We start from the raw sequence: 144179 nt of genomic DNA on the forward strand, positions 1-144179 counted from the left end.
TAAGATTACAGTTTTTTAAGAAATACAAAATGTAAATATAAAGTGTCAAAGGGAAGGTATTACATGACGCTGGGCAAATGTGATACTGAGTAGATGATTCTATAAAGCCCCCGTTGTTCATATGAGATTGCAAGTATTTTTGAGTTCATTAATTTGATTTTTCCGTAATACTGCACACAAATTCCAGGAATGACTCAGAACCTGCCCATGCCCCTCCCATGGCCACACTCCCTTTTCAGATCTGCACGTAAAAATGTACACACGCATCTTTACAGAATAGTGACTATGACGATGCACATGTAAATTCAAATGATTGCTAATTCTAGTGCCCAATTATCAGTGCCAATTGGCTCATCATGCATATTAAACTGCATGCATAATTTGGGCACACACAATTTTGAGCACCATATGTAGAATTAGGAGGTTGGTGCCCAAATTTAGGAGTGCTTTATAGATATAGGATTGCCCTTAAAGTGCTTGAAGTAGATTCAGAATCAAAGTCCAATCAATACATAAGTACTTGTAGCTCAGACTCCTGCTTACAGTACCAAACAGCCAAATTTTATGCAGTGGTTTCATTAAAAGGGATCCTAAAATAATTTCCAAACGCTTTTGTTAAAATCATCCTCATGATCAAGGCCTTACGCCAGGTACTGCTTAGGAAGCACCACCGGGTGAAAAGCAAGGAGAATGTGTCAAACACAAGCTGTTTTGTTTTCTACTTGAGTCGCAGTGGCTGATGATTTGATTAGCCACATTTCCAAGAGAATGCTCAAAGTGATCTACGAAACGGCATGCTGAAAATCAGATTAAAATCCTAAAAAGAAGAACAGATCAATAAAAATCACGTTCATCTTCACAGCCTGCAGGGACTTACAAGAAACTGACTTCACTGGCCCACAAAATGATAACCCCCTTCCCTGAACTCTTAGCCCCTCAAACCAGCAGCGCCTTATTTCCCTGCAGTGAGCTTAAAGTGTGGAGGGAGAGAGACGAGTCCGTCCTAGCTGTAGCAGTGGCGACGCCAAGGTTAATCACGTGACAGGACATCCAGCAGCAAAGAGAGTGAGACAAAGGAGGCAGAACTAGAATATCCCCATGGCAACAGCAGGAGGAAAAGCTCGAAAAGGCTTCCTTTGATTGGCTGGAGGTTTTTTCAGCACAGACCGCAAGGACTCCTGCTAAGCCATATGCTGCATATGGGATAGGATTTGCAGTGGAGGTTCAAACCAGACGTACTTCGGCATTATCAATTTACTGTCCAACTTGCAATCACCACTGGAGGATACTGTTGCCCTGGGCATCACACAGCAAACCCAATTTGCCAGGAAGAAATGCTAGTGCCTGGATTATCATATCAATGTCGACAAATCTTATCATGAAATATCCTAAAATGTGGTGCTGTGAATCCCTACCACAGACCATCGTTGCCACGAACAGAGGATGGCAAAGAACCAGAAGGAAGGGAAAAGCAGCCAGATTAACACGGGGGGGGGGGGGGGGGGTAGGTGCAGGTGGGAGGGGGGAGCCAAGTGACTCGAGGTCTCTGTGCCTTCAGGAGGAATTGAAGGCATTAATAGCTTCATGTTGCAAATTTGCCTTCATAACCTGCAGCAAACCTATTTAAAAAGAAAGTAGTTATAGAATCGAACTGCAAAAATAGAGCAAAGTTCAAACTACAATGTAATATAACCTCCACCCATCCATCCACGAACAAAAAACTCTGGAATTTTGCAGAATGAAGTCAAATTAATTCCGGGGTGGATTTTTATGTGGGAAAAAAATTCCCCAGAAGACAAACCACTGACGTAAAAAAAATAAATGCATTAGGAAAAATAGAAAAATGCTGCAAAGAAGACAGGGCATTTCCATTTTCATAGGCAACATCCTTGCCTTGCTGTTTCTGTTGAATAGATCATTTTATTGCTAGTTCAAAATAATGCCAGCATAACGGTGTAAGCGTTGCTTCAAAAGCAGCATACATTTAGAGCTAATTAGCAAAGTTAGTCAACACCAGGAGATTAAGAAAGATTAGAAAAGTAAACCATACATAAAAAGATCATTATTTCAGTGGCTCTCTAAGGCTATTACAGTATAGCGAACCGAATTTTACAGAGATTTATGAAACCCAAAACAGTCATGCTTGTAGTGTGATTATGATGGACCGATTCATCTTCTACAGGATTTTTTCCCCTTATTGTTTGGTTCAGTTGTTTTTATTTTTTTAAAGGAATGGGTATAGTAGACGGGCCTTCATTATACTCATGTTGCTGAAGGATGTCAAACATTTTACAGCTCTTTTACAACATTTATGCTACATAATTCAGTACCACATTTCCCCTAATTTGTAGATCGACTGTGAGCAATACCTTTCCCAATATCTTAATATATCATTAATTTTTTTTTTATTTTCTAGTTATCAACAAAGTAAAATACAATTTCACTTATGTCTATTTTGTTGAATACAGTATTTTATTTTTTTAGGGCCTCTTTTACTAAACTGTGCTAGCAATTATTGGGATTCGCTAGCGGAGCTTAGTAAAAGAGGCTCTAATTTATTTATTTCACAGTTTATATATCGCAAAGCAGCACAGAGAGGGCCCAAAGTACAGAACAAAGTCCATATATCAAAAAAGAAGCACCAGGAACCTTCAAAATCAGGAGACAATTTCTTTATTCATACACTTTGACAGGGGCGTAGCCAGACTTCGGTGGGAGGGAGTTCCAGAGCCCGAGGTGAGGGGGCACATTTAGCCCCCCCTGGTGCCGCCACCCCCCTCCCTCGCCAGCCAGCCAGCCATTGCCAACCTCGCCACCACCAACTTTGCCCCCCCTCCGCCGCCAACCCTCTCAACCCCCCCTCCTGCTGCTAACCCGCCGTCGCCTACCTTTGCTGGCGGGGGACCCCAACACCCCGCCAGCCGAGGTCCTCTTCTTCTCGCAAAAGGCTTCCTTCTGTTTCTGACGTCCTGCAAGTTGTACAGGAAGGAAACCTTTTGTGAGAAGAAGAGGACCTCGGCTGGTGGGGGGTTGGAGTCCCCTGCCAGCAAAGGTAGGTGACGGCGGGCTGGCGGCAGGAGGGGGGTCAAGGGTCGTTGGCAGGGGGTCCAGGGCCAAATCTACGGGGGCCCAGGCCCCCCCAGGCCCCACGTAACTACACCACTGCACTTTGAGCATCAATTCCTTCTTAAATGACCCAACATGGGCCACGTTTCGGCGCACAGCGCCTGCATCAGGAATCAATGGAGTAGTGATATTTAGGGGTATTTTTACAAAGGCACGCTGAAAATGGCCTGTGGTAGTGTAGACGCAGTTCTGGGGTACGCGCAGAATCATTTTTCAGCAGACCTACGAAAAAATGCCTTTTAAGAATTTTTGCCAAAAATGGACTTGCAGCAAAATGAAAATTGCCGTTTGTCCATTTTAGGTCTCAGGCCTTACCGCCAGCCATTGACCTAGCGGTAAAGTCTCATGCAGCAACCGGGCAGTAATGACCAATGCCCACCAAATGCCACTTGGCGCGCATCCGATACGCGCGGCAGAAAATAAAAATTATTTTCTAGACGTCCATATCAGATGCACGCCAAAAATGAAATTACCACAAGAGCCACACGGTAGCTGGGCAGTAACTCCATTTTGACGTGCATTGGGCGGGCGTAGACGCTTACGCAGCTTAGTAAAAGGGCCCCTTAGAGAGCAGCTAGGGCTTTCTTCTTTAGTGGTGACAAGTTGGATGGTCGTCCCGCTTCTTTCAGATAAGATACGCTGAAGCGTTCAGTGAAGCTAAAGCCCCTTCGTGTTCTGGCATGTAGGAAGGAATTGATGCTCAAGGTGTATGAATAAAGACGTACAAGCTCGGGAAGTCTATTCCAGGCGCGAGGTGCAGCGAGATAAAAGGAACGGAGTCTGGAATTAACAGTAGAAGAGAAGGGGACAGACAAGAGAGATTTATCCACAGAACGGAGTACCCGAGGGGGGGGGGCGTAGGGAGAGACAAGAGCGGAGAGATACTGGGGAGCGGTAGAGTGAATGCACTTGTAGGTCAGTAAGAGAAGTTTGAATTGAATGTGGAAACGGATAGGGAGCCAGTGAAGTGACTTGAGGAGAGGGCTAATGTGAGCATAGCGACTCTGGCGGAAAATGAATCGCACAGCAGAGTTTTGGACTGATTGAAGAGGAGAGAGATGGCTAAGTGGGAGGCCGGTGAGAAGCAGGTTGCAATAGTCTAGGCGAGAGGTGATAAGAGTGTGGATGAGGGTTCTGGTAGAGTTCTTAGAGAGGAAGGGACAGATTTTGCTGATGTTATTATTATTATTATCATCATTTGTATAGCGCTACCAGACGCAAGCAGCGCTGAACACCTGATACAAAGAGACAGTCCCTGCTCAAAAGAGCTTACAATCTAAATAATACAGACAAGACAGTTACAGGTTTTGGCAATCTGCTGAATGTGAGCAGAGAAGGAGAGAGAGGAGTCGAAGATGACCCCAAGGCTATGAGCTGTTGAGACGGGGAGAATGAGAGTGCCATCCACAGAAATAGAGAAAGGGGGAAGAGGAGAGGTGGGTTTAGGGGGAAAGACGAGAAGCTCGGGTTTGGCCATGTTAGGTGTCACATTCTCCACTTTTGGTACCTTTTCACTCATCGGGTCGTATATTTTTTTTCTGATTGTCATTTTGTAACACAGACATCAGTGTGGTGATTAAAAGACATTGCGCCATTTTCTGCCTTGAACAAGCTGCAGGGCTTTTTGCCAGTGATGTGGCAGAATGTAATGACTCAGCTACTGTTCCTTTGAAGAAAGGAAATGGGCATGGGACTGCCTTTCAGTGGTTACAATCAAAGCAGTTTTCATAAACAGGTGCTTGTTTTGTACTTGGGGCAATGGATGGTTAAGTGACTTGCTCAAGGTCACAAGGAGCAGCAGTGGGAATTCAACCCACTTCCCCAGGATCAAAGTCTGCTGCACTAACCACTAGGCTCCTCCACCAGCAGCAAAGGCTACTACGAGGACGTAAGAGGTTATTTTTTTAAAAGGGATTATTAAAATGGATTATAAATTTGTTTGCAAGATTCTTAGGGGCCCTTTTATTAAACCAAGCTAGGTGCTAACCCACGCTTGGTGCAGGAAAACAGGCTTACCACAAAATGTGTTAAAGCATTTTGCAGTAAATTGCCTGTCAGTGCATGCTAATTGCTTGTTAATTAAAATTGGGGGAGGGGCTGTTTCACGGGTGGGGAAGTATTATTCAGCTTGTATGTTTGCATTAGCACGTGCTAACTGGCTAATGTGAAGTTAATACGGGAGTACTTAAGGAAATAAGGGCTCCCATGTTAAGTTTTTGCCAGTATTGCATGCTAACGTGAAAAGCTTGAGACCAGGAAAAAAATATATATTCCAAAAGCCTGCAATCATGTTACACTGAAAATAGCCTAGTGCAGAGGAAAGTCCTGCGTTAAAATATGCTAAGGCCAGATTCTAGTGCAGTTTAATTAAAGGGACCCCTTAATATCTAAAACTAACGTTTGTTTGCACAGCATTTACCATATTAAAGGCACTTTTTGTCTCAGGAGAACTTGTAGCCTGTAGAATGAATGGTTCTCTTTTATAAGGGTGCTGCTGTTGTGACATACCGTCTTATCTCCTTTTAGACTCAGACTTTTTAAAATTCGATGCCAGGAGTACAGAAACTATCTCGAGCAGATATTGGCTCAGTTTTTTTAATGGGAGTTAGATCTCATGAGATGAGATTTTGATTTCCCACCTGACTACCAGATTGAAAAGAGAGAGAGAGAGAGAGAGAGAGAGAGACTGAGAGAAAAAAAAAGTCTGTGTATATGGATTTGAATGAACTCTTCAGTAAAGCTACTAATTTCATACTACAGAATATATCGCCTGTAAATGAGGCAGACTCCCGAAGAAAGTGAAATACATTATTAATACATTTGGCTTCAGGCTCATACACAAACTTTTGAAATGCTTTGGCTATGTTATGCCAATTCAGCATGCTAAAATTGTATGATACAGAGTAATAGGAAAGGATAAGCTAAATGTTCTTAGGATCTTTAGATGTGACTAACGTGATGGCTTTCAGCGGCTTATGAGGGCAAGTTTACATCTGGGTGCATGGTAGGATCCTATTCTATAATTCCAGGTGGGTGCCCTGGTTCTGTTATAAATACTATCATAACCCATTATAAGTGAGCTTAACAATAGAGCTGGCATAATAACATAGAGGGACATTTTCAATATTTATTTCTTTATTGGGATTTATTAGCTGACTTTATGAAGAGATTCACTTAGATATTTATTTATTTGTATCCCACATTTTCCCACCTATTTGCAGGCTCAATGTGGCTTACATTGTTCCGTATTGGTGATCACCAATTCCGGAAAAGAGAAATACATGGAGTTAAGATGGAGGTGACAGAGTGGATTAGATAATACAGGTGAGGAAAGTTCATTTTCGTAATAAGAAATAAAAAGTATGGGATTAAACTTCAATCGTGATAAATTGGCTTGAACAATCAGGAATATTACACTTCAATCATGGTAGATTAGTTTGAACAATCAGAAAATAAAGGGTTACGTTTTGTGTAGTTCTGGTGCAAATATTACTACTGGTATTTAGGATGGATCTTTGTGGTATGCCTTTTTGAATAGGTTGGTTTTCAGTAATTTTCGGAAATTATTTGTGTCGTGTGTTGTTTTTATGGATTTTGGTAATTCATTCCATATTTGCGTGCTTATATAGGAGAAGCTGGAAACATATGTTAATTTATATTTTAGGCCTTTGCAGCTGGGGTAGTGGAGATTCAAGAACGTACGTGATAATCTAGTAGAATTCCTGGTTGGTAGGTCTATAAGCCTTGACATATACCCCGGAGCTTCACCGTCTATGATCTTATCAACCAGAGTACAGACCTTGAACGCAATGCGTTCTCTTAGTGGAAGCCAATGTAGTTTTTCTCTTAGGGGTCTGGTGTTTTCATATTTTGTTTTACCAAATATGAGTCTGGCAGCTGTGTTTTGTGCAGTTTGAAGTTTCTTAATGATTTGTTCTTTACATCCGGCGTAAATTGCATTGCAGTAATCTAGTTGGCTTAGTACCATTGATTGTACCAGTCTGCAGAATGTTTCCCTTGGGAAGAAAGGTTTTATTCTTTTGAGTTTCCACATTGAGTGAAACATTTTCTTTGTTGTGATATGACATCTAAGTCCAAAAATCGAGTGGCGAACATAGAGATTTTCGAATCCACAAAAACATTTATTTTTTTGTTTTGAAAATCACCTTTTCCCTTGGCATTTTTGTGTTAGGTGCATCTATCTTTTGGTACTATTTTTGAAAAAGAAAAAAAAGTCCTAGGGAAAAATACAAAAAAATAAGTCATTGGGATTTTAGAGGATCCGGATTCTTAATAGACTGTCCACACAGACATCCCAGCAGAGCAGTGGGGCACCCTAGGGGGCAATGCTGTGAACTTCACGTAAAAAGTCCCAGGTACACTTCTCACCATTACCCCCGTATATGGTGAGTCCTCCATGAATAGCAAAAACTGCCTACTGTTCCCTCACTGTACACCACTACAATACTCCTTAAGCTTGCAGGTGTCACCTATATGTAGGTACAGTAGGTATTTTGTGGTTTTTGGAGGGCTAACACTTTCTACCACAAGTGTACCAGTTAGAGTGGAATATGGGCCCAGGTCCCCTTCTTTACAGTCCATTGTACTGACTACTAAGCTACTCCAGAGACCTTGTTGCTGCTTTAAGAGGAATGTCCATTATATCTGCTGCAACCATAGAACTTGGTATATAGTGTTACTTTCACCTCTTAAGATGGTGGGAGAGAGTCAGTGGTCACTGGGGGACTAAGGAAGATCGTGCCTTTATCCCTCCAATGGTCATCTGATTAGTTTGGACACTTTTTTTTTTAGCACTTAGTTGTTATTGAAACAAGTCTAGTAAATTTAAAACAAACTGGAGAAAATATTTCTTCACTCAGTATGTAGTTAAACTCTGGAATTCATTGCCAGAGAATATGGTAAAAGCAGTTAACTCAGCAGGGTTTAAAAATATAAAGTATTTTCTACCAGATGTTTTTGGTGCATGCCAAATTCGGAATTACCACCCAGGGGGCACGCGTAGCTGGATGGTAATGCTGATTTGGCACACGTTGGATGTGCGTAGGCCCATGTACGCCTTTGTAAAACGGCCCCAACCCATGTCTAGTTAAGTCTGAATATTAACTTAATCGATCATGTGCTAGCCAGCTTTAAAATAAATGGAAATTCAATGCTGAAGCCGAACAAGGCCCGACTGTCTGCTGAATATTGGCCAGTATCTGAAGATCTTGGTATTTTTTTTAAACCACCCCAGCCAGTATTTAAAATAATTGCTTTTACCATGGCTTCAGAATATTGACCCAATAGAACAGCCAAAACACATTGAATTGTGATCCAGGAGGAGCTCAGAAGCTGAGCAAAGATAGGCATGGTTAATACCTCCAAGAAACAAAATACTAATGACATCATAAAGAGGGTCTACTCTCCGAACCATTATAGAATTAATGTTCCAAGTGTAATATAAAGGTACATGCAGCCAAGACCTGCCATTTTGCTCTCGCTATTAGTTGTTCAAGCTCAGAGAGAGCAAGGCTGGGATCTGGCACCATGAGCCTTCATTAGCAGTACTTGAGGACGTCCCCCCTGTTTTTAGATCTCTCCTCTCTCCCCCATCACGTGCATACTTTAATTGGGCTGGAGGACATGTAGCGTGACTCCCTTTTAAGTCTGAGGATCAAAAGCTGTACTTGGCAATCTAGGCATTACTTCATGGTGGCAACGTCTTCATCCCCTGGGGATGTAAGCACTCCCAGACTTGGCCAACCTAGAAAGAAGAAGTCATGATATGGAATAGAACCAGGAATCTTCTTTAGCTTGGAACCTAAATTACTAAACCTATAACCAAGAAAGCTAGATGTGTCTTCATATTCAATGATAAAAGGGATGGAACGACTTCCCTATGAGGAAAGGCTAAGATGGTTAGGGCTCTTCAGCTTGGAGAAAAGGCGGCTGAGGGGTGATATGATAGAAGTCTACAAGATAATGAGCGGAGTAGAGTGGACAGATGTGAAGCGTTTGCTTACACTTTCACACAATAATAGAACCAGGCAGTGGCGTAGCCACTTAGGGCTCAGGCCCACCCAACAGTAGCACACATTTAGCGGTAGCTGGTGGGGATCCAAAGCTCCGTCAGCTGAAGACTTCCGCCTAATGGTAACAAAAACGCTACTCTCAACGATACCGGAACCTGCGAATGCTCAGTTTTCAGCACATGCCTTCTGCAGACTGCCAAGGTGGAAAGAAGCGTTTTCCTGCCAGTTTAGATATTTTTTTGGTGGTGGTGGTGTGGAGAACACTTGGTGCCCACCCACTTCTTGCCTAGGCCCACCCAAATCTGTTGTCGGGCTACGCCCCTGGAACCAAGGGGAACACAAGATGAAGCTAGAATATGGTAGATTTAAAACAAATAGGAGAAAGGTTTTCTTTACTCAGCGTGTAGTTGCACTCTGGAACTCGTTGCTGGAGAATGTAGTGACAGCAGCTGGCCTTACGGAGTTTAAAGGGGGGTTTGGACAGATTCCTGAAGGAAAAATCCATTGAATATTATTTTTTTTTTTTTGGGGGGGGGGGGGGGGTTGCCGGGTTCTTGAGGCCTGGATTGGCCGCTGTCGGAGACAGGATGCTGGGCTTGATGGACCCTTGGTCTTTTCCCAGTATGGCGGTGCTTATGTACTTATGTACATTTGATCTCACTGCATGATATTGGAATACACAAAGGACATAAACTATAAGAAAGGAAAGTGGTGATAAAAGTTGTAAACCAAAGAAAGTCCAGAAGAATTCTAGAAGAAATGTATCTTCAATCTTTCCTCAATTTTTAACGAAATTTTCTGCAATTACAAAGTAACCCAAACCAACAGCATTGTTAAAGGCCTTATGCACTCATGCAGCGATTACACAGTGTCAGAGACGTCCAACTTGTTGCCATAGAGACAGCAACATGAATGTTACATTTTTAACTCCCTTTTTATACTTTCCTTTAGCTGACCAGAAAGTCTCATTATCTCCCTATTCCGTTCTTTCCTTTCTTGGATGACAAGAAAAGCTCCCGGGGGTTCAAAGTCATCAGATCCGATAAACATCTCTCAGGGATTTGGAACAGGATCTTTCGCTGTTTGTATTCAAGGACTTTCTTTTGACCTTCAGCTAAACTTATACTCATTAATTTGCATGCAAGCATTTAACATCTGCTGAGGAATATGCAGCCAAAACTGGCTCTTTCTGTATCAAAATAGAAATTTTGGAGAGCTCTTTGGCAAGAATACCAAAACCATGCTGTTCATTTTTGCTCTTTCTGTATTTTCTCTCTTGGTGGTCTCTTTTTCTTCATACCTTTACCCTGATAGCAGAGCAGCCCTAGGAGCAGCAGTCATTTCATTCTTTCCTAGCCCTAAATGTAACACAAATAGAGAGGGTAATACAGCATACATAGAAAGTATACAAACAAAAAAGCAACACTGGGCCTTCAAGACTGGGACAATTGAAGTTCTTTATTAATAAGCGACCCGACACGGGCCGTGTTTCGGCGTTGAGCAACCCCTGCCTCAGGGGTCAAAGAATAGCTCTGTGACATACACACGGTGTAGGTTCAATGCCCCAATATTGAATGATTGTAATCACAGTTCGCCGCACTTGCGAAAGTAGAGCTCTATAGAGAGCCTGGCCTACTAGCGCTTTTGTGCAAACGAGAAGGCTTTCTATAGAGCTCTACTTTCGCAAGTGCGGCAAACTGTGATTACAATCATTCAATTTTGGGGCATTGAACCTACACCATGTGTATGTCACAGAGCTATTCTTTGACCCCTGAGGCAGGCCTAACCCTAAATGCATCAGGAATATATGGGCATTTCTAGCTTATTTTTAGTGCGTGCTAAAAATACTAGCGCGCCTTTGTAAAAAGACCCCTCAGACAGGTCCATCTATGCCACTGAAAACCTGGTGTAAAGACCCACGTCTACAGGTAGGTGCGTTCCTCTGAATTCCATAACAACGCATTTGAGTAATGGCCTGACACACCCATACTCCTCCCATGATGATACCCCCTTTTCAGCTATGAGCATTAGAGATTTACACACTCCTCTTTTTAGAATATGCCTAAAAAGAAGCACACGCAAATTCTAATTATTGCTAATTAGTAATACTTGGTTGTTATCAGCCAATTATTATCACTGATTGGCTCATTCTCAATTAAGATTTGCATGCAAATTGGGCCCATGACCAATTTAATACAGACTACTCGCTGCACCTTATATAGAACTAGTCGTTAAGCCCCTTAAAACGGGCAAGATTTTGGTTTTTGTTTCCCTCCCCTTCCATGTTCCAGGCCCTCCTCCCCCTTCCTATTTGCATAGTTCAAGTGCTTCTCCCCTCCGTGTTCCTTGGCATATCCCTCCCTCCTTCCCTCCTTGGAGCCTCCCTTGTAAATGTGACGCCGCAGGCTCCTCCCCTCCGTCCCTGAAGTCTGCTGCTCCGAGTTGCACTCCCCCTCCTTCCCTCCCCCCCCCCCGTGTTCCAGGTCCTCCTCCCCCTTCCTATTTGCTGGAGTCTGCGGTTGTGTGCGAGAGGTGCTTGTCTGCTGTTGCTCTCCCCTTGACAGCTGTTCCGTGAGTCCAACGCATGCGCAGAACGTTGATGACAGGCGGGACATTGATGACAGCTGCTCTCTACTGCGCATTTGCGGGTGAGTCGGTCACCTCTCATTTATATAGTTAGATGTGGAGGATAGTGATGATATTCAGCCACTATACAATAGATAGGTGATTTACTTTAAGCCTGCTAAAAGACCAGTCCTAAAGCAAACTACCTAGATATATATATAGGACGTTGCAGCTATATGTATAGACTCCAGCAGTGACCATGTACTTTGTATGATCTGTGCCACTGCCTTTTCACATATCAGTGCTGAATATACATAGGGCCCGATAATCAGCCTACAGCAATCAGCGTTTTGCTGACCACTGCTGGTGCTTTACCCGGAAATTCAATACTGGGCCACGTCTGGCTCCGGCAATGAATTTCTGGATATACGGAGCCAGCGAAAACATAGCCGGATAAGTGTGATATTCGGCATTTAACTAGCTATGAAGAATCATATAAAGATAGAATTGTGTTTTATGCAGTTATCTTAGCCGGTTTAAATGCTGAAAATTTAACCGGCTAAGAGGCCCTTTTACAAAGGTACACAGGTGCCTATGTGCATCCAACACGTATGAAATTGGCACTACCGTCCGGCTATCACGTGACCTGGGCAGTAATTCCATTTTTGCTGCGTGCCTAATACATGTGTCTTGACACCTGGTTAGTGCGTGAGACCTTACTGCTAAGTCAGTGGGTGGTTGTAAGGCAGCCCAAAAATGGACGTGTGCTGGTTTTAATTTTGCTGTACGTCCATTTTCCAGCCCCCAAAAAAACACAACTTTTTTTTCCAGGCGCGCTGAGCGAATGGAGCTGCGCACATCCGAAACACGTTCCTACACTAGCGCAGGTCACTTTTAGGTGCGCCTTAGGAAAAGGGCCTCTAAGTGCCAACTCCGCCCCCGGAAAGCCCCCAAAACAGTCGGTTTCGGTTTGGACGCTAACCAGGCGCTGTCTAATTTAAGTGCACCCGAAAGTACCTGGTTAACCCCAGACAGGTGATTTATATATTTCAACTTGTTTATTAATTTTAACTTTTAACAAGAATAGACTTGTTAATGAAATACAGCCATAATAATTCGCGGAAATTAACAATATTTCTAAAGGAAAATAATACATAGAAGTAATAAATACTTCACAATATAATTCTACTACATTGCAACATGATATTTGCTTCCTTAGACCTCATTAATTGGAGGAGGCGAAAAGAGTTGGCGAAGAATATTACAATAAATCATCAAAAATAACAAGAGGCGTAATATTCCCAAAATTTCGTTATCACAGTTGTTTAGAGTCCAGAAAAGATTTTAGGCTATCAGTTGAATAAAAGGTGTATTTAACCTGACCCAGTCTAATAAGGCATTTGCACAGGTAGGCAAGGAAAAAAGGTCCCCCCTATCTCAGCAGTTCTTGTTTTTAATGCCAGGAAGGCTTTCCTTCTCTGTTGGGTCGATTTCGTGACGTCAGGGAAGATCTGAACTTTAATACAACCAAAACAGGTCAGACAGGTGATTTAAATGGCCATCAGCATCTCCTGGCTGTTTAAATCATTTTGAATATTGGGCCCATATTTGTTGATATGCCATGGCTGAGATCTAAAAAATAATATTGAATATTCAGGGCTAATTTTGAACGCTGACTGCCGCAGGCTGAATATTGATTGGTGAGATGCTAGAGCTGTTCCATCGCACCAAAAATGTGATGCCAGTGTTTTTCAGGATAGTCAAAAAATGTTGTGCATCAAACCAACTTTTTCTAAACAACAACTTAAGCATTTTTTTTTACTTTGCTTCTGAATGTTTCATATTCAAAGCATCATGAGCCAGCATGTGGTAGAACATTCAGACTCATCCAGGACTCATGAAGGGTAATTTTATAATGTGCAAATATAAAATGAATAATTAGCTAAGCCGCTAGAGAATAATCCAAATTCACTTACAAACTGTTATTTTGTGAAATGGAGAAAAGGACCTACCTCCCCCACCCCCCAGCATATTGTTAGCATACTGGGTCACTTTTAATCATATGTAACCCAGCTTCTCGTTCAACCCGGTGTTTTTAAATTTAAAAAATATGAATTTTTTTAAGACACCATACATTTTTCTCTTATTGAGAACCTTAAAATACCTCAAAATTCACAAATTATCACATAAACCATTTAATAAAATGTCCCACTCACGGCCACAATTAACGGAAACCGAAAATGTGCATTTTTTTAGATTGCAGGATCTCTGCACCTGAAACACCCTTACTTAGCCACAAAATAACCGCATCCAACTAGAAACACATCTGAATCAACATGAACGTATCTAAATCTGCACTACCCAAGCTGCAAAGGACTCAAATACAAATCAACTTACGCGCCCAGTTTTTCCTACATAAGCACACAACTGTGGAACACATTACCAAAAGCCTTGAAAGCTACGAACGACCACCTAAACTTCCGGAAAACACTAAAAACTAACCTGCTTAAAAAGGCATACCCTACCGATCCAACATAAATGCCTGATCTCTGCAGCACAACAAAACTAAAGAACGTAATGGACGTAACACAACTCTTCGGTTGTACGATTCCCTAATGTGGCTGTACCACATGAACTTTATCTTACCACAACATCACTTTGTATTTGTTTACACCGGAGTCTGCAAACGCCGCTCCGGTACTATGTAAGCCACATTGAGCCTACAAATAGGTGGGAAAATGTGGGATATAAATGTAACAAATAAATAAAATAACCCATCTCAATGGTAGCCCACATTGATAGCTTCCTCCTTATCCCCCAAATTCTATAAATGGTGTTTAAAATTGCATGTGCAAATTTGGGCATGTGCCCAATTTGTGTATGCCTTTTAATTGAGTGATGAGCCAATTAGTACCAATATTTGGACACTAACAATCAATTATTGATACTAATTGGCAAAACAATTGAGGGGTCCTTTTTACCAAGCTGCGGGCCCTTTTTCCTGCAGCGAGTGAAAAGGCCTCCAGACACACATGGCCATGTGGTAAGAGAACTCCTACCACACGGCCATGCGGCGGGGAGCCCTTACTGCCACACACTGAGGTGGTGATAAGGGCTTCCGCGCTAACCCAGCAATACTGGGTTATTGCCGCTCAAGCCATTTCTAGGGGTTTTCTTTTTCCCCCAGAAATGGCACATCCGCTCAGGGTGGGACTACTGCCGGCAGCCGCACATAAGATACGCACATAAAAATTTCAGTGCTCAACTGGGAGGGGCATAGGCAAGTCAGGGACATACACTAAAGATGCACACACAGTATTATAGAATTTACTGGATCTGCGCCTAATTTAGACAGGAGAATTTACACCAGCTTTCAGTGTGCCCAGTGTGTGGTGGTGGTGGCCAAAAATGCAAACAGGATGCTAGGAATTATTAGGAGAGGGATGCAAAATAAAACCATTTTACTGGTCCCATATTGTACAAATATGTGTTGCTTAGAGACCAATGTTTCAGATCCATGTTAACTCCTACTGAATGCAAGCTTGTAAGTACCTTGTTTGCCTTAGCTTTGAAGATTGTTTTCATGCACTGGAAATCTTTGAACCAAGCCACACACTAAGAATGGTGGAATCTGATGTTTCAGACTTATAGATATGAAACTTCTCTTGCTAAAAAATCACCCCATTTTATCCTATACTAGTAAAAAAGGCCCGTTTCTGTTTTAAAGGAAACAGGCGCTAGCAAGGTTTTATGTGGATGTTTTTTTTTGTAACCAAACAGTTGTTAGAAAAGTGTTCTAATCAGAAGGAATGTCTGTGTAGTTTGTATAATGTAGAAGATGCTCCATGTTTTTTTTGTGTTTTTTTTTTATTTGTAACTCGTGTTGTTGTGTTGTACCAGCATGTACAGTAATCCTCTTCCCATGTATGTGTGTGTGAGAGTGTGTCTGTCACAGACACACTGAGTGTGTGTGTATGTGTGTATGAGAGAGTGTGTGTGACAGCGACTCACAGAGAGTGAAAGACTGTTTGTGTGTGTGTGTGTGTGAGAGAGAGAGAGAGAGAAAGAGAGAGAGAGTCTGTGTGTGACACAGTGTGCCAAAGTGTGTGTGTGTGTGTGTGTTTACCCAGATGAGTTTCGTTTCCATTTCTCAGCTGTCTGAATTTGGCCCACCCCCCCCCTCCTTCCGTTCTACGCTGCACATAGGACACTTACCCAGAACAGTTTTGTTTGCACTTTGCAGCTGCCTGTCAGGTGCCTCTGTCATGGCAGCAGGAGTTGCCTATTCTGTCAGTGGTGATTCTGCAGTGCGTTCGCTGAGCGCATCAGGGTCGGGACGCCGGCAGGGTCGCAAGCTGCAAGTTTTTGTGAGGGCGGGCGGCACTTTCAGCACGGTGCTTCGGGAGGCCGGCAGTGTTGTCTGCTGAGCTGGCTGTTTAGGGCGGGCGCACTTTCGGGAGAGCGTTTCGGGAGGTTGGCAGTTTCCTCAGCTGCTAAGTGTTCTGAGGGCGGTTTGCGAGTGCAACAGGTTCGGGCGGGCAGGCGGCAGTCTCGAGCCTTTTGTGCTTGCCAGCTGTTGATTTGGGAGGGCGGTAGGCAGTCTCGAGCCTCTTTTGTTTGTTTATTTGTTTCGCGCGTGCCACTTGTTCGTTCGAGCAGCTACTGACGTCATGTGATCTACACTGCATGGCAGACCACCTCTCAATGTGCCACGGTCCCAGGCACAGAACGTTGGAGGTGAGAATTATTATATAGGACAAAGAGAAGTGGTCTCCGCTCCTGGCTTAGTTCAAAGATGCATGTTGAGAAGCATTAGATTCTTCACCCCCCCCCCCATTTTTTTTTCTCTTTCCTTTTTTTCTTTTCATTCTTTCCATATGTATAATATTGTTGAAACTCTGATTTGTTCTGTTATTCTTCTGTAAACTAACTCAATAAAAATAGCGGACTTAAAAAAAAATGCAAATAGGATGCTAGGAATTATTAGGAGAGGGATGCAAAATAAAACCCAAAATATTATAATGCCTCTGTATTGCTCCATGGCGCGACCTCACCTTGAGTATTGTGTTCAATTCTGGTTGCCGTATCTCAAAAAAAGGAATTAGAAAAGGTTCAAAGAAGAGCGACCAAAATGATAAAGGATGTGGAACTTCTCCCATATGAGGAAAGGCTAAAGAGGTTAGGGCTCTTTAGCTTGAAAAAGAGACAGCTGGGGGGGGGGGGGGGGGGTATGATTGAGGTCTACAAAATCCTGAGTGGTGTGGAGCGGGTGGAGGTGAATCGATTTTTCACTCATTCAAAAAGTACAAAGACCAGGGGACACTCATTGAAATTGCATGGGAATACTTTTAAAACAAATAGGAGGAAATATTTTTTTTCACTCGGTTTTATGCTCTGGAACTCGTTACAGGAGGATATGGTAATGGTGGTTAGAGTATCTGGGTTTAAAAAAAGGTTAGGACAAGTTCCTGGAGGAAAAGTCTATCAGTCTCTTACTGAGATGGACATGGGGGAATGGGGGAAGTCACTGCTTGCCTTGGGATTGGTAGCATGGAATGTTGCTACTCTCTGGAGGAAGGAACATGGAATGTTGCTACTAGTTGAGATTCTGAATGGAATCTTGCTACTTTCTGGGGTTCTACATGGCATGTAACATAGTAACATAGTAACATAGTAGATGACGGCAGAAAAAGACCTGCATGGTCCATCCAGTCTGCCCAAGACAAACTCATATGTGTATACCTTACCTTGAATTTGTACCTGTCCTTTTCATGGCACAGACCATATAAGTCTGCCCAGCAGTATTTCCCGCCTCCCAACCACCAGTCCCGCCTCCCATCACCGGCTCTGGTACAGACCGTATAAGTCTGCCCTCCCCTATCCTCGCCTCCCAACCACCACCCCCTCTTCCCCCCACCTGCTCTGCCACCCAATTTCAGCTAAGCTTCTGAGGATCCATTCCTTCTGCACAGGATTCCTCTATGCATATCCCACGCATGTTTGAACTCCGTTACCATTTTCATCTCCACCACCTCCCGCGGGAGGGCATTCCAAGCGTCTACCACCCTCTCCGTGAAAAAATACTTCCTGACATCTTTCCTGAGTCTGCCCCCCTTCAATCTCATTTCATGTCCTCTCGTTCTACCGCCTTCCCATCTCCGGAAAAGATTCATTTGCAGATTAATACCTTTCAAATATTTGAACGTGCTCGTATCATATCACCCCTGTTCCTCCTTTCCTCCAGGGTGTACATGTTCAGGTCAGCAAGCCTCTCTTCATACGTCTTGGAACGTAAATCCCATACCATCCTCGTAGCTTTTCTTTGCACCGCTTCCATTTTTTTAACATCCTTCGCAAGATACGGCCTCCAAAACTGAACACAATACTCCAGGTGGGGCCTCACCAACGTCTTATTCAGGGGCATTAAAACCTCCTTTCTTCTGCTGGTCAGGCTTCTTCTTCTGAGAAGGCTGCAGGGTAGGTGGAACAGGTGGTGTCAGAATCCATGGAGGCTCAGGAGCAGGTACCGGTGCTGCCTAGAAGGACCGATGCATCGGTACCTCTCCTGTATTGAGGGGAGCGATCCACTCGGCGCCGACGCTTCGCTACTATTTGGGTTTTTACATGGAATGCTGGCTACTATTTGAGATTTTCCATGAACATTGCTGCTATTGAGATTCTGAATGGAATCTTTCTACTCTTTGGGGGTTCGGCATGAATGTTGCTACTATATGGGATTCTGCCAGGTACTTCTGACCTGGATTGGTCTGTGCTTGAAGGAGGATACTGGGCTAGATGGACCATTGGTCTGACCCAGTACTATTCTTATGTCTTAAGTGCTCTACTATAAACAGCACCCAAATCAGAGCGCTGTTTATAGAATAGCACTCAGTGCTAATTTTTTTCAGCATCACCAATTTGGCCTCATATTACTGAATCTAGTCTTACATGTTTACTAGCTCTGGCTAACCTTAACACGTTCCTTTGAATATCCAGCGCTATCCTTTTCTGACATTTTAACCCTAGATTCTAGGGGGTCTTTTACTAAAAATAGGTGCATGCTAAACACTTAAGATGCCAATGAGGGGGCATAATTGAACGAAATACGTCTATCTCCCGTGGGCGTTTATCTCCGAGAACGGGTCCGTGACGGGGCGGACCGAACCGTATGTTCGAAAAAAATAGACGTCCATGTTTTATTCGACAATTGTGAGCTGGGCGTTTTTGTTTTTCAGCGATAATGGAAAATGAAAGCGCCCAGCTCAAAAACGAATAAATCCAAGGCATTTGTTCGTGGGCGGGGCCAGGAGTCGTAGTGCACTGGTCCCCCTCACATGCCAGGACACCAACCGGGCACCCTAGGGGGCACTTTTACAAAAACAAAAAAAAAGGTAAAAGAGCTCCCAGGTGCATAGCACCCTTCCCTTGTGTGTTGAGCCCCCCAAATCCCCCTCAAAACCCACTGCCCACAAGTCTACACCATTACTATAGCTCTAAGGGATGAAGGGGGGCACCTACATGTGGGTACAGTGGGTTTGGGGGGGTTGGACGACTAATAAGCATTAAGCAGCACAATTGTAACAGGTGGGGGGGGGGATGGGCCTGGGTCCACCTGCCTGAAGTCCACTGCACCCCCTAACAACTGTTCCAAGGACCTGCATACTGCTGCCAGGGAGGTGGGTATGACATTTGAGGGTGAAAATAAAAAGTTGTGAAACATCATTTTTTGTGGTGGGAGGGGGTTAGTGACCACTGGGGGAGTCAGGGGAGGTCATCCCCGATTCCCTCTGGTGGTAATCTGGTCATTTAGGGCACTTTTTGGGGCCTTATTCGTGAAAAGACAGGGTCCAGGAAAAGTGCCCTAAATTCTAGCTACAAACGCATACTTTTTTTCCATTATCGGCGAAAGGCGCCCATCTCTCCTCGGCCGATAACCACGCCCCAGTTCCACCTTCGCCACGCCTCCGACACCCCCCCCCGTCAACTTTGTACGCTTCCGCGATGGAGTGCAGTTGAAAACGTCCAAAATCGGCTTTCCATTATACCGATTTATTCGTTTTTGTGAGATAAACGTCTATCTCCCGATTTGGGTCGAAATCTAGATGTTTTTCTCTTTCAATTATAAGGTGGAATGTATTCCTATAGGTCTCTTTAGCACGTGCCTATTTTTAACGTGCGCTAAAAACACCAGCGCGCCTAAGCAAAAGACCCCCTGGTTTCTTTTAATTGTGAAACAGTTTCCAGGCCTTTTAAACTAGTACAACATTTTTTTATTCTGTTCTGTCATTTAAAAAAACCAAAATTGTAATCTTTGGCTTTCATTTATATTCGTCATGCCCTGTATATATATTTTTTTTCCAAATAAAGAGGCATGCTGTAACTTTGAACTATTTCATATAAGCAGAAATAATTTTGTTGCAACATGTTATAAGCTGAGCTGACAGATATTTGCCACATTTACCTTTATTCCATTTGAAACGTTAGTACAAGGTAGAATTTGTGAACAGGCTGTTAACATTATAAGTTCTTATTTCAGGAAATGTTCTTTTCTATAATGCAGGGGGTGGCATATACTAGCCTATGTTAAGTACTGTTGTAAAGACACTCCTCCCTGCCGACAGAAACTTTATATATGCTCACAAGCTGTTTCTTGCATTCTGCACTTTGGGCTGGGTGATCTCACCAGGTAATTAGAAGGTGCTGTATTATAAAAGTATACCTGTTTGTTCCCTTTTTGTGAAAGCAGACCGAACAATATATACAGCTGATTGCATATTTAACAGATGTTAATCATACTTTGAAGTACTTTATTGAAATATATGCCTTGCTCTGAAGGCATATATAGTCAGCCCTGTTCTTTCTCTTATCGTTTTCCTTCAGGGAGCTGAAGATTAGCAGAAAAAGTCCACCACGGAGGGTGAAGGGGAGGAGGAGGATGGAGGTGGAGGGTGAAGGGGATCTGCTCGGGGGCCAGGAGACAAAACGCTTTCTGACAAGCTAATTTAGATTTCAGGGGTTCTCAAAACTGGTCCTCAAGGCCACAAGCAAGTATGGTTTTCAGGGTAATAAAAGTTACAGTATACATATTAGCTTTTTATATCAAATGCATCCGCTGAATGTTCACTGCAGGTAACCTGAAAATCAATTATAACTGAGAATCCCTAAGCTAATTATAGCTGTTTTTGCATTATACAAGGTCTCCAAACATTGGTAATGTTGCTAGAGGTAATGATCTGGGCTGAAAGCTGCCCGTAAGATGCAAGCTTTTAATAGCCAAATTATTAATCTAGTTCAGGGAGATGAGACCTGAGATCGGTAGTGCAATATATTCAATACTTGGTGCCTGTTTGGTAAGATTGATGAAGACAGTCACAATTGTAATGGGATGGGGGAGGGGGACAGATCCAAGCTCAAAAGGTATTAATTGCTGATAGTGGTCAAAGAGACTTGAATAAAGAACGTTAAATTAATTATTATTGTCATTTTTACAGAGATACAACAGAGACAGCCCCTGTTCTTTGGAACTTACTGTCTTGCCAACATGGATAGAGAAGACTACGGGGGACAAATTAAGAGGCCCTGAGTTAAACAGTGAGGTCATGATTGGAAAGAAAAAAATATAAAAGAACTAAGACTCTTTTATCAAGCCACGCTAGCGGCTCCTGGTGCGGTAATGCCGATAACGCCCATTCATTGCTGAGAGGGAACAGCTAGCACACCTTGATAAAATAGGCCCTAAATATGGTGGATTCTAGGTAGCATTCATAGAGGATGAAGCAAATTTAACTGAGAAAAACTATACCAGAAAGGAATGAGGTCGTTTAGGAGTCTACTTAAGAAAAATAAAAACAGCTTGTGTGGTACATGGGACTCCTAAGTCCTTCCCAAAAGATATTATGACTCTTCAAAAAGAAACTGAGATTATTCCGTCTGACTCCTCTCTCCTGCCTAAGTTCAGCAACTCTTCCTGTCTGACCCTCCCCCATACTCTGGGGTCAGTGTATGTCCCTCTGCCATTCCATCCAGCATCTTTCCCTTTCTCTTCTCCCCCAGTCCAGCCTCCTTTCCTGCCCCTTCCCCACCCTGGTCCATCAGAGCAGCACCTGCATATCTCTCTCTTTCCCCCCACCCTCCAGGTCAGTGTCCTTTCCATCCAGCGTCTTTCCCTGTCTCTTCTCTTACCCCCATACCCAGTCCAACCTCTATCTGTCTCTTCCCCCTGCAAGTCCATATCTATAACTTCTCCCCCTTCCTGGGTCCTGCATATTTTCCTCCTGCCTGCCTGTCCATCCCCTACCCCACCCCACCCCACCCTACACTGGACATCAGGGCAGCACCTTGGCTTCAGCAAACTCTCTTCCACCCCTCTGGCCCCAGTCCAAATCCATAACTTGTCTCTCCCTCCAGAATCCTGTATGTTTTCCTCCTCCTGCCTGCCCTGTCTTCCTTCCCCATCCAACCCCATCCAGGACCATCAGAGCAGCACCTTCACTCAGCTCTGGATGCTCTCCCAAAGGTTTAGCCAGCCAGCCAGCAAAAAAAGTCTCTTCTGCCTCCCCTATTCCAGTCTCTGCCTCTTAATCCAGAGGAAGGAAATCTGTTTTTTACCCAGGCCCTCGTAATCCTGCGCCTTCCCTTCCTCTCGGTTCCAATTTCTCCCTGCCTTAGTCCTGCTCCTTCCTAACCCCCCCCCCCCCAACCTGTTCCAGTCTCTCTCTTAGTCCCAGTCTTTCCTTCCCCCTCCCCCAAAGAAGCAGTTCCACATTTCCCTTGGATTTCTTCCTGCTGCGGCGTGCAGCGCTGCCAGTAGCGGTCTGCACTCTAGTGATCACGGCAGACCTGCCTTGGGGACTTACCCTTCTTTCTGTGACATGTCCCACCCTTGTGGAAACAGGATGTTACATCAGAGGAGGCGGGACACATCATAGGGGGAAGGCCAAGTCCCCGAGGCAGGCCTGCCACAATCGCTAGAGTTCAGACCTCTACCAGCAGCACTGCACATCGCCGCGGACTGCTACAGTGTGTGAGAGTTGGGGGGAGGGGGAACGGGATTCACAGGGCCGGCTATCAGTGTGGCAGTGCAGAAACCTGAAGAAGGTGACAGGTCCCACAGGCTGCAACGCTAATGGATTATTGCTTTTTCTTTCCTGTTGTGCTGTTGTGCTCTGCGTGGTACCATGGGGAGGCTTGTCAGGTCTTTTTGTGACTGGGGAGGCTTAGCAGTGGCGTGGCCGGGGGGGGGGGGGGGTGCCAGGGGAGCGGCCGCTCCCCCAAATGGAGTTCTGCCAGCTCCGGCGCCTATTTTTTTCTCAATGTGTTGCATTGAAAATGTGCATCAGCACCGGCGGAGGTCTGCTCTCGTTCCCCCTGCATCGTCAACCTGGCTCCGCTTCTGAGGCTTAGCCTCCTCAAGTTTCTTATACTGGGTGCCTATGGCTGACTGTACATTCCTCAAAATGATGCTTCTGTGCTCAATGATCCTGGTCTTAACCATTCTTTTTGTTTTACCCAGATGAAGGAGTCCACAGGGATATAAGATCACAGAAACAACATGCTCTGAATTGCAATTAGTGGAATGTCTCAATTTGAAAACCTGTCTAGCAGTTGGATATATAAATTCAAATAATATAACACAATGTATATAGACTGAACAAGATGCACATTCTGAATGACCTATATATAAAACTGGTAAAACTGATAGTACTAACCTTTCTCTGAGGTTGCATGCCGTGAGTAAGCTATCACCAGCTTCTTGTTCTGAAAACATTCATGAGACTCTAAAATATGCCAGTGTCTTTTATTATTCGCTGAATGTCTCCTGCATGATAAGAAAACCTCAGGGTACACAAAATGTTAGGTTAAAGTTTCTCGTCTACAGGATCTTGCTTTCCTCAGACTATCAGAAATACATTTATTGGGATATCCACTCTGCATCAAATGATTGATCATCAAAGCAGCCTGGTAATCCAACTGTTCCGTATTTGTACAGAGCCTGCATAGTCTAAGAAACTGAGGTAAGTTGTTTTTCAAGCTCCTATTGTGAAAGCTGGTAAAATGTAAGTATGTATTTTTGTCAGTTGGCTTTTATAGGCCTTAGTAATGAATTGGTATCTAGATTTCTTGATCAATATATCTAAATAAGGAATTTCTTGTTCATGATATTGCATTTTGAAGTGCAGATTAGAGTCTCTTGAATTTAACCATTGATGAAACTCTAACAATCTATGAACTTCTCCTTTCCGTAGTAGGAAAATATCATCAATATTGATATAGTTTGACCATCTCAAAATTTGCAACATATAAATTGGCAATATCTGGAGCCATAAATATGCCCATGGCGGTACCTTTCACCTGTTGGCAGTATTTATTCTGAAAGCAAAAATAGTTATTGGTTAATGCAATTGTTGTGATGGTGTGCATAAATTGGTTGGGTACCCTACAGAATATAGTCCTACTAGCCGTTAAGCCCGTAACAACGGGCTAGTTTTTTGTTTTCCTATGCCCCCCCCCCAGTCCACCAACCCTGCTCTCTCCCCTGCCCTCCCCCCAGAGTCTGTTTCCCTCAGTTCCGCCCCCTCCTTCCCTCCCTGCTCCCTCCTCCTCCGATTTCCACGCCCATGTCCAAGCCCTCCTCCCTATTGGGCTGTACTGCTGGTGGAGGCGGGGCTTGGACTTCTACACTCTCAGTGTTCCGACTCTACTGTGCTTTTGCAGGTGAGTCGGTCACTTGCCGTTTATATGTTTGATTCTGGAGTACTTCTCAATGACAGTCCAGGCTTCAACTTGTGGTATATTGGTGTATAAAGTGTCTATGTCAAGAGTGACCAAATATATATTCTCTAAAAGGTTAATCATATGAGAAGAATCCCTAATGTAGGACTCAATCGGAGGCACCAATGGTCTGAGGAAAAAAAAATAAAAAAATTTAGATAGGGGTTCAAGGACAGAATCATTCCAGATATGATAGGACATCCAGGATCAACTGGATTTATGGACCTTAGGTAATACATAAATGGTCAGAATGACCGGACTCTCAACAACCAATAAATCCGGCCCCAAAGGCAAATTCTACTAACTGTATAATCTCAACCTGAAGGCTGGCAGTAGGATCAGTGTTGATCTGAACATAATATTGAGTATCAAAAATCTGCCTCTCAATTTCATTAATGTGTACAAGTTTATCTAACACCACAGTACCTCCATCTTTATCTGCCAGTTTGATCACAATATCAGTATTAAGCGATAAGGCTGTCAAAGCTCTGTACTCAACTTGACTCGGATTATGAAACGCTTTATGCCAACTTTGGGCAACCTATATAGAATTTGGGGTATAAGGGCAATTCTATAAAAGGGCGCCTATTTTTAGGCACCCAGAAGACACCTATTTGGATCCTATCTTATAAAGGAAAGTAGGCACCAATTTTCCTCTACAGAATACTAGTGTAGCAGTGGCTAATACGGATGTATTATTTAGGTACGACCACTTACATATAGATTGTGCCTGGATTACTAGGATATGAGGTGGAATTGCAAATTTTGAAAATAAAAAGTGTAAGACATTTGTTGCTGTAGTTAGCATTTCTTAATTTATCAATTTGTTTCGGAAAAAAGTATTGAGATGCATTCTTTTCCAGATTTTATTTTGTGTATACAGTCTGGTATTGTTTTCTTTACCTAACTGTAGATCTTTAGTTGACATGACAACATAATGCACTTTCAGATTTAGAAACTAATTTATTTTCTGTCATTTTCCTGTTCCCTCTCATGGAGAGGAGCTGTATTCCCATTAAATATAAAGGAATTATAGAATAATACGGTGGAGAAGATGTCAAGAGTAATTTCTTGCTTCACTTGTGGGTAAATCTTTTCAAGGTGAATAGAGCAGCACTGCCCTAAAATAAAATCAGTATTCTAGAAATGTGCATTCTCCGTGAATGTCTTCATATTCCAGTGACAATGACATCAGCGTGACCAAGTGTGACTCTTGGAATGAAAGATGATGTACTTACGTGGTTCTTGTTTCTAAAGGCTACCAGTTCCTACCAAATTGGTATGATTCAATGGTACATGGTAATAGGAGACCATGCACTACATATTTCTAATATCCCCCCCCCCCCCCCCCCCACACACACATATTAATGGAAACATAGAGATTTTATTTGGAAAGGAGAACTGAGCATAGGTTCCATTAGAAGTCTTTGTGGAAAATACTCAGATGTACTGCTTGCAATCATGGTTGAAAAATGGCTTACCACGGAAAGAACTGCATTCATATTCTTCCTTTAGGGCTTTTTAACCGTTCTGAATTCTTCACTAAGGATAACACTTTCTAATCTTTCCTTAAAGGCAAAAATTGTAAAATATCCTAGTTTCTCACAGAACAGCTTTCCTTTCTGCCCCCTACTTTGGGTATGCTGCACCAGTGGGTAACTTTTCTGGAAGCTGATGAAAATGAGATCAAGGGCCTCATTTAGGGCTCCTTTTACTAAGGTGCACTAATGGATTTAGAGCACGCTAACGATTAGCATATGCTAAAGTTACAAAGTATTACATTTAAAATAGATCAGAGAAACGTTTCTTCACTCAACGTGTAATTAAACTCTGAAATTTGTTGCCAGAGAATGTAGTAAAAGCAGTTAGCTTAGTAGGGTTTTAAAAAGGTTTGGATGGCTTCCTGAAGGAAAAGTCCATAGATCATTATTAAAATGGACGAGGGAAATCTACTGCTTATTTCTAGGATAAGCAGCATAAAATGTATTGTACTTTTTTGGGATCTTGTCAGGTACTTGTGACCTGGATTGGCCACTGTTAGAAACAGGATGCTGGGCTTGATGGACCTTTGGTCTTTCCCAGTATGACAATACTTATGTACTTAAGTTACAAATGGTAGTGATAAGTTAGTTCACTTTGATGAAAGGGATAGTACTGATGGTCTGTCACAGAGGGCTCCTTTCAACATTTTTGGAAACTGTATACAGGAAAGGTTTCCCTTTTTATAGATGGTAAAATATACATCTGGCTAGACACTCTGGAAAGCATGGAAAACAAGAGAACGTATCTAGAGAACCTTGAAGAACGGCCTAGAGTGTGGCCTTTAAGATCTAAATCTATAAATGCAATGAAATGCATTTTGGCTGCAAACAAACTCAAGGAATCTGTACAGCATAGGGGGTGACATTTTTCTATGTATGAAAGAACGATATCTGGAAGCAATTGTATCTGATGATCTTAAGACAGACAAATAAGATGATGGTAAAAGCCAGAACAATGCTTGGAAGCATAGGGAGAGGAATGGCCAGCAAGGAAAAGGAGGGGGTAGTATCTCTGTATAAGTCTCTAGTGAGACCTTATTTGGTGTACTGTGCACAATTCTGGAGATCGTAACTTCTAAAGAATATATACTGGATGGAGTCTGCCCTGAGTGCACCTACTAAAATGGTCAACGATCTTAATCACAAAATATATTGGGATAGACTTAAAGATCTAAATATATACACTTTGGAAGAAAAGTAGAATGGGGAAGATATGATAGAGAAATTTAAATTCTTGCATGGTACAAATGCACAGGAGGCAGGCCTCTCTCAATTAAAAGGAATCTCTGGAACAAGGGAATATGAAATGAGGGCGATGGGGGTAGACTCAGGAGTAACCTAAGAAAAATAATTCTTCATGGAAAGGTTGGTGGATGTGTGGAACAGCCTCCCAATGGCGGTGGTAGAGATAAGGAAAATATTTGAATTCAAGGAAACATAGGACAAGAAATGGGAATTACCGAGGAAGAGAAATGCATAGAGAGCTTAATAGATGGCATAGATGGGCAGAACACTTTATCTGCCATTATCTTATGTGTTTCTCTGTTGATGTGGTCATGGTATCGAGGGTGAAATTAAAGGCATAGCACGTGAAGCCTCTTTTTAACGTGCACATTATGTTTTCAAGTTGCATGCTACAACGATTTTACCATGACTGGTTCTGCATTGTGTGTACATGGTGACAAGAGACTTCAACCCTTCAGTTTCTATTCAATTTTATTTTTGCATACCTTGACACATCCTTAATTACAATGTTCAAATACTTAGAAATTTTAGCAATAGAAAAAGGTAATGTCAACTGTATTGTAATCAGTAAGCTATTTAGAGTTATCCAATCTCAAAGTTACGCTCAATTGCATAATTGCTTATAAAGACAGTCTGTTATTTTGTGTTCTAATCTTTTAATCAATAAATCTGACAGATTTTCATTTAGTCTAGAGTTTATTGAAAAACTTGTATCTATCCATACAGAACTAAAAAAATGAGTCTTTCAAAATGTCTGACCTGCTCTGTGGTTAGGTATCGAGCACAACAGCTGCTTGTCATGGCATGTTATCACTGACACATAATTCTTTAGGGGTAATTATTAGATGATGTATAGCCCACAGTAATTTGTCAGTATTTCAGCCTGAGAGCTTTAAGGAGGCACATATTTCCCTGAAGGGTTCCGTAGAGTAGGCTGACAACTTTAGTGTGTACTGATAAGACCTCAGATCTACCATGGAGATTGTTTATGGAAGAGGTGATGAAATGTTCAATGATCTTATGAATTGATCAATCAGCTGTCAAAGGGCTCATATAATAAAGCATGGTCATTTTAATGCACTTCTACATCAATCTTACCATGCATTTTTTGAACTTAAATTACTTCCTTTTGTAAACATGCTTTTAATCACAAAAAAAAAAAAGCATGGGACAAGCACATAGGATCTCTAGGAGAGAGGAAGAGATAATGGAGATAAGTAGTTGGTATTAGTGAGCAGACTGGATAGGCCATATGTTATCCACCGCAATGAAGGATTCTGTGAATGGTGCTCTATCAAATACCGATTAAATAAAATGTGGCATTTATCTGCTTTCATTTTCTACATTTCTATATTTAGATGTGCACTAATTGAGAAGTTAAAAAGTAAGCTAATTTTAGTGCACTTGTCATGCTAAAGCATGGTAATGACCAGCATATGAAATTATTTCAAGTTCAGTAAAGTATGCTGAAAATGAACTTGTAAAAACAATGTGCCATGCTAGGTCAGACCAAAGGTCCATTGAGACTAGTAAGTACCTGACAGGATCCCACAGGAGAGATCTATTCCTTGTTGTTCACTTCACACACCAAATCTACCAGGTTCATTATAGTATATGGACTTTCCTCCAGGAAGTTTTCAAAATTAATACAAAAATTCAGTTATGCTAAGCTGTTTTGACCAAATCCTCCATCAACAAAGTCTACATCTTGATTCCAAATCGACACTACTGCCCGGTTAGCCTGCTCACCCGGCATTAATTTTGAATTGGCAAGCTAACCAGGCAGTGGTGTCTATTTTCTAATGTGAGGGGCGTATCCGGCAGTAATTGGCAGCGCGGCCACATTAGCGCATGCTGCATGAGTGCCGCACGTGTAGTGCATGAACCCTTACTGCTAGGTCAGTGGGTTGCGGTAAGGGCTGAAGCAGTAAATAACCGTGCACAACTTTTAATTCTAGCGCACAGCCATTTACTGCCCCCACTGAAAAGCCCTTGTTCCCAGCCATATAAAAAAAATGCCCAGCACGCACCCAAAACTCATGCCCACACAACTGCAGGGAACTTGTACATAAGTACATAAGTATTGCCAAACTGGGAAAGACCAAAGGTCCATCAAGCCCAGCATCCTGTTTCCAACAGTGGCCAATCCAGGTCACAACTACCTGGCAAGATCTCAAAAAAGTACAAAACATTCTATTCTGCTTATCCCAGAAATAGTGGATTTTCCCCAAGTCCATTTAATAATGGTCTATGGACTTTTTCTTTAGGAAGCCGTCCAAACCTTTTTAAAACTCTGCTAAGCTAACCGCCTTTACCACATTCTCTGACAACGAATTCCAGAGTTTAATTGCACGTTGAGTGAAGAACAATTTTCTCCGATTCGTTTTAAATTTACTACATTGTAGTTTCATCGCGTGCCCCCTAGTCCTAGTATTTTTGGAAAGCGTAAACAGATGCTTCACATCTACCCGCTCCACTCCACTCATTATTTTATAGACCTCTATCATATCTCCCCTCAGCTGCCTTTTCTCCAAGCTGAAGAGCCCTAGCCGCTTTAGCCTTTCCTCATAGGGAAGTCGTCCCATCCCCTTTATTATTTTCGTCGCCCTTTTCTGCACCTTTTCTAATTCCACTATATCTTTTTTTGAGATATGGCAACCAGATTTGAACACAATATTCGAGGTGCGGTCGCACCATGGTGCGATACAAAGGCATTATCGGTGCGATACAAAGGCATTATAACATCCTCATTTTTGTTTTCCATTCCTTTCCTAATAATACCTAACATTCTATTTGCTTTCTTAGTAAAAGGACCCCTGAGTTAAGAAATACTTTCTCTGATTTGTTTTAAATCTGGTACCTTATACTATAACTTTCCTGGTGTATTCTCTAATACTAGTAAAAAAGGCCCGTTTCTGACACAAATGAAATGGGCGCTAGTAAGGTTTTCCTTGGAGTGTGTATGTTTGAGAGAGAGAGTGTGTGAGAGTGACTGTGAGAGAGAGAGAGAGAGAGAGTGAATGTGCGAGTGTGTGTGTGTGTGACAGAGAGAGAATGAGACTAGGTGCGAGTGTGTCTGTGAGAGAGAGTGTGTGTGTGTGTGAGCATGAGAATGTGTGCCAGGGCCACCCCCTCTCTCCCAGTTCCAGGGTCCCCCCTCCCTCCTGCCCTCTGAGTTCCAGGGTCGTCCCCCCTCCCTCCTCCCTCCGAGGTCCAGGGTTGTCGTCCCCTCCCTCCCTGCCTCCAAGTTCCAGGGTCGTCCCCTCCCTCCCTCCTTGCCTCCGAGTTCCAGGGTCATCCCCTCCCTGCCTCCCTCCGAGTTTCAGGGTCCCCTCCCTCCCCTGCATTATGCTCTCTCCTCTGCATTCATCCATATGCAGGCAACGTCCTCTGTGCCCTGCCTCCTCCATACATCCATGTGCAGCATCTCTCCCCTGCCCCCTCCACTCCCTCCGAGTTCCAAGCCCCCCTCCCTCCCCCCTCCGAGTTCCAGTGTCCCCCTCCCTCCCTCCCATTTCCAGGGTCCCATGGAACTGGGAGGGAGGGGGGACGGAGAACGTTGGAGGAGTGACGTCAGCAGGTGGTTACAATCCCAGTGACACATATTGGAACGTTGGAGGAGAACGTTGGAGGAGTGATGTCAGCAGGTGGTTACGATCCCAGTGAGACACATTGGAATGTTGGAGGAGCAAATTATTATATTAGGGGCATTAAAGCTATAACATGTGCTTAGTGCATGTAAAAATGCTTAACACAAAGCTCATTTTTGTGTGCATTAAGCACACATTCTCCCGGATTCTGTACAGCATGCCTAGAGATCAGCACTAAAATTGGATTCTATAACAATGCACATAACTTATCCAGCTTAACAAGCTAATGAGCGCTGATAACAGCACTTAACAAGCAATAATGAGCACTAATTGGCATTGATTAGAATTTAGGCACACAACTTGCTTAAGCGTATTCTGTAACGATCTGCGCCAAACGTCTAACGTGCGCAGGCAAAGGGTGTGTGGTTATGGGCAGGGAATGGACATTTCACGGATGTTCCAAAATGTACATGGCCAGTTATAAAATATGGCCCGGTGTGCCTAAATATACGCGCCGGGATTTATGCCACACTTTCGTTGGTGTAGATGGATGCACATAGATTTTGGTTGCTGAAGTGTCAGTTAAGCATAATCTATAACGCTGATTTTTTTTTTTAGGCACCATGTATAGACTCTTCCCCCATTATTTATATCTTTCCCGTGCTTATTTAAATCTGCATTATCCAGACTGTAATGGACTTTGATACAAATCTACTTATGCATCCAGCTTTTCATACATAAGTACACAACTGTGGAATGCTCTGCCCAAAGCTGTAAGATCTATCCGTAACCACCTTAACTTCAGGAAAATACTGAAAACCATCCTGTTTAAGAAGGCCTATCCCCCTGATCCAGATTAACTTTTACTTCCTGCGACACAGCTAAATATGGACAAAACTAGACTTTTATTATCACCCCCTCTTCATTGCTTGTAGCTTACACTTATGTTTCTTACCATGCTTTCTACTTTATTATGTATCTGTAATATTGAACCGGAGCTTTATGGTATTGTGTAAGCCACATAGAGCCTGCAACTAAGTGGGAAAATGTGGGATATAAATGTGTTAAATAAATAAATATTTTTTGACTGGCTGTGTCAGGGTGGAGAATGGGTATAGTAACATAGTAACTTAGTAGATGACGGCAGAAAAAGACCTGCACGGTCCATCCAGTCTGCCCAACAAGACAACTCATACGTGCTACATTTTGTGTATACCCTACTTTGATTTGTACCTGTGCTCTTCAGGGCACAGACCGTATAAGTCTGCCCAGCACTATCCCCGCCTCCCAACCACCAGCCCTGCCTCCCAACCACCGGCTCTGGCACAGACCGTACAAGTCTGTCCAGCACTATCCCTGCCTCCCAACCACCAGTCCCGCTTCCCACCACCAGCTCTGGCACAGACCGTATAAGTCTGCCCAGCACTATCCCCGCCTCCCAACCACCAGCCCCGCCTCCCAACCACCGGCTCTGGCACAGACCGTATAAGTGCCCAGCACTATCCTCACCTCCCAACCATCAGCCCTGCCGCCCAACCACAGGCTCTGGCACAGACTGTATAAGTCTGCCCAGCACTATCCCCGCCTCCCAACCACCAGCCCCTCCTACCAACCACCGGCTCTGGCACAGACCGTATAAGTCTGCCCAGCACTATCCCCGCCTCCCAACCACCAGCCCCGCCTCCCACCACCGGCTCTGGCACGATTGTACTGCTGCGGTATAAATGGCCTTAGCAAGCGGGAGAAACCCTCATAAAGACTCTCTAAGCAGCTTAGTAAAAGACCCCTTTGTTACTTTGTAACCATTTATGCCACATTTATTTTTGCACTGGTTTTTTTTTTTTTTTTTTAGCTATTGGGGGCACTGCCTATTATTCTCTTATTACATTGGAAGTCAACATTTTTTTTTTTTTTGCACAGCAGTTAAAAGTGCTGAGTTTAACCGCACTTGTTATTACGTTGGCTGCATTGGCTGAAATGGCTTTTATTGCTAGATCTGTTTTTTTTTTTTTTTTTTTTTTAATTTCCTTAATTAAAATAGGAACAGGGATGGCAGAGATGAGAAATTCTGATTGCAGGGAGTACATTAAGAAAGCTAATTTGCAGCACTAATTTATGTAGGCACTTCATAACATGACAGCATTTCTGCAGTGCTAGGTTTTAATGTAATGCCCACTCGGTTTCCTTATCAGCTGTTCGCCAGCAGCTATAAGCATAATTTTCTTCTTCGCTGCTTACCGGACACCGGCTTAACCAATTTAGCATAGTTTGGCTCACACTGACACTTCTCACTTTCTTAAAAACACTAAAGCTTCCCAAATTTGAAAATGTTTATAGTACGAGAATAATTTAAACCAGGTGCTTAAACTTCTTTCTTGTACTGCGCAACAGAAGGCTTATTTATTTTTCATTATACGCTGAGACAAAAACCCAGTATTTAACGGCGTGCCCATCTGTTTCAGATTTCAGGTTGTACTTCAGGTAGAGGGTGAAATGAATATTTTCACCTAAGAACCTCCTTGAACATGACAGCATAGGCTCCCCTATCGTTTATCATTCCTTCATTTTGACTGGAGTGGCTCATCTACAGCGATTTTAATGAAATTACATCCTTGTTATGTTCTCACAATTTAAATTAAAGGGCTCTCCTGAATGATCGTTTCGCAAGAGCAGAAATAATTATTGAGTTTTGTTGATGTTTATGAGTGCTCTGGCACAGGATATCACCATTTCAGATTACTAGGTTTTAGGCATAGGAACTAACTAGGTATGTGTGAAGCTATCAATCTGGGTAGCCTTGGAATGTAAAATAACAGTATTCCAGGGCCCTATTGGGGAGCAATGCTGTTTAAATTCTTTCCTTATATTTCCCAGCCTCCAACTGAATTATGTGCACTGTGAACAGGCCACAAGACACATACAGGATATAAAGAGCCATAGGACAGCAGCCTATTTCAATAATGTTGACGTCTTTTAATAGATAACAGAAATAGATGGATCTGTAGAGCTACATCTGTCAGTTACCGCGCAGTTTGTTTGCGTTGATGGATAGTTATTAGAGTACATGAATGACTCTACACCGAGCTTAGCCTTGATGATCCTGTTCCATTATTGTTACCCTGTCATCTCTTTATGCTCCTTTTGATTATTTACTTATGACTCAGCTCACCTCATAGCATATTCTAAGCCATGGCCATGACTTTTATGGAAGAGTTCTTTCTGAATCACAGTTATGATCAACAGTTTTTATTATATGGTAAAACAATGATCTAGCACGTAAACCTTTTCTCTGTGAAGACGTTAGAATTGTAGAATAAAATTGTTATGATATGCTTATAATTGTGCTGTTATTCCCAAGGGGGTTAGACTTATAAGCTATGTCTTGCTAAAATGTGAGAGGTACAGTGTTTGGACTGGTCCAGTCCTATGCACTGCTATATGGAGACCCTGGATCACCTGGGGCTGGGGATGTAGGGCAGCAGCATTTGCAGCCCTTAATTTGGGGGAGGGCAGAAGAATGACAGTCATTTAACAATAGCAACACATACTAGTTGGATGTTTGCATGTTACCGAGCTGAGGACTATTAGTTAAGCTAGAAGTGGATTGGGAAAGAATTCCTTCTGAAGTTGTGTATGAAGGCTCTTGGCACTGGATCCCAGCCCTTGCTCTGAAATAGAACCAGTGATGCTAAGAATGCAGGACCTTATTGTGTTTTTGTTTGCATTGATAAGGATTTTAAAACCAAAACACTCCCACACAATAAACAAAAGATATATGAAACAATTAAATGGAGTGACTTCAAAAGCAGCGAATTCAGATTTGTATGTATTCTAGAAGGAGCAAGAAGATGCAGAAATGGCTACCCACCAGAATTCTTGCCTCAAGTGAATATTGATGTACAGAGTAGAAGACACAAAGTGCCCTGATGTTTGTCTCAGTATTTGAAATTGCCATTGGCTTCTTGTGACACTCACTGCTGAGGAATTTTCTGTGCTCAGGACTGGAGTTCTAAAGTGGAACTGGATTGGCCACTGTTGGAAAGAGGATGCTGGGCTCGATGAACCTTTGGTCTTTCCCAGTATGGCAATACTTATGTGCTTATGTACTTATGGAACAGAGGCAAACACATGTTGGTACTGAAATCATGACCAAAGTGTTTGGTCATGATCTAAGATAAAAATTGTGTGCTAGCATGTGACGGGTAAATCTATAATCTAGGCACCCACATTTACAACTCCCTTGCATATGGAGGGGGAGGGGCAGAGGAGGAAAAGAAACGAGGGGGGGGGATAAGGTACTCCTGAAACCTGGAAGGTTCAAAAGACACCCATGAAGAGTAACTAAAAGCTAACGTGAAGAGCCAAGTTTTTAGAGTTGCTTTAAATTTGTCAAAGGATAGCTCACACCGAATCTCCTTCAGGAGCGAATTCCAGCAAGAAGGGGCTGCAAAAAATAAGGCACAATAATGTGTGGATTCCATACTGGCCTTTTTTGGACGGGGTAGAACCAGCTGATGATCATTTATTGAATGTAAGGTATGTGCAGGAGAGTAAGGAATGGTATGTGTCGAGAGATAGCCAGGAAGACCCAACCGAAATGTGAGGAATTTGAATTGAATTCTTTGTTGGACTGGAAGCAAATGAGAACTTTTCAGTATAGGCAAGGAATAATCGGAATGATGGGCATGGCAGAGGAGATGTCTAAGCTGAATTCTGCAGTGAATGTAGCTTTTTTAACCGGATGCGAGGGCAACCAAGGTAGATAATGTTGCAATAGTTGAGTCTTTTTAAATAGCTACATGCTAACGGCAAAACTAGTGTGTGACACAACAATGAACTGAAAAACAACCTAATGTTCGTATCTCTACCCATCAATATCAAAAACAATATTATTCACTTCTAATTAAATGGAGGAAAATACCTCAAATGTCCTGGCTGGGCGGCAAGTATAAAATCTTAATGCCAGCTCATACTGGACTCCGATCATATCATCGGTCAAAAAACCTCCAGATTTCCTACAGTTTAATTCTTCTGACTATTAATTATTTTAATTCTCAATCCTTTTTTAAAATTTTTGTTTAATTATATAAAAATTCACTGTGGCTGTAGAGCTCCTCACTTAATGCAAGTCCAACAGGGCTCCTCATTTAATCTAAATCAAATGCAAGACTTTTGACTTAATAAATGGCACTTAGCTTAATTCTTGACTCATACACCCAACAAGCTTCTTCAGGGGAATAAGTGCTTTCATGACTATTATCACATAGATGGCAGTAGAACTAGAGGACATAAATTGAGGTTGAAGGGGGGCAGACTCAGGACAGGAAGTATTTTTTCACTGAGAGGTTGGTGGATATGTGGAATGCCCTCCCACGGGAGGTGGTGGAGATGAAAATGGTAATGGAATTCAAACATGCGTGGGATAAACACAAATGAATCCTGTTTAGAAGGAATGGATCCATGGAATCTTAGCGGAGATTGGGCGACGCCGGTAACTGGGAAACAAAATGGGAGCTGGGCAGACTTCTACGGTCTACGCCCTGATCATGACTGAATAGATAGGGATGGACTGGAGTGTAAATTTTAAGGGGCTTCGATGTTAGCTTCAGAACTTAGTACAAGAACAGTACTGGGCAGACTTCTACGGTCTGTGCCCTGAGAAAGGCAGGGACAAATCAAACTCGGGTATACGTATAAAGTATCACATACCATGTAAAATGAGTTTATCTTGTTGGGCAGACTGGATGGACCATACAGGTCTTTATCTGCCGTCATTTACTATGTTACTATGTTATACTAGTCTTCTATGGCGTTTCTCTGGCTGCGTGACGCCAACTTTTCAAAATCAGAAGAATTAAACTATAGGAAATCTGGATGTTTTTTGGCCAATGATATGATCGGAGTTCAGTATGAGCTGTCATTAAGATTTTATACTTATCACCCAAGGGCAGAGATACGAACATTAGGTTGTTTTTTTAGCTCATTATTGTGTCAACGACATTGAAGTTTGCTGAAATAAAAGTCTATATATTGATTTTGAACAAGAAAATTAGTGTGTGGTCATTAATTCAGAAAATGGAAAAATCAACCATTTTCCAGCTGTGCTAAAAATAGCCTTAGCACACAGGAAAGGCCTGTATAAGGACTCGCTAAGGCCACTTTTTAGCACAGCTTAGTAAAAGGACCCCATAGTGCATATTTACAAGGGGGCATACACATGGGTGATGCATTGGCCAGACCCCCAGGCACAGAATACTTACTCTAAGTTACATGTGTCCCTGTGACATGTAGGCACTGCACTTATGCAAAGTGTCTGGTTGTTGCAACTGTGGGCAGGTAGAACCTAATGTAATGTAGGGTTAGATTCAGTAAATGGTGCTCAAAAATTGGCACAGAAAAAAAAATCAGTGCTCAACACTATTCTGTAATATTGAATGCCAATTCTGGCACCCAGATTTGGGGGACCAGGACTTGCACCTGCTGAAACCAGGTGTAATTTCTGGTGCCAAATTTGGGTGCGTATCCCCAGTATTCTGTAATGCTGCGTGCAAATTTTAGGGACGTCCATGACCCGCCCATGCTGTCACCCCCTATTGGGCTGTGTGCTATGGGATATGGGCGTACATTGTTAAAGAATAACAGATAGCAAAATGTGTGCGCCAAATCAAATTGGTGCCAACTAGTACTCAATTATTGACGCTGATTGGTTTGTTTGGCTCAGATCTTAAATTGGCGCCAAATATCGGCGCCCAATTTTGGATGCCATTTATAGAATCTGGGGTTCTGTTACAGAATAGACTTCTACTGTGCATCCTTGGCGCATCCAAATGGAAATGCGCACTTATATACGTTTTCTAAAGTATTTATCTGCTTAAATAAAACAATGAGTTCAACTTGTGAAGGTGTTATTGTATTTTTATTAAATCTGGAAACATGATATACGAGTTATTGTATACGGAGATGATTATGATATATCCTACACTGAAGAAGATTATGAGCATGAATCACTTCAAGTTATTGAAAGGTATAGCAATACATTTTCTACCTCTCTTCCGCCTTTTGTTGATAAAGGAAATATATTGTTACCATGTCCATGTCAGTTTTGCATTTTATGTTTCACTATTCAGATGGATTTCAGTAAATGGAATGGAACAATATTGTGATACAAATGAGACATTAAATACTAGCCATCTAAGCCTTTGATACCTTTGTAAATTTTGCCTTTTTTTAAATGATCATAAAATAGATTGGACCAGAAATATTCATTATGTCTGTAAATATGAGAGATACAAGTCACTCATAGAAATGAAATAAGGTGTCAGAAATAATTACCTGCTCATCCTACTAACGAGCTATAGGACAGCATGTGATGCTTGCTGTAATAGAATTGGGTTTTTACGGTGCTAGGGATGTACACAAGAAAACACTGTTGGGTTTTTCTCGGTTCATTTGGCATTTGGCCTACGTTTTCAAAGCTTTTTCAGTTTGTTTCATGTTAATACCCAATTTGCACACACAATTTAATTACATAACCCAATTAGTGACAATAATTGACTTTTTAACAAGCAATTATTGGCACTAATTAGATTTAACTAGACCTTATGGGCCAGATTCTATATAGCGCGCCTAGAGATCCACGCTGAAATCCAAGCATATCCTATAACAACGCATATAACTTCATTGGCTTAACAAGCAATTTTAACAGCACTTAACAAGCAATAATAAGCACTAATTGGTAATAATTAGAATGTGAATGTATAACTCGCTAAGCATATTCTATAACACAGTGTACCTAAGTTCTAACATGCGTAGACAAAAAAGGGTTATGGGCAGAGAAATGGGCGTTCCAAAATTTAAGCACTTAGTTATAGAATATGTCCCAGTGTGTGTAAATCTACGCATAGGAACTAAGCGTATTCTATTTACAGTGTGCAAATCTAAGCAGCACTTATAGAATACTCTTATTTGGAAATGTTTACTGTGCGGATTTTTTTAGGCGCCATATATAGAATCTGGCTCTTTGTGTGGAAATTGAGGCGTGGCTGGCACACCTAAATTTTACACATGGCCCAAAAAAGAGGCATAGAAATGGGAGGGTCATGGAAGTTTTGGGGCAGTTTGGGGGGGTGTGGTTTTGAGTTACATGCATAATTGTAGAATACGGGGGATCCGCACATAAATTTAGTCATGGGCATTTGCACCATGTTTTTGTTGGTGTATATGGTGGCACATAAATTTATGTGTGATCCCTGGGGATAAAGCGCTATTATTATTTATGCTTTTGTACCCCACATTTTCCAGTCAGGTTGTTGGTTCAATGTGGCTTATAGTTTAGTACAGCTGCGCTTCTGTAAACTGTGCCTAACTTAAGCACGGTTTATAAAATAGTGCTTTTTTTGCCACATGCCAATCCGGAAGTAGTGCCAGGCTACCTCAGGAGCCTGGCGGTAGTTCCCACCTCCAGCATGTGCCTTTTCTGGCTCTACAAAAATATTTTCTATTTTTGTAGCACCAGTGCTTACCCAGCAGTAATTGGGCAGTGGTTACTGCCAGGTTAGTGAGGGAGCCCTTACTGCCATCTCAGTGGGTGGCGGTAAGTGCTCCCCCGAAATGGTCATGTGGTCAGTGGTTCACTTACTGCACAGCCATTTCTTTCTTTTTTCTTTTTAAATAGACAGCCTTTTACCTGATGCCATAAAAGGGAGCCTCAGCGCGCATCAAAAATATGCGCTGATGCTAGCGCAGGCCCCCTTTTATCGCAGCTTAGTAAAAGGACCCCTGGCTGCACTTGAATGAATGCACATTCCTTTTTGACACATTTCCTACCCTACCGGAAATAAGAATCAACAAACAAGCTGTAGGCAGTATTTCTTATTACTGCTGACTTATTGCATTTATGATTAGTTTCAACTGCGCTGTTTCTTCATCGAGCTACAAATGGAATCCTTAGATCTTTAAAGTGAGTTACAGATTTATTAAGGGGAACTTTTACTAAATCGAGCTAAAATTTGCAGTTACCGCGGCTTTAATGCAAGATTTTACTGTGTGATAGCTGAAAATTTAACGTGAGAGCTACGGGGGGCATTCTCACTAGGTTTTATTTCAGGTCATATGTTTACATTCAAATTATTGTGCAGTACCTGCGCTCAGGGGATCTTCTACTAAGCTGCAGTATTTTTTTTAGCATGTGCTACATGTACAATCTGATTGACCTTCCAGCCAGGAATCTCTCTAGATCTTCTCGAACGTATCTAAACTTACATCTTCCCAACTGTAAAGGAATCAAGTACAAAACATATTATGCATCCAATTTCTCCGTTATAGGTAGCAAGCTCTGGAACACCTTACCAAGATTGATTCGAACAGTCAATAACCATTTACCCTTCCGGAAGCTGCTAAAAACTTACCTCTTCAAGCAAGCCTACACAAAGGACTTGACTTCAATTTAGATCCTTCTGCGCCTCCCGGATCCGGCCTTATGATACGCTTCCTCTTTTACCCCTTTTTGATTTCATCCCTCTTCCAGCCATCATTATACATTCTTCCTTAATTATACGGGTGTCAGCAAATATTCAACCGGGACCCACATAACTGTCTTATGCAGGCCAAGTTGAATATTGTTTGGGATCCATATACACTCAAGTAGCCAGTGCGATTACATAGTAACATTGTAGATGACGGCAGATAAAGACCTATACAGTACATCCAGTCTGCCCAACAAGATGAACTCATTATATTTGATACTGTATACCAGACCTTGATTTGTCCTTGCCATTTTATCATCCTCACTTTAATATTCCCTTAGCCCTTATTTGTCCTGTTTGTCTGGCCTAATTAGATTGTAAGCTCTGTTGAGCAGGGACTGTCTCTTCATGTTCAAGTGTACAGCGCTGCGTACGTCTAGTAGCACTATAGAAATGATAAGTAGTAGTAGTAGTCTTGGGATTCCGGAATCCTGCTACTCTTTCGGATTCTGCACGGAATCTTGCTACTCTTTGTCCTTATCCCTTATTTGTTCTGTCTTTTCATGTTCAAGTGTACAGAGCTGCATACGTCTAGTAGCGCTTTAGAAATGATAAGTAGTAGTAGTAGTAGTAGCATTTGAAAAAGGCTCGCCTCCTGTATATTGACGTCACACAGACATACATAAAGGCGTTCTAAACATTTGTGCACACAATGGTGGTAAAGTTTAGTGCATATGTTAAAGAATTCTCCCATTGTATCAAATAAATGTAATGAATTAGGGGTCCTTTACTAAGCAATGGTAAGTACTAATGCATGCTTACTGCAGCAAAAAATGCCTTACTGCAGGGAGCACTCTGAGGGTGTTTTTGCAGTCAAAGAGCGGGTGAGTTCTGTGTTACTGAGTAAGGGGCCCTTTTTCTAAGCTGCATAAGTGTCCTCGCTTGCCTAACGCACGCCAAAATGGAGTTACTACATGGCTACCGCATGGCCCTTGCAGTAATTTCATTTTTGGAATGCGTCCGCTACTCACGCCTGAAACATATTTTTTATTTTCTGGTTTGTGTCAGCTACGCATGTCAAGTGGCATTTGGCTTGCATTTACCACCACAAGTGGAACAGGTAGGGAGGGGATGGGCCTGGGTCCACCTGTCTGAAGTGCACTGCACCCACTAAAAACTGCTCCAGGGACCTGCATACTGCTGTCATGGAGCTGGGTATGACATTTGAGGCTGGCATAGAGGCTGGCAAAAAATGATTTTTTTTGGGTGGGAGGGGGTTGGTGACCACTGGGGAGTAAGGGGAGGTGATCCCTGATTCCCTCCAGTGGTCATCTGGTCAGTTGGGGCACTTTTGGAGGCTTGATCCTAAAAATAAATGTGTTACAAGAAATATTTAACTTGGGGAAGTTGCTCGGAGCATTCGCTAATATTTATAAGTTTTAAGATATATTTTGGTTAATTCTCCACCAATTACCTATTAAGGTAATAAGATTCACAATTATAATGACTTAAATATTATATTTTGTGTTTACATTAACCTGCACTGCATAAGATTTAGGAGCTTGTGCTCAAAGCATGGCACTAAGTTTTTAAAAGCGACCATACTACCAGAACATAAAAAGAAAGAGCATATAATTAGCTTTGAAAGATTTATTACATTACAGGTTTCAGTAATTGCAGCAAAAGGTAGTCTTAAGGATCTTGGAACAGAGAATTTGTTCTTTAAAACAACAAGGTAACAGGTTTAAATCAGGTTAACTTACAAAAAGTCCTTGTTGTCCAGCTGATTGATGAGCAGCATGAGGTAAGAGGAGCCCATGGATTCTGCAGTCAGTGATGAAGAGAAGTGCAGCAGAAGAGCAGAGAAGTCTGTCTGGAGATGCCTGCCTGTTTAGCTGAGCGATGAGCACATGGTGGCAGGAGGAGACAGAGTCTGTGGCAGTAGCAGGGCTTCAGCAGAGGAGAAGGATCTGGGCTGCAGCCGAAGAGAAGTATCTGCCTCTGAGGGAAACAGCTTCTGCTTTTTATACTGTTAGTTTGCAGGGAAATATGGTCGCATGTCCCTGGGCATTTGCTTCCTGGTTGCCCTGACTCTTGGGTAATTGCAAAGCATTATGGTCCCGGGTGTGCTGGGAAATGTAGTTGTAACATGATCACATTATAAGTCCTTTTCTTTCTACACATGGGCTGGTGTCTTCCTGTCTGATAGCTGATGGGAGGGGGCAGATATACATCTGATAAGATTTATCTGAGGTAACCAGCAAATGGTCTTGTTTATGGTTTCCTCTGAGTCCTTTGTCTTCAGTAGCTGGATTTACACCTTCCCAGTCCCTCTGTCTGCAGTTGTGTTTGATCTTTGGAGATGTCTTGGTGACCCACCCAGTCAGCTTTTGTTACCAGTCCTTTTAGGTGGGAGGGAAAGGAAGTTATATCTCAAGCAGTGCCTTTTGTCTTTGTTAAGTGTTCCCAAAGGGAGGGGGAAAGAGGGACTTGGATGAAAGGCAGACCAGTTTATAATGATTCTGTCCCAATAAGCCTTTAAAAGCTGTATTTATATTGGTACCTGATCCAGCAAAATCAATAATTCTGCTACATATTTAATTCTGACGTTTTAAACTCATATCATCACAAAGGACCAAGTGAAGCCGGTCAAGTGCTCATCAGAACCGGCCTTCTTTTTCCATTATCAGCCGAAGCTGGCCATCTCGTAACCATGCTCCTGTCCTGCCTCCTGTACCCTGCCGAAACGCCCCCTTTAACTTTGGCCAGCCCTGCGACGGAAAGCAGTTGGAGCGGCCAAAATTGGCTTTTCGATTATACCGATTTGGCCGGGTTTTAGGAGATGGCCGGCCATCTCCCAATTTGTGTCGGAAGATGGCCGGCCATCTCCTTCGAAAATAAGCAGGTTAGTAAACAGGGCCCTAAGTATGTTAAAATAAAAATTTTAAAAAGACTTTGTTTGAGGGAGGAGGGTTTTTGACCCATGATTACAACAGTTGCTAAAAGCTTATTACTTGGACCTGTCATTGACAATGCTGGTTGAAATTCTTTGTGATGTATGAGGTCTTTTTCCTCCTGTTCGAAGTGAGTAAACAGGCAAAATTAACGTGAGGCCATTAATAAGGAAAATATAAAAATTGTACATTTTACCCTGGCAGTAAAAATGGCCTTAGTGCACAGGAAGGACTCATGCAAGGTGCACTAATACCACTTTTTACTAAAGTTTGGTAAAAGGGCCCCTTTAACCCATTTGTGCCCAATGTTCCCATATGGGAACAAATCAATGTTCCCATATGACTTATTATGGGAACATTGGGCACTAACGGGTTAATTTCAAATGAAATACAGTAGATGTAATTTTTTTGTGACGAAAAAAAGTACAAAATAAGCAAAATCAAAGGTTTACATTCTACATAATAAAAACCCCTAACACACTGAATAAACATTAAGCCTTGATGAAGGACCACAACATTCACAGAACATCCAGGAATATGCATGCCAATCCTTTGAGACATTGATTTGAAAGCAAGAAGGTTACATATATTTGTTTGTTTTTAACATATTGAGAAGGAGTATAATCTGTTTGCATATTATCTTTTCTGGGCTGTCTTTTAATTAACATTTTTCAAGTTTAGGGCATTCCACATGAGACCAACTGTTTATGCACATTGAATAATAAAACATTTAGAATCAAGATTATAATATTTGGCTAAATGCTAGTGAAATGAATTATAGATAGGAACCTTGAATTAGCAGAAGGCAGGTTTTTTGCTTTCAAGAGAAGGTCTTAATCATGATCAAAATGGTTATTGTAATCAACTGGTCTAAATAAATGTGGGATATCAGTGAAAACATTTTTCTGTTTTGGAAACCTCCTTTCTTTTTTTTTCTTGGGCAACAACAACCATATCTGAAACAACTAATTATTACCTGAATTGGTTATTACTCTGTTTTACCATTAACTTTCTCTTTGCTTCATGTACAATTCTCATTCATAATAGATTTTTTTTTAAATGTTAAACTTTCATAGCTATCCCAGTATGTTTTTGATACTGTATTGTACAATTGGATTCTTACAACAAATTACCCAGCCGCTAACTGTGGGTATTCACTGGAGGATAGCCAGTTACCTTCCACTGAATATCGTTGGATAGCCAGTTAAGCACTTCTTAAAACGGTCAGCATTTGTTCTGACCGGTTAAATAGCACTAAATGTCGGGTGGAGTAGGTTTTCGGTGGGTTTTGGGGGGGGCTGACACTTTACACCACAAGTTTAACAGTTAGAATGAATTATGGACCTGGGTCCCCTTACCCACAGTGCACTGCACAGACCACTAAGCTACTCCAGGGACCTGCTTCCTGCTCTAATAGGACAGGCCATAACATCTTAAGCTGTCATAGAGGCTGGTAATATGGCCTTACGGAGTTTAAGGGGGGGTTTGGACAGATTCCTGAGGAAAGTCCATTGAACATTATTACAAAAAAATGGGGAAATTATTATTTTTTTTTTGGGGGGGGGGGGGGGGGGGGGGGTTGCCAGGTTCTTCAAGCCTGGATTGGCTGCTGTCAGAGACAGGATGCTGGGATGGATGGACCCTTGGTCTTTTCCCAGTATGGCGGTGCTTATGTGCTGTGCTTTCACATCTTTAGGGGGGGTGGGAGGGGTCAGTGGACTACTGGGGGAGTAAGGGGGGGGGGGGTCATTCCTTTATTCCTCCAGTGGTCATCTGGTTACTTAGGGCACTTTGTTGGTAGTTGTTATTAAAACAGGTCTAGCTCAAAACATTGTAGTTTTAGTCTGGATGTTTTGGTTTTGTTCCTTTATGGCAGAAAAAACGTCCAAGTGTTAGGAATGCTGTAATCTAACCCCCAACATGCCCCTTCTGATTTTGAGCATTGCAGACAAAATGCATAAGCTAAACGTCTGCAACATAGGTTTTGAAAATAGTGATTTGAACATTTTGGCAAGCAAAACGTCCAAATGCTTGCTTCATGCCACTTTTTAAATATTTTTTTTTCTTTCGAAAATGAGCCCCATAGCCACATTTTGCCAAACGTTTTGCTTCAGTTTTAGGTGTTGTATGATCATATCTCCTTGCAAAGCTCCAGTGATCTGGAATCACCTATTTCAGCTGAAGTTTTGACTGTTTTTTTTTTCGCCTTGAATGCCCCGCCCACCCTCACTTGTAATGGCTTTTGGCAATAACTTGAATTTGAGAAGGGAAATAAAATTGTGTGCCTAGCTAATATTTTACTCCTGCAGTAAAAATGGCCTTAGCACATGGGAATGTCCCATGTAAGCATGTGCTAAGGCCACTTTTTACTGCAGTTGGTAAAAATGCACCTTAGTAATGCAACGTTAATTTAAAAAAATTGTAATGTGCTGGTTAGCGTGTGCAAACTGGCAAAATACTGCAAAATGCTAGATTGTGTTTCTGTGGTAACCATGTGCTAACCATGTGTTAAGGGCTTACCCCCTAATTCTATAAAAGTTGTAAAAAATTGCATACACAACTTCGGGTACGCTCTCAAATTGCATGTGCAATTTAATTGGATAATGAGCTAATTAGCGCCAATAATTTTTCTTTTTAACAAGCAATTATTTACACTAATAGATTTAAGTGGCATTTATGGATGTAAATTTAGGTATGGGATCCGTGCCAAAAATTTACGTGTGATCTGAAAAGGGGGCACAGAAATGGGAGGGTCATGGGTGGAATGGGGGCATCCTAAAGCTAATGTGCATTATCCTATATAATAAACGCACCTCCAACATTCTGAAGCTGACTGCATGGCTGAGGCATTCCTGCTCTCTGTATCCATCTCCTGAATTGACATCACGTACTTCCGGGTCATCACAAGCAGAAATGACCAACCACACGAGGTTTCTCAGCTTCAGAATGTTGGAGGTGCATTCTATTAAATAGGATTGGTCAGTTCCTTGAAGCACAGCCAGAGCTCAGCTTCTTGCACAGTAATGCTCAGACACAGAAACAGGGGGGGGGGGGGGGGGGGGGGGGAGGGGGGCTGACATCAGAGAGAGGGAGGGAGGGGGGCCTGACACCAGAGAGGGGGGGGGGGGAGGTATCTCTGTCACACACACACTCACTCTCTCTCTGTCACACACTCACTCTCTCTCTCACACAGTCAATGTCTTTCTTTCTCTCACTCTCACACACTATCTCTCACACACTCCACATCTCACACTGTATCACATTCACTCTCTATGTGTCACACAGTCACTCACACACTCTCTTGGTCTCATACACTCAGTCTCACAGAGAGTCTGTGTCTCACACACACTCTTTCTCTCGCACACACTGTGTGTGAAACACACTCTCTCTCTCTCACACTGTGTCTCACATACGCACTTGCACACACTCTCATTCTCACACACACACTCTCTCTCTCTCACATACATACTCGCACCCAGGCTCACTCTCTCTCTCACACACACACTCGCACATTCACTCTCTCTCTCACACACAGTCACTCTCACATACACTCTCTCAAATATACACACTCCGAGGAAATTCTTGCTAGCGCCCTTTTCATTTGTGTCAGAAACGGGCCTTTTTTACTAGTTATAGAATAATAAGGATACATTTGCTCCATGTTCCACGCCGAAGTTTAGCCATGATTCCCGGGTATAAGCGCTATTCTATAAACTGCACCTAACTTTAAGCATGAGTTATAGAAGAGCGTCTATTTCAGCACTGATATTTTTGGCATCATATATAGAATCTAACCTTTATCACCCTAGTAAAAGGGTTGTTATTTGGTACTGACAGGGGTCATCCATAGACTTTCAGCAGCAGTATCTGGATAGTGCTGTTGAAAATCATTACAGTCCACACTGGATAGCACTGGGGTGGTATAGAGAGTGGTAAATTATCTAGGTAACTAGCCAGCTCATTTTCCAAAGTGATCGCCGGCCATCTTCCGACACAAATCGGGAGATGGCCGGCGATCTCCTGAACCCGGCAAATCGGTATAATCGAAAGCCGATTTTGGCCGGGTTCAACTGCTTTTCGTCGCGGAGCCGGGGAAACATCAAGGGGGCGTGTCGGTAGGTAGTGAAGGCAGGACGGGGGCGGGACGGGTGCGTGCTCACAAGATGGCCGCTTCGCCCGATAATGGAAAAAAAAGCCAGGCTTGACGAGCATTTCGCCGGCTTTGCTTGGTCCCTTTTTTTTCACGACCAAGCTTCAAAAAGGAGCCCCACTGACCAAATGACCACCGGAGGGAATCGGGGATGACTTCCCCTTACTCCCCCAGTGGTCACCAACCCCCCCTCCCACCCAAAAAAACAACAAAAAAATTTTTTTGCCAGCCTCTATGCCAGCCTCAAATGTCATACCCGCTCCCTGATAGCAGTATGCAAGTCCCTGGAGTAGTTTTTAGTGGGTGCAGTGCACTTCAGACAGGTGGACCTAGGCCATCCACCACTACCTGTTACACTTGTGGTGGTAAATGGGAGCCTCCAAAACCCACTGTACCACATGTAGGTGCCCCCCTTCACCCTTTAGGGCTATGGTAATGGTTGTAGAATTGTGGGGAGTGGGTTTTGGGGAGGATTTGGAGGCTAAACAACCAAGGGAAGGGAGCTATGCACCTGGGAGCTATTTTTATTTTTTTTTTAAATTATTTTTAGAAGTGCCCCCTAGGGTGCCCGGTTGGTGTCCTGGCATGTGAGGGGGGGCCAGTGCACTACAAATGCTGGCTCCTCTCATGACCATATGCCTTGGATTTGGCCGGGTTTGAGATCGCTGGCATTATTTTCCATTATGGCCGAAAACCGATGCTGGCCATCTCAAACCCGGCGAACTCTGACATTTGTCCGGGCCCAACCGTATTAGCGAAGAAGAAAAGATGGCTGGCCATCTTTTTGAAAATACGGTTGACTCCGCCCACTTGCCCGCGCCGGCCCCGAAGATGGCTGGCCAGCTATTGGGCCGATGCCGTTCGATTATGCCCCCCCGATGTTATTCAGGGCGTTATCCAAACAACTTAGAGGACCTTTTACTAAGGTGCGCTGAAAAATGGGCCGCGCTAGTATAGGCGCATGTTTTGGGCGTGCGCAGATCCATCTTTCAGTGCGCCTATAAAAAAGGCCTTTTTAAAATTTTTGCCAAAAATGGACGTGTGACAAATTAAAAATTGGCGCGCCTCCGTTTTGGGTCTCAGACCTTACCGCTACCCATTGACTTAGAGGTAAGGTCTCACGCATTAACTGTGCAGTAATCATCTACGCCTGGTTTCTACTGCGCACTGGAAAAATAAAAATTATTTTCTGGCGCGAGTAGCGTACGTGTGTCAAAAATGAAATTACCACACGGGCCACGCGGTAACTTCGAATTGACACATGTTAGGTGCATGGGTGTCTACACAGCTTAGTAAAAGGGCCCCTGTCTGTAGAACTTAGGACAAAAAGATAGCTATCCTAAATTGTCTGCATAGTTATAGGATAGTGGCCCAAATTATCTGGATATTCAGTGCAGCTATTTGGATGGGGGATTGTGCTGAATATCTGAGAATATTTCAAACATTGCAGCTAGTGTTTAATAGAAACATTGACCATGGAGTACAAATATTGACCCACACATTTTTTAGATTGACATTCAAACCAACATGTACAGTATATGCAATTAAAAAAACATAAAAATAGAATAAAATGTAATATAAGATAAAAATAACAGTGATAATCGACAACAAATTCCCGTAAAACTGAACCTCTCAGCCTCATCAGTTTAGCCCTTCTCAGACGTGATGTGAGCTATTAATTCTATATCTGCTTTATGGTGAAAAACATTGATTAGGCTTTCACCTCCTTCATTTTGGGTTACCATTCTTTGCCTGCTTTTATTCTGGCTTCTATTTCTCTGTACAGCTGCCAACATTTCATCTTGCTTGTCCTTTCCCACACTATTACAGTTTCATAAATTGAGTAGCAGGGGTTGCATTTATGAGCAGTCGTTTATAGTTGTCATCACAGGAGACCAAGTGTAATCTCTGCAGTCCATTTTGTTGCGGGGGCCTGGGCTAAGGGTCCTCAGCTTGCTGTGTAGCCTTCACTTGGGTTTCTTACAAGGAAGAGAATAATGTGACTGTTGTACTGACAGAAACAGCCAACTGCTCGGTTTTGAGACTGAGAATCGTGTTGACTCAAAAGCATTCAGGGAAAACATGAACTGATATAACTAGAAAGTTTGGTGGCAGGGAAATATTCTCTTCATGGAGAATTAGTGTTAAGACTTGCATATTCTGCTGATATTATAATACTGGCAAGTAAATCCTATTTTCTCAAGTATAGAATCTTCTGTACTGAATAATTTGTCAAAAATGCACAAATAAGAATCACGCGAAAAACACAACTAAGAAGATGTTCCACTCTATGTGGAAATTAAAAAGAGTAGGACCTTTCTTCCTAAGGTCAGTTTTTCGCAACCTGATACAATCTATGGTGCTCAGTCACCTAGACTACTGCAACGCACTTTACGCCGGCTGCAAAGAACAAATAATCAAGAAACTTCAGACAGCCCAGAACACTGCAGCTAGACTCATATTCAGTAAAACAAAATACGAAAGTGAAAAACCCTTACGAGAGAAACTACACTGGCTCCCACTTAAAGAGCGAATCACGTTCAAAATATGCTCCTTAGTCCACAAAATCATTCACGGAGATGCACCAGCCTACATATCAGACCTGATAGACCTACCACCTAGGAATGCCAAAAGATCATCCCGCACATTCCTTAACCTGCACTTTCCTAACTGCAAAGGTCTGAAATACAAACTAATGCACGCGTCAAACTTTACTTACTTGAGCGCACAGTTATGGAACGCATTGCCACGCAACTTAAAAACGATCTACGAACTAATGGACTTCCACAATCTCTTTAACATGGCATACCACAAAAATCAACCAATGTGAATGTACACAACTCCCCCACATATAGTCAGAACTGTTTTACAATATATGCTTGTTATATTACTACCACTATCATGTTACAAAAATTCCTGCTGTAATACTAATTATCTATTTTCTAATATACTTCCATTATTCACAATGTATTGTAAGCAACATTGAGCCTGCAAAGAGGTGGGAAAATGTGGGATACAAATGTAATAAATAAATAAATAAATAAATAAATAAATAAATAAGAGAGATGAACAAATTTACCTTAGATGGTCACTGAGACAATGTGACTACAGATTTTTCCCATTGGCAGTAAATGAAAGGTTAGGCATAATAATAGGCATCTCGGAGAGGGAAGATAATCAAAGAGGCTTCTTGATACCTGTATACAAATATCGACATTGGCCAACTTGGTGAAGGGGTGTTGCTATATGTTAAGAATGACAGAGTCAAAGAAGCTAAACATTCTACTGGAAACAAAATGCAATGTGGAATTATTATGGATAGAAATTCCATGTGTGATGTGGAGGAGCAAATCAATTGGGGTATTCTACCATCAATTTGAACAGGATGACGAGACTGACAGTGAAATGGTAACAGATTTTAGATAGGCTAACAAATTTGGTAATACAACAATAATAGGTGATTTTATTGATCTTAAAATAAAAAAAATTAACTACTCAAACCAACCTCTTAAGCACTCTCCCTTAACCGATCATAATATTACCAAAAACAAAACCCCAAAACTAAAAAAAAAAAGCCCCTTTCTAACAAAACCTCAATCAAGTGGAGAAAGAGCTCTGTAAAAAAATGTTTTTCTAACCACAATGCAGTTGCGTTAAGATTGGAATCATATAACCATTGGTCAGAAAAAAAAACTGCAGTTGTCAAAAAATAGGGGAACATTTATTTTATCAAAACAGAAGACAATTTCATTATTCCAAACTGCACTGTAATTTTCTATCCAACATGGAAGACTTAAAACATCAAAGTTACATTTATTTTTCAATGAGTACTCATGTACCCCCTGAAGCAGCTACAGCAAAACAGGGAGCCCTTATCAGAATGTTTTTGACCAGACGTCATAGGATATGCTTATTCCACACTTGATGTACTGCCTTTCTGTAGATAGAAAGAGGTTTACATATACTATTTTTGCAGGCACTTTTATATCCCTAATGGGCTCACAATCTGAGGTTATTTGTACTTGGGGCAATGGAGGGTTAAGTGACTTGCCCAGGGTCACAAGGAGCTGCAGTGGGAACTGAATCCAGTTCTCATTGAAAGATAAGTGTAACTTTGATTTTTTTTTTTTAAGTCTTCCATGTTGGCTAGAAGATTACAGTGAAATATGGAATAACAAAATTGTCTTCCTTTTTTTTTTATAAATAAGAGTTCCACAACTTTGTTGTACTATAACTATTGAGGATTGTGAAGAGTGTTTATAGATTTTGATTAAAACACTAATGTAACCCGGGTCTCACCCAGTTCTAGCTCTGGACCCAGGCCACAAAAGAATGTTTACATACATAGAGGGGCATAATGGAACAGAAACGCCTATCTCCATGGGGTTTATCTCCGAGAACGGGTCCGTGAAGGGGCGGGGCGGATCGTATTTTTTAAAAGAAAAAGACGCCCATGTTTTATTCGTCAAGGTGTGAGCTGGGCGTTTTTGCTTTTCAGCGATAATGGAATATGAAATCGCCCAGCTCAAAAACGAATAAATCCAAGGCATTTGTTCGTGGGAGGGGCCAGGATTCATAGTGCACTGGTCCCCCTCACATGCCAGGGACACCAACCGGGCACCCTAGGGGCACTTTTACAAAAACCAAATAAAAGGTAAAAGAGCTCCCAGGTGCATAGCACCCTTCCCTTGGGTGTTGAGCCCCCCCAAATCCCCCTCAAAACCCACTGCCCACAAGTCTACATCATTACTATAGCCCTAAGAGGTGAAGGGGGGCACCTACATGTGGGTACAGTGGGTTTGGGGGGGTTGGACGACTAGTAGCATTAAGCAGCACAATTGTAACAGGTAGGGGGGGATGGGCCTGGGTCCACCTGCCTGACGTCCACTGCACCCCCTAACAACTGCTCCAGGGACCTGCATACTGCTGCTTGGGAGGAGGGTATGACATTTGAGGGTGAAAGTAAAAAGTTGTGAAACATCATTTGTTGTGGTGGGAGGGGGTTAGTGACCACTGGGGAGTCAGGGGAGGTCATCCCCGACTCCCTCTGGGGGTCATCTGGTCATTTAGGGCACTTTTGGGGGCCTTATTCGTCAAAAAACAGGGTCCAGGAAAAGTGTCCTAAATTCTAGCTCAAAACTGTTCCATTATCGGCGAAGGGCGCCCATCTCTGTTCGCCCGATAACCACGCCCCAGTTCCGCCTTCGACACGCCTTCGATACGCCCCCGTCAACTTTGTCCGCATCCGCGACGGAGTGCAGTTGAAAGCGTCCAAAGTTCGGCTTTCGATTATACCGCTTTATTTGTTTTTGTGAGAAGAACGCCCATCTCCCGATTTAGGTCGGAACTTGGGCGTTATTCTCGTTCGATTATAAGCTGGATAGTAACATAGTAGATGACGGCAGAAAAAGACCTAAATGGTCCATCCAGTCTGCCCAACAAGATAAACTCATATATGCTACTTTTTGTGTATACCTTACCTTGATTTGTATCTGCCATTTTCAGGGCACAGACCATAGAAGTCTTGCCCAGCACTAGCCCCGCCTCCCAACCACCAGCCCCGCCTCCCCCCACCGACTCTGCCACCCAATCTCGGTTAAGCTTCTGAGGATCCATTCCTTCTGAACAGGATCCCTTTATGTTTATCCCACACATGTTTGAATTCTGTTACTGTTTTCATCTCCACCACCTCCCACGGGAGGGCATTTCAAGTATCCACCACTCTCTACGTAAAAAAATACTTCCTCACATTTTTCTTGAGTCTTCCCCCCTTCAATCTCATTTCATGTCCTCTAGTTCTACCGCCTTCCCATCTACGGAAAAGGTTTGTTTGCAGATTAATACCTTTCAAATATTTGAATGTCTGTATCATATCACCCGTTTCTCCTTTCCTCCAGGGTATACATGTTCAGGTCAGCAAGTCTCTCCTCATACGTCTTGTAATGTAAATCCCATACCGTTCTCGTAGCTTTTCTTGCACTGCTTCAATTCTTTTTACATCTTTAGCAAGATATGGCCTCCAAAACTGAACACAATACTCCAGGTGGGGCCTCACCAACTTTAGATCTCAGAGTCTTTGCTTTCACCTGGGCCACTCTTACCCTGCACCTCCTTTCAGTTTGCTTACAGTCAAGCGGGGGTGATTCACTGGTCCAGAATAGCGATCCGGGGGTTTGGGAGACATTTTACCATTCAGGGTTCCACTTAGCTCTTCAGTCCAGGAATCACGCTGCACTCCAGAGCTCAACAACAATTCAGCTTTTATTGAACTTCTGCAACAAGCAGCTGGTAACTTAATATACTGGCAACACAATTGATTGAAATACTTCGAATAACTTAAAGTCAGCTTCTGTTGTTCTGTGGGGAACACCTGTGCCACTACCTTCATGGGTATATTTACAGGGATATATCAGGGCTAGTTACATAGAGACAAGTATGCCTGTCCATGCCTATTACAGAAAATATTTTACAGGTCCAGACCCTCCTGGCCTGACCTCCCTCCAAGGTTACCTTTGTGTTGGCTCACCCTGATCCTAGGATGGGCACTCCCTGACTCTAATCCCACGCTCTCAGGCTGGGTCTCTCCACTGCCCACCCATTGATATCCTCTGTCACAGCTGTGGTTTTCCTGAGCCATAACTCCTCTTTACAGCCAAAGGTTTGCTTCTCTTAAATTGGGACTCCCCTTTACTCCTACAGATCAGTGGCAGGGGACCATTAGGCAACCAAGGACATCTGCAGGCAACCAAAGACCCTGTAGGCAACCAAAGCCCCCTCTAAAGGGCAAACACATAACTTTATCTTCTCCTAACTCCTCCCCCATTGTCACTCAGCGCAAGGACCCTTTTCTCCATTCACTTTCTTTCTGCATTTTATTCCATAAACCCTCCCATGGGCTGGGCTTCCTCCCACCCATGGACCTCTCAGTCACTCTCCTCAGTGACTCTTCACAGGGACTTACTTTCTTCAGTAATCCCAATCTAACAGGGGATTACACTAACATAACATTTACATGCTTGTATTACACCAGCCATGGATCTGGTGTAACAGTGGGTATGTAAATTCCGCAGGGATACATATAAGTTACAGTGTTCTATAAGCTGCATGTGTAAGAGTGGGAGCCCTGTCCATGTCCCACCCACGTTCAACCTTATATTACATGCTATGCCACGTAGCATATGCCACACATGAGTGCTAGTATTCTATACATTTACTCGTGAGACAGGCATGTGAATGCAGGTGCCCAGTTATAGAATTAAGAACCAGATTCTGTAAATTGGCATGTCAAATCTAGCGGTGCCCGATTAATGCACCTAGCGCTATTCTATATAATGTGCCTAAAGTTAGCGCATAGAACTGGGGAGAGCACCTAAATTTGGGCATGCCCATTTATGCCACTAAATGTTGGTGAGTTCCCCCGAATTCTATAACACGCCCCCACACTCCTCCCTTGGCCATGCCCCCTTTTCAGCTTTGTGCATTGGAATTTACACACACCTCTTTTTAGAATACGTCTAAAAGGAAGCATGCGTAAAGTCCAATTATTGCCAATTAGTGATGGTAATTGGTGGTTATCAGCCAATTATCATCGCTGGTTGGCTCGTTACTCAATTGAGTAGCATGCATAAATTGACCGTGTACACAATTTAACGCCTGCTGCTCGCCATATCTTATATAAAATCCAGCCCTAAATGTCTCATCAGGACAAGCAATGGAGGTAAAGTTTCAAGATATTTAAATGACTGCTTTATGGAGCGGCTGGTCATGGGACCAACCAGAGGGGAAACTACTTTAGCTTTACTGGTACACAAAATATGGTGCATGTGTACTAGGGGTTTGCAGCCCAAATGTTTTTTGTTTCCCATGTTGTTTGTGGGAATTTTTGTTTTGCTTAGTTTTTAATTTTTTTTTCATTTCAGGGCAATGTTAAAAATAGTATGCACTCCTTGGAAATAATGCACATGGGGAGGGAACTTGAAGCATTTTATTGTAGGTAAACAGATATTAACTCATAGAAGAAGCCCCTACAAATATCAGCCCACCTTATAGCAGGTAAATGTGCCTGTATCTATGAAAATTTGGAACTGAGAGAGAGAGAGAGAGAGAGAGAGAGAGAGAGAGTCTGGGGAAAGAAAACAGCATGCAGACTTTCCATGGGTACCTTCTTCAAATCTGGTGCCAATGATCACAACCAGAATGCACCTGCTGTCCCCTTCCCTCTGTCTTACTGTCCAGTTTTTCAATGGGGAATGTACTTACAGCCCATTTGTGCATGCTCATTGGACACCAGGCACCGCAGGCCGTGTAAAAGTGAGTCCAACAATGCATACAGAAAGAAAGAGCTACATGTTATGACTGGAGATGTGTGAGCCCTTGTGCCCCAACTGAGCACGGCGAAGATGGAGTGACACCGCACTCGGTCAGGCAGCCAGACAACCCCTAGCTTCACCTGCACTTAGCCACTGCCCCCCAGGAGTTGAGCCCCTGGGTTCGAGTGGCCGGCAGGACTTCCGGAACCAGCGGGGTTGCACGACCACTGACCAGACAGGAGGGCAAACAAACACAGTCCAGAGCCCATAAATGGCAGAGCAAAGAATAGTCAGTAAACAGTCCAAGGTCAAGGCAGGCAGCAACACAACGCGTGGTCAGTAAGCAATCCAAGGTCAGGAACACAGGAAAACACTGGAACAGGTGAAGACCACAACCTCTACGTGAATAGAAGCCGAAGCATGGAAGGACTGGAAACAGGGCTTTAAATAGTGCAGGAATTAGGCTCAACCATGTGCAGCTGTTCCAAGATGGCTGCCCCCATCAGCAGAGTAGCACAACACCCAAATATGGGCTTCTCTCCTGTTCTTGTATACAAGATGGCTGCCCCCCTCCTGAGCTAACCAAGATGGCTGCTGTCCTTGTTCCAAGCCAGATGATGGCTGCAGGGTTAGGAAACAGAAACCGACCCATCTGGAGAAGTGTAGCAGAGCGTAACACTACATTACACAGCGAACACATTTCAGTGCTAGTACAGGAGTATTTTTGCTACAAACCCAAGTATACAAAATGGCAATGAAAAGGAGTCTGCCTGTACAAATCATTTAAAAAAAGTATGTTATTCACCAAGATGAACTTTTAATGATCTACAATGTCTATGGACTTGACTCTAGTAATATGGTCTGACAAACCACAGTTAAAATGTTTAAAGTCTCATGTGGTCGGGGACTTAAAAAAATACATGTGGATGACACTAAAGGAAATGTTGAATGAGGATACTGATACATAATCATTGGATCTGAACCAATTTACGGACTTTCCATCTACAGTATATAGCTCCAAGGACCTTCTTAGACCTAATTCATTTTAGAGGCTCCATTTCTATCTACATCATTCCCTCCAAGCTGTGTAATATTTTGCCATTTGATCTTGCCATAAAACCCTGCAAAAATAGCAGCCAATGATCTAATGCTTGAAGGCAGGTTGAGAAGCCATCTATATCGTTGGGTAGCTTATTGCACAAATCTTACAGTATACCCATAAACAAAACTTTTCAATCCAACTGGAGGCCATTTGGAAGAGTGTATTTTAGCACAGCTCATACAATAGCTCTAAAATTAGCTCCCTTATAACCTTTCCTGTCTATCAAAACTGAGCAGACTGGGCATTGCATTTTCCTAATCAAGCTTGGGAAAGGGATTATGACACATTTTAGAGCACCTTTTTTTTTTTTACAATTGTATTTGTTTATAATCTTCATTTGTAGATGTTTTTTTTCAATCCATCTGTTCTAGGGGTCCTTTTACTAAGGTGCGCTGAAAAATGGTTTGCAGTAGCGTAGGCATGGGCGCGCGTCAATCCATTTTTTAGCGTGCATGTAAAGGCCTTTTCTTGCCGAAAATGGACATGCGGGAAAAATAAAAATTGCTGCACATCCATTTTGGGTCTGAGATCTTACCGCCAGCCATTGACCTAGCGGTAAAGAATCTGGGCGGTAATGACCTATGTGCGTCAAATGCCACTTGGCGTGCGTCCGTTATGCACGCCTCAGAATATAAAGATATATTTTTTGTCAATCCATTTTTTAGCGTGCATGTAAAGGCCTTTTCTTGCCGAAAATGGACATGCGGGAAAAATCAAAATTGCCGCACGTCCATTTTGGGTCTGAGACCTTACCGCCAGCCATTGACCTAGCGGTAAAGAATCTGGGCGGTAATGACCTATGTGCATCAAATGCCACTTGGCGTGCGTCCGTTATGCACGCCTCAGAATATAAAGATATATTTTTTTAGACGCGCATATCGGATGTGAGCCAAAAATGAAATTACCGCAAAACCCATGCGGTAGTCGGGCGGTAACTCCATTTTGGCGCGTGTTGGACGCGCGTAGACGCTCACGTGGCTTAGTAAAAGGGCCCCCTAGTTTGTGGAGCATCACAGTTACCATACTGAATACAAATATACAGGAAAACAGGCAGGGGTGTGCTGGTAAATTTTTAACAACAGGCTCTTTCTCCGGACGTAGCCAGCTCTGCAGTTGGGCCAAGGGTGGCCGGGTGGAGGGGGGGGGGGGGGAGCAACACTTGCCTCTCTCTCTCTCCTCCCTCCCTTCGTGTGGGCACACTAGGCATACCTTTGCTGGCAACCAATAAATGGACTGCCACCACTCCCAACGCCTTGCTCTGAGCAGCATGCTGAAACTTCTCACACATGCTGGAGAAGTCTCAGCCTGCTGCCCAGAGCTGGAAACAAGGAGCGGGGAGCAGCAGCAGTCTATTTACTTGGCTGGCAGGGCTCAGCATCCCCACCAATAAAGTAAAAGAGAATTCAGCAGGGGGCCCAAGCCCACATTTTGGGAGCCAGTTGTTAAAGTAGCCATGGAGGGCCCTACTTTAACAACCGGCTCCCAAAATTCTTAAAAACTTAACAACTGGCTCTTGCGAGCCTGTGAGAGCCTGCTCCAGCACACCACTGAAAACAGGCAAGAAGACCTCATCTATGTGCATTTCCAGAGCATGTTGTGTTTGAAGCCAGTGTGGGGAATGTAGAATTCTACTGAAAATGGGGGGGGGGGGTTTGGAAATAATAGCAATTAGCATATAATAGCATATAGAAAAAAAGGCTCAGTCATGCAACTGATTTCTCATTAGTATTGCACTTAAATATAGTATTTTAAAGAAAGCTGTTTATATTACAACGAGAAAACTGTATCTGTTGTTTTCTCTGGCTTTTAACTAGATGCCTTGGGACATTGCGTTCAGTAAAATCAAGTAGCTGACAAAAAACGCAATGCATAGCTAACCTCCAAAGGATGTGCAAAAAAAAAAAAAAAGTTGCTTCTTGAAATATTTATACAAAACACCTCACTGTAATGATAATGGCCCTCACTAGATTTCACAACTGAACCATGTAGTATATTAAGGTCTGAAGTGTTTGATTTCTTCTGATCAGACTGCACCAGCCACTTAACTTTTTTGTTTGTTTATTTTTTTTTAATGAACTTCATATTAGCATATGAAAGACTTATGAAGGAGTGTGAGGGCTGTGCGGTGTGCCCTGCTCCGTGTTTACACTGGCACTCATCAGGATGGGATTGCGTTGTAGCTGCATGCCTGTAGGTGGCATTCTTGTCCTTTGGTACCGTTTCCAAAAGGGACTGTGTGGCATATTTGCCACGCATCAGAAATAAAATCCATGTTTGTGACATATACAAGATGATGATTTTTTTAAGTTCAACATACACACACACACACACACACACACACACACACACATAAGCAGACACATTTGCATATTCAAACTCATTAACACCTACACATGGAACCATGATGTGCTCTCATTTAAGAAACGGTCGTTTAGAGGATTATTATTACTGAGATACTCGGGGATTTTACTTATCTGTTCATCACTCACCTAAGGCAGCCTGAATAGCTTTAGTGGTTAGGCACAGGGAGGCAGATTCCTTCATCTATGGGTTCAAAGATAACTCTTGTAAGACAGGAAAAATTCTTGATTGTCCTAGAGCTGTTTGGTGGCTTGAGTGAAGTGAGTTCAGATTGAATTGCAGGTTTATAACTCAAAGAAGTATCTCCACCTCTTAGCAATGGCGAAAAGTCCTCAGCAGGTCAGGTTCCTATGGCCAAAAGGATTTGTGTCAAAGTGACCTTCTGAAATGCATATTGGGGGCGATTCTATAATCTGGGCCAATGAACACAGCCACGATGCACCTGCTGCTCCCTCCCTCCCTCCATCTTACTCTCCAGTTTTTAAAAGGGGAATGTACTTACAGCCCATTTGTGCATGCTCATTGGACAGCAGGCACTGCAGTCCATATAAAAGTTAGTCCAGCAATGCATACAGAAAGAGTTACGTCATGCAGTGAACATATTTACATCGTTGTTTCATTGATAGTGCAGGTCTGGGCCCCCTAAGTTTGCTTTGGGCCCCTGGTTTGGCTGGCAGGGGTCCCCAACCCAGTTACTGCCAGGTTACCGCAGGAGCCCTTACCATCACTTCAGTGGGTGGTGGTAAGTGCTCCCTGCTACATGGCCATGCGGTAAGAGTAATCTTACCGCATGGCCATTTTTTTAAAGGGGGGGGGGGTCTTTTTACACGCTGCGGTAAAAAGGGCTCTGGCGCATGGGAAAAACGGCCCTTGCCACTATTGTAGGGCCCTTTTTTACAGCAGCTTGGTAAAAGGACCCCCTAAGTTAATCAGTGCTGATAATTGGCTGCTAACAAGCAATTATCAGCACTAATTAGAATTTATGCACGTAACTTTCTAAGCATATTCTGTAAAGTAACATAGAGGGGCATAATCGAACGGAAACGCCTATCTCCATGGGCGTTTATCTCCGAGAACGGGTCCATGAAGGGGCGGGCCGAACTGTATTTTCAAATGGACGTTTTTGAGCTGGGCGTTTGTTTTTTTTAGCGATAATGGAAACTAAAAACGCCCAGCTCAAAAACGTCCTAATCTGAACCATTTGGTCATGGGAGGGGCCAGGATTGGTAGTACACTGGCCCCCCTGATATGCCACGACACCAACTGGGCACCCTAGGTCAGTGCGGTGGACTTCAGAAAAAGCTCCCACATGCATAGCTCCCTTACCACGGGTGCTGAGCTCCCAACCCCCCTCCCCCAAAACCCACTACCCACAAATGTACAACACTACCATAGCTCTTAGGGGTGAAGGGGGCACCTACATGTGGGTACAGTGTGTTTTGGAGGCCTCCCATTTACCAGCACAAGTGTTACAGGTGGGGGGGGGGGGGGGGGGATGGGCCTGGGGCCACCTGGCTGAAGTGCACTGCGGTACCCACTAAAAGTGCTCCAGGGATCTGCATACACGCAGGCCTCTAGGACTGGTTGCTGCTATATAACATTGGCACACCAGTTGACAACTGAAGACTAATCTCTCCGAAAACGTCCTTTATTGGAATAACCGTGTTTACTCACAGTTAACTGCAGATCAGAGGTTGTGCCCCACTGGCAACGAGTCTCCTTGGTACTGAGATGAGCAGTAGGTCAGAGCTGGCAGAATGCTGTACAATGCCCTCTTTCAGCCACATTCAAGGGAAGAACTAAGTTCTGCAGCGTGGCTAACACAGGAAAGGGAACTAAAACTGGCTTACAAAAATGGGCACTACCGCATGGACTACAAGAGGAAACACAACAGGGCACACTCTGACCCAGTAGGCAGGGGGAAAAGCACCATGGGAGAAGAGCCTACCAACTACCAACATCGTGAGACTGTAACACAAGCTAATGAAATCACGGAGCCCAATACCCTACACCCACCACAATGCAATGCTGATGTGACCCTGTACTGCACCCGAGAGCCACATCTGACCCAGGGAAAGGCTGTGAGAGCATCGAACACATTCTGCTGTCATGGAGGTGGGTACGGCATTTGAGGCTGGCATACAGGCTGGAAAAAAAGTTTTTTTGGTGGGGTTTTTTTGGTGGGAGGGGGTTAGTGACCACTGGGGGAGTCCGGGGAGGTCATCCCCGATTCCCTCCAGTGGTCATCTAGGCAGTTGGAGCACTTTTTTGGGACTTGTTCGTGAAAAAAAAGAGTCCCAAAAAAAGTGACCCAAAATCACGGTAAAAACGCCTTTTTTTCGATTATTAGCTAAAGACGCCCATCTCTCCTTGGCTGATAACCACGCCCCAGTTCTGCCTCCACCACGCCTCCGACATGCCCCCATCAACTTTATTCATTTCTGCGATGGAGTGCAGTTGGAAACGCCCAAAATCGGCTTTCGATTACACCGATTTGGGCACCTTTGCGAGACAAACGTCTATCTCCCGATTTAGGTCGCACTATAGGCGTTTTTCTCTTTCAAAAATAAGCTGGATAGTAACATAGTAGATGATGGCAGAAAAAGACCTGCACGGTCCATCCAGTCTGCCCAACAAGATAACTCATATGTGCTACTTTTTGTGTATACCCTACTTTGATTTGTACCTGTGTTTTTCAGGGCACAGACCGTATAAGTTTGCCCAGCACTATCCCCACCTCCCAACCACCAGCCCCGCCTCCCAACCACCGGCTCTGGCACAGACCGTATAAGTCTGCCCAGCACTATCCCCGCCTCCCAACCACCAGCCCCGCCTCTCACCACCGGTAAAGTGTTGATTGTAAATTCTAATGTGTGGATCACAAAAGGGGGTGGGGCAATTGAACGGACTTGGGCGGGTTGTGGGTGTTTCTGAAAATTATGCACACTGTTGTTGTGCCTGAATTATTTATTTATTTATTTGTTACATTTGTTTCCCACATTTTCCCACCTTTTTTGCAGGCTCAATGTGGCTTACATAATACCATTAGGCGATCGCCAATTCTGGTATGAACAAAATACAGAGTGCAGTTGTAGTAGGGTAAAGTTCATGTGTGACAAAACATTTGGGGATTGTAAAGAGAAAGAAGGGTTTAGTTATTTCCAGTATGGTTTTGCTTTTGTTGTGTTGCAGGGTTCAGGCATTTAGGTTGGATCATTAGGGTATGCCTTTATGAACAGGTTAGTTTTTAGTGCTTTCCGGAAGTTTAAGTGGTCATAATTTGTTTTCACGGCGCATGGTAATGCGTTCCATAGTTGCGTGCTTATATAGGAGAAGCTGGATACATAGGTTGTTTTATATTTTAGACCTTTGCAACTTGGGTAGTGGAGATTTAGGTATAGTCTTGGGATGGTCACTACGCGTATTCTATAAACTGTGCCTAACTTTAGGTGAGGTTTATAGAATAGCACTAAATGCGGTTTTTTTTCCAGTGCTGAATTTTTTGGTTCTATATATAGAATCTGACCCCCTAGTGAGTAATTCTATAAGGAGCTGCCTAGTTTTAAGCCATTTATGTGCATGTCTGAATACACGTATGTTTAAATAAGCAGTATCCAGCTATGCGCTGTTCTATAAGTATACCCCTAGATGTGATGGAATGTACTTTGTGAGTGGTCATTCACATAGGTGGAGCATGCGGGATATATATGTACAGCGCTGCGCAACCCTAGTAGCGCTTTAGAAATGTTAAGTAGTAGTAGTAGTATACTTACTCATGTAGATTATAGCTTCTTATAATCTACATGTGGTATTGTGCAGTCTAGGTGCAAGCATTTATACCAGTTCTATAAATGTTTGTGCCTGACATATACATAGTAACATAGTAGATGACGGCAGAAAAAGACCTGCACGGTCCATCCAGTCTGCCCAACAAGATAACTCATATTTATTGCTTTTTGTGTATACCCTACTTTGATTTGTACCTGTGCTCTTCAGGGCACAGACCGTATAAGTCTGCCCCGCACTATCCCCGCCTCCCAACCACCAGCCCCACCTCCCAACCACCGGCTCTGGCACAGGCACAGACCGTATAAGTACTATCCTCACCTCCCCAGCCCTGCCTCCCAACCCCGGCTCTGGCACAGACCGTACAAGTCTGCCCAGCCCTATCCCCGCCTCCCAACAGACATCTGTTGGCCAATTATGTTAGTATTCTATAACGAAAAGTCAGTGCCTACTTTTCTTTATAGAATAGGTTTCAAATGAGCACTTTCCTAGTGCTTAAATCTAGATGTCCCCTTATACAATTATCTTCTTTCTACAGGCTTTCGCTTGAGGCGTCAAGAGTTGGAAAACCAGCCATGGTGAAATCCGCTGGTGCTTGAATGAGTAAATGCCAATATAACAGCTGATATGTGTAAGCAAATGTGGATTTGGATTTTAGATGTAACTACTTTTTCTAAATTTGAGCTCTAGGCAAGTTACATTCAGGTACACAAGTTATTCCCCTGCACTAGAGGCCTTACGGGAAACCTACAGACAGATGCAGCTACCTCCACAACTCCAGCTTCCACCCTTCGCATACAAAAAATCCATTATAAACAGCCAAGCTACAAGATATCATTGTATCTGCTCTGACCCAAGAAACAGAGATAAACACTTTAAAATCCTGACTGACTCCTTCAAACAAAAAGGCTAGAATCCGTCTTGTAGTGACATACAACTCAGAGCTAAAACAAAAATTGAGAAGAATCATAGAAGTTATACAGCCACTATTCCAGGAGGATGGCCTACTGAAAGAGATATTTCCATCCCCGGCAGTGCTGGCCTTCCGACAGCTACCCAACTTAAAACACGAACTAATGAAATGCAAGCTCCCAACAGAGACTCAAAAAGAAGAGAGTGATACACATCCTTGCAATATATCTAGCTAAAAACTGTTCCAACACATTTCACAGGATCCAACAGTCATTCACAAAGGAAAATCATTCAACATAAAGAAATCCTTCACATGCTTATCTTCAAATGTGTTGTATATCATTCAATGTAAAAAGCGTGAAGAAGGGTGCTATATTGGAGAAACAAAGCCAGATACTAAAGGAAAGATTTAATCTATATAGACTTCATATGAAAAAATGTCAATGCCAACCAGGATGTCACCTCTGTGGGACAGCACTTTACAAAACCAGAACACTGCATCAATGATTTTATGGTGAAAATACTCAAAGGAAACTTTAACACAATCCGAGAACGTAAGACCTTTGGAGTCAAAATGATTAAATATGTTGACACCCACTAGACAGGACTCGACAAAAATCTGGGTTTTCTAGTCCATTATAAACCATAAAATTCTACTGCTTTGTCACCTTCTTAGCTACTATCCAACTCTCCCTGTGGCTCATCCACCCAGCTCCCCCTGTTTCTCACCTAACCCACCCTACCCTATTCCCGTGAGACTGTCATTGAAATACCTGTTTCACTTATATATACTGATGTTGGCCAACATTTCTTATTTCTGATCTGAAGGAAGGGTTCCTTCGAAAGCTAATCAAAAAATGTATTAAGTTAGTCCAATAAAAAAAGGTACCATTTTATTTTCTATGTTTTGTTTTATTTCTATTTATTACCATTCCAGGTTGTGAAATCTGCCAGGTTTACAAAACTGGACATTCAGGCAGAGCCAGTTAAGCAACTGAGCTATAAAACTCATTTTTTTTAATGTGGTTTTAAACAGGAGAGAGGTAAGCAAATAACCCCTTCAGTCACTCCAGGTCCAAACAAGCAGTTAGATGACATTCTTGCCTTGTAGCAGGTGCAAATACTGATGCTAATTTCCTTTTAAAATATGCGTAAATCGACATTGCAAAACTGAAAATACATACTTTTCAGTTTCCCTCAACCGTGCCCGCAACATATCCCCTAATGCTGTTTGTCAGTAAAGAGATTTGAACATAAAACTGGGCAGGGCTGATCAGGGCCGGTCTTAGGCAGGGGCAACAGGGGCGGTCGCACAGGGCTCCGCGCTCCTAGGGGCCCTGCAACTCTGGCACGTCTGTCCTCCTGTCTCGGAACACCTCCCTGCTCTGGACCTTAATATGCATCCACATTTCAGTAGAGAGCATCAGGCAAGTGGCAGCAATTTTCATATCCCATCAGCTATCTCAGAATCACTAAATATCACTCCTTTTATACAATCTATAGGTGAGCGCAAGACCTTGATCTGTAATAAGAAAATTTATATAAATAAAATAGCCTCAACAGCCCAGGGAACCTAACATTAGGAGTCCACTGAATTGGCCAACATCATGGGCTCCTACCACCTTCCGAAAAAATTCACAGATATCAAAAAACTCCCACACTTGGGGAGAAAAAGATTCTGTGAACAAAAAACAGAAAACGGAGTATCTTCAAATATCAAAGAATGATCAAAATCTATACACCCCCCTGTAGAGAGTACTTAATGGATGTAAGAAACTTATGATTTCCCTTCATAGACCTCTCTTCATGCAAACTGGAAGAATTAACAAATAAAACACGGTTACAGTGTTTACTGTTCAGCATGTATCAGCAACAACAGATATTATTGCACTCCGGGCAATTTAAGATTTTTTGAATATCCCATCAGCTGCCTAGCCCAGAGCATCTTCGCTGCTGTGTCCTGCCCCCTTTTGATGGTCCCATAAAACAACAAGGCAAACGATCTGCAAAATCCAATATGGGAAAGAAAGCCAGCAGATCAATGTCGCAACAAAAAGATTTTATTGAAGATACCGTGTATGAACAAATCGCCCGACACAGGCCGTGTTTCGCCCACCTAGGGCTGCGTCAGGGGCTAATTTGAAACCTTCGTAAAAGGGGCAAATATGGTGCATAAGAGTCAAGAAAAAACCAGCTAAAACGGGAATCCTGTGGTCTCTAGCATACACAAATGGACACACCATTATTGAAGCTTTAATAATGGTGTGTCCATTTGTGTCGGGCGATTTGTTCATACACGGTATCTTCAATCAAATCTTTTTGTTGTGACATTGATCTGCTGGCTTTCTTTCCTTTTTCTGCCCCCTTTTGATGTCACTTTCTGCTTCCGCAAGGGCGGGATGCAGCAGCAAGGAGGCTCTGGGCTCGTCAGCTGACGGGATATGAAAATCGCTGCCGCTCTCTACCGAAAAATAGTGGATGCACATCAAGTTACAGGATGAGGTGGGGTTCTGAGAGCTCTAAATCTCCTTTTAAACTCTGATAAATTATGGCTTATGGTGTCGGGGGGGGGGGGGGAGGGGGTCCCAATGAACTGGTCTGCACAGGGCCTCGCAATTGTTAAGACCGGCCCTGGGTCTGATCTTACAATTGAACAATTGTGTTTTTGCACATGGTCCCACTATTCTACCCTGCTGTTTATCCCCTACTGAATTATTTTAGCCTCTACTCAATTTGGTTTTTGGGAGTGACTTTTGATTCTAAGCTTACTTTCTCTAAACATATTTCACTCACGATTATTAGGAAAATTCACTCTCTAAGACCATGCCTAGATGATCCTATATAATAATTTGCCCCTAAGTCTGGCTGCCTGGGTTCGTAACACAGTTCCTATTGGTCTGCCCTGGGGATGATGTCACAGGGCGGACCAATGGGAAGTGAGAGGGAAGGGAACCCAGCAGCAACCACCGGAGGTGAGTAAACAAACGCCCCCCCCCCCCCCGAGTTCCATGATCCCCTACCTCCCTCCCTCCTTCCACTCCCGTCCGTCCTAGTTCCATGGGCCGCGATGGCCCCACTCCTGTTCGAGTTCCAGAGACGAAGGAGGGGGGTCCAGAGACAAGAGGGGGGAAGGGGGGTCCTGAGACGAGAGGGGGAGGGGGAGGGGAGGAGGGGGGTCCTGAGATGAGAGGGGGATCCTGAGACAAGGGGGAGGAGGGGGATCCTGAGACGACAGGGGGAGGGAGTCCTGAGACGAGAAGGGGGAGGGGGAAGAGGAGGGGGGTGATGAGGGGGGAGGGGGCTCTGGAACCTTGCTAGTGCCTGTTTCCTTTCTGTTGGAAATGAGCCTCTTTCACTAGTAGGGCAATAAACACCCTCATTCACACATTGATTCTCAATAAATTACACTATTGTAACTTCTTGTTAGTTGGTCTCTCTTACAAAATTCATCTTGTTCAAAATATTGCTGTGAGGCTCCTCTACCAGGCTAAAAACTATGATTAATGTTTCTTCTTTTCTGTTTGAACAGCACTGGCTTCCTGTTAGTTACAGGATTTGTTATGATTCTTCTACTGACACACAATGCTTATTACTCCACAATGCCACCCTATCCGACTTCTCTTTTAACACCATACAGGCCTTCTCGCTCATTCAGATCCGCAGGGAGTAACTGCCTAGTAGAACCTGCTATAGTCTCCAATGCATGTCCAAAATGGGGGGTGCACGGAGCTTTTCTTCATTGACCCTGGTGTAAAGATGTATGGTGAGTACTATTGTGAAGTTTTATTATCACAGCTACTGCTACTGGCCATTCAGCATATCACTGGCAAAGTCAGGGCCGTGCCAAGGGTCTGTGGTGCCCCCCTGCAGAAGATCAGTTGGCGCCCCCAGCGCCCCCCCCCCCACAGATGAACAGTTGGCGCACGCGCCCCCTCCCCCCCATGAAAATGATCGCTGCCCTCCCATCCACGCTCCTCTCTCCCCTGCCCGCCCGCTCCCATGTCCCAACTGCCCGCCCTCTTCTTCCCCCCCAAGATCCCTTTTAAATTTACCTCCGTCCAGCAGCGACGGCGCAGCGTCAGTGAAGGAGGCGGCGCTCCCAACGTCTCTACTAGTCTTTCCTTCGCTCAATGTCCCGCTTTCTTCTGACGTCATTTCCTTAACGTCAGAAGAAGGCAGAACACTGAGTGAAGGGAAGACTAGTAGAGACATCGGGAGCGCCGCCTCCTTCACTGACGCTGCGCCGTCGCTGCCAGATGGAGGTAAATTTAAAAGGGATCTTGGTGGGGGGGAGAAGAGGGCGGGCAGTTGGGACAGGGGAGCGGGAGGGCGAGGTAAGCATGGTGCGGCGGGGCGCCCCCCAGAGGACGGCGCCCTCCTGCCGTGCTTACCTCGTTTACTGTGTTGGCACGGCCCTGGGCAAAGTTTATGTGTTTCAGCAAGTCAACATCTATTCATCATGCTAGTGAAACCATCCAGCTGCTGCAGAGAATGACTCTAGATTTAATTTCGCTGGACATGTAGCCCCCTAACAGTCCAGACCTGAACCCTGCTGATTACAGGATTTGGGGGTCTTATGCAGCAGCGTGTTTATGAAAGGTTGATTTGTGATACTGATGATCTCAAGCAGGATCTGGCTGAGGAATGTGCCAGCTTGAATCAGATGTGTTATTGATGTTGCGGTAGATCGGTGGAGAAATTGACTCCAAGCATGTGTGTATAGAAACAGGGGCCATTTTGAACATTGGCTGCAGGGTGATTGCAAATTTGTTCAGAATGATATATCTCAAATTGTATTGAAACTGGTCAATATATGACAGTTATGCAGAAAACAAGCTTTGTATAGTTTTTTTTTTTTTTAACACAGTGTATTATACATACATACGGATAACTAGATGGATACACATCCTATATAATAAAACTCACCCTCATCGTTCTGAGGACACTGACGTCAGTGTCACTTCCTTCGGGCTTGAAGGGTTCATGGTGGTGAAGCCACCGAAATCACTGTCTCTGGGCCCCGCCCTCGCGTCAAACGTGATGACGTCGAGGGTGGAGCAATGGCGTCACAGAGCGAGGGCGGAGCAATGGCGTCAGTGGCTTCACGACTCAGGAGATGAAGGTGGCGTGCATTCACGAGGTGCGGAGCAATGGCGGTCATTGGCTTCACAACGCCGAAGGGGTGGGTAAGGAGGGGTTCAGGAGGAAAAACCTTGCTAGCGCCCGTTTCATTTGCTCCAGAAACGGGCATGTTTTAATAGTATACCTATAAATCTATCTAGCTAAATGGACGAAGCTAAAGACAGCTGTCTCAACGTATGATTGTTTAACAGGAATTTGTCATGATCAGTTTACAACCTGTGAAAATTTTAATGCGTCTTAGTAAATAGGCCCTTAGAGTGCCACACGAGGCTTAGCACAATATTTTATATATTTTTATATAAAGCTGAAATTGTTCAGCACTTGCTCCTATAGAAGGGATTTGCGAAGGCTTAACTATTGACTTGGCTTTATGATGAATGCCATTTGGGTGCTATGATTATGTTTCTGTACTTAGAAGACACAACATTGAACCACATAAGCACAGTATCTTGAGAATGCTGGGCCAAGACAGACTTGGTTTCCAGTGATGGATGTGGTAATTTACCATTGCAGCACAATAGATTTACCTACATGGTATATGCTTAGGTGAATCTGTCTTGTTCAGTTCCTCTCTTTCATTTTGTTGTGTTTGATACTACATTAATCATAAGTGTTTTGTAAAAAATATATTTTTTTCTTTATAGCAAAACAAAACAAGATTCTTTACACTTACTTTACAGTACATAAGTTGGTAAGAAAGAGCATACAGGAAAATATTACTGGGAGCAATTCTATAAAGTATGCAGGGCCACCGAGAGGGGGGGGGGCAAAATTCCCCGGGCCTCCAAGGGGGGCCCGGCGCCGGGGATAGGCCGCCGGCGCTGCAGTCCCCGGTCTCACCTGCCTGCCTCCACAGCTCCGGGCCCCCTTCATTCAAAGCGGCAGTCGCAGATCGCGTCTCTTCTGGCCTTCCCTCCCTGTGTCCCGCCCTTGCGGAAACCGGAAGTTACATCAGACGAGGGCGTGACACAGGGAGGGAAGGCCAGAAGAGACGCGATCTGTGACTGCCGCTTTGAATGAAGGGGGCCTGGAGCCGTGGAGGCAGGCAGGTGAGACCATGGACTGCAGCGGCAGGGGGAGCGATGGGGGGGGGGGGGTGACAGCAGCGGGGGGGGGGGGGGGGGGGGGGGGCAGAGGTGGGGCAGCCTTGCCCCGGGCCCGGCCTAGTCTCTCGGCGGCCCTGAGAGTATGCCAATATTTAGACCCAAAATGTAGTGAGCTGAGTGCAAATTATCTACTGTTTCGGAAAAGGGTTAAAACTTTCCTCTTTAGCTATCTACGAAAATAATTTATTGCTGCTGTTATTTAATGAAGATAATTTTTAATGAGTATAATTTCTATTTATTTGTGACATATATATTCCACATGATCCCAAACAAGTTTGCGTTCAATGTGGCTTACAATAAACAGTATAGGATACATAACAAAGAATAATGCATAAGAAAGTAATTTGTTATAAGAATCCAATTTTACAATACAGTATCATAAACATACTGGGATAACTATGGATGTTTAACATTTAGAAAATCTATTATGAATGAGAAATTGTACATGAAGCAAAGAGAAAGTTAATGGTAAATAGAATAATAACCAATTCAGGTAATAATTAATTGTTTGAGATATGGCAGTTCTTTGTGAGGGTTTGAATGGGAATGATTTGAGGATTTTGCGGAATCTAGTATATTCTTGTATATTTCTAATTTTGGGTGGTAAGGAGTTCCACCGATTGGTTCCTAGGTAAGTTAAGTCTGCAGAGTGGACAGTTTTGTAGATCACTTTTTTGCAATTTGGGAGGTGTAGTCTGAGATAGTTTTTTGCCTCATATTTAGTGTTTCTTTGAGGTAAGTTTATTAATGGTAACATATAGTCTGGAGCTGTGCCATTTAGCATTTGAAAGATAAAGGTACATAATTTGAAAGTGATTCTCACTTTGATGGGAAGCCACTGTAATTTGATTACTAAAGGAGAGGCACATTCAAAATGAGAGATTTTATATATGAACCTGGCTGCAGTGTTTTGAGCTGTTTGGAGTTTTTTCAAGAGGTACTCTTTACAGCCAGCATATATGGCATTACATTAATCAAGTCGGGATAATGTTAATGATTGTAGCATTATGGAGGGGCATAATCGAACAGGGGCACCCATCTATAAGGGCGCCCATCTCTAATGACGGCCCCGTAAAGCGGCGTACCCGACCGTATTATCGAAACAAGATGGGCGGCCATCTTTTGTTTCGATAATACAGTCGGGGCCGGCCATAGGCGGTCGGTGGCCCAACTGTTTGGGGAGGCTAAAGGGGGCGGGGTTAGGGGTGGGGCCAGGGGTGGAGCTTAAATCCATAATTGTCTGATACAGAAAAAAAATAAAAATAAGTCACAATTAATTCCTTTTGTTAAATTTAGATATTACCTATGTATCATATGTCACAGAATAAAGTGGTTGCTCAAAGCATATACTAACCACAATCCCTCAACTGCAAAACACTATGCACAATTCAAACCTTCATTATACTCACTTCAGAAACAATCTAAGTAAAAATCTGTCACGGAAACAGGACAATCTAGAACCCCGAGTTCACAAATTGAAGGCACGTAAAATAAAATATGTGAATCAACCTAAGCATTTTTTCAACAGAGAAAACTTAAACTAAATGGCTAATGTAGTATCCCTTGAGCTACTACTGAAAAAGATGTGAGCAAAAATCCAAATAAATAAACACAGATTCATGCCAGTGCAATATCCCAAGCAGGCTAGATTTCTGCTTAGTGACTATGCTGGGAGCTCCTCACAAGTTAAAAAACCTCCGATTGAGTAATGAACTTTGAATTCAACTAAGCTGTATTTTTGCACAGACTTTTTGATTTAAATAGGGCACTTATCTGGGCTGTAGCTGAGTTGATAGGGTATGCACGACAGAGAGCTCCATGATCGATCCATCCATCCATCCCAGTTGTGTGCTGCCACTTCCACAATCAACACCGGCCACCGCGGACTTGGCACTAAGCACCCATCATAGGCGCCCCTTAAAGAAGCTACTAGTTATCATTTCTATAGACGTACGTAGCGCTGTACACTTGAACATGAAGAGATAGTCCCTGCTCGACAGAGCTTACAATCTAATTAGGACAGACAAACAGGACAAACAAGAGATAAGGGAATATTAAAGTGAGGATGATAAAATAAAATAAGAAAAGGATTGATGTAAAGCCCTCTGAATTACCTGAGCCATTAGAAACCTCTTCAGTGCATTCCCTGGTTTTAAATTCATCCCTCTCACCACAGTACACACAATATAGGGCCGCACTTTTATGTCTGGAGTCACTTTAACAGTCAAGGGTGCAGGATTTTCAGAAACATGCAAAATTCTTAGCAACATTTTACTGACCTCTTCTACTCCGTCCTCTTCTCCATCTCCACTGTCCTTCTTCTGTTTTCTCTCTCTCTTTTTCCTTAATGTGCTCTTTTTCTGAATTTTCCAGTTTACCCTTTCCTTTGCCACCTCCTCGGCCACCAACCCTCAGGTATTCCAGTACTGATTTGGTCTAGCAGGCATTCACCATTTTTTCTAGACTTGTCTTTCAGTTTGTTGCCTTTAAAGTTGAATTTTTTTAATTTGGGGCAGTCAGCCAGTTCTGTAGGAATCTCACTCTGTTATTAGACATATCCAAGCTCTTGAGAGCTGGTAGGAGGCCGACGTCGGGTTGAGCTGGAACTCCTCGATGGAGCTCGGGCCCGAAAAAGCCGCGGGGGAAAGCTCGTTACTGGAGACAGCAGCAAAGCCTGTAGCCTGTTTCTGCTGAGGTTCAGCGTGGCCAGCTCCTTCAGCTCCCCCAGTTCGGCCGGCAATTCCCGCAGCTGGTTGCCCGAGAGATCGAGAAGGCGCAGGGAACATAGGCTGCCGAGCCCCGGGTGAAGCTGCTGCAGGCCATTCCGGCGCAACACTAGATTGTGCAGCTGTTCCAGAAGCGCCAACTCGGTCGACAACACACTCAGGCTCGGGCAGCGTGACACCCCGTCAGCCTGTTCCAACCGCTGCTCCATTGCAGGCCCTTGCAGCACCAGTTCCCACCGTTTCTCGCGGCTTGCTTGTTCAGTCTCGGAGTGGACCACTCGGCCTCCATCTTGCTTACGCCTTTTCCGCCGCTGCCCTCTCAGCTCCCCGACTTTCCTGCAGTGGCCGCCCGGCGTTTAAACCTTTTTAAGTTGCAGCGACGGCGGAAAAGGCGAGGAAAGGTCAAAGCTTGGCTGGGGAGGCTTAGCCTCCCCAAGCCTCTTATACGGAGCGCCTATGGGGTCAGCCAAATCTCAACATATGGGCCGCCCTTAGAGATGGCTGACATTGGGGCTGGTGGTTGGGAGGCGGGGATAGTGCTGGACAGACTTGTACGATCTGTGCCAGGGCCGGTGGTGGGCAGCGGGACTGGTGGTTGGGAGGCGGGGATTGTGCTGGACAGACTTGTACAGTCTGTGCCGGAGCCGGGGTTGGGAGGCGGGGCTGGTGGTTGGAAGGTGGGGATGGTGCTGGGCAGACTTGTGCGGTCTGTGCCGGAGCCAGTGGTTGGGAGGAGGGGCGGGTGGTTGGGAGGCGGGGATAGTGCTGGGCAGACTTATACGGTCTGTGCCAGGGCCGGTGGTGGGCAGCGGGACTGGTGGTTGGGAGGTGGGGATAGTGCTGAACAGACTTGTACAGTCTGTGCCGGAGCCGGGGTTGGGAGGCGGGGCTGGTGGTTGGGAGGTGGGGATGGTGTTGGGCAGACTTGTGCGGTCTGTGCCGGAGCCGGTGGTTGGGAGGAGGGGCGGGTGGTTGGGAGGCGGGGATAGTGCTGGGCAGACTTATACGGTCTGTGCCAGGGCCGGTGGTGGGCAGCGGGACTGGTGGTTGGGAGGCGGGGATAGTGCTGGACAGACTTGTACAGTCTGTGCCGGAGCCGGGGTTGGGAGGCGGGGCTGGTGGTTGGGAGGTGGGGATGGTGCTGGGCAGACTTGTGCGGTCTGTGCCGGAGCCGGTGGTTGGGAGGAGGGTGGTTGGGAGGCGGGGATAGTGCTGGGCAGACTTATACGGTCTGTGCCCTGAAGAGCACAGGTACAAATCAAAGTAGGGTATACATAAAAAGCAGCAAATATGAGTTATCTTGTTGGGCAGACTGGATGGACCGTGCAGGTCTTTTTCTGCCGTCATCTACTATGTTACTATGTTATTGGTTTTTGCCGATAATGGAAACCAATGGCGGCCATCTCAAGCCCGGCCAAATCCAAGCCATTTGGTCATGGGAGGAGCCAGCATTTGTAGTGCACTGGTCCCCCTGACATGCCAGGACACCAACCTGGCACCCTAGGGGGCACTGCAGTGGACTTCACAAATTGCTCCCAGGTGCATAGCTCCCTTACCTTGTGTGCTGAGCCCCCAACCTCCCCCCCACGACCCACTCCCCACCACTACCATAGCCCTTAAAGGGTAACAGGGGACACCTACATGTGAGTACAGTGGGTTTTGGTTGGGTTTTGGAGGGCTCCCATTTACCACCACAAGTGTAACAGGTAGGGGGGATGGGGATGGGCCTTGGTCCGCCTGCCTGAAGTGCACTCCAGTACCCACTAAAAACTGCTCCAGGGACCTGCATAGTGCTGTGATGGAGCTGGGTATGACATTTGAGGCTGGCATAGAGGCTGGCAAAAAAATGTTTTTTATTTTTATTTTTTGGGTGGGAGGGGGTTGGTAACCACTGGGGGAGTAAGGGGAGGTGATTCCTGATTCCCTCCGGTGGTCATCTGGTCAGTTCGGGCACCTTTTCAAGGTTTGGTCGTGAACAAAAAGGGACCATGTAAATTCGGCCAATTGCTTGTCAGGGCCACCCTTCTTTTTTCCATTATCGGCCGAGGGCGGCCATCTGTTAACCATGCCCCCGTCCCGTACACTGCCAACACGCCCCCTTGAACTTTGGCCGTCCCTGTGATGGAAAGCAGTAGAAGCCGGCCAAAATCGGCTTTCAATTATACTGATTTGGCCGGCCTTATGAGAAGGCCGGCCATCTCCCGATTTGTGTCGGAAGATGGCCGCCCTTCTCCTTCGAAAATAAGCAGGATGGTTAGTATTTAGTGAGGAAACATAAAACAAAAAACAGGAGTGGGAGATGGATCCAGGCACTTCAGAAACAGACCAAGGAACATCAAAGATGAAAGATAAATCTTTTACTGATAATTCTTAATGATGGTTCGACACGGCACCATGTTTCAACACATCTGTGCCTGCCTCAGGAGTCTCGGTGATCCATTATTGCTGCCTGGCCGGGTCCTGCCCTTGCTGATGTCATTTCCTGCTTCCTGTCTGACAGGATCCAGCCAATGGAAGCCTGCGGGGCCGGCAAAAGCAACAATAATGGATCACTGCAGGCTCCGGGGATGCCTGTAAGGTACACCAGGGAGGAACAAGGTTCAGCTGCAGGCTGGCAGATGCTGTGGGGCCAGCACAGGCAGCAATAATGAATTACTGCAGGCAACAGGGATGCCTGTAAGGTACACTGGGGAAGGATAGGGTTTAGTCAGCTATGGACAGGCAGATGCCAAGATGCTGTGGAGGAGGAGAGATGTTGATGAAGTAGGTAAAAAAAAACAAACCTACATTTTTTTAGATGTCCAGGGGTGGGGTGGAGGGTGGCATGGTGTGGAAGGGCCCATCTAAGTTAACTCTGGGCCCATCCAAAATACTAGGTCTGGCTACGCCACTGCTAACCCATAGTATCAACAAGCTTTCCCCCACCATGCGTCTGGGGCAATTTTCAGAGGAGCTTTCCCTCAGGTATGTATTTGTCTAACTGCAGAAATCACTTTGATAATTCAGACAAGTATGTATTACACCTTTGTATGTTCTTAGTTCCTAGTTCAGAAATATGTGAAAAATTTAAATAAATTTTACTTGATATTACTAGAAACAGCTATCAAGCCATTGTGGTGATTATATTCCATATGAAAAAGAAGCCAGCTCTGTGAGTGCTTGATCACCCCCAATATTGAGCAAACTCTTTGGCTTTGTCTAGGGAGAGCTAATTTTCATTGGGTTTAGCACCCCCACTCATTTTGAAAAGTTGGCTCATATGTACATGAGGTCAATAAATTTGCAAACACCTCAAATTGTTCACCTGGAACGTGAAAGCCTTGGCACACTATGAGAGCTCCCTAATATGATGGAAGCCAGCACTGCCAGATATTAATCTAGTCTCCTTCACTTTTATAATGCATTATGATTATAAATGACTCTATAACGTGACATATTTGGCACTAGATGGTTATATATGTAGTTCATACCTGTACTGTGAAAAGAGGTAGAGTTTTAGCTAAGATTTGAACGTCTGTTCCACGTGCCATCCTTCAAATAAATGGTAGCAAACTAAAAAGCAAATTTATCCAAGTTTTGGTTCAATTTTGCTTCAGTGCAGACAATAATCTATATTCATGACTAATGATATTCTAGGATTTTTCAAAGGTAAACCCCTGGATTCTATGTAGTGTGACTTAAGTTACGCACGCAAATCCGGTCGTATTCTGGATTTACAAGCACAACTTAATTAGTTAACAAGCCAATCAGCACCAATAATTGCCAATTAACAAGCAATTATTGACACTAATTGGCATTAATTAGAATGTACGCACATTTTTCTGTATGACAGGCATGCCCCCAACCATTAGTTCACAGCCTTTACACTAATCACTGTTTAATTTTTGCAGTTAAAGGGCAGTAAGTGCAAAACCTTTACCATACTTTTGTAAACGGGTGCCCTAGTCTTGCTTTTAACCCACTGCATGATTGGACTTGTAGTTGTGATGAATTCCCATCCATGCAGTACGGTATTACTAGGCCTGGCTCTGCTTTCCCTGCAATGAGAATTCCAAATAAATAAACAAATTGAAAAATTTCTATAAAAAATGTCTTTCTTCATATGTAAATGGAGCAAGATACGTACATTTTATTTAGGGGTCCTTTTACTAAGTTGCCCCCAAAATTGGCCTGTGCTGTTGTAGACGCGTGCATTGGACGCACGCAGGTCCATTTTTCAGCGAAAATGGACGTGTGGCAAAATGAAAATTGGCGTGTGTCCATTTTGAGACCTTACTGCCACCCAGGGCCACCGAGAGGGGGGGGCAGGGGGGACAAAATTCCCCAGGCCCGGGCCTCCAAGGGGGGCCCGGTGCCGGGGTCAGGCAGCCAGCGCTGCAGTCCCCGGTCTCACCTGCCTGCCTCCTTGGCTCCGGGCCCCCTGCATTCGAAGTGGCAGTCACAGATCGTTTCCCTTCAGGCTTTCCTTCCCTGTGTCCCGCCCTCGCGGAAACCGGACGTTACATCAGATGACGGCGGGACACAGGAAGGGAAGGGAAGGTCAGAATAGAGGCGATCTGCGACTGCCGCTTAGAATGCAGGGGGCCCGGAGCCGTGGAAGCAGGCAGGTGAGACCGGGGATGACAACGATGGGGGGAGCGACAGGGGACGGCAGCGGCAGGGGGAGCGATGGGGGCGGGGCGGTTTTGCCCTGGGCCCGGCCTAGTCTCTCGGCGGCCCTGCTGCCACCCATTGACTTAGCGGTAAGGTCTCACGCATTAACCAGGTGGTAACTGTCAACACATGTATAATGCCGATTACTGCACGGTTAGCACCACATGGTAGCCGAGCAGTAGTTCTGAATTGGCACACGTTGAGCACGCGCAGGCACCTACATGGCTTAGTAAAAGGGGCCCCTTAGTATCCTATTTATTTTTCAGATTTTACAGCCCATCCAGAATTTGGCTCAGTAGAAAAAAGCCAAAGTAATAATACAAGCCAGTGGTTCCCAAACCTGGCCCTGGAGGGACCCAGCTAGTCAGGTTTTCAGGATATCGATAATGAACATTCATGAGAGAGATTTGCATGCACTGCCTCCGCTTCATACAGATCTGTCTTATGAATATTCGTTGTGGATATCCTGAAAACCTGACTGGCTGGGGTGTCTCCACGACCAGGTTTGGGAACCACTGATACAAGCATAGAATAAATTAATTTGGAATACAAATAAAGATCCATTGGATATAATGAACCATAGTAATTAATATTTTGTTAATTATCCAGAGATCTAAAAATACTACTGGGAAAAGAGAATAATCTTGTCAAATATCACAAAGTAAAAACAAATACCAACATATGACCATTATCCAGAGCTCATGTTTACAAAAGATGTACTTTACTGCGTGGGCGCTCAACCCACCTTCCAGAGCTGCAAATTTAAACTAGTTAGAACATAAGAATTGCCATACTGGGACAGACCGAAGGTCCATCAAGCCCACTATCCTGTTTCTAACAGTGGCCAATCCAGGCCACAAGTACCTGGCAAACATGCGTGTGTGTGTGTGTGTGTATTGTAACTCTGCTTCCCTGGATGGCTGGCTGGCTGGGATCGTAACAGCATGCTGATGTCAGCTCGCCTCCAGCGTTCCCTTCCCTCTCAGTGTCCCGCCCTTGCATAAAGCTGAAATGGCATCAGAGTAGGGCGGGACACTGAAAGGGAAGGCTGGAGGCGACGCGAGCCCAGCCTGCCGCCACTGCGACCTCAGGTAAAATGAATGGCTTAAAGACAGGGCGGCAGGAAGGACAGAGTCACTGGCCATGGAGGGGAGATGAGGGCAGAATCGTTGGACATGGATGGGATGGGAGGGCAGGGCAGAGGCGAATCGCTGGACATGGATGAGATGGGAGGGCAGGGCAGAGGCGAATCGCTGGACATGGATGAGATGGGAGGGCAGGGCAGAGGCAAATTTCTGGATATGGATGGGATGCGAGGGGAGAATCACGGGACACATGGGAGGGGAGGGCAGGACAGAGGAGAATCTCTGGACATGGAGGGGAGGCCAGAATCATGGGGGCATGGAGGGGAGGGGAGGGCAAGGCACAGGAGAATCACTGGACATGGATGGGAGGGGAGGGAAGAATAGCCTTGCTAGCCCCATATCATTTTTTAGCGAAACAGGCTAAAACACTATACAAAATTATCTCTCTAACATAGATAGCAAAGTACTTTAATAAGACTATAATCCTGTGAAGTGCAATAAGAACCTTGATGACAAAAAGGGGAAAAAAGCCTCTGAATCCAACCTCCACCCAAATCAATATTTTCAAAACCAAAGGCTGAGGAAAGCATATGGGTTACCTCTCGTCACTGGCAAAAAAACCCCCCTTAAATCTTTTTTGTTCAAAATTGCTAACCTTCACAGAAATGAATCCAGAAAAAGAAGTAGAGAGGTGTGGTAGCCGTGTTAGTCCACTTTTAAAGGTAATCAATAGATATAAAACAAAATAAAACATGGAAAAGAAAATAAGATGATACCTTTTTTTATTGGACATAACTTAATACATTTCTTGATTAGCTTTCGAAGGTTGCCCTTCTTCGTCAGATCGGAAATAAGCAAATGTTGGTAGATGACAGTATATATAAGTGAAACATCAAAGCATTCCAGTGACAGTCTAACAGGATGGGGGTGGATAGGTGACAGACTGGGAGAGTCGGGTGGATGAGGGACAGGGAGATATGCATGGAGACAGGAGGGTGACAAAGCAGTACAATTTTATGGTTTATAATGGGCTAGAAAACCCAGATCTTTGTTAAGTCCTGTCTGGTGAGTGTCAAAATATTTAATCATCCTGACTTCAAAGGTCTTTCATTCCTGTATTGTTTTAAAGTTCCCTTTCTGGATTCTTACCATGAAATCACTGGTACAGTGTTCTGGTTTTGTAAAGTGCTGCCCCACAGGCGTGACATCTTCATTGGTACTAGCATTTTTCATATGGTGTCTATGTAAATTAAATCTCTTCTTTAGCATCTGACTTGTTTCTCCACTGTAGCAGCCTTCGTTGCATTTTTTTACACTGAATGATATATACCACATTGGAAGATGAGCACGTGAAAGATTCCTTAATGATCTGGGTTTTCTAGCCCATTATAAACCACAAAATTGTAATGCATGGTTGAGTTCCATTACCATTTTCATCTCCACCACCTCATGTGGGAGGGCATTCCACATATCCACCACCCTCTCCATGAAAAAAATACTTCCTGACATTAGTCCTGAGTCTGCCCCCCTTCAACCTCAATTTATGTCCTCTAGTTCTACTGCCTTCCCGTCTCTGAAAAAGGTTCGTTTGCGGATTAATACCTTTCAAATATTTGAAAGTCTGCATCATGTCACCCCTGATTCTCCTTTCCTCCAAGGTATACATGTTCGGGTCAGCAAGTCTCTACTCGTACGGCAGCTTTCCTTAATGCCTGACTTTTTAAAGCCAATAAAAAGAAAGGACTGTTTAGAACACTTTTTAATGCAAAAGCTAATTGTACTTTCTTTGTAATGCAGTAATAAACTTTACTTCCTTCTTATCACAGGCATTTTTACTTCAGTGTGCTATGCACCTCATTAATTTATTACAACCAAACTTATGCTAAAAATTAATGGGGAAATAAAAAGAATCTGGGCTAAAATTTAATGCAAAATCTCAGCACATTTGATTCCACTATGACCTGAAGATGACCTCATTCCTTTGCTGTGGACTCAGTAATTCTTACTCTGTACCCTAGTTTAGTAGAGCAGTGGCTCTCAAAACCTATACTAAGGAATATCCAGCCAATCACGTTTTCAGGAATATCCTTGAGATAGATTTGCACATGCTGTTCTCAATTATATGCAAATTTGTTACATGTATATATTATAAAGCCCCAGCACCTTAGCACTTCAGGGTCAGTTTAAAGCCCTTTTTCTTTTGGAGATTATAAACTAGGTCTAGTTACTAATTCTTCAGAGATAAAACTCAGGACCTTATATCTAACAGAAAGAATCAGAAACCATCTGCATTCATAGCATCAGTAGTCCATATTCCCAGTAGCTTGTACACTCAGGGTGAACACCCACCCTTGGTTATATTGCTGCTTCCACAAGCTTAGCACTATATGTGTTCTGTGAGGCAAGATAACACTTTATTATTCAGTACCTTTCAAGCCTCCTTCCGGCAGAGGGGGGAGAGGAAAACAACATGCTGGAATTACTTAACCGAGATTGGGTGTCAGAGCCAGTGGTGGGAGGCGGGGCTAGTGCTGGGCAGACTTCTACGGTCTGTGCCCTGAAAATGGCAGATACAAATCAAGGTAAGGTATACACAAAAAGTAGCACATATGCATTTATCTTGTTGGGCAGACTGGACGGACCGTGCAGGTCTTTTGCTGCCGTCATCTGCTATGTTACTGAGTTATGTTACTTCCTTATGAAAATTAGCTACTAGTCTCTCTCAGACTGCAGACTTGTTATGTAAATTAGCTTTCCTCTAAAACAGTCTGGGGGTTTTCTCTTTCCATCTTTCCTTAAACAGTCTTCAAAATGTATTTATTTATTTATTTATTTTATTTATTGCATTTGTATCCCACATTTTCCCACCTATTTGCGGGTTCAGTGTGGCTTACAATACATTGTGAATGGTGGAAATACATTTTGTTACAACTTGGTTATGGAATACATTGTGAGGAGTTATTCGAAAACAAAGTCAGAGTATCGTTAAGGCAATAGAACAGTGGAGAAGAACAATGGAAAGAAATAACGGGAAACTGATAGCGCAGCTAAACAATAGTAGGAGAACATTCCGTATAACATTTTTCTGTGATTAGAGGTATAAATGTGGTGAAATGACGGGGGATGGGAAATCCAAAAGGGAGTGTATTGTAGCATTGAACAAGACTGGCTACTTCTAAGGAAGCAGTAGTAGGGAGATGCTCAAAACTTGAACTGTACTGAACAGCGCCAGAGAAATACTGCCAGATCAGTGCAGAAGAACAACTCCCTAATGGTCAACACTCAAAGCGTTGTGCACAGGGAGTTCAGCGAGAGGATGGTGTCTAGCATATGTGCTGAAGAGATTTTCTCTGAATCTCAAGCCTCCCTGTCTCCACCTTTCTGAGACAACTCTCTCCCTTCAGGGTTTGTCCTGGTCTGAAGCTTTTCTACAAGGCCCTCCCTCTTTGGGCTGTTGCATCGCCTTCTCAAGCAGATAAATTCTAAGCTCTGCGGTTTCTCATATTTTTTTCTTTTACTGCTTTCAATTTTACAAGTTATCAGGGTCCCATAAGTCTCCCTCCTATAAGTCTATGGCACTCTCAGGACAGGGCACAACCTGCGAGGTAATTAAATTTGCTGATGACACAAAGTTATTCAAAGTCGTTAACTCACGACAGGATTGTGAAAAATTACAAGAGGACCTTACGAGACTGGGAGACTGGCCGGCTAAATGGCAGATGACGTTTAATGTGAGCAAGTGCAAGGTGATGCATGTGGGAAAAAAGAACCCGAATTATAGCTACGTCATGCAAGGTTCCACGTTAGGAGTTACGGACCAAGAAAGGGATCTGGGTGTCGTCGTCGATAACACACTGAAACCTTCTGCTCAGTGTGCTGCTGCGGCTAGGAAAGCGAATAGAATGTTGGGTATTATTAGGAAAGGTATGGAAAACAGGTGTGAGGATGTTATAATGCCGTTGTATCGCTCCATGGTGCGACCGCACCTTGAGTATTGTGTTCAATTCTGGTCGCCACATCTCAAGAAAGATATAGTAGAATTGGAAAAGGTGCAGCGAAGGGCGACTAAAATGATAGCGGGGATGGGACAACTTCCCTATGAAGAAAGACTAAGGAGGCTAGGGCTTTTCAGCTTGGAGAAAAGACGGCTGAGGGGAGACATGATAGAGGTATATAAAATAATGAGTGGAGTGGAACAGGTGGATGTGAAGCGTCTGTTCACGCTTTCCAAAAATACTAGGACTAGGGGGCATGCGATTAAACTACAGTGTAGTAAATTTAAAACAAATCGGAGAAAATATTTCTTCATCCAACGTGTAATTAAACTCTGGAATTCATTGCCGGAAAATGTGGTGAAGGCGGTTAGCTTAGCAGAGTTTAAAAAGGGGTTGGACGGTTTCCTAAAGGACAAGTTCATAAACCGCTACTAAACGGACTTGGAAAAATCCAAAATCCCAGGAATAACATGTATAGAATGTTTGTACGTTTGGGAAGCTTGCCAGGTGCCCTTGGCCTGGATTGGCCGCTGTCATGGACAACATGCTGGGCTCGATGGACCCTTGGTCTTTCCCAGTATGGCATTACTTATGTACTTATGTACTTATGTACCTGTGACATATATTGTCAAAAGTCCTGGGGAGCCAAGATGGTGGCAGCCAGGACAAGCTGATCAGAGCACCTTACCTTTCCTGCAGTTGGCTTCAAGGTTTCGTTTGATTGTCTGCTTATAGTCAGACCATCAAAGTGAATTACACAGATTAAAAACATCTGTGCCTTGTGTTCAAAAATATAATCTGGATTAAACCACTGTGCACTTTCAAATGATTAAACAAAATAACAGGGTTTTCATTCCGTGTGGCAACAATGTGTGTATGGAGGAAAAAGCCTCGAGAAAACTCCTCTTGTACACAAGCTGATACTTTAGTCGGAGTTGGACCAGTGGTGTAGCCAAGGGTGGGCTTGGGTGGGCCCAGGCCCACCCACTTTGGGTTCATGCGCACCCAGTAGCAGCATACCTATGATGTGGCTGGCAGGGATCCCCAAGCCCCACCAGCCGAAAACTCCCAACAAGTGTCCCTCCTGCATACCTTGTAAGTAGCAGATCTTTGCCTGCAGCGAGCAGCAACTGATACATACTGCTCGCACCGGCCCCACAGCCTTCCCTCTGATGTATTTCTGCCTATGCGGAAACGGGAAGTTGCATCAGAGGGAAGGGTGTGGGACCAACATGAGCAGTGTGTATTAGTTGCTGCTCACTGCTGGTGAAAATCTGCTATTTAAAAGGTATACGGGAGAGGGGGGATGTTTCAGAGACCATATGGCATGCAGGCAAGAGAAGGAGAGACCAAATCACCTGTGGGATGGGGCGAGGTTCTTCTGCCCACCCATCTTGGGCCCAGGCCTTCCCAAAATTGGGTGTCTGGCTACGACCCTGAGTTGGACTTCCTCATCATCGGCTGAAAAAACCCTCCAGGTGTTTAATATTGAACAATAAACTTTCAAACTTAGCTTTACTGCCCTTCAGTGTTCTTGGTCTTCACGTTTTACTATGAACGTTGGCTGTGACCTACGACACCTGGATGTTTTTTAAGCCGATGATGAGGAAGTCCAACTCCGACTAAAGTATCCGCTTGTGTACAAGAGGAGTTTTCTCGAGGCTTTTTCCTCCATACACACATTGGTGCCACATTGAATAAAAATCCTGTTATTTTGTTTATTCAATCCTTGTGTTATCATCTAGGTGTCGATTATAAAATACACTTAGCACTGATTTCAGCGCCGATTTTTTTGGGGGCGCCATATATAGAATCTCCTCCATCACCGGCTAATATTCAGCCGGCAGCAGACAGCATTTTTTGTCCACTGCCGGATCTGAAACTGAAAATTCAGTGCTGGGCCCTGTCCAGGCTTCGGCATTGAATTTCTGTTTTTTAAAAAGCTGTCTAGCACATGCCCAGTTAAGTCAATATTCAGACTTAAGCAGTCATGGTCTAGCGTATAAAGACAGGAGAGCTATTTTTTGTTGTTACATTTGTACCCTGTGCTTTACCACTCATGGCAGGCTCAATGCAGCAGGCAATGGAGGGTTAAGTGACTTACCCAGAGTCACAAGGTGCTGCCTGTGCTGGGAATTGAACTTAGTTCCTCAGGACCAAAGTCCACCATCCTAACCACTAGGCCACTCCTCCACTCCACTTGTTTATGTAGTAAACATGGCCATTTAACTCTGAATATTGGGAGCTAACTGAACTCTGCCCCTGGAATACCCCAGTCGTAACTGGCTTCCACTTTGGTGCCTGGCCAGTTAAGTGCGACTGAAAAAGGCCGGCTAGCTGCACACAAGCAGGTTAACTGGTCAGTGGTCGTTCCCGGGTATCCTTGAATATCAGCCGGATATGTTCTTTGATTCTAAACAATTGTTAGAATTTATGTTAGCTAAGAAGGAATTGAATATTTTGGGTATTATGTTTATTTATTTATTTATTGCATTTGTACCCCACATTTCCCCACCTATTTGCAGGCTCAATGTGGCTTACACAGTACCGTCAAAGGCGTTTGCCCAGTCGGTGGATAACAAATACAAAGTTGTATAGTGATCGTATGAGGTATAAGTGGAGGGTTGGAATGGATGAAGATTGCGTGATGTCCTGTTCAATCATAGTCATGCTGTGTTGGTAGGTGAAGAGGGTTACGTGGGGTCGTTGGGGTAGGCCTTTTTGAAGAGGTAGGTTTTTAGTGATTTCCTGAAGTTCAAGTGGTCATGGATGTTCCTTTTCACTGTGGGCTGGAGGTAATAGATTGGACTGAGTGCTCTTCATTTTAATTATAATTATTTCCTTTACTATAATTTTCTGGCTTGGCTTTCTCAAATTACTAATAAGCTTTTGTGGACAAATGTATCTTCTTTTTTTTCCTTTATCTTTCATGTTTGTTCATTTGCTTTCTTTTGTCACAACTGCTGTGATTATATAATTGAAAATGCAAATAAATACAACATTAAAAAAAAAAGGGTCCCAAGCCTGCCAGAAAATCTTAAGAGAGGGCCCTGCTAAGTATAGCATCGGATCAGGCTGCAGGTAGAGTATGTGCAATGCTGTTGCTGGCAGGGACCAACAGAAGACCACCTTTAAGGCAGACCAGTATGGGGGGGGGGGGGGGGGAGATGCTAGATCACCCCGAGGGGGGGATGGGATTGGAAGAAATCAAAAGAGATGTTTTGAGGACACAGGAGTAGGGTTACCATACATCCGGATTTACCTGGACACGTTCTCTTTTTGAGGACATGTCTGGGCGTCCGGACGGATTTGGCCAGCCTACCAGTTTGTCCGGATTTCTGGACAAACGGGCTGGCTGGCGGGGGTGGGAGCGGAGGCGGGCGCAGGACTCCCTTCCCCTCCCCTTACGTTACTGTCCCTGGTGGTCTAGAGGTACCTCTTCGCTCTTCGGGGCAGGAAAGAAAGAGCCCCCTCTTTCCTGCCCAGAGCGCTGCAGCTAGCTGCCCTGCTGCATCCTGTGTGAGTCCGGCTCTCGGCGTTTGAAAAATGGCCGCTGAGAGTTGAAGTCTCGCGAGGCTGCTTCAACTCTCAGCGGCCATTTTGAAACGCCGAGAGCCGGACTCACACAGGATGCAGCAGGGCAGCTAGCTGCAGCGCTCCGGGCAGGAAAGAGGGGGCTCTTTCTTTCCTGCCCCGAGCGAAGAGGTACCTCTAGACCACCAGGGATAGTAGCGTAAGGGGAGGGGAGGTGACGGGGGAGGGAAGGTGATGGAGGGAAGAGGGGGCAACCGGGGGCGGGGTGATAGCGTGAAAGGGGCGGGGCAATGGCGTGAAAGGGGCGGGGTGAGGGCATGAAAGGGGCAGGGTAAGTGTCCTCTTTTTATGAGGACAAAAAATGGTAACCCTACACAGGAGATACTGCAATATGATTTATCTTTGTAAATCACGATTAATAATTAAAGCATTAATTGCAGAGTTAACTGCGATTAACTTGCAGCCCTAAAAAGGACCATAAATTAAGCTAAAGAGAAAAGATGATGTGTCTGTGTGCTATCTACTAAATGACCTCATCCTTAATTATGTGGAAAGTAATGAGGAAGAATCATGCTATTTACTTTTGTTTGCTCTTTTTCTATGAAAACTTCATTCTCACCATCAATTACATTTAATCCCAGCAATTGTACCTTGGCTGTAACATGCCCTTCATCTTCTAAGTGATGGAAAACCTGTAAAACAACCTCTGAGCCATTTTTTAAGTCTTTATCTTAGCTCATATATATGTGATCCAAGTAAATTTTGCTCAGGCATGGCTACAAACAGCTTGAGAAAATGTAGCCATAGTACCTTTCTTATCCCCGGTCTAATTGCATGTTGTAATCTGTGATTGAAAGGAATCCTTTAATGTTTAGCAGACAAATGTACAGATGAAGTGACACATTTTCAGTCTCTCCAGACACAGAAGAATAGACAGTTGATTTGCATGCAAATCTATGCACACCGTTCTGTTTATAGCTTTCTACACCCATGGGGAATGAACGTCATTACCATGTACAGATTAGAAACATTTCTATTATAGTCCATCTAAAAAAAAAAAAGTAACTTTACAGTATGTAAAAAAGGTATAATGTTTTTTTTTATTTGACAGTCTCTGTCTGCACATTTTGAGCTTTCAGTTTAATCATAACTGAGCTGCTTCATTCACAATTACCCCGGGTGTTTTCACATTTAAATACCCCCCTCCTGCTGAGCCAAACCATTAGAGAGACAGCTTTTAGCCAGGTTCTGCATACTTTGGCTGTGTCCAGAATGTTTTGTATGCAACCTGAATCTGGCCTGTAGGTGTCACCATTGAGCATGCAACAGCTAAAATCACCAGCTACGAGCTCTAATGCCTTTTTATAGGCATCCCCAGCCTCTACCAGAAAAGCAGAAACTGGGCTAGGAGAGTAATTCAGGTTTCCGAATCCAGAAGGTAGCAACTAATGCTGCTATTGATCCATAATAATGGTGTCATTATGCAGCTGACATGGTCAACAGTTAAGTAAACACCTCTGTGGCCCTCTAACTTAATTTGTGTATTCACTTCTGCTAATACAGATCGAGGCACAGAATAGATGTACAGACCAGTGACTGGCACTAGCTTTTAAGTTCAGGCCTGAGTCTGAAATTGAGGGCACATCAGGGATGTTAGTTGATTATCCCTTCGGATAGGTGATTCGCTTGGAAAGATGGAGAATTAGAGCATTTTTAACTGTGGTTCCCTTATTATGGTTTTCTCTATCCTTGGAGCTAAGACTTGAAATGAAAGTTGTGGCCTTTAGAAAACAGCTGAAGGCCTGTTTTATTCTGGTTCTTAGCTAAACAGCTGTGTTTGCTGGTTTCAGTGAGTACAGTGGGGTTTCTACTGTTGATTTCGATCCCTATTTGGGAGGTGGAGTGAGAGCAGATCGTTTGTGGGTGATTTTTAATATTTGTTTTATTGATTGTACTTTGTATATTTTTACTGTACACTACTTTGATCAACCAATGTGAACACAACGGCAATATAGAAATTGTTTTTAATCAATCAATCAATAAATAAATTGAACAAGTAATTATTGCAGTTAGTTGGCTCCAATTAGGATTTCCACACACATCTTGCTAAGTGCTAATCTATAAAAATCCAAACGTTTTCGCCATGCGCTGGGGCCCTCTTTACCGCAGTGGGTAAAAAGGCTGCGAAAATACATGGCCATGCGGAAAGATTGCTCTTGCCACACGGCCATGCAGGGAGCAGCACTTACCGTCACCCACTGAGGTGGCGGTAAGGGCTCTTGTGCTAATGGTAACTAGGTAGTGTGTGGCGCTGCCCAATTACCGCTAGGTAACCTGCGCAAAAACAAAATCGAGCTCTATTTTTCCCAGTATGGGAAATGGCACACACTGGGGCTGGAATTACCCTCAACGGTAACCGTGTAGCACGTGGTAACCACTGCGCAAAAAAAATTCAAGCTCTATTTTTCCCGATATGGGAAATAGCACACGCTGGGGCTGGGACTACTACTGGAACCCACATTGGGCAGGCAGTAGCTCCAAATTGACACATGGTAAGCCCGCATGGGGCTTACCACCGCTTTATAAAGGGGCCCCTTTTACCAAGCTGCGGCAAAAGGGGGCTGGCGCTGGTGTGGCACATGTTTTATACGCATGCCGAGGCCCCCTTTCACCGCAGCTGGTAAAAGGAAAGTCTCACTTTCTTATAGGAAATGGCCAGGTGGCAAGTAGAGCACTTGCCGCGTGGCCATTTTAGGGGGAGGAGCCCTTAACGTCAGCCATTGAGGTGGCAGTAAGGACTCCCGCGTCAACCCGGTGGTAACTGGGCAGATTTTTGTAGCACTGGAAATAATGGCGCGCTAAGGATGTGAAGTACCGCCGGGCTACCGCAGCAGCCCGGCGGTACTTCCTGTATAGCCGACACTTAGTAAAAGGAGCCTTAAGTGACTCGTCTGTGGTTCTAAGCAATGTTAGGGGAAGCAGGATTTGAACCTTGGCTTCCCTGGTTCTGAAACTTTGGCTCTATGGCTAGATTACTTTTTCCATGGATGGGACACTCCCAACAGGGCCGCCGAGAGACTAAGCCGGGCCCGGGGCAAGGCCGCCCCCCCCCCCGCCACCGCTGCAGTCCACGTTCTCACCTGCCTGCCCTCAGCTCCATCCACCACCGGGCCCCCTTAAAATCGGCAGCGCCTCAGCTGCGTTTGGAAAGGCAGATCGCCTCCCTTTGGGCCTTCCCTCACTGTGTCCTGCCCTCGTCTGATGTAACTTCTGGTTTCTGCGAGGGCGGAACACAGGGAGGGCCCAAAGGGAGGTGATCTGCCTTTTGAAACGGAGCTGAAGCGCTGCCGATTATAATGCAGGGGGCCCGGTGGCGGACAGAGCTGAGGGCAGGCAGGTGAGACCGGGGACTGCAGCGCCGGCGGCCTGACCCCGGCACCGGGCCCCCCTTGGAGACCCGGGCCCAGGGAACTTTGAACTCCCTGCCCCCCCCTCTTGGCAGCCCTGACTCCCTACATCTGAAACCATAGGAGCCAACTCTTTAAAATTATTGGGGGTGCTAAGTCCAATGGAAATGACCTCTCCCTGTACACATAAATGGCATTTTCTCAATATTGGGGGTGCTTAAGCACCCATAGCATCCACAGAGCCAGCTCCTATGTCTGAAACAATTATTAACATGTATAAACTTCAAAATGAACAGTTATCAAAGTATAGAAATATCCCAGTCTGTTACAGCTTCAGAGACATACACTTGCTGGAATCGCCTGCTTTGGGAGGGACATTCAGAAACCAGTAAAATTAAGTGTCAAGGAAGATTTTTAGCTGCTAGGATATAGGGCAATAAAGAACTTCAGATTTCTTGCATTTCAATGTGATTTATTCTCTCCATAGTGGTGTATTTTCTTTGCCATAATGGTGGTGAAACTAGGTTTTTCTCAATCCATTGAACCCAAACAAGACATAAATATGTTTTGTTTTAGAAGCATAAACTATATTCCTTATTTTTGTTTTGTAATTTATTTCATACACAGTCGTGTTTTTTAGTGAAGGATAATTTTTTATAGTGTTCAAACTGCAAAATTACTTTTAAAATTTATGTTCTATTTTTATTCATTTTCAATGCATAAAACTCTACATCAGAGATCAGGCCATATTGTCAGCTACCATAAGTGTAGCCACTGTGTCAAATCTCCAAGTTATTCCACCTGTTTACTAATCCGTGCAGCAATGCCGACACAGCCCATTCAAAGTGCTGCTAGCACGGCTTAGTAAACGGGGGGGGGGGGGGGGGGGGGGGTATATTTTTAATTATTTAAACAGGATTGGGTTAAAGATAATTTGAGGTTACTTGTAAACTTGTGGCCTGTGAATCAGACTATATTCCATTAAAGAGTATGCAGTGTTGTATCTTAACTTTATTTCCAATAGAAAGAGAATTCAACAGTTTCTAAGATGTCACTTTACAAAACCAGAACACTGTACCAGTGATTTCATGGTAAGAATCCTTAAAGGGAACTTTTAAACAATACAGGAACGTAAGACCTTTGAAGTCAGAATGATTAAATATTTTGACACCCACCCGACAGGACTTAACAAAGATCTGGGTTTTCTAGCCCATTATGAACCATAGAATTGTACTGCTTTGACACCCTCCTGTCTCCATGCATGTCTCCCTGTCTCTCACCTACCCACCCTCATCCTGTTAGATTGTCACTGAAATGCTTTGATGTTTCACCTATATATACTGTCATCTACCAACATTTACTTATTTCCGATCTGACGAAGAAAGGCAACCTTCGAAAGCTAATCAAGAAATGTAGTAAGTTATGTCCAATAAAAAAGTTATCATCTTATTTTCTTTTCCATGTTTTATTTTGTTTTATTTCTATTGATTACCTTTAAAATGTCAAAGAAATACTGAATTATTGAACAGCAAGGGGTAGATTCAGTAAATGGTGCCTACAATTAGGCACTGAATGGCTGATATTCAGCGCTATTCAACTGGCCAGGAACGGCTCCTGGCCAGTTAAATAGCATTTAGCCAGCTAACCAATAATATTCAGCAAGAGATAGCCGGTTATTTCCACTGAACATTCACGGTGTGAAGGGTTTGAGAGGAGCCTGCTTCAGGGAGGACTAAGGCAGAGGCCGGAGAAAAATGTGCTCTTGAGGAAGAGCAAATTTCACTCACAGGTTCCTTATAGACAGAAAATTCGCCCCCTAGTGGCCAAAAGGCTGGCCAGACTGCTAACTAAAGGTAGGAACTACCATCCCCAGAACCCACCAGTTCCAATACAGGACTCTTAGGAAATAGAGGGGGAGGGGATGATTGGGAAATGGTTTCTGATCAAGGAGATGGGGAGCAGCTGAGGGAACCCTGTGGGGAGGAGGCTATGGAATGGGATAAAATGGAGGCAGATGAGGAGGTAAGGGGGGAGTGCATGGAAGTTTGGGCGTTAGCACAGACTCCAGCTGGTAAGGTAAAAGGTTTCATCGCCACAGTGTTGCCTCAACTGTTTAAGATTGGGGAAGTGAAGTTGGTGCAATTTGGGAGGAACTTGTGGAGGAAGCTAGCCAGCAAACTACCTGAAGAAAGAAGGTAGTGCCGAGAAAGGTTGAGCTGTGGTTTAATCTCCCTGGGAAGGGGACTTGAACTACGTTGATGAAACGAAATGACTGTGGAAAGCTGAAGTAGTGTCACGTTCTCAACGCAGCAACTAGGTTTGTGAGCCCTTGGACCACTGTCGAGGAGCAGCAGCGGCAGGCAAATCACCCAAGCAAAAAGCAAGGTTGAACATACCAGGCAGGAACCACAGGATAACTAGAACAGACTTTAATAGTAGGCAGCAAACAATCACATCCAGGCAAAGTCTCTAGGCAGGTGGCTACCAAAAGCAGTAATCAGGTCCAGGCAAAGTCTCTAGACAAGTGGCTAACAAAAGCAGTAATCAGGTCCAGGCAAAGTCTCTAGACAGGCGGCAAACAAGGGTAATCCATAAACTAACCAGAGTCTTTAGGCAGGCAGAAATCAAGAGATGTCCAGGAACAGGCAGGGTCAAACACACAGGAAACTTTCAGAGCAGGAACTTGAATAAACCAACAGGAACTCATGGAAGACCTTTGATACCAAGGCAAAGCAAGCAAGGCTCACAGAAGCTAATAAGCCCATCAGCAGCTGACACTCAGCTGCAGCAATCACCAGCCAAGTAAGTTTGCTGTTCAAGGACAAACCAGCAGAGCAAGTCTGGTAACCTGGAAAATCCGGACCGGACTCACTGAAGTCTAGAACATGGAAGACAGCAGAAAACAGTCCATAACAGCCACCAGTTCTGGCCACCAGCGGCCGAGGAGAGCACCCACATGGAAAGCAAACTACCTGAAGACAGAAGGTAGTGCCGAGAAAGGTTGAACTGTGGTTAAATCTCCAGGGGAAAGGAACTTGAACTGTGTCGATGAAGTGAAATGAAGGTAGAAAGCTGAAGTTGTGAACTGTCGTGGGGTGATGCAGCTGGAACAAGAATAGGACTGTGTGACTGAGCCTGTGAATAAAAGCCTTTTACCTATAAAAGTATTGGAACTGCTGCACTTTTCTTTGACCATTATCATTGAGACAGCTTGAGTGGCTGCTATCAGGAAGGAGCTGGAGAACGTGGGCAAGTTGAATAAGGACCGGACTGTTAGTCTGAATACCTTGGCCCCCATCTAATCTGACAAGCTCAACAGGGTCAACCCTGGCCTGCTGAAGGAAGGGGGACCAGATGACAACATTTAGTGCATACCCTAAATTTTTATATATTGCAACTTAAGTTGTGTACGCAACTTAATTAGTTAACAAGCCAATCAGCGCCAATAATCATGAGGCAGGAATAGAATAGATGCTAAAAATAAATTACAAAAAGTGCCAGTTTGCAGAGTCTGGGTATTTTTATGCAGGCTAAAGAGAGACATTCCTGTGGGTGTGTTTAGCTAAGGGGAGCGCAACAGCATATGCACAAAGGATTTTCAAATCTAGACATATTATATTGACATATTATATGGCAAATAGGAGATGCAGTTTTGAATATCATGCGTTGTTTGCACTTTCAGCATGTTTAAAATGCAGCCACTTGATGGCAAAATAGTGTACATGCATTTGAAAATCCTGTGCATATTTAAATTTTATTCACCTGGCCTTTAAACAGCTTGCCAGAGGAGGGTCATTTTTGTTCGGGTCATTTTACCTAGCTGCTTGAATAGATGACTGCCAGCTGATTTCTGAATGTTTTGAATATGTGAACAAGTAAATTGTGAGGAAAATCTGTGACTGAACTTGAATCAGTGCACTGAGCTTTGGTCCAAGGTTCGATTCCTGCTGTGGCTCCGTGTGACCTCGGGCAAGTCACTTCACAGATTGCGAGCCCTCTAGGGACAGAGAAAGTGCCTGCATATAATGTGTGATTGTTCTAAGGTCTAGGGTTTAAAAAAAGATTTGGACAAGTTCCTGGTGGAAAAGTGTCCATAATCTGCTATTGAGACAGACATGGGGAAAGCCACTGCTTGTCCTGGGATTGGTAGGTTGGAATGTTGCTACTATTTGTGTTTCTGCCAGGTACATGTGACCTGGATTGGCCACTGTTGGAAACAGGATACTTTTATTTATTTATTTATTTACTGCATTTGTACCCCACATTTTCCCACCTATTTGCAGGCTCAATGTGGCTTACACTATGTTGCAAAAGGTATAATCATAAACACAGTAAGAGGTATGGTCTAATTTAACATATTACTGTGTAAGAAATTAGGTAGATAGGTCAGTAGAATTATTTGCATACCACAAAATAAAACAGGTAAGATATAATGACCAATAGTGATATTGTGATTAACATAATCACATTAGAAGGGATCAGTATTAGTTGGTTTAGATGTAGAATGGAATCAAGTCATTAAGGAGGATTTTTATTGTAAGTCTCTTCGAACAGGTGCGTCTTCAATAACTTCCAGAAGGTTGTCAAGTCATGCGTTCTTTTTATAGCATTCGGTAGTTTATTCCATGATTTTGTGCAGAGGTATGTGAAGGTAGATGCCTGTAGTGATTTGTATTTGAGTCCTCTACAATTGGGGTAGTGGAGGTTTAAGAAGGTACTGGGTTAGATGGACCACTGGTCTGATCCAGGATGGTTATTCTTATGTTCTTATATCAGACTCTTAGTGTCAAGATGCTGTTCTACAATTGGCACTAAGTACGTGTCATTGGGGCACCTGAACTGAGGCGCCAGTTTCTAGCATTGCTGCCAAAGTGCTTCATGCCCTTTAGTAGAAGGTCCTCATAATTTGCTATTGCATTAAATAATGATTTATATGTAGTTTTTCTTTTTTTTTTCCTTCATATTTTATTAAGGTTTTCAAGCATAACACAAAACGAAAAGTAACAATAATCCATGGCAAAGAAAGAAACAAAAATGAAAAGACAGAACAACATACCATGACAATACCCATAGCAAAACAGCAATTATACAATTATCAGGTAGTGCTATTAGGAGTCCGACAAAATGAATCTAAACGAGCCCAGGTCTTCAAGATTGAACACAACGGTGCATATGGGCTATATGTAGTTTTTCTGATTTATGATACCAGTGGCGTAGGCAGAAGACAATTTTTGGGTGGGCCAGCGGGTTGGATGGGTGGGCACTACAACCCCCCCCCCCACCCACCCACCCACACACACACACGGTCCAGCACATTTCAAGTTATCGGCGCTGCCTCCACTCACCTTCTCCCACTGTGGCGCTGCCTCCTCTCCTGCACTTCATGGTCTTCGTCTCCCACCCCCGTGGCAGCGCTCTATCGGCGCTGCCTGCCTGACAGCTGACAGACGCTGCGCGATGACGTCCTGCTCCGGGACCTTCCCTCTTCCGCGTGCAATCCGCCCTGCATAAACAGGAAGTTGAATCAACGCGGCAGAGGGAATGCCCTGGAGCAGGAGGACGTCGCGCCGCGTCTGTCAGCTGTCAGGCAGGCAGCGCTGATAGCAAATTGAAAGCGCTGCCGCGAGGGTGGGAGACAGAGACCGTGAAGTGCAGGAGAGGAGGCAGCGCTACGGCGGGGGTGGGAGAAGGTGAGGATGGGCCTGAGACAAAACTGGGTGGGCCTGGGCCCATCCAGGCCCACCTGTAGCTACGCCCCTGTATGATACGCTATTATGCATATAACATTCACGTTGTATGAGTATTTGGGATTTCCTTAGATTCAGTGGTAATATTTGGCTCAACAGTGTTGACGAATAAATGGAAAATATTCTTTTTTTTTTTTATTATTAACTTCATGGGAATTCGTACTGAAGTTGGGTTTTGTGGAATTCTTCAACCTAACAAATTTCGAATTCTGACGCAGGTTTGAGGAATTGACATAGCTGTTTTAAAGTTCAGTGAAGAACCCACAAACTATTTGTAGATTTTTATCAATGAATTCTTGAGCTTTTAAAATACATTTGCCCATGTCTACAGTAATCAAATTGTCAATATTGAAGCCATCCACGAACTTAGCTGTATGTCTACACTTAGACTTCTGATGAATTTAAATGCCTAAAATACTGTTGGGAATTTGCCTGGATGTGTACATTGCTGACATAGAGGGGTATAATCGAACGTCGCCGGCGATCTATTTTGGCGGTGGCGCAACAGCTGGCCGGAACCGTATTATCGAAAAAAATGGCCGGCCATCTTTTTTTTTCGATAATACGGTTTAGCCCGGCCAAATGCCAGTGTTCACCGGGTTTCAGATCGCTGGTTTTGTTTTTCAGCGATAATGGGAAAAAATGGTGGCCATCTCAAACCCGGTGAAATCCAAGGCATTTGGTCGTGGGAGGAGCCAGCATTTGTAGTGCACTGGTCCCCCTGACATGCCAGGACAGCAACTGGGCACCCTAGGGGGCACTTCTAAAAGTTTTTTAAAAATATGCAAATACCTCCCAGGTGCATAGCTCCCTTACCTTGGGTGCTGAGCCCCCCAAATCCCCCCCAAACCCACTCCCCACAACTCTACACCATTACCATAGCCCTTATGGGTGAAGGGGGGCACGTACATGTGGGTACAGTGGGTTTTGGGGGGGGGGGGGTTGGAGGGCTCAACACTTAGCACCACAAGTGTAACAGGTAGGGGGGGAATGGACCTGGGTCTGCCTGCCTGAAGTGCACTGCACCCATTAAAAATGGCTCTAGGGACTTGCATACTGCTGTCAGGGAGCTGGGTATGATATTAGAGGCTGGCATACAGGCTGGCAAAAAAAAGGTTTTTTTTGTTTTAGTGTGGGAGGGAGTTGGTAACCACTGGGTGAGTACGGGGAGGTCATCCTCCATTCCCTCTGGTGGTCATCTGGTGAGTTGGGGCACCTTTTTGAGGCTTGGTTGTGAAAATAAAAGGACCAAGTAAACCCGGCGAAATACTGCTTAACGCTGCTTTTTTTTCCATTATCCGCGAAAGGCGGCCATCTGGTAGCCACGCCCATGCCCGCCCATGTCCCGCCTTCAATACGCCACCGACATGCCCCCTTGAACTTTCGCCGGCGCGGTGACGGGGAAAGCGGCGATGGTGTCAAAAAAGCCGCTTTTGATTATACAGATTTCACCAATTTTGAGAGATCGCCGGCCATCTCCCGGTTTATGTCGGAAGATGGCCGGCGATCACTTTCGGAAATAAGCCTGATAGATACCTACACCCCAATTTAAGAGGTTTAAGTCATGACTGAGCTTTAAATTTAGCCCATTCATGTATATTTACTGGGAAAAGTATTTGATTGGTAAATTAACAGCCAGATCGCTCTTAATTATATTTTGTATTGGTATGTATGTGTTTACAATATTAAGCAGAAATAAAGTTCACTTTATGAATTATGCATGCAATGAACACATAAGCAAGTTAATAAACATTGTCGTAGTTGCTGAGTCTTCATTACCAGCTGTAGAGAAAGAAGAGAAGGTGATTTTGCAAATTTATTACTTCAGTGCCGGAGTGCCAAAAGTATACAATATAGAGTGCATTTCTTTTGTTTATTTTCCTTTCTTTTTGGTCTTGCATTTTTGTCTTTCTTCTCTGTGATACACCTCAACCAGAACAGGTGCTGGGGTTTAGCAGCGTAGAACTTAAGTTTACATTACAGGGGCATTTCCTCCTCTATTCAGGGCCGGTCTTAGCAATTGCAGGGCCCTGTGCAGACCAGTTCAGTGAGCCGCCCGCGCCCGCCACCCCTGCCCGTGCCTGCCACCATAAGCCATAATTTGTCAGAGTTTTAAAGGAGGTTTACAGCTCTCGGAACCCCACCTCACCCCATACCTTGATGTGCATCTACCATGTTTCAGTAGAGAGCGACAGCAATTTACATATCCCGTCAGCTGCCAAGCCCAGAGCCTCCCCTGCATCCCGCCCTTGTGGAAGCAGGAAATGACATCAAAAGGGAGTGGGACGCAGCAGCAGCAATGAGGAGGTTCTGGGCTCGGCAGCTGATGGGATATGAAAATCGCTGCCGCTGCCTGATGCTATCTACTGAAATGTGGATGCACATTAAGGTACGGAGCAGGGAGGTGTTCCAAGACAGAAGGACAGACGTGCCAGAGATGCGGGGCCCCTAGGAGTGTGGGGCCCTGTACAACCGCCCCTGCCTAAGACTGGCCCTGCCTCTTCCTTGTTCTGATGGTCCTTGGCTATGCACTAGTGCTCCTTCTGGAATCCTATAATCCAGTAGTTCCCAAACCTGGTCCTGGAGGCACCCCAGCCAGTCAGGTTTTCAGGATATCCACAATGAATATTCATGAGATTGATTTGCATGCAATGGAGGCCGTGCATGCAAATCTCTATCACGAATATGCATTGCGGATATCCTGAAAACCTGACTGGCTGGGGTGCCTCCACGACCAGGTTTGGGAACCATTGCTATCATATGCCTTAAGAATGGCCACTAAGTGCAATGACTGAGACTTCTTCATCCAGGGACTGTGACTTCTGCCTCTGTAACTTCTCTTGTTTGAGTCAACTCATTGAATGGAAGACCTAATCAAGAAATGGAACCCAGGTCCTCTGATCTCCTGGTCAGACCCTTAGAGTTCACTTTTAGCATCATCTCAGTGATGTGCAAAAATTTCACCCAGGGATATTCAGGATGAGCATGGTAACATAAGGAAATACTTCATCATGGAAAGTGTTGTGACTATGTGGAATGGCCTCCCGGTGGAAGTAATGGAGCAAAGACTGTATCTGAATTCTAGAGGGAGCATTAGCAGTCATCGTTCCTTCCTTTTATTGGAGACTGTGCACACTTCTTCAACAGCAACTTCCAGACCTGAATGGACTGGGGAACCTGACCCCAGACCTTCCATATCCAACTTTGTCACAGTCCAGTATGTATCAATACGACCCAGGGAAAAATGTAGAAAAACAAGCAGCAGTGCAGAGGGGCAAAGTAGTCAGTGGATTTCACGGACTGTGTAGGGTCCTAATAAAACTTTTTTTGGAGCTCTTACTCCTGTGTTTTGGCTGGTCACTTGGACTTGGTTTTCTTCCACCTTAATCTAATGTAAACCACCTAGATCTGCTATTTAGGCAGAGTGGTATAGGTAAGCTGCCGTTTTGTGCCGCTTTTGAGATGTTTTTCTCTTTTTGAAAATGAGTGCCGTGGTTTCTAGAGCGCTGATACTTACGTGCTAAAGTGCTACATTTAGGCGCATGCATTTACGTCTGCTGTTGACATGGCATAAGTGGACACGGCTAAATGTTGGCGCATAGATGTCAACTTAAGCTAGTGTTCTGAATCTGGATGCCTAGTCGCTGTTACAGAATTCATGCTGCATTTTGGTGCCTAAATTTTGGTGCACTTTAAATTTATTTATTTATGGGGATTTATTTATTAAATCATCTACGGTGAAGCCCCAGCATACATGGAGGCATATTTTCAAAGCACTTAGCCTCCCAAAGTTCCATAGAAACCTATGGAACTTAGCCTCCCAAAGTGCTTTGAAAATATGCCTCATGGACACCCTAATCAACTTGCCACCTAGATACTCTCACAGATCAGCTCGTTCATACCTAAATCTCCATTAACCAGTATATAGTGGCCTCAAGTACAAGACCACCTACGCAGCCACCTTCTCCTATACTAATGCTCATTTGTGGAATGGTCTACCTAAATTGGTGAAACTTACTCCTGATCACCCGACCTTCAAAAAGCGCCTCAAGACCTTTTTTTTGGCAAAGCTTACGCTCAAAACCCGCCTAGCATCTCTTACGTCTGACTGTCTCTGTCACGGCGTCATATTGATCACCACTACTCTTTCTCTTTCCCTTCCTTGCTTTTACCCTCTCTCTCTTACGCTTCTAAGCCATTGATTGTTTGTTTGCTGACTTGATGTATGTTTATATAGACTGTTGTAAGCCACATTGGACCTGCCCGTGGGTGGGAAATTGTGGGATATAAATGCTATAAATAAATAAATTTATTGGGATTTTTTTTAACTACCCAAGGCAATATACAGCAGGTACAGTTTAACATAAAAAATTGAAATTTTGTTAACAGCATAACAGTACTAAAATGCCCAACATAAGCGTAAATACAATCGAGGTAAACTAGGAAACAGCAAATCGAAACCTAGTAATAGGACGAACATGACACAGTATCAGAAATATTCATAGAACTGACCCTTTACCATTTCAAGATTTCCAAGTGCATACCAATTCTAGAGTCCAGTCATGCTGAATATCATTGAATGCTACATCCATTAGCTGGCTTTTAGTATTAATTCCAGTTTCAACATGCTAACGTTTTAAATAAATTGTGCCTTTAAAGCAAAGAGGTGTAACACAAGCCAGGAGGACTGATCATTCTCTCTTTGGCCCTGATGTAATAAACTGTGCTGTCCTTTACTACTGCAGTGTACTTTTGATTTTCCCATACTAACCCTACTCTCGATGCAATCAGGGTTTTAGTCCACAACAATCCAGAATAAAACCATTGCGTATACAGGGGAATTTAAGTGGTGCTTAAAATAGTGCAAGGAAATTTAGACACATGGCCAATTTGTGTGTACAATTTAATTGAGTGCCAATTAATTGGGTGCTAACAATCAATTATTGTATTAATTGGCAACACTTTGGATTTAGGCAATGCATCTTGCTAAGCGCTATTCTATAAAGATGCATGCACAATTGAAAAGGGGACTTGGCCATGGGAGGGGAATGGGTGAATCAGGGGCATTCACTAAAGGTGCGTGAATTATTATAGAATCCAGGGGATATGCATCTAATTTAGGCATGGGAATTTGCACCAGGATTCATTAGTGTAAATCCTCGCACCTAAATGTTGGGCGTGGTTCCTGGTGCTATGCAGTATTCTATAAATGGTGCCCAACTTGGAATGCCATTTATAGAGTGCATTTTTTTCAGCGCCCACATTTGGGTGCCATTTCCTGCATTTTTGGGCTAGATTCTATATATGGTGCCTGAAAAATCTGCGTGGAAAAGAAATACACCTAGGTGTATTCTCTAAAGTATGCCTGAATTTTATAGAATCGGCTTAAAGTTCTGCGCGGTATATAGAATACGCCAAGAAGCTCTCCATGTCCATTTAGGCCACATTTTATTTGGTGTAAATCCAGATGCCTAAGTTAGGCGCAGAGCGAGTGTATTCTGTAATAACGCGCATAGATTGTAGAAAGGCCCACACCTTACCCATGGCCATGCTCCCTTTTCAACTGTGCGACTTAGAATTTAGGCGCATCATACGCTTAGAGAGTTGTGCACATAAATCTCAATTAATGCCAATTAGTGCTGATAATTGCTTGTTGACATCCAGTTAACAGCGCTGATAAGCTTGTTAAGTAATTAAGTTACGCGCATTGTTATGGAATATGCTTTGATTTTCGCACGGAAGTCTCGGTGCGATATATAGAATCCGGGGGTTTGGTCCTAAATATTAGCAGGGTCAACAATCAAATTGCATACAAACCCACTGAACTGGAAATTGGTCTCGATGTAAAAACTACGCTGAATTTTGGTGGGATTTATTTTTCCTTTAGCGCACGATCTTTGCTTCAGCTTGGGGCAGTGTTATGTGTTTCATTTTTCTTTCTATCTGAGCAATATAGAGTGTATTATCTGAGTGAATGTTGCCTGTTATTCAGCAATTATGAAAATAAATCAAGCAAAACAAGCAAGCATGAAGAGCAATATTTTATATGAATAATTCTCCTTTATGCTGTGCCTGATGATTATACATCATCTCAATATGTAAAAGCATTTTGTGACATATGTCAACCTTATGTGACAACCTGCATAAGAAGCAGATTTCAAATTCCAGGAAATAAACGCAAGAATCAATGGATTAGACTGGTTGCATTGAACTGTGTAGGCCTCTGCATTTTGACAATTTCATGTTTTATGCAGAGGAAGAAACACTTTGTGAGCACGTAAGGGAGGGTCTGCTAAAAATGGTTGTCAAGGCGAGATGAGAAGGCAGGTGATAACATTACTCACTGGAACTATGAACTAGAGAATGACACGGGGACAAAGTTTGTCCCCATCCCTGCCCCGTCCCCGTGGGTTCTGTCTCCGTCCCCACAGGCCTTGTCTCTATCCCCGCCCCGTCCCCACAGGCCCTGTCTCCATCGCAGCCGCATCCCCGCAGGTTCTGTCCCCATCCCCACCCCGTCCCCTTGGGCTCTGTCCTCATCTGCAGAAGCCTTGAACACTTATGATTTTATATTTAAATCTTTTTATTAAAGTATAAAAAGGAACAATATGCAGTGCAACAATTGTGTATAAATTACAAATAGAAAACAGTAATAACAATGAGCAGCTTTAATAACCCTCCTTCCCACCACCACCCTCTACCCTTCCAACCCCAACAATAGGTGATTTCTACTACACCAAGAATTCTAATTCACAGAGTTAAAATGTCCAGGGGTATAAAATACAACCCGTTCTATATGCTCTAGAGGGGAAAAATATGCCCTATGAAGCACTGTCATGGTTTTTTAATCTGTGTCACCGAAGAAGCCATTAGACCACCAGCACTTGTTAAGGTAGGCCCAGGTAGGGCCTGGGGGGGGGGGGGGGGAGGAGTAGTTGGGTGGCCCGAGGGACCAGGTCTCTGTCGGGGAGGGGAATGCGTCTTCTGATGCGAGGGGGCGGGTAGGTCTGGCCGAGCACATTTTCAGTTTTAGTTTTGGTTCCAGCTGAAATCGAGTGGGAAATTTCAGCTGTAGGTTTAATTTTGGTCAAAACCAAAACCACCTGTTTTGGTCGGCCTCTAATTGCCAATATAGAATTTGTGCTTAGTGAACAGCATCCTAGCACATACATTTTGGAGACCTTTTCAGAATTACCCTCTAAACTCACACTAGTATTTTAGATTTGTGTCAATAAAATTATGAGACTGAAGTTGATATGTTTCTGGGATTTGCAGAATAGTGTCTACCGTGGAGTTCCATGCCCAAATTTGAGTGCAAGGACTTAAGCTTGATGAAATCAAGGGTAAATCCTGGTGTGGAAGTAGGGCATGGATCCCTGATATTCTATTACACAGAGCCTACATTTTGTGAATGTCCCTGATGTCTCCAAGGCCCTCCCATGGCTATGACCCCTTTTGAGTAACGCGAGATCCAATTCAGGTGCCCAGTGTTATAGAATAGCGCTCAACCAGGTCCGCATGCAAATCATAATTAGTGCCAATTAAATGCTTGTTAACTTCAATAATTAAATAATTGGAGCTCGTTAACTAATTATTTTGCATACGGACCTTTATTTATTTTATTTATTACATTTGTACCCCGCGCTTTCCCGCTCATCGCAGGCTCAGTGCAGCTTACATAGTAAGAAGAGAATACAATCTATAGTATCAGAATCAACAAAGGAGGTATGTGATAGGACAAATAAACAAGGAGTAGATGGGATAGAAGAGGTGTGAGAGAAAGGATAGGGATAGGTAAGGAGGTGGGGCGATAAAGGAGAAGTTGGGAAGAGCATGGAGGGTAAGAAGGTTGGTAGGAGATATTTTCTGAGTCATTGTTGTTAATGATTAGTTGAACCGGTAAATAGATGGATTGCTTATGGTTGCTTATGGTATGTCAGGTCATTCGGGTAAACCTGTTTGAATAGATGGGTTTTCAATAGTTTCCTAAAGGGAAGATATTCACTAATTGACCGATTTATAGAATCTGGGGGAGAATGCATCCCATGATCAAGGGACTATTTTTTGGACACTGTTTAGGAAAAAAGATGGTCTTATTGAAAATATATAAAACTCATCTGAACCACAGTAATTTTCATGGATAGAATAACTGAAGGCAAAAAATGCAAGATATTGATTAAAGTGTTTACTTATTGCAGCTTGTTAGATATTAGTGTGAAGGATTCATGTACGTGTACAGGAAGAAGAGGAACAGGGACGTTATTAATTAAAATTGATGAACTCTCTTTCTGAAGAGGTTTACCTAAGGCAAAAATTAGAACAAATTGGAGAACTGGGGTGGTCAGTCATCATGGGAGGATTAAAAACAAGATAAGAGAGAGGAGAGAGAGATGAGAGAAGTGAGATTACAAGTCAGACAGTCAGTGGCGTTCCTAGGGTGGCTGACACCCGGGGCGGATCGCCGATGCGCCCCCCCCCTCCCGTGTGCAGCGTGACCCCCCCACCCCCGGCGAAAGGGTGCACCTCCCCCCCAGCGAAAGGACACCCCCGGGTGCATTTTTACCTGCTGGGGGGGGGGGGATGCCGCGCGCCTGTCTGCTTCGCTCGTTCCATGCTCCCTCTGCCCCGGAACAGGAAGTAACCTGTTCCGGGGCAGAGGGAGCATGGAACGAGTGGAGCAGACAGGCGCGCGGCACCAGTGGCGTAGCTAGGGTAGTTGACACCCAGGGCCGGTCATTTTTTAACACCCCCCGAAATCCAGTACTAGGCATACCGAGAATACAAAACACTCAGGACCTATAGAGCAATTCTACCATACTATAAGCAGTAATTTGTACGAGTCACACAAGGAAATGGAACGCATCTTAAACACTACAGTGAGCACTAGAACATCAATTCACCTATTGTAAAACGAAAACAGACAGATTAGTACAGATCGTCGATCCTGCACAGTCAATGCCAACCGAAAGCCGTGTCTTTTTCACAAATACAGATACACCCTAATCCACTATAAAATAAGTAATCATAAACTTTCTATTTAGACAAAAATTAAACTGAAACCCCGATGCCAGACTCTGCATACAATGCAACACCACAGAAACAGAAAATGTCCTCTAGTACTGTGCAAAATATAAAGACAGCAGATGTAAATTTGAAAAAACTAACAAATACCAATCACCGCTTTACAAATTAACAAATAGAAATAAAACAAATAATACCATTTTATTGGACTAATACATTTAGCTTTCAGAGGCCAAAACCTCCTTCCTCAGGTCAATTCAGTATAGTACTGTTACAGTGTCCTATCCTGACCTGAGGAAGGGGATTTTGTTCTCCGAAAGTAAAATGTATTAAAATTAGTCCAATAAAAAGATTACCTTATTTACATGTTCTATTATAAACATTTATTAACACAGCTACAATACTACTTTATCCTAAAGCAAAAAAATAAAAATATATATTTACAGTTCGTTGTCTCTGGTTTCTGCTTTCATCTTTTCACTGTCTTCCTTCTATCCAGCATCTGTCTTCGCTCTCTCTCTGCCATCCATAAGTACATAAGTACATAAGTAGTGCCATACTGGGAAAGACCAAAGGTCCATCTAGCCCAGCATCCTGTCACCGACAGTGGCCAATCCAGGTCAAGGGCACCTGGCACGCTCCCCAAACGTAAAAACATTCCAGACAAGTTATACCTAAAAATGCGGAATTTTTCCAAGTCCATTTAATAGCGGTCTATGGACTTGTCCTTTAGGAATCTATCTAACCCCTTTTTAAACTCCGTCAAGCTAACCGCCCGTACCACGTTCTCCGGCAATGAATTCCAGAGTCTAATTACACGTTGGGTGAAGAAAAATTTTCTCCGATTCGTTTTAAATTTACCACACTGTAGCTTCAACTCATGCCCTCTAGTCCTAGTATTTTTGGATAGCGTGAACAGTCGCTTCACATCCACCCGATCCATTCCACTCATTCCAGTGTCTGCCCTCTCTCTCTGCCCCTTCCATCCAGTGTCTGCCCTCTCTCTCTCTGCTCCTTCCATCCACTGTCTGCCCTCTCTCCCTTCCATCCACTTCTGCCCCTTCCATGCACCATCTGCCCCAGTCTGCCATCTCTCTCTCCCCCTTCCATCAACATCTGCCCTCTATCTCTGCCCCTTCCATCCACCATTTGCCCCAGTCTGCCCTCTTTCTCTCTCCCCTTCCACCCACCATCTGCCCTTTCTCTCTGCCCCTTCAATCCGTCTGCCCTCCCTCTACCATCCATCCAGGGTCTGCCCTCCCTCACGCTCCCCCCTTCTATCCCCTCTCTCTCTGCCCCCTCTTTTCGGCCCCCAGTTCCAGCCCCCTTATTCAACCTGCCCCTAGTTCCAGCCCCAGCCCACATCTCCCACCTGCCCCCCTTTTCAGCCCCACTATCCCACCAGTCCCCAGCCCTTTTCTCCCATCAGTCCTGAGCTTCAGCCCCCAGCCACTTCTCCCTGTCCTCTTTTCAGCCCCTAGTTTCAACCCCAGCCCTTTTCTCTCACCAGTCCCGAGCTTCAGCCCCAGCCAGTTCTCCCTGTCCCCTTTAAAGCCCCTAGTCCCCACAGTTTCAGCCCCCTTCATCCACCACATGCTTTGCATCCCCCCTTTTCAGCCCCAGACCCATTCTCCCACCTGCCCCAGGCATGGACCCATTTTCCCTCCTGCCCCCTTGTCAGACCCCAGTTCCAGCTTCAGACCCCTTCTCCAATCTGAGCACTCCCCTGCCCCCCTCCCCAATACCCTTCTCCCCCCTCTGAGCACCCATCTGAGCTCCCCCACCCTCCCTAATCCCCTTTAAGCACCCCTCTGAGCTCCCCCACCCCTCCCCAATTCCCTTCTCCCCTACTTGATGCTCTCCCACCCTCCCTAATCCCCTTTAAGCACCCCTCTGAGCTCCCCCACCCTTCCCCAAGCCCCTTCTCCCCTCTCTGAGCTCCCCCCACCCTCCCTAATCCCCTTTAAGCACCCCTCTGAGCTCCCCCACCCTCCCTAATCCCCTTCTCCCCTCTGAGCCCCCCGACCCGACAGCTGAGATCCGTTCTCCTGCTGCTCCTACCCTGTCCTGCCTTAAAAAAAATTTTTTCGAAGCGCCGGAGAGTGGCAGGCAGCGCGCCTCACGTCTGCCCTGCTAGTAAAGAAGATCTCGTCGTTGTCCTTCCCACACTGAGTCCCGCCCGCCCTCGCGGTAATAGGAAGTTGCCTCAGAGGGGGGCGGGACTCAATGTGGGAAGGGTGACGACGTCAGCGAGATCTTCTTCACTAGCAGGGCAGACTTGAGGCGCGCTGCCTGCCACTCTCCGGCGCTTCGAAAAAAAAATTTTAAAGGCGGAGCAGCGGGAGTGGAGCACCCCCCCACCCGATGACACCCTGGGCAGACCGCCCCCACCGCCCCGCCCTTGCTACGGACCGCCCCCACCATCCCCCCCTTTGTACGCCACTTCAGACAGTACAAACATTTTCATGAACATAAGATAAATATTTCTCAGTTAAATTTTCAGGTAGGTCTGCATAATGTAAAGAAGGCAACTATTATAAGCAGCTTTCATTGTTAAACTTAGGATGAGTTCATCTAGCAAGCTGACATTCCTGTTTGACATAGACAATGATGGTATTCTATTAGATTGTAAGCTCTTTGAGCAGGGACTGTCTTTCTTCTATGTTTGTGCATCGCTGCGTATGCCTTGTAGTGCTATAGAAATGCTAAATAGTAGTAGTAGTAGTAGTAGAATGAACAGTATTAGATGCTCACATTATTATTAAGAGACATTCATCTTAATCTTTTGTAGAATCAAGAACATGTTCACAGATTGTATTGTGTTCAATTCTGGTCACCACACCTCAAAAAAGACAAAGTGGAATTGGAAAAGGTGCAGAGAAGGGCGACAAAGATGATACAGGGGATGGGACGACTTCCCTATCAGGATAGGCTGAAGAGGCTGGGGCTCCTCAGCTTGGAGAAAAGGCGGCTGAGGGGAGATAGGATAGAGGTCTATAAGATAATGAATGGAATGGAACGGGTCAATGTGGAGCGTCTGTTTACACTTTCCAAAAATACTAGGACAAGGGGGCATGCGATGAAGCTGCAGTGTGGTAAATTTAAAATGAATCGGAGGAAATCTTTCTTCACTCAACGTGTAGTTAAACTCTGAAATTTGCTTCCAGAAAAGGTGGTTAAGGTGGTTATCTTAGCGGACTTCAAAAAAGGGTTGGACGGCTTCCTGGAGGAAACAGCCATAGAATGTTATTGAATGGACGAGGGAATAATACAGCATTTCTAGGATGGGCGGGACAAATTGCTTGTTCTTTTGGCCGCTGTCGGTGACAGGGTGCTGGTTTCAATGGACCCTTGGTCTGTCCCAGCATGGCGATGCTTATGTACTTATGTATTAATAGCAGTTCATTGAAAAAGCTTATATTTTTCATTTCCTGACCCCCTCCTTCTTTTTCCCCAGAGTCCCAGACTCATCGGATTTTGAAAGCAAAACAGGCTACAGTCATCCCTTTGATATCTATCCTCAACGCCTGACTTCCTGTCATATTAGCAGCTAGGCTGGCTTTTGTAGCCAATGGGCTTTCATCATATGTCCAAGCTAGGGTGCTCTCTACCAGTGTGAATACACCTATTGTCCATCTCCAGGCTTCTGCCAAACTCCTGAGTGAGGATGTGCTTCAACAGTCATAGATTAACCAAGTGCACATCCATGAGGCTTCTACCAAGATTCAAGGTGAGCATGTTCTGTACCAGTGTGTAGTGCCCATGTGCAAACATTGAGGCTCTCAACAATGATTTCAAGCATGACTTCACCAAGTGCATGCCCCTTAGGGCCCCACCGAGCTCCCAAAGTAGTCTTGTCCGAGAAAAGAGAGAATTTCAGTGACAGTCAGTTAACATGAGTCTTCAAATTTAGGAATTTATGGGGTAGTTGTAAATCTGGCAGCCAAAATCCTCTCTCCTTCCTGTATCAATTGAAAAAGATGAACTGGAGGGTGGGGGAGGAACCTGACTAAACTACTGTAATCCCCAGTTAAATTGGGATTACTAAAGAGAGTAAGTCCCTGTGAAGAGTCACTGAGGTAGGGTTACCATATCTGCTCTCTCCAAAAAGAGGACACATAGAGGGCACAACCAACTTATCAGGGTAAAACACCGTTTGACTTTGAAAACTGCTTTCCTCATTGCAAACCCTCTTATATGCAAAAGTTATTTGCGAGCTTTTAGAAAAAAAAAGCAATCATGTTTGAAGACTACTGAACTTCTTGGTATGTGATCTTGATTGAACTGAAACACACTTTTTAGATAACCAAGCACTTTTATGCAGGTTGGACTTTATTCAGTCCATAAATCTTTAGTTTAAATGTTGTTATATTGATTTTTGAAATGTGATGCTTTAATGTACCGGTGTGAAAATAAAAGATATATGTTTGTAATAGTTCTGTCTATATCTTGAATTTTATAGATGACCCTCTCATTTGTTGCATTAGCTATGGACGCCACAGAAGAATGGAACAGAGATCTAAGTATAAATCAGCGGAGTTGCCCTAATATTACTGGAAAAGTGAAACAAAAAGCAAAATCACTCAACAGCACAGAGATCGTTGACTAGCAATGCTCCTCAGCAACTTTGTTTGAGATACGGCCACAAAGAGTTGTATGAATTCCAATAGATTCTTTGGAAAGTTAAGAACATCAATTGATTTTACCCATGAAAACAATAGTTTAGCATCCTGCAGAAATGATATTTCAGCTCCTGAGTGCTCTGCAGTGCTCCTGCAGCTGTTTTCTGATTTATATTATTTACTGGCAGGTAGATAACATGCTAGCCAATGGCCTGCTGTTTCTTCCATCGGTTTAGCACAAAATGTGGACTAATAACTCATTTTTTTCACAACTACTATTGTGTGTTCCTGTTATATCACAGGAGAAACAGACAAGATATAACCAGAGTCAAACGGGGGGTATTTTTCTCATGAGAAATATCTCCGGAGGCATAGAGGGCATTTTATATAGCTGAATTATTACAGGAGTGAGCTAGATAAATGACCTATTTAATGAATGAATTCTATTTTATTGACTTTGTAGACTGCCCTTCATAACCGAGTAACATCAAAGCAGTTTGCAGTACAAAATAAGAAAAGAGAATTTAGGCACACAAGTTACAGAATAGTGCCAGATGCACACCTATCTTAATTGTTAAATTAGGTGCCATTTGGTTTTATGTACCATTGGCTCTTAAGTGTCATTGGTCTGTATTTATTATTATTTGTTTAGATTTTGCTCACACCTTTTTTGGTAGTAGCTCAAGGTGAGTTACACTGGATGTTTCTCTGTCCCAGAAGAGTTCACAATCTAAGCTTGTACCTGAGGCAATAGAGGGTTAATTGACTTGCCCAAGATCACAAGGAACAGCAATGGGATTTGAACCAGCCACCTCTGGATTGCAAGACCAGTGCTCTAACCACTAGGCTACTTCTCCACTTTGTAGTTACATGTAAAGTGGTGTGATATAACTGCACTTAAGGGCTTTTTTACTAAGTGGTGTTAAGCCCACCACAGGCTTAGTGTGCCAATCTGGAGCTACTGCCAACTCAACGCGGGCACCAGCAATAGTTCCACCTCCAGGGAGCGACCTTTCTGGCAGTAGCGGAAATATTCAGAAAATATTTCCACAGGAGGTAGCCCGGCAGTAGTCGGGCAGCGTCTTGCACTACCCGGTTACTGCCAGGTCTGCGCAGGAGCCCTTACCACATGGTCATGACTCTTTTTGGCCTTTTTGCCCGCCGTGGTAAAAGGGCCTAAGCGCATAGCAAAAATTGCCCCTGTCGCAGGGCCCTTTTTACTGCAGCTTAGTAAAAGGGCCCCCTAGGCGTTATTCAGTAAACTTAACAACTGCAAAGGGGGCATGCACATGGGCGGGTCAGGGGCGTGTCTTGCAGTTGTGCACATAAATTATAGAATACTATGAGTTATGCACACAACTTCCAAATGTAGGTGTAGCCTTTGACATGGTGTAACTGCTTGTGCCTAAAGTTAGGCGTGCATATGCAATAAGTACATAAATATTGCCATACTGGGACAGACTGAAGGTTCATCAAGCCCAGCATCCTGTTTCCAACAGTGGCCAATCCAGGTTACAAGTACCTGGCAAGATCCCAAAACAGTACAATACATTTTATGCTGCTTATTCTAGAAATAAGCAGTGGATTTTCCCCAAGTTCATTTTAATAATGGTGTATGGACTTTTCCTTTAGGAAGCCATCCAACTCTTTGTTAAAACCCTGCTAAGCTAACTGCTTTTACTACATATTCTGGCAACGAATTCCAGAGTTTAATTACTACTACTACTACAACAAATAATTTCTGTAGCGCTACCAGTCGTACGCAGCGCTTCACAATTACACATTGAGCGAAGAAATATTTTCTCCAATTTGTTTTAAATTTACACTCTGTTCTATAATGGCAATTTCACACACAATTGCTGTCATAGAATTGACCCTTAGTATCCATATTTTTGTGCCTAATTTTTTACACTCTTTTTTGAACCTACCCCAGTATGACTAGACCCATTTTGAAACCTGACTAGCCTCCACCCTCACTCAGTTTTTAGTCTTGTTGAAAAGACCAAGCTTTGGGGAGGCAAGATGGCGGCGATAACAGTTGTGTGATCCCGGAGCTCCTCAGAATCTTCTCTGTACAACCTCAAGAATTTCTCTCCCCGACTGTCTAGATGGGGAAGAGAAAGGCGAAAACGCTGGCACCTACCTCCGTGGCACCAATGTCGACACCAATCTCCAGGCAATTGACATTGGAAAGCTTTGGTATCGGGATCCTTGGCGAGCTGACCTCTACTTCGACAGCCTCAACCCCCCCCCCCCCGGGAGATGAGCGCAGCACTGAGGGAGCAACGCTGAGTTCTCCTGCTCTCACCGCGCCTCCACAACCCGGAAGTGAATTGCTGGCGGTGGGGTCACTGCAGCTGGAAGCGTGTGCTCCGTTGTCCGTGGTAGGAGGACCCACCGCCGGATTAACCTTGAGTTTGGAAACAGCAAAACAGGGGTAGACGCAGGTCGCTGCCCCTGTAACTCGAGGTCTGGCTTCTGAGAGTAGTGGAGGAAGAAAAAGACCAGTATCGGTGACTTTGGATAGTTTGTGGGACGCAATACATGAGGTAAATGGAATGTTATTGCAGATGAATGTTTCTATTAAGGGCGAGATAGTGGAATTGAAACAGACTACTCAAGATCTATCTTTAAATGTTCAAGAACATAATGAAAAAATTTCTGTGATGGAAAATGAGGTTAAACAACTAAAGAATTTAACTGTAACTTTGGTCAAGGAAAAAGAAATTCAGGAAAGAAAGTTAGAATATTTGGAAAATAATAATCGGAAGAATAACCTGAGACTGTTGAATTTCCCCAAATCTCCTTTAATACCAGCAGGTGAAATGCTTAAAAAATATCTCGGTGAGGTATTGGGGATTCCGAAGGAGGGGTTTCCCCCTATAACACAGCTGCAGTATATTACTGGAACTGTGAAACCATCTAAGGAACAATCTCAGGTCACTTCAAGCTTGAACTTGACTGAATTCCTTGAAAACTCTCTGGAGTGTATTACAGAGAGAACAACATTGCTTGTGACTTTTGCTCTTGAACTGGATAGATGTGATAATATCTTAAGATTATATTTTCGCCATTTAAATTATTAATTTTTGGGGCAAAAAATACAGATTTTCCCCAACTTAGCAAGGAACACGCAAAAGAGAAGAAAGGAATTTCTACTTTATAAATCTAGAGCTTTAAAATTGGGTGCTACTTTTTTGCTGAAGTTCCCATGCAAATGTCATATAATGTTTGGTTCAAATAATTATATATTTTTTACCCCTCAAAAATTATTACAATTCATTTCATCTAAGGAAAATGTTCAATTACCTAATGTGTTGCCCCCCTAATTAAAGCGTTGTTACGTTGGCTGTAGAGACCAGCTATGTCCCTACTGTTATAAATAATTGGCTTATTTTTATAGGCATGGTTTTTTTTTTCAATTTCCTAGTATCTTGACTCAACTTATTGGGACTAATATAATTTGATATTTTCTTACTTGGAACCAAACTTTGTAATAAGTAATTTTGTTTTTCTTGTTAAGTAGTATTTCTGATATTTCCTATGTTTATGTCATGAGATGTAAATGTGAAAATTTATAAATAAAGAATTAAAAAAAAAAAAAAAAAGAAAAGACCAAGCTTTAAGACAAGATTTAAACTTTACAAATGAACATTCCTCTCTTAAGTAGAGAAAACATTACAAAGTCTACTTCAATAGTGCTATACATGAACCGAAATGCTAGACTTACTAAAGTGTGTTAATGGACAGTATTAGTCAAAAGGTTCCATTGCATAAACTGAGACCTGAGGTAAATAATGCAGTAGTGCAGCGTTTTCCATGCTCTGCACCACGGCACCCCAGTGCGCTGCGGCAAACACAGAAACAACCGAAAATCCTACTATATAAATGAAGAGTGACCGACGTGCCCCGCATGCACAGAACAGCGCGGCACGTCACAAATCTCTTCTGAGTTCCGACGTTGACCAGCAAACACCGGGCGGGCGGGGAAGGATCGTCCAACAGCAGCTCCGAGGCGCACTCCGTCTCCGACTGGTATGATGAGCTGCTGCCGCCGCCGCTGCTGTGACCCAGGCGCTTTCCTCTGCCACTATCCCCCGGGGCGGCTTTCCTGGGCGGGGGCTTGGCTGCACCCGGCGTTGCTCCGACCTCTTTCTTGCCCGTTTTAATGGGCTCAGCGGCTTGTAACTATGTAAAGCAATGCATAGCCCCAAAAAACTACTTATTTTTTTCATATTTTGGACAAGTTCGTTTGTCCTATTGCAAAATGCATATTTGTAATTGCCCCTTAGCTCTTCTCCTTGCATTATGCATATTTATTATCCATCTCCCTGAATTTGTATATGCCCTGTCTCATTATTACTTATCTGCAATATTATAATGGCGAATGAATGGTCCTATCTATACTTAGATTAGATTCAAATCTGTATCTCTCTGCATTATAAAATGCCTGATTGTGATACCGTTCATCTGTAAATCTGTATATATATAATAATTCATATTTTAGATTTTATATATGTGTTATGTTTTTTTTATGTCCTCATAGATATTTCACATCATAGAGAATTGACTGAAAAATAATCGGTCTAGTAAAGAAGTTTTATATCAAAATCATTAGGTATGTTTTCTCATATGTTTTGATTTATTATATGTTATGTCTATGTTATTGTATTTGTTTATAGACCCCTGACGCAGGCCATTAAGGCCGAAACACGACCCGTGTCGGGTCGCTTTTATCGTTTTGAATAAAGACCTTGTTCAAGAACACCATCTGAGAGAGGAGATTTTTTTGGATCCACTTGCTTTTCGCTTGGCTTTCGCTCCTGTGTGTGGAGAGGTCACCTCCTGTTGGTGTTGGCTTCACTTGTAGGTAATAAATTAGGAAGATTGAAAACCTGCTCAGTGCTTTTAATTTGAGATTTTAAAAATTTTCCCTATTCCATTTTGATCTCTGCTGAGGAGTTGTTAAAACAATAATTTCAAGATATTTTTGTAAGGTTTTCCTTAGATTTCCAAAGCATACTATGTCCTTGGTATAGTTAAACCTCTCAAAAGGGAATAGTTTAAGAAACCACCTGGATACCAATTGGAGTCTTCATTGTAGGTGACAGTATGTAAGGGCACCATGATGGTCATCTTTGATAAGGATCTCATACTGAAAGGACTTTTTAAGGAGCAATGAACACCCTTCAATATTCATGTCTATGTGGATATCTCTTCTAAGACTGAGAGGTTCATGGAGAAGTCTTGAAGTTAAGACACAGAGCTTTAGCTCCGAGGAGGACTTTTCTTTTGACGTTTCTTACATGTGTTTTAAAATTTCAGGGTAAAGATTTCTCTATTTCTCAATCCTCTACAAGAGTGTGTTAATATGTGCACAAGAGTGTTTACTTAAGCAGGGCTGGTCTTAGGCAGAGGCGACCGAGGCAACCGCATAGGGCCCCGCGCCTAAGGGGGCCCCGCGCCTAAGGGGGCCCCGGGCAGCGCACCTCTGCCTCGCCTCTCTGACCACGCTCGCCTGCCCTCCACCCATGTCCTGCGACGCGAGTCTCCTCGTTCCCCTGCTGCTCCCCCTCCCTCCAGCCACCTGAGAGCCCTCCCGTCTGAGCCCCCCCCTCCCCGACCCGCCAAACGACCCTCTTCTGCCACCCGACCCGCCCGCACCTCACCTGACCCAACCCAGCATTTAAAAAAAACCTCCAAGCGGCGGTGCCGGTGCCTCGCGTCTGAGAGAAGAAAACTCGATTCATCGTTGGCCGGCCTTCCCTCAAGTCCCGCCCTCTGATGGTCTGCATAGGGCCCCGCACTTGCTAAGACCGGCCCTGTACTTAAGAATTGGAAGGGGGGCAGGAAAGAGAGGATAATTAAAGCCCCAGCGACTGATGGTGTGATAGATGCAATACTGGGTTCCAAGAGCAATGGTTTTGATTGCTTGGTTTCTTTATGTTTTTCCTTTAACTTTTTCCCTCTCTCCTCCCAATTGTTTTCCTTGTCTCTTCATTTACAGGAGCCATGATACACCTTTTCAATTTCCTTTGTTTATCATCTAATTGTGTATTTCACTTATTGAGCTCCTGTTCTTTGTAGTTTCTTTTTCGCTCTGTAAATGTTTGAAATGTTAATAAATATAAAATAAAAATTACAAATGTCTCTTAAAAAATTAATTTAGGGCTCGATGTGGGGGCCTGATTAATCTGTGGTGCATTACATAAGCTTTAAAAGCTACAGACCCATTTGTAGTTTTCTAAGGGCTACTTCTTGTTGTAAACCCAGTTGATCTTGCCAGAATGATTGATAAATGTATCAGTTCATTTGGAGAGAAGGTTATCTGAGGGGAAGTGCCTGAGGTCATTTTGCCAGCCTGCTTGTTAATGGCAAGTCTTTTCTTGGCACTTTAACAATTCAAAACACAATTAAGCTACCTTTTAAGCCATAATTCATTTCACTTTTTATTTCTCTCTAGTTTAACATTCCTCTAAAAGCTGACATACTGGCCTGTGTTGCTGGAAAAATACAAGAAGCCATTTAACTCTGACCTCTACCTTCCTCCCCCACACACACTTATCAGCCAGTTTTTCTCATACATTTTTTGTATATTGAAACTCGCTGCTCTTGTTCAAGTAATGATGAAAGCTGTTTAATTATAAGGAATACAAGCAATTGAACGATAAGCTACAGGAATAAATTTGTGAGCTAGAATGTCTATACAATAAAGCTAATCAGGTTGGGGATAATGTTATAAGGGTTTTCGGCCAAATTCTATATATGGAGCTTTAGGTTGGGCGTGATAATTTGTATGCACAGCCCAAATTGCGCGCACAACTTAATTAACAAGCCAATCAGCACCACTAATTGGTACGTAACCAATTGGCAGCTCTAATTGGCTTTAATTAGAATTTATGCGCACAACTTTCTAGGTGTATTCTACAAGTCAGTGAACGTAAATTCTAATGTGCACAGTCAAAAAGGGGGCGTGGCCATGGGTATGGAATGGGCGGGTTGTGGGTGTTTCAAAAAATTACACGCAGTATAATAGAAATCAACCGATCTGCGCTTAACTTAGTTGCAGGTATTTAGGCCTGGTTTTAGGTGGCCTAAATGGGTGCTCCTAAATATTAGTCACAAAAATGGCTTGTAGGTATGTTCTCTAAACTACATGGTTTTTCGGCAACAATTTTTAAGGCACCATCTATAGAATTTGACCCTTTGTGCATATACTAGCCTTCTTATACACAGAACTGATCTTTTATAAAATGACTAGTGGAACCATGCCCATTTCCTCAACAATGAAATGGGCCCTAGGAAGGCTGTCATGTAAGCTTTTTTTTTCTCTCTCCCCTGCCCTCCCCTCCATGTCCAGCGATTCTTCCAGCGATTCTCTCCTCCCCTCGATTTGTACCTGAACGTTCTCTGGCTGGCTGGCGCTGGCTTCTGTTCCGTTCGTAACATCCCTCCTGACGTCAGCTCGCCTCCAGCGTTCCCTTCCCTCTCACTGTTCCACCCTCTGACGTCATTAAACCTTGACGCGAGGGCGGGACAGTGAGGGGGAATGGAACGCTGGAGGCTGGCTGACATCAGGAGATGTTACGAACCCAGGCAGCCAGACATGGAACGTTGGAGGTGCAAATTATTATATAGGATGTGGCAGTATATAAGCATGGGTGGTGGCGAGATGATGCTTCATTGTATGCTCTCCACCTGTAGGCATTCTTGGGGATTTAATTTGGGTAGAGCAGGGGGCTGGGGCAGAGTTCTGATGTATGTACATATTTTATAAAATACTAGCCGTTAAGCCCGTTAAAACGGGCGCGTATTGGAATGTTTTTTTTCCCAAGGCCCCCCTCCCGTTGCAGCTGCAAGGCCCCCTGCCATCCTCCTTCCCTGCCAGCTCCAAGGCCCCCTCTGTCCCTCCCTCCCAGCTCCAAGGCTCCAGTCCTCCCCCCTTCCCAGCTGCAAGGCCCCCTGCCCGCCCTCCCAGTTCCAAGGCCCCAGGCCCTCCCCCCCAGCTCCCAAGGCCCCCTTCCCTCCCTCCCAGTTCCAAGGCCCCCTGCTCTCCCTCACAACTGTAAGGGCCCCATTCCCTCACAACTGTAAGGGCCCCCCTGCCCTCCCTCCCAGTTCCAAGGCCCCGTGCCCCCCCCTCCCAAGGCCCCGTGCCTTCTTCCCAGCCAGCTAGAAGGCCCCCTTCAGTCCAGCCCTCCCAGCTCCAAGGCCCCCCTCCTTCTGAGACCTCCCATGTCCCCTCACCCCCCCAAGGTAGCCGCTACCGCCCCCCCACCCCGGAGTCGCCCCCGCCCCCCCTTCACCTGGCCCGGGCCCTCTCTTCATTATTCAACTTACAGCAGCGCCAAAACAGCAGCAAGCAGCAGCTCCCGTTGGCCTTCCTTCACTGCCTGTGCCTCGCCCTTGTGTGATGTCACGTCGGCGAGAGCGGGGCACAGGCAGGGAAGGAAGGCCGACGGGAGCTGAAGCTGAGCTGCTTGCTGCTGTTTCGGCGCTGCTGTAAGTTGAATAACGAAGAGAGGGCCCGGGCTGGGTGAAGGGGGGGGGTGGTGGCGACTCCGGGGGGGGGGGGCCTTAGCGGCTACCTTGGGAGGGGGGAGCGGTAGCGACGTCAGCGGTTCCCTCCCTCCCCTTCCGCGCAGTTTCCCTCTCTGTCCCGCCCCCCTCCCCCCGTCATCACGTCTTGACGCGGGGGCGGGACAGAGAGGGAAGTCTCTACTGCGCATTTGCAGGTGAGTCGGTCACTTGCCATTTATAGGTTTGATGTGAGATGTCCAAGGGAGTAGGGTAAATGGATGGCTTTCCAAAAAAAAAAAAAAACCCCCAGAGAATCAGAAAGTCTATTGCACAAAATATTTATTACTAGTAAAAGAGGCCCATTTCAGAGCAAATGAAACGGGTGCTAGCAGGGTTTTCATCGCCAACACCCCCCCTCCCTCCCTGGCCAACCCCTTTGTTGTTCTGCCATTGCTCCGCCCCCAACGTCATGACGTTTGACGCGAGGGCGGGGCCCGGAGCGATTCCCCCCCCGCCTCCCTCCCTGCCAACCCTTTCGTTGTTCTGCCATTGCTCCGCCCTTGAGGGCGGGGCCCGGAGCGATTTTGGTGGCTTCACCACCACGAACCTTCGAACCTTTTTGAAGGAAGTCAGGGCTTGGCTTCACTGACGTCAGTGTCCTCAGAACGTTGAGGGTGAGTTTTATTATAGTAGATTATAAAATCACTTTGAAGATTCAAATACACTTTGAAGACTTAACATGGAGCTGTGTTTCAGCATAGCCACCTGTCACAGGAGTCTGTAAAAGTGTAGTGAACAATGTGTGTTACGTAGTCAAACACATAAACACAAATCTTCAAAAAAATCACAGGTGCTGCCTGTAAGAAACGCAATAAGTGCTGCGTATATCTAGTAGCGCTATAGTAATGATAAGTAGTAGTAGTAGTACTAAACTAGTTATCACACATCTTCGAAGTATTTTTATAACAATAAATATTTTGTGCTACAGATTTTCTGATTCCCTGTTTTTTTTTCAGTAGAGGAGTGTGGTAGCCGTGTTAGTCCACTCTTAAGGTTATCAATAGAAATCAAACAAAATAAAACATGGAAAAGAAAATAAGATGATACTTTTTTTATTGGACATAACTTAATACATTTCTTGATTAGCTTTCGAAGGTTGCCCTTCTTCGTCAGATCGGAAATAAGCAAATGTGCTAGCTGACAGTGTATATAAGTGAAAACATTCAAGCATTACTATGACAGTAAAATAGATACCATTGGAGATTCTACATGGAATGTTGCTACTATTGGAGATTCTACATGGAATGTTGCTACAATTGGACATTCTACATGGAATGTTGCTATTCCACTAGCAACATTCCATGTAGAAGGCTGCGCAGGCTTCTGTTTCTGTGAGTCTGACGTCCTGCACGTACACAGAAGCAGAAGCCTGCGCGGCCACATTGGTGATCTGCAAGGGCCGACTTCTACATGGAATGTTGCTAGTGGAATAGCAACATTCCATGTAGAATCTATAGAAATCAAACAAAATAAAACATGGAAAAGAAAATAAGATGATACCTTTTTTATTGGACATAACTTAATACATTTCTTGATTAGCTTTCGAAGGTTGCCCTTCTTCCTCAGATCGGAAATAAGCAAATGTGCTAGCTGACAGTGTATATAAGTGAAAACATTCAAGCATTACTATGACAGTAAAATAGATACCATTGGAGATTCTACATGGAATGTTGCTACTATTGGAGATTCTACATGGAATGTTGCTATTCCACTAGCAACATTCCATGTAGAAGGCTGCGCAGGCTTCTGTTTCTGTGAGTCTGACGTCCTGCACGTACGTGCAGGACGTCAGACTCACAGAAGCAGAAGCCTGCGCGGCCACATTGGTGATCCGCAAGGGCCAACTTCTACATGGAATGTTGCTAGTGGAATAGCAACATTCCATGTAGAATCTATAGAAATCAAACAAAATAAAACATGGAAAAGAAAATAAGATGATACCTTTTTTATTGGACATAACTTAATACATTTCTTGATTAGCTTTCGAAGGTTGCCCTTCTTCGTCAGATAGGAAATAAGCAAATGTGCTAGCTGACAGTGTATATAAGTGAAAACATTCAAGCATTACTATGACAGTAAAATAGATACCATTGGAGATTCTACATGGAATGTTGCTACTATTGGAGATTCTACATGGAATGTTGCTATTCCACTAGCACGGGTTTAACGATTCTGTGATAAATCCTACTTAGCAATACCGATCCGAACATTTCTGGAGCGTTTTTGTACTGCATTCCTCGTTTTTAAAAAATCGTTAAGCACTTTTACGTTTTTTATTTTTTAACGTTTGATTGATGCATCTCCCTCAGAGAGTTAAGTGACTTGCTCAGGGTTACCAAGAGGTGCAGTGGGAATTGCTAGATCCATCTGCTTTTCTGTTATCGCCCCACTCTCTGGAACTCCATTCCTTTTAGTATACACTCTGAACAGTCCACTCAAAATGTCAAGGCTGCTTTAAAAATGCATTACTTTGTAAAGGCATTTGGTTCTGACATACGACTTTTTCCTAGAATAGCCCTTATCCCCCAGATTCTATATAGTGTGACCTGGAGTTGCGTGCATAAATCAGGTTATATTCTGTGGCACAAACTTAATTATCTTAAAAAGCCAAGCAGCGCCGATAATTGCCAATTAACAATCAATTATTGACACTAATTGGCATTAATTAGAATCTACACACACAACTTGCTAAGCGTATTGCATAAAGTGATGCGTGCAAATTCTAAGCTGCAGACCCAAAAAGGGGGTGTGGCCATAGGTGTGGAATGGGCAGCTTTGTAAGTAGTTCAAAACTCTATGCGCACTGCTATAGAATATACCTGGTCTGCGTCTAACTTAGTCGCCAGCATTTAACTGTGACTAAATTTAGTTACATAGACCGGCACTAGGCGTATTCTATAAACCACACCTAACTTTAGGAATTGTTTATAGAATGCACCTAGGCGCATTTTTTTCAGTGCCGATTTTTACAGCACTATATATAGAATCTAGCCCTATATGCGGTTCTGATCGGCAATGCACTTTTGTGTGTCTGTGTGTCTTTTTTTTAGTCACTTCCTTCCCTCCTTATATTTTTATGTAGGGTTTAAATGCACCCCTCTTTCCCCTCCCTTATGAATATTAGTAACTTAGAGGGGCATAATCGAACGGGGCCGGCCATCTATATGGGTGGCCATCTTCAAGGCCGGCCCCGGAAAGCTACATACCCGACCGTATTATCGAAACAAGATGGCCAGCCATCTTTCATTTCGATAATACGGTCGGGGCCGGCCAAATCTCTACATTTGGGCTGGCGTTAGAGATGGCCGGCATTAGAGATCGCCGCCATTGATTTCCCACCGATAATGGAAACTAATGGCGGCCATCTCAAACCCGGCCAAATCCAAGCCATTTGGTCGTGGGAGGAGCCAGCATTTGTAGTGCACTGGTCCCCCTGACATGCCAGGACACCAACCGGGCACCCTAGGGGGCACTGCAGTGGACTTCATAAATTGCTCCCAGATCCATAGCTCCCTTACCTTCTGTGCTGAGCCCCCTAAAACCCCCAAACCCACTCCCCACAACTGTACAACACTACCATAGCCCTTATGGGTGAAGGGGGGCACCTACATGTGGGTACAGTGGGTTTCGGAGGGCTTACATTTATCACCACAAGTGTAACAGGTAGGGAGCAGAATGGGCCTGGGTCCGCCTGCCTAAAGTCCACTGCAGCACCCACTAAAACTGCTCCAGGGACCTGCATACTGCTGTAATGGAGCTGGGTATGACATTTGAGGCTAGCATAGAAGCTGGCACAAAAATGTTAAAAAATCTTTTTTGGGTAGGAGGGGGTTGGTGACCACTGGGAGAGTAAGGGGAGGTGATCCCCGATTCCCTCCGGTGATCATCTGGTCAGTTGGGGCACTTTTTTGAGGCTTGGTCCTAAAAATAAATGGACCAAGTGAAGCTGGCCAAGTGCTTGTCAGAGCCGGCCTTCTTTTTTCCATTATCGGGCGAAGCCGGCCATCTCGCCCCATCCCGCCTTCCGTACCCTGCCGAAACTCCCCCTTGAACTTTCGCCGGTTCTGTGACGGAAAGCAGTTGAAGCCGGCCCAAATCAGCTTTTGAATATACCGATTTGGCTGGCTTTAGTAGAAGGCTGACCATCTCCCGATTTGTGTTGGAAAATGGCTGGCCTTCTCGTTCGAAAATAAGCAGGCTGGTTTCCCTACTGTGTTATTCCCCTCTGATTTTTTAAATTTTTTTCCCTTTCTTTATTTGACATATGTAAAATGCTTAGATATGTGTTGACTTTGCAGTATATTAAATAAATTTGAACTGATCTGAGCCCAGTTCTCCAGGTGCTTAGCCCACTGCACTAACCATTAGGATACTTCTCGACTCAAAAAAAAAAAAAGAACTGAACACTTTTTGCTTTCGACCTTTCAGCTATTGCTTTAATTCTCCCATTCTGCTGTGTACCTCTCCAATTTTATTAATAGAATGTGATGCCAACTAGAAACTTGAAAGGTGGTTGCCAGATTGGTCATAAAATCACTCATAACATACTTTTGCTTATTGATCCTTTTCTCAAGCCTGTGGATCAAATTTTCTCATGAGCAACATTGCAGCAACATCTATCCTGCCAAATGTTTCTTCTAGGTAGACTGTACTGAACAAAACAGATTGTGGAATTCATTGTCTTGAAGTTATTTTATTCGTTTTCCATGTATTCTGGCACTTATATCATGCTCTGAACCACGACAAAATTTCCAAAATATTATCTACAGGTATAAGGCCCTGCTCCAAAACAGCTAACAATTTAAGGTGGAAAGTACATAGGCAGGCTGCACACCCTCTCACTCCAGCCCTCGCCTTCACCCCTCACGCACTCACAGACCAAGCATGAAACAGGTTTTGGGAATAAATGGCCACAGCTTTATTTAAACACATTAAACAATTCCTAGGAAGCACCCGAGCCTTGGGATCGACGTTGCAGATGCTCCGACCCTCCGCCATGCTTATCCAGCTAGAGCGCCAGCATCACCACCCACGCTGCGACCAGCCCTGTCTCTGCCTCCAGCGTGGCCGAGCTTCCGACTGCTTGAGGCAGCCCACACCCCCAGACCAGTGTCCCACTTGCCCTGTGTAACCAGCGAGGTGACTAGTCTGCCAGCAGTGCGTGCTCCTGTCCCCTTGCCTGGAGCGGGCGATCTTCCTTTCGGCTGTTGCTCCAGCACATCCCAGAGTTCCCCGGCTCGGGTGCCTAGTAGGAAGGGAGAGGGGGCTCGTGCTGGGGAGCTGCTGTGTGGCAGCCGGCATGTTACCTGCGGCTGCTCGGCATGCTCCTTGCTGGCCTTCTTTTATCAGAGTACACTAAAAGGAGAGCTTTTACCACTTTTTTAAAAAATTTTATTTACTTTTTAAGACTTACATCTCAAGTGATAACACTTGTAAAGAAATACAGATAGGCATAAGTATTGCGGATAAATACAATCAAAAAATTTTTGTATATAATCTTCTTTAGACCACAATATGGAAGGGGGGCAGTTTAAACAATATTCCGGGAGAAAGAAAACCACATAAGACAATTTAAACATGTATATAGCTTAACACGCCTATCCAGACATCAACTGAAATCAGCCCAATATCAGATACTAAGTTACTGACAGTTTTTTTAAATCTATAAATGCTTTCAAATGTTCAGGATTGAAGAAGATGTATTTAAGCCCTAAATATTTTATCACACATTTACAAGGATAATTCAAATAAAAGGAGGCTCCTATTTCTAGGGCCTCCTTTCTAATAGCTAAAAATGCCCTTCTTCTTTCCTGTGTTTGTTTGGCAACATCGGAGTACATCCATATTTTCGCCCCACAAAAAAGGGACTGTGTGTGTCTAAAGAATAATCGTTTGACTGCTTCTAAATCTTGCTCAAATATAAAGGACACTATTAAAGTATTTCTTTCAGAATCCTCATTTAATGAGGACTCTAAAAGTTCCGTTAGGTTCAAATTTTTTCCATTTTTTTTTCCTTTGTGACTCTATGTCCATTCCTGGTTCACTTTTCTCCTTTTGTGGAATGTAGTAAATTCGATTAATTGGAGGAATATGTTCTGGGGAATATTTCAAGACCTCTATCAGATATTTTTTTAAAAGCTTCTAGAGCTTTTACCACTTTTTAGTGTGGCTTAATGATTTCCTATTTTTTTTTTACAACGCATGTCTTGTTGCCTTATTTATTCAAGCAAGGTAAAATGTCTATGATATTTTCTGAATTACAGCTGGAAAATATTACTACTACTACTACTATTTAGCATTTCTATAGCGCTACAAGGCATACGCAGCGCTGCACAAACATAGAAGAAAGACAGTCCCTGCTCAAAGAGCTTACAATCTAATAGACAAAAAAAAATAAAGTAAGCAAATCAAATCAATTAATGTGTACAGGAAGGAGGAGAGGAGGGTAGATGGAGGCGAGTGGTTACAAGTGGTTACGAATCTTGCATGGAATCTTGACAGTCTTTACGATTCCAGAATCTTGCTGTTCTTTGGGGTTCTACATGGAATGTTGCTACTCTTTGAGATTCTGCATGGAATCTTGTCACTCTTTAGGATTCCAGAATCTTGCTATTCTTTGGGGTTCTACATGGAATGTTGATACTCCTTGAGATTACTACTACTACTACTACTATTTAGCATTTCTATAGCGCTACAAGGCGTACGCAGCGCTGCACAAACATAGAAGAAAGACAGTCCCTGCTCAAAGAGCTTACAATCTAATAGACAAAAAATAAATAAGGTAAGCAAATCAAATCAATTAATGTGAACGGGAAGGAAGAGAGGAGGGTAGGTGGAGGCGAGTGGTTACAAGCGGTTACGAGTCAAAAGCAATGTTAAAGAGGTGGGCTTTCAGTCTAGATTTAAAGGTGGCCAAGGATGGGGCAAGGCCTAGGGGCTCAGGAAGTTTATTCCAGGCGTAGGGTGCAGCGAGACAGAAGGCGCGAAGTCTGGAGTTGGCAGTAGTGGAGAAGGGAACAGATAAGGATTTATCCATGGAGCGGAGTGCACGGGAAGGGGTGTAGGGAAGGACGAGTGTGGAGAGATACTGGGGAGCAGTAGAGTGAGTACATTTATAGGTTAGTAGAAGAAGTTTGAACAGGATGCGAAAACTGATAGGGAGCCAGTGAAGCGACTTGAGGAGAGGGGTAGTATGAGTAAAGCGACCCTGGCGGAAGACGAGACGGGCAGCAGAGTTTTGAACTGACTGGTAAATGCATGCGGCAATGGATATTTATTTTTTATTTTTGAATTCAGTGATCCATTTTGACGTTTTTGGGTCCTTTTTGGTGGGATCATGCTGTGTACAAATTCTGCCATTCCGTCTGAACTTTTGTTTGCTGGCAGTTGTGGGGGAGGGCAGAGAGTCTTAATTGCAGTTCAAATTATAAACTAATGGTGTCATCGCATGACCGCAATACAGACCTGGTGCACTGCATGTTTCTAGTCAAGCATATAATACATTATTCTGTAATTTTTGTCTTGGAAGTAATGAGGCCTGACAGCTTTTGCTTTGTGCATGATAACAATCCCATGGTGGTATATTTTAAATTCTTCATTGCCAAATTCATAGAGAAAGAAATGGCTTTTGTGAAATGACAGTAAACATGCTTCATTTTATAAGACATTGTGGTTAACAACCTGAAACAATGAAGTGCTTCCTGAGCTACAGCTAAACTAATTTGGACTGAATTAAAAGTGTTGATCTGAAAGCCAAGCCACTCTTTAAAAACAGCTTGGAATCATAAATGGCCTAATTCTCAAAAAACGTCCCTGCCTTTGCCAAGCGTTCCATGAAGTGGTGCTCTGAAGGGGTTTCGAAATGTGAAAGTCCTGTGGGAGGGGGCTAGGGAAAGTTTGCAGGACCGCCAGGCAGGAACATGGATCACTGGACAAATTACAGCCAGGGGGATTTGAACAGACAGTGAACGCAGACAACTTTCTGAAGTAATAACATTTTGGATTTAAGCAAAGGACAGTGTTCAGAAGCATGCCATACAGTAGGCCCGGCATAACGTTACCATAGCAACACATCCCACTGATTCGTGTGAGGGCTAAACAGATGCTGTTCTATCTTAAGTACCTTTGTAGGGTTTAATTGCCTGCACTTGGGAACTAATTGAAGGTTAAAAAGAATAGACTGGCAACCATTTTCAGGTGCAATGTTACTGTAAAAATGTTTTGGAAAGAAAGTTTTTGTTGGTTACAGAAGTATACATATATTTATTTATATTTCCTTGAATGCTGTGAGATTTATTTTACTGATTTGTAGTTTGTCATAAGAGGAACTTAAACAACGGGTTAAGAATGAATGGAGGTCAAGGAGGAGTATGCATGTGTTTTTGTGAGCTCATACAGTACAAACAGTCATCACACACACATAAAGGCAAAAAGGAAACACATTCAAGAAAAAGAATGCATTCATTTGGGATAATACACTTGTAAGGACAGGTACTTGCCTGTGATTTTGCAACTGACACATGTAAATGCCAGCACAAACATAGAAGAAAGACAGTCCCTGCTCAAAGAGCTTACAATCTAATAGACAAAAAATAAATAAAGTAAGCAAATCAAATCAATTAATTTGAACGGGAAGGAAGAGAGGAGGGTAGGTGGAGGCGAGTGGTTACAAGTGGTTACGAGTCAAAAGCAATGTTAAAGAGGTGGGCTTTCAGTCTAGATTTAAGGGTGGCCAAGGATGAGGCAAGACGTAGGGGCTCAGGAAGTTTATTCCAGGCGTAGGCTGCAGTGAGACAGAAGGCGCGAAGTCTGGAGGTGGCAGTAGTGGAGAAGGGAACAGATAAGAAGGATTTATCCATGGAGCGGAGTGCACGGGAAGGGGTGTAGGGAAGGACGAGTGTGGAAAGATACTGGGGAGCAGCAGAGTGAGTACATTTATAGGTTAGTAGAAGAAGTTTGAACAGGATGCAAAAACGGATAGGGAGCCAGTGAAGGGTCTTGAGGAGAGGGGTAGTATGAGTAAAGCGACCCTGGCGGAAGACGAGACGGGCAGCAGAGTTTTGAACCGACTGGAGAGGAGAGAGGTGACTAAGTGGGAGGCCAGCAAGAAGCAGATTGCAGTAGTCTAAACGACAGGTGACAAGGGTGTGCTGGATTGAAGGAGCCAAGTTCTAAATTTCAAGTTTTTGGCTTCTTGAGGTGGTTTTAAGGCTAGAATTATAAGTACTCACTCTTCAAAACTCCAGGTCCAAATGAGCAGTTAGCTCAAACTTATGCATATTCCCCTTGTAAAATGAGAAATGCACGTATTGGACGCTAACCATTAATTATTGTGGTTAATTGGCAACAATTTAGATTTGCACAGACATCTTGCTATGCACTGTTCTATAAAGATGCACATGGGTGAAAGGGAAGTCTCTCTTTCCTAAAGAAAATGGCCGTGCAGCAAGTAAAGCACTTGCCGTGCGGCCATTTCAGGGGGAGCCCTTACTGCCATCCATTGAGGTGGCGGTAAAGGCTCCCGCGCTAACCTGGTGGTAACCGAGCAATGCATTGCACTGCTCAATTATCACCTGGTATAGTCCGGTGCTACAAAAATATATTTATTTTTGTAGCACCAGATGTGATGGTAGAGGTGGGAAGTACCATCACACTGCTGCTGTAGCCCAGTGGTGCTTCCTGTTTAGCAAGTGGTGAGTTACATTCAGGTACACTGGATATTTCTCTGTCCCAGGAGGGCTCCCAATCTAAGTTTGTACCTGAGGCAATGGAGGGTTGAGTGACTTGCCCAAGATCACAAGGAGCAGCAGTGGGATTTGAACTGGCCACCTCTGGAGTACAAGACCGGTGTTCTAACCACTAGGCCACTCCTCCACTCTAGTATGCTATAAAGGAACATAGCCACCTATGTTCATGTTCCTTTATAGAATAGACTTCTACCAGGTGCCTTATTATAGAGGTGCCCAGATAGTGCCAGGTTGGAGTCTGGGTGGTCCTGGGAATTATTTTGATAGCAGCAATATTTAGGCAGCTGTCTGGACAAGTATAACTTAGCAGACCGAATATTACCATCATCCAGATAACGACAGCGGTTGCTCCAGTATCTGAATATTTAGTGCCACATACTATCCAGAGAGCAGTGCTGACTACCTGGATTTTTTTTTAATAGTTTCAGAAGACATTTAAAAAATGCTGACTCTGACAGCTGACTATTGACCAGATAATAGATATAACACAGCATTTGTCTGTGTATTTTTCTAACCTGCAAATGTTTTTGCTTATTTAGGGGCCCTTTACTAAACCGCGTAAGTGTCTACCCAAGCCCAATGTGCACCAAAACGGAGTTACCACGTGGCTCTTGCAGTAATTTCAATTTTGGTGCACGTCCAATACGCGCGTCTGAAAATTTTTTTTCAGACCCGCGTATCGGACGCGCGCCAAGTGGCATTTGACGTGTGTAGGTCTTTACCGCCCGGTTACCGCATGAGACTTTACTGCTAGGTCAATGGCTGATGGTTAGGTCTCAGACCCTAAATGGACATGCACCAATTTTGATTTTGCCACACTTCCATTTTTTGGCAAAAATTTTAAAAAGGCCTTTTTAACAGGCACACTGAAAAATGGACCTGCGCGCACCCAAAACCCGCGCCTATACTACCGCAGGCCGTCTTTCAGCACACCTTAGTAAATTCACCCTTTATTCTGCAATGTTCTGGTTTTTAGCTGTTCATTGTTGCTTCCATCCTAGTTTCCTGAGTAATCTCAAAGCCCCATCCATTCCAGAAGTGACATTGGTGCTCCATGCATTGAAGGAGTAGAACAAAGGAGCAGATCACTTTGATTGTCCTCAATCAAATATTGAGGAAAATATTTTGTTTTCTGGCTATTAGATTTGGTTTGTTCCTTTCTCACACTATACCTACCTTTCCAAATTGGAGGGGTTATTTTAGATCTGACTTTTCCATTGAAATTTGGAGTGATAGGCTATTGGTGGTTTCTGTACTGCCTGTGTCTTGGTCTGGTCAACATCTGGTTCTTTGGTCTTACAATCTCTCTGGGGCTACCTTTAAACAGGATTCTAGGAAGGTCTAGACAAGAAATTATTATTATTATTATTATTATTAACGTTTGTATAGCGCTACCAGATGCACACAGCGCTGAACACCTGACACAGAGAGACAGTCCCTGCTCGATAGAGCTTACAATCTAAAAATACAGACAGACAAGACAATTAAAGGCGAGGAAAGTATTGGGTGAGAAGGAACAAGGATAGGGGAATTGAGTAGTGGTTAGGAGCCAAAACATTCCATCTAGAATCTCCAATAGTAGCAACATTCCGTGTAGAATCTCCAACAGTAGCCAACATTCCATGTTCCACTGCACTAACCACTAGGCTACTCCTCCACTAGCAACATTCCCTGTAGAAGCCTGCCCTTGCAGATGAGCAATGCGGCCGCGCAGGCTTCTGCACATAAGTGCAGGACGTCAGACTCACAGAAACAGAAGCCTGCGCGGCCGCGTTGCTCATCTGCAAGGGCAGGCTTCTACAGGGAATGTTATTATTATTAACATTTGCATAGCGCTACCAGACGCACGCAGCGCTGAACACCTGATTTGAGGAAATTGGAGGGGTTATTTTAGATCTGACTTTTCCATTGAAATTTGGAGTGATAGGCTATTGGTGGTTTCTGTACTGCCTGTGTCTTGGTCTGGTCAACATCTGGTTCTTTGGTCTTACAATCTCTCTGGGGCTACCTTTAAACAGGATTCTAGGAAGGTCTAGACAAGAAATTATTATTATTATTATTATTAACGTTTGTATAGCACTACCAGACGCACACAGCGCTGAACACCTGACACAGAGAGACAGTCCCTGCTCGATAGAGCTTACAATCTAAAAAATACAGACAAGACAAGACAAGACAATTAAGGGCGAGGAAAGTAATGAGTGAAAAGGAACAAGGATAGGGGAATTGAGTAGCGGTTAGGAGCCAAAAGCATTGGTGAAAAGGTGGGTTTTCAGCATAGATTTGAAAACAGGTAGAGATGGAGCTAGACGTACAGGCTCAGGAAGTCCATTCCAGGCATAAGGTACTGCGAGGGAAAAGGAACGAAGCCTGGAATTAGCAGTGGAGGAGAAGGGGGAGAGAGAGAGTGGTCCAGAAATCCAAAAGAACATCAATCTGGATCAATTACCAGATAAATGTCAGCTGGGTAATGATTTTCATTCATTGCCTCTTGAAAATCACCTCCTTACACTGTTTTTTTTCATGTACCATATTTCACCAGCAGCATTGGTATCATAGAGAACGTGGAGGGGCATAATCGAACGAAAACGTCTATCTCCGTGGGTGTTTATCTCCGAGAACGGGTCCGTGAAGGGGCGGACCGAACCGTATTTTCGAAAAAAAATAGACGTCCATGTTTTATTCGACAATTTGTGAGCTGGGCGTTTTTGTTTTTCAGCGATAATGGAAAATGAAAGCGCCCGGCTCAAAAATGAATAAATCCAAGGCATTTGTTTGTGGGAGGGGCCAGGAGTCGTAGTGCACTGGTCCCCCCTCACATGCCAGGACACCAACCGGGCACCCTAGGGGGCACTTTTACAAAAACAAAAAAAAAGGTCAAAGAGCTCCCAGGTGCATAGCACCCTTCCCTTGTGTGTTGAGCCCCCCAAATCCCCCTCAAAACCCACTGCCCAAAAGTCTACACCATTACTATAGCCCTAAGGGGTGGAGGGGGGCACCTTCATGTGGGTACAGTGGGTTTGGGGGGGTTGGACGACTAAGCATTAAGCAGCACAATTGTAGCAGGTAGGGGGGGATGGGCCTGGGTCCACCTGCCTGAAGTCCACTGCACCCTCTAATAACTGCTCCAGTGACCTGCATACTGCTGCCAGGAAGGTGGGTATGACATTTGAGGGTGAAAATAAACAGTTGTGAAATGGCATATTTTGTGGTGGGAGGGGGTTTGTGACCACTGGGGGAGTCAGGGGAGGTCATCCCTGATTCCCTCCAGTGGTTATCTGGTCATTTAGGGCACTTTTGGCGGCCTTATTCGTGGACAAACAGGGTCCAGGAAAAGTGCCCTAAATTCTCGCTAAAAACGCATATTTTTTTCCATTATCGGCGAAAGGCGCCCATCTCTGATCGGCCGATAACCACGCCCCAGTTCCGCCTTCACCACGCCTTCGACACGCCCCCGTTAACTTTGTACGCTTCCGCGATGGAGTGCAGTTGAAAACGTCCAAGTTCGGCTTTCGAATATACCGCGTTATTCGTTTTTGGGAGATAAACGCCTATCTCCCGATTTAGGTCGCAATATAGGCGTTTTTGTCTTTCGATTATAAGCTGGATAGGCTCTTAAACCTTGGTGAGGAAGGCCAAGCAAACTTGGTCCCCGATGCTCAAAGGTTCAGCACTAAAGCCAACAGCACAAACACCACAGTGCAAGGACAGCGCAGAAACCTAGATGTCCAATGCTCAAAGCAATCGGCATTCAGATTTTATTTGCGCTAGTAAACCGTAAGGAAGGGGGAGGTACATGTCTGGTGCATGCGCAGAAAAGTTTTGAGGTAATTGCAACTCTTATGCATAGGCCCATTTAAAAATGGAAGTGTAAGCTCACATTGGTGCTGTTCCGTGCCTTTAAATATAAGCTTTTCAAAAACATTTTTGCACTTAAGTTTTTCAAGGGCTCATATTTAAGCATAGAAAAACAGGCACCAATATGTGCGTTTGCTTTTGCTTGGACTCGCACACTATCAGCACTTAGAGGCTCCACGAGCTTCCTTCTGCTTCTAAAAACAACATGAAACTGGCATTTTAATGTCAGGAATTCAGAATAAATCCTCTCCTCAAAACCTTCAATGCCACCCCTGAGCTGGTGGTAAGTTTTCAGAGCTAAAGCCAGCATTTGGTTCCTTCGCTGTTTGAACATTGAGAAGGAATAACGAGTAACCTCATTAACTTCCACCAAGGCTTTAATGGAAGAAGTAACTAATTTGTTAGTCTCACTCGGGCTGCATCTCTCTGACCTCAGGTGCACCTTTCTTTAAATTAGTCTCCTTATTTTCTATATCCTCTTACTCTCTTACCTATCTAATCTATCTATATGTTCCATCTTTGCTTATACCCTACACTGTCAATTAAAATGTTCTATTGCGTATTGTGTTTACATTGTAAGTAGTATACTATGCCATACTTTGTATTGTTATTTGAATATTTTTACTGCTGTAATTGTCTGTTGCTCGTATTTGATGCATTCTTACTGTACACCACCTTGAGTGAATTCCTTCAAAAAGTTGGTAAATAAATCCTAATGAATAAAAATAAGTAAAATAACTTCCATTTCAATACAATTTGCGGCCATCTTTGGCGTGCACGTTGATACTTGAGCTAGAGCCCTCTGAACATTCTACGCACATTAATGTGCGGGCTACTCCAGCGTTTATCGCCTTTAATGTTGGTGTTAGGTTTTCAGCATTGGCCCCTTGGTGTCAAACCAAATCTTTGAATAATCTAGTTACTTACAAGGAACAAACTACTGGTAGCTGAAAGTTATTATGCATGCTGGTCAGGTTATTTTCTTCCTTGATTAATAAAGCTGACAATCCAGCTACGAAGCTTTTCTCATGTGTTAGACTCTCTGTGGTTTGCTCTTGTCCAGATGTCTCAAAGAGAGTCTTTCTCTGACATTTTATCTAAGTTAATTTTTTGACAAAGAAAAGACCTTGCGGTACTGTGTTCATTCCTCTTCCACTCCCTCTCCAAGGGGATCAGTCAGTATATCACTGGATGAAGAGTTGACAGACAGTAGCTTAGGTCTAGGTGCAACATGAATGCTTTTAATGAGATTTCCCCTTTTGGGGGGCATAATAATGAGCTATATGTCCATCTCTTCTTCTGCTCCTGATCCACTGCCAGGATCAGTGCTGATGAGTCTTGTCCTGGACCTCATTAACGTCTGTTCTTTCTATGATTAATGCAACTAAGGGAACTTGTAGGCTTCTTGAAGTGTGGAAGGAAGTGTTAATTCATCCAGGTCTAAAAACATCCTCTCTTTGCTAATAATTAATAACCTATTTCTAATATTATATTCCTTGTCAACATACCAGAAAATCAGTCTTATTCCAGCATAGTGTCAAGAGAACACTGGTTCTGGTGCTATCGATCTTATTGCCCCAACATAAGTTTTGCACCATGATTTATTTCTGGAAGAGTAACAGTTTATTATTTTTCCTTAGGGTACCGAGGCCAAATTTGACTGGTCTTGACTGGTTCTCCATATGTGGTGGCTCTTGAGATCTTCCACACTAATCTTAGCTCCAGACAATCAGTACAACTTTGCCTCTAAAAGGAAAGTGCAGAGACAATGCAGAATAAAAGAGCAAACTCAAAGACAAATCAGTGCAACTTTGCCTCTTAAGATATGAGAAGAAAAAGCTCAGAGACAATCAACACACTTTGCCTCTAAGAGAAGTGAAAAGAGCTCAGAGACAAACATTTGCCTCTAAAAGAAGAAAAGCCCATAGACAATCAGTGCAATTTGCCTGTAAGAGAAAGAAACTCAGAGACAGACAATCAGTGCAATTTACCTCCAAGAAGAGAAAAGAACTCAGAGACAATCAATGCAATTTGCCACTAATAAATCTGAAAAGAACTCAAAGATAATCAACATAGCTTTATCTCTTTAAAAAAAAAACAAAACTTCAGAAACAAGTTAATACAACCAGTCTTACAAAATATGTAAAGACTTATCTCTAAACAACAACAATAAAAAAATACACTGTAGAGCCCCAGTAGTCCTTGATACTGAACCTCAATTTACTCAGGGTGACTTTGCCAACACCCTTGTTCAGTCACTCCTTCTGGTCAGTACTTCTTTTGATTTAACCAAACTTTAGCTCTGGTACTTGTTCAACATTTCTCTGTTTCTCATATGACAAAACATGCTTGGTTAGCAGGCTTTTGGCAATATGGAAATTAGGAACTCTTCATGGCTGGGCTTAGCTTTACTCCCCAGGCACCACCTCCATTAACCAACTCTGTGTGGGGGTAATTCTTCTTCAACACAGTTCTTTTTCACAAGTTCTAAACCACTTGTGAAGATACGATTGTCTTCACAAGTGGTTTAGAACCTTAAGCTAAGTCTTTTTCATAATAGGTTTTTTTTCATTATAAGTTCTTTGGGATCCAGTATTCCTGTGAAGTTTTTAGCAAGATAAGAATTGAGTAAAGCGTTTTTTTATGTCGATGAAGAAAGTTGACCCATGTTATTGCCTCCTTATCCCATAAATAATTATACTGGGTGGAGGTTTAGGCACGGAGGTTTTTCTCCCTTTCTCATTATTATGGTCTTGCACCTCACAGGAACTTACTAGTTCAGGAAGTACTTTGTAGTTCATATCAAGAGAGGTTGATTTTGTTGTGCAGTTGTGATACTGTCTTGTCCTCCAGTTTATCGTCTAGATTTAGTCTGGAACAGAAATATGGAGGGCTCCATCTTGAGGCCACTCTGAGATAGGACACCTTTGGTGTCTATCACAATAGGCATTTCCTTGATACTACTAATTACTACTACTACTACTACTACTACTACTACTATTTAGCATTTCTATAACGCTACAAGACGTACGCAGCGCTGCACAAACATAGAAGAAAGACAGTCCCTGCTCAAAGAGCTTACAATCTAATAGACAAAAAAATAAATAAATAAATAAAGTAAGCAAATCAAATCAATTAATGTGAATGGGAAGGAAGAGAGGAGGGTAGGTGGAGGCGAGTGGTTACGAGTCAAAAGCAATGTTAAAGAGGTGGGCTTTCAGTCTAGATTTAAAGGTGGCCAAGGATGGGGCAAGACGTAGGGGCTCAGGAAGTTTATTCCAGGCGTAGGGTGCAGCGAGACAGAAGGCGCGAAGTCTGGAGTTGGCAGTAGTGGAGAAGGGAACAGATAAGAAGGATTTATCCATGGAGCGGAGTGCACGGGAAGGGGTGTAGGGAAGGACGAGTGTGGAGAGATACTGGGGAGCAGCAGAGTGAGTACATTTATAGGTTAGTAGAAGAAGTTTGAACAGGATGCGAAAACGGATAGGGAGCCAGTGAAGGGTCTTGAGGAGAGGGGTAGTATGAGTAAAGCGACCCTGGCGGAAGATGAGACGGGCAGCAGAGTTTTGAACCGACTGGAGAGGGGAGAGGTGACTAAGTGGGAGGCCAGCAAGAAGCAGATTGCAGTAGTCTAAACGAGAGGTGACAAGGGTGTGGATGAGGGTTTTGGTAGAGTGCTTAGAAAGAAAGGGGCGGATTTTACAGATGTTGTAAAGAAAGAAACAACAGGTCTTGGCAATCTGCTGGATATGAGCAGAGAAGGAGAGAGAAGAGTCAAAGATGACCCCAAGGTTTCGAGCTGAGGAGAAAGGGAGAATGAGAGAGCCATCAACAGAAATAGAAAACGGGGGGAGCGGGGAGGTGGGTTTGGGTTCAGGAAGCATCACACAGTAATGTGGAAACCTATTTATTGACCTTGCTCAGTGATATCAGAGAGCAGTTGGATGAAGGCAGGGTAGCAATCTTAAGGTCTTGATACTGAAAAGCAAACACAGGTACTAGAAGTCATTAGTGCTGTTCTAGCTCCCACATTTACCTGAGCAAAATGTTCAGAGACTTGGAGCGCGAGAACAAATGACCACACAGACGAACAGCGCAAGTTGTATGCTAATGTAGACAAGATCATGTAAATGAGGTCGTTTTGTATTCCTCCCCAATGCCCAGAACAGAGTGCCCAAAACAAAACTGCCTTACCACCAGTGGCGTAGGAAGGGCAGGGCGGTGGGGGCGGTCCACCCCGGGTGCACGCTTGCCCCGGAACAGGTTACTTCCTGTTCTGGGGCAGAGGGAGCAGGGAGCCAGTGGAGCCGACAGGCGCGCGGATGCTCTCTGCACCCTCCAGCAGCCAAGAATGCACCCGGGGGAGGGGGGGCTTGATGCGCCAGGGAGGGGGGTGTCATTGTGCTGGGGGGGGGGGGGGGGTGTCATGCTGCACCATGGGGGGACGGATGCCACTGCACCCGGGGGGGGGGAGGGGTGCGCAGTGGCGATCTGCCCCGGGTGGCAGCCGACCTAGGATCGCCGCTGCTTACCACTGCATAAAATAATGCCAGGTCAGAGCTGACATTAGGTTTTCTGCGGTAAATGCACCCTTCTTCAGGGCGCTGTTCTCTGAGCATTGCAGGGAATAGAAAATGACCTCATTTAAATCTCATTCTAATGCGATTTGCACTGATCTGGGGAGAGTTCATGATTTTGAGCCGTAGGGGAATCTGAGCATTGTGTCCTGGCAAACGTGGGGCTAGTCCAGAGCAAATGGCCTCTAGCGCCCGCGTTTGCTTCTGAGCATCGTGCTCTTAGCTAACTAAGTGCTGTTATTCAGCACTTAAGCTGCTAGGATAACCACTTAAACAAGACTGCATAAAACAGTCCTGTCTTTATATGGTTCCACCGTAGCCTCTTAAGCGCTGAACATTGCACTGAGCCGGCTATGGCTTTTTTGTTGCCACCTGTATATACCCAGGAATTCAATGCCAGACATGACCCAGCATTAAATTTCCAAGGATAACACTGGTGGTAACAAAATGCTGATGCTCCAATGCTCAGAACTCTCGTGGTAAGCCAACAGCATACAAATTATACTCCCAGAATAGCACAGAAAATTAGCTCACCAATGCTCAAAGGAAATAGTATTCAAATCATTTGTGCACTGTAAAAGCGAAAGCAAGAAGGGGGGGGACATGCTTGGTGCATGTTCAGAAGAGTTTTGTGGTAAGGCCAGCTCCTGTGCCCATGCGCCAAGCAACCCTGAATGTGAAGCACACATTGGCATGTGTTTTCTGTGCCTTTAAATAGAAGCTTTTCAAAAATTTTTTTTTTTACTTGGAAAGTAAAAAAACGGACACCAATGTGTGCTTTCATTTTTGGGGTTGGATAGACTCACGCATATTTGTTTCTCACTACTGGTGCTTAGGGGCTTGCGTGGGCTTCCTTCTGCTTTGAAATTAAAGAAAAACTGCCAGATTTTAATGGCAGAATCGTGAGAATCTGAGCTGGCTTTATTTTTTCAGTGGTAAGGGCGTCTTTATTTTGTGCACTGTTCTCTGAGCATTGGGAGGGAATAAGAAATGACCTTATTAACATCCTTTGAGTATATTAGCATGCTATTTGCTCTAATCTTTGAGTAGAGGAGTGTGGTAGCCGTGTTAGTCCACTCTTAAGGTTATCAATAGAAATCAAACAAAATAAAATATGGAAAAGAAAATAAGACAATACCTTTTTTATTGGACATAACTTAATACATTTCTTGATTAGCTTTCGAAGGTTGCCCTTCTTCGTCAGATCGAAGGATGCTATATTGGAGAAACAGGCCAGATGCTTAAGACAAGATTCAATTTACATAGACATCACATGAACAATACTGGTGCCAGTAGGGCTCCCACCCCTGTTGGTCAGCATTTTACAGGACCAGGACACTGTACCAGTGACTTCACAGTGAGAATCCTGAAAGGTAACTTTAAAACCATACAAGAACGTAAGACCTTTGAAGTCAGAATGATTGAATATTTTAACACCCAACAGAAAGGACTTAACAAGGATCTGGGGTTCCTAGCCCATTATAAACCATAAAGCTGTATGTCTCTGTTGATCACCCCATCCCTCACCTATCCACACCCATCCTGTTAGAATATCAATGATATGCTTTGATGTCCCCATGCATACTTCCTACCCACCCCCATCCTCCCACCCTGTCAGACTGTCATAGTAATGCTTGAAGGTTTTCACTTATATACACTGTCAGCTAGCACATTTGCTTATTTCCGATCTGACGAAGAAGGGCAACCTTCGAAAGCTAATCAAGAAATGTATTAAGTTATGTCCAATAAAAAAGGTATCATCTTATTTTCTTTTCCATGTTTTATTTTGTTTGATTTCTATTGATAACTCTAATCTTTAGCATGCTCATTTTTTCCCACACTAGAGCCTCTGAGCTCACTAATGTAGGCACTAGTCAAACGCTAACAGCCTCTAGCCTAGCACCTGCGTTTATTTCTAAGCCTTGGGGCCTGAGTGCTGCAGGCTGAACAAGTACCCCTAGTGCGGTGACTGTTGAAGGCTGAGCTCAAGCCAGTGTGAGTGAAGAAGCCAGCCTTTCTTTATGATAGCAAGAGACTTGAGACTTTAAGTATTACTGAGAAGAATTATTAAGTTCAGTAGCTCTAGGAAAAGAGTGATTGCTGAGGTGAGCTGTGCTTCAGAAAGGTGAATCTAATTTGCACACATGCTTGTTTCAGCCAGAGAATAGCTACAGCTAATTTGCATATGTACTGATGTACTACTGCCTGCTGGGAAAGTTGTCTAAATGTACAAGAAGGTAGAAATTAAAAGTATTAAACATTTAAGTTACATAAAGAGGAAGCTTGCATGACTGTTTTTTTTTTTTGGGGGGGGGGGGCACTGTACCCCCATATAATACATTATATTGAGCTGTCTTTTATCTCATCCTAACTGTGTGAGAAACCAGGAAGAAGGACCCAGCTAGATTTGAAATACATTTAAAACAGATATTTGTAGTGGTAAGTATAATATAAGGGTTGTAGTTTTTTTTTTGTTTTATTGGGTTTTTTATAGGTATTGCAGGTTTTTTTTTAATATTTAATTAAAAGCTAAGATATTATAATATGTATATATATAAATATATATATTTTAAGTTGTTTTAATTTTGTTATATATTGTAGTCAATAGTGGTTTTAATAATAAACTAAAAATGAATATATGATTTTTGTCTACAATATTGAAGAACTACTTTATATTGAATGGAGAATGTTAGATTTTAAAAACAAAGGTTCACAAAGACTATTGGACAGTGTGTATATGTTTCATAAATACCATAGCTTAAAAAGAATCAAAACCTTTAAATAAAGCATTGATTTAAGCAAACAAAATCCAGTTTGGTTTTTTATGGAGTTCTGTTGACTGAGGTTGACTCATTTTAATACACAGTAGCATATAGTTCATAGGTAACTTCAGTGACTGTTTCTGCAAGGGATCATTGCTAAGCAGGTGATGCTGCTTTTAATAAGTAGTCAAGCAGATGTGTAGTGGACCAGAGGTAAAAACAGTCAAATGAAACGGTAGCTAAATTCTCTTTGTGGCAGCTAATATTACCAATTCAAGAGTCTAGAATAATTGCAGGCAGTCCTATACATGATCCCAAAACAGGTCTGAATTTTAAGAAAATGTATTTACAGGATGCCCCACAAGAATACTTGAATTCCACAGTCCCCAAAAGATTCAGTGTAAGTGGGGGTAATTCATATAACTATAAATAATCCAACCCAACACTGTTAGGACTCGGTAGACATGTTGGATATGGAAGATACAAATATGGCCTCAGTAGTGACTCATTTCACACAGGATCACAATCCTGAGATTCACCTGTACATTCATTGGCCCAAAAACACTTTCATAAAACTACCACTTTCATTTATTCATATCTTTTATATTGTTTAAATAAATCTGAAAAAAACTTTTCTTATAAATGGGACCCAACATGTGCCATGTTTTGCTGTGGGCTGCTTCAGGGAAAGGTCCTTTCATCACATCTCTGACGCAGCATTATCACAAGAATAATTGAGCTTTCGAGTTAAAATTTCTCATAATTCTAAATGATAAAAGTTAGATTTTATTTTAATCCCAATTTCTTTCAGAATGTATCTTTCTCATGGCTTCTCCTTGTTGCTTTGGGATCATAGACAGGTTTCAGTTCAATACTAGATGATTTTTCCTATCACTTGTAATAATATAGTCTAGATCTAGAAAATCTACAAAAATCATAAAGACATAATGAAACCACTGCTACTGGTGGATGAAGAACTGAAAGAAATATTCCAAGCTGCCCTGTTTCTAGCCTGCTGGCAGCCACTTCATATGAACAAAACCTTTGGCAACCACATAATATGAAACAAAACCTTATCAGAGGTAGCCTTCAACAAAACTCCAAATTAGAAGACAATGCCACAAACCCTGCAAGATACCAGAGCATACTACAGCTGCATACATGGGAAAGACATCCAATATAAAAGTTGCATACTCATGCTTCTCCATGAATGCAGTACATATTAGCCAATGCAAAACACAAACAAACAAACAAACAAACAAACAAACCCCAAAAGAAACATTTGAAGAACTGATGAACAAGTCAACGATTAAGGAGAAACATAACACATCTCGGTAGGTGAATATTTCTCAAAGAGCAAACCCTTAAGGCTTTTGAAGGCTATTACATAACCCTAAAAACAACAAGGCAAACGATCTGCAAACTCCAACGTAGACAACAAAACAGCAGATACAAAACAGAAGAATGTTCAAAAATTTATTGATGATGTCAAATACCAGACTTATTGCCCGACACAGGCCGTGTTTCGCCCAAGAAGGGCTGCGTCAGGGGCAAAAATCTCAGAGATATCATTCGTCGTAATAAATGTTATTCACATGAACCTTGAAATGGTAGGTTCTCGATAGAATAATGAGTTCTTGAAAAAAACAGCAGGAAGGATATACTAATGATGATCATCACATGCCTTTCCTCCAGTGCTGAAAAAACGACGAATGATATCTCTGAGATTTTTGCCCCTGACGCAGCCCTTCTTGGGCGAAACACGGCCTAAGTCTGGTATTTGACATCATCAATAAATTTTTGAACATTCTTCCGTTTTGTATCTGCTGTTTTGTTGTCTATATTACATAACCCTGCAAGAATGTTAAACATTTGGAGTATGATTTTCAAAGTCTTGTCCTTATATGGCAGCTTAACCCCTAGTGGCAGTACCACAAGGCTACAGTTAGGGTCGCCAGTACAATTTTAAACCTGGAGATAACAGGGATTTAAACAGCTAGGCTGGGGGGGGGGGGGGGAGGGTGGAATGGTTTTGGTGTGAAAAGGGAGCTCATGGTGGGCTGTGATGCTTTGGGGAGGGGGATGTATTTAGAGTGGCTTCAGAAATGGGTTTAATGTTTGGGGGAGGGGGAGGTTACTTCAGGGGAAATAAGAAAAGATTCTTCATAATGTTTGACCCCTTTTTGCTTCAAGGCAGGATAAAGAATGCAGGCTGTGAGGTTGATTGTAAGCTGCATTATTTATGAACACAAAGGAGCTCATTTTTGAAAGAGAAGGACGTCAATTTTTCAACATAAATTGGAAGATGGATGTCCTTCTCCCAGGGACATCCAAATCGGTATAATCGAAACCCGATTTAGGACGTCTCCAACTGCACTCCGTCGCAAGGACGGCCAAAGTTCATGGAAGCGTGTCAGAGGCATAGTGAAGGCGGGACTTGGGCGTGCCTAACACTTGGATGTCTTTGACCCATAATCAAAACAAACAAGGACGTCCCTGATGAACACTTGGATGTTTTCAGCTGGACCTGTTTTTCTTACGACTAAGGCACAAAAAGGTGCCTGAAATGACAAGATGACCACCGGAGGGAATCAGGGATGACCTCCTGTTACCTCCCCAGTGGTTACTAACCCTCTCCCACCCTCAAAAAACATCTTTCAAAATATGTCGTGCCAGCCTCAGATGTCATACTCAGGTCCATGACATCGCATGCAGGTACCTGGAGCAGTTTTAGTGGGTGCAGTGCACTTCAGACATCGGACCCAGCCCCACCCCCCCTACCTGTTACGTTTGTGGAGGAAACAGTGAGCCCTCCAAAACCCACCACAAACCCACTGTACCCACATCTAGGTGCCCCCTTCACCAGTAAGGGCTATGGTAGTGGTGTACAGTTGGGGGTAGTGGGTTTTGGGGGGGGGGTTGGGGGGGCTTAGCACACAAGGTCAGGGAGCTATGTTCCTTGGAGCATTTTATGAAATCCACTGCAGTGCCCCCTAGGGTGCCCAGTTGGTGTCCTGGCATATCAGGGGGACCAGTGCACTACAAATGCTGGCTCCTCCCACATCCAAATGGCTTGCATTAGGACGTTTTTGACATGGACGTCTTTGGTTTCGAAAATCGCCGAAGGTCAGAAACATCCATGTCTAGGGACGTCCAAATTTAAGGATTTGAATGTCTGACGGTATTTTTGAAACGAAAGATGTACATCCATCTTGTTTCGAAAATACGGGTTTCCCCATCCCTGGATTTTGCCGTTTTGCAAGGACGTCCAAATCGCAACTTGGACATCCCTTTCGAAAATGCCCCTCAGAGTCACTATCCTATGGTACTGAGATAGTAGAAGTTGGTGATGCACATGGTAAACTAAGGTGCGATATAAGCTTGACTTTTACTCACTTTAAAAACTAACCCCTCCTCCCCTCGATTTCTTAGGACATTACATAGGTTAAAATAAAGTAAAACTTCTTTAGGACAGCTCATTAACATTCATCAAAAAACAACATATGGACTAGTTCAGTTTTCAATAACAATGCAGAGATTTAAATTCATTTTGAATGAAGTGCTTTCAATACAAATATGAATTAACTAATAAGAACTAAAAATCATGTAAAATTCCTGATTATCCTTTAGGAAAGATTACTGTCCCCTCCCCCAGAATACTACTATTATAATCTCCAGACCTTCTGAAATTGAAAATCATTGTAAAGAGAAGTCAGTGATCTGGCCAATAATATGAGCTTATTTTCTCATGAACACGAATGCTGCTATAAATATGATATCACAGAGTGAACTACTTTGGGGCCAGATGCTGTAATTCCCTGTACCCTCCCCCCCCCCCCCCCCCCCCCCCCATACACATTTCCTTATACTGTTCCTCCTTTCTACCCTCTCATAAGAACATAAAAATAGCTATACTGGGTCAGCTGGGTCAGATCAATGGTCCATCTAGCCCAGTATCCTGCATCCAGCAGTGGCCAATCTAGGTCGCAACTACCTTGCAGAAACCCAGTTAGTAGCACCAATCCATGCTACCAATCCCAGGGCAAGCTGTGGCTTCTCCTACGTCCATCTCAATAACAGACTGTGAACGTTTCCTCCAGGAAATTGTCCAAACCTTTTTTAACCCAGATATGCTAACCGTCGTTACCACATCCTCCGGCAATGAGTTCCAGAGCTTAACTACTCTTTGAGTGAAAAATTATTTTCTCCTATTTGTTCTAAAAGTATTTCCATGCAATTTCATTGAGTGTCCCCGGGTCTTTGTACTTTTTGAATGAGCGAAAATTCAATTCACCTCCACCTGCTCCACACCACTCAGGATTTTATAGACCTCAATCATTTCTCCTCTCAGCCGTATCTTTTCCAAGCTGAAGAGCCCTAACCTCTTTAGCTTTTCCTCATATGAGAGGAGTTCCATTCACTTTATTATTTTTGTTGCTGTTCTTTGAACCTTTTCTAATTCCACTATATCTTTTTTGAGATACGGCGACCAAAATTGAACACTATACTCAAGGTGAGGTTGCACTATGAAGCGATATAGAGGCATTATAATATTTGCTTTTTACTTGTTCTCTGCTTCTCCCCCCCACCCCCCTCACACCCACAATTACTCTTTTTCTTTCCCTCCCTACTCAGTGTGGTTGATCCTCTGAATGCTGGTTACTTTTCTATCGAATATTTTATTTATTTATTTATTGCATTTGTATCCCACATTTTCCCACCTATTTGCAGGCTCAGCGTGGCTTACAATGTATCGTTATTGTTAGATAATAGATTGGAAGATAATTATTGTAGTTCATTTAAATATTGTGTTTGTTTTACCACTGGATTGGCGTTCGCCTTTTCAGTCTATTGTAAGCCACTTTGAGCCTGCATCCTGTGGGAAAAGGTGGAGTATAAATGTGATAAATAAATAAAATAACTTTGATTTTATTGTACACCAGCTAGATCTGCAACTTAGGCTTGGTGGTATAGTGAATCTCAATAAACTATAAACTATAGACATCCCAAAGGCTTATATTGTACATACCAGACTATTTAGATTTGCAGTTTATTAATTCAAGTAGAGAGAAGCATAGTCCTCCAGAATATGAGTGCTGCATTAATGTGGTAAACATGGATATTTATAACTATTTTGTGTATGCAACATGATATGATTCACTGCTTAATGTAATAAGCTTAAATAAAATGCAAGTTGCTTTGTTTTAATAGGGTGACATGACCCCTGAAAATTTGGAAATCATAATTTTACTATGCTGGAAAGTTTCATCATTAAACATAGACTTATCAAATGCACAATTTCCATTTGTAATGTTAAGTATTTAATTTAGTCAACAACATGATTGAAACTTTGTGGGGTTAATAGTGTCGACTGGTATGAAAAATCATCTTGGTGGGCAGTCATGATTTGTGATATTGGCATATTGGATAGAACAATGATGCATCATTAATCTTTAGCTTTTAAGCCTAGAACGCTCCAAATAATATGATGTGCTGAGACCTTTTGGCAAATTACTTGTGTTTTGTTAAATCAACTTTATTTTAGAATAGTGGAAGGTGCAGCAGTTTGACTAAGGATTAATGGGTCTGTCATGCTTTTGATGAATAGAAAATAGGTCTATAGCGCACTTGTTATAGTTTCAAACTTTGGTAGACAAGCTTCTCAAATTATTCTTAGTAGTTAAGACTATGATGTAGAGAGAATAAAGCA

The 144179-nt window shown here is 43.6% G+C and overlaps 1 pseudogene; it reads right to left on the minus strand.

Moving 5' to 3' along the window:
- Nucleotides 1-8828: 8828 nt before the first annotated feature.
- Nucleotides 8829-73171, minus strand: LOC115478372 (annotated as a pseudogene).
- Nucleotides 73172-144179: the final 71008 nt, after the last annotated feature.

The sequence above is a fragment of the Microcaecilia unicolor genome, chromosome 10 (assembly GCF_901765095.1).
Source record: "Microcaecilia unicolor chromosome 10, aMicUni1.1, whole genome shotgun sequence".
In the NCBI taxonomy this organism is placed as follows: domain Eukaryota; kingdom Metazoa; phylum Chordata; class Amphibia; order Gymnophiona; family Siphonopidae; genus Microcaecilia; species Microcaecilia unicolor.